At 42.3% G+C, this 115,374-nt stretch overlaps 19 protein-coding genes, 1 long non-coding RNA gene and 1 pseudogene across 29 annotated transcripts; 14 read left to right on the plus strand and 7 right to left on the minus strand.

Annotated features, from left to right (window-relative positions):
- The first annotated feature begins 3,724 nt into the window (after nucleotides 1–3,724).
- LOC115685517 (cystathionine gamma-synthase 1, chloroplastic) lies at nucleotides 3,725–8,983 on the plus strand. The gene is made up of 11 exons (XM_030610597.2): nucleotides 3,725–4,329; nucleotides 4,775–4,878; nucleotides 5,196–5,269; nucleotides 5,366–5,534; nucleotides 5,812–5,871; nucleotides 5,970–6,173; nucleotides 6,270–6,356; nucleotides 6,807–6,914; nucleotides 8,184–8,279; nucleotides 8,379–8,497; nucleotides 8,693–8,983. Exons 1-11 carry the CDS (start codon nucleotides 3,828–3,830, stop codon nucleotides 8,814–8,816), a joined length of 1,647 nt encoding a protein of 548 aa, XP_030466457.2. The 5' UTR covers nucleotides 3,725–3,827; the 3' UTR covers nucleotides 8,817–8,983.
- Nucleotides 8,984–10,018: 1,035 nt separating this feature from the next.
- Nucleotides 10,019–13,255, plus strand: LOC115683834 (SPX domain-containing protein 4). Its single transcript, XM_030608473.2, has 3 exons — nucleotides 10,019–10,460; nucleotides 12,070–12,235; nucleotides 12,422–13,255. The coding sequence occupies exons 1-3, from the start codon at nucleotides 10,104–10,106 to the stop codon at nucleotides 12,907–12,909; spliced, it is 1,011 nt and encodes a 336-aa protein (XP_030464333.1). The 5' UTR covers nucleotides 10,019–10,103; the 3' UTR covers nucleotides 12,910–13,255.
- Nucleotides 13,256–13,801: 546 nt separating this feature from the next.
- LOC115683828 (phosphate transporter PHO1 homolog 9) lies at nucleotides 13,802–19,248 on the minus strand. Its single transcript, XM_030608460.2, has 13 exons — nucleotides 18,011–19,248; nucleotides 17,250–17,592; nucleotides 17,113–17,161; nucleotides 16,959–17,030; nucleotides 16,737–16,866; nucleotides 16,426–16,546; nucleotides 16,063–16,321; nucleotides 15,833–15,937; nucleotides 15,703–15,747; nucleotides 15,109–15,258; nucleotides 14,669–14,947; nucleotides 14,374–14,513; nucleotides 13,802–14,116 (listed from the first exon to the last, which is right to left on the minus strand). Exons 1-13 carry the CDS (start codon nucleotides 18,594–18,596, stop codon nucleotides 14,038–14,040), a joined length of 2,358 nt encoding a protein of 785 aa, XP_030464320.1. The 5' UTR covers nucleotides 18,597–19,248; the 3' UTR covers nucleotides 13,802–14,037.
- A 1,879-nt stretch (nucleotides 19,249–21,127) lies between these two features.
- Nucleotides 21,128–22,826, plus strand: LOC115683844 (transmembrane emp24 domain-containing protein p24delta9-like). Of its 2 annotated transcripts, XM_056313773.1 has the most exons (5): nucleotides 21,128–21,447; nucleotides 21,617–21,668; nucleotides 21,759–21,826; nucleotides 21,981–22,057; nucleotides 22,451–22,826. In XM_056313773.1, the coding sequence occupies exons 1-5, from the start codon at nucleotides 21,238–21,240 to the stop codon at nucleotides 22,593–22,595; spliced, it is 552 nt and encodes a 183-aa protein (XP_056169748.1). In that variant the 5' UTR covers nucleotides 21,128–21,237; the 3' UTR covers nucleotides 22,596–22,826. The 2 variants fall into 2 exon arrangements, with proteins under 2 accessions (XP_056169748.1, XP_030464343.2); XM_030608483.2 differs by having other exon boundaries at nucleotides 21,617–21,826.
- Nucleotides 22,827–24,199: 1,373 nt separating this feature from the next.
- Nucleotides 24,200–29,799, minus strand: LOC115683854 (phosphate transporter PHO1 homolog 9-like; annotated as a pseudogene).
- A 3,741-nt stretch (nucleotides 29,800–33,540) lies between these two features.
- On the plus strand, nucleotides 33,541–35,485 carry LOC115686881 (pentatricopeptide repeat-containing protein At5g15300-like). The gene has a single exon (XM_030612302.2). It carries the CDS (start codon nucleotides 33,801–33,803, stop codon nucleotides 35,277–35,279), a length of 1,479 nt encoding a protein of 492 aa, XP_030468162.1. The 5' UTR covers nucleotides 33,541–33,800; the 3' UTR covers nucleotides 35,280–35,485.
- Nucleotides 35,486–36,643: 1,158 nt separating this feature from the next.
- On the minus strand, nucleotides 36,644–39,594 carry LOC115686860 (microtubule-destabilizing protein 60-like). 2 transcript variants are annotated; one of them, XM_030612276.2, is made up of 8 exons: nucleotides 38,595–39,594; nucleotides 38,426–38,471; nucleotides 38,223–38,315; nucleotides 38,009–38,128; nucleotides 37,626–37,724; nucleotides 37,465–37,524; nucleotides 37,283–37,377; nucleotides 36,644–36,898 (listed from the first exon to the last, which is right to left on the minus strand). In XM_030612276.2, the coding sequence occupies exons 1-8, from the start codon at nucleotides 39,572–39,574 to the stop codon at nucleotides 36,760–36,762; spliced, it is 1,632 nt and encodes a 543-aa protein (XP_030468136.2). In that variant the 5' UTR covers nucleotides 39,575–39,594; the 3' UTR covers nucleotides 36,644–36,759. The 2 variants fall into 2 exon arrangements, with proteins under 2 accessions (XP_030468136.2, XP_056169921.1); XM_056313946.1 differs by lacking the exon at nucleotides 36,644–36,898 and having other exon boundaries at nucleotides 37,279–37,377.
- A 1,373-nt stretch (nucleotides 39,595–40,967) lies between these two features.
- On the plus strand, nucleotides 40,968–44,631 carry LOC130138844 (uncharacterized). The gene is made up of 2 exons (XR_008817123.1): nucleotides 40,968–43,786; nucleotides 43,870–44,631. It is a non-coding gene; the product is annotated as an uncharacterized LOC130138844 (long non-coding RNA).
- Nucleotides 44,632–46,684: 2,053 nt separating this feature from the next.
- On the plus strand, nucleotides 46,685–48,733 carry LOC115686909 (uncharacterized). Its single transcript, XM_030612335.2, has one exon. It carries the CDS (start codon nucleotides 47,258–47,260, stop codon nucleotides 48,554–48,556), a length of 1,299 nt encoding a protein of 432 aa, XP_030468195.2. The 5' UTR covers nucleotides 46,685–47,257; the 3' UTR covers nucleotides 48,557–48,733.
- Nucleotides 48,734–50,118: 1,385 nt separating this feature from the next.
- Nucleotides 50,119–52,855, plus strand: LOC115686919 (uncharacterized). Its single transcript, XM_030612343.2, has 2 exons — nucleotides 50,119–50,561; nucleotides 52,096–52,855. The coding sequence occupies exons 1-2, from the start codon at nucleotides 50,169–50,171 to the stop codon at nucleotides 52,639–52,641; spliced, it is 939 nt and encodes a 312-aa protein (XP_030468203.1). The 5' UTR covers nucleotides 50,119–50,168; the 3' UTR covers nucleotides 52,642–52,855.
- Nucleotides 52,856–53,120: 265 nt separating this feature from the next.
- LOC115686892 (BAG family molecular chaperone regulator 8, chloroplastic) lies at nucleotides 53,121–54,937 on the plus strand. Its single transcript, XM_030612312.2, has 2 exons — nucleotides 53,121–54,018; nucleotides 54,105–54,937. The coding sequence occupies exons 1-2, from the start codon at nucleotides 53,431–53,433 to the stop codon at nucleotides 54,867–54,869; spliced, it is 1,353 nt and encodes a 450-aa protein (XP_030468172.2). The 5' UTR covers nucleotides 53,121–53,430; the 3' UTR covers nucleotides 54,870–54,937.
- A 1,245-nt stretch (nucleotides 54,938–56,182) lies between these two features.
- On the plus strand, nucleotides 56,183–59,529 carry LOC115686850 (pentatricopeptide repeat-containing protein At5g39350). Its single transcript, XM_056313963.1, has one exon. The coding sequence runs from the start codon at nucleotides 56,411–56,413 to the stop codon at nucleotides 58,409–58,411; it is 2,001 nt and encodes a 666-aa protein (XP_056169938.1). The 5' UTR covers nucleotides 56,183–56,410; the 3' UTR covers nucleotides 58,412–59,529.
- A 1,394-nt stretch (nucleotides 59,530–60,923) lies between these two features.
- Nucleotides 60,924–66,358, plus strand: LOC115686871 (probable galacturonosyltransferase 14). The gene is made up of 6 exons (XM_030612291.2): nucleotides 60,924–61,560; nucleotides 62,179–62,234; nucleotides 62,338–62,493; nucleotides 63,546–64,136; nucleotides 64,833–65,135; nucleotides 65,546–66,358. Exons 1-6 carry the CDS (start codon nucleotides 61,344–61,346, stop codon nucleotides 65,828–65,830), a joined length of 1,608 nt encoding a protein of 535 aa, XP_030468151.2. The 5' UTR covers nucleotides 60,924–61,343; the 3' UTR covers nucleotides 65,831–66,358.
- A 1,920-nt stretch (nucleotides 66,359–68,278) lies between these two features.
- Nucleotides 68,279–70,187, plus strand: LOC115687820 (membrane-anchored ubiquitin-fold protein 1-like). Its single transcript, XM_030613504.2, has 4 exons — nucleotides 68,279–68,537; nucleotides 69,420–69,581; nucleotides 69,754–69,844; nucleotides 69,931–70,187. Exons 1-3 carry the CDS (start codon nucleotides 68,405–68,407, stop codon nucleotides 69,807–69,809), a joined length of 351 nt encoding a protein of 116 aa, XP_030469364.1. The 5' UTR covers nucleotides 68,279–68,404; the 3' UTR covers nucleotides 69,810–69,844; nucleotides 69,931–70,187.
- Nucleotides 70,188–71,782: 1,595 nt separating this feature from the next.
- On the plus strand, nucleotides 71,783–78,567 carry LOC115684258 (chaperone protein ClpB3, chloroplastic). 2 transcript variants are annotated; one of them, XM_056313770.1, is made up of 10 exons: nucleotides 71,783–72,283; nucleotides 72,830–73,111; nucleotides 73,312–73,549; nucleotides 73,911–74,106; nucleotides 74,413–74,467; nucleotides 74,629–74,779; nucleotides 75,037–75,345; nucleotides 76,126–76,391; nucleotides 76,656–77,582; nucleotides 78,046–78,567. In XM_056313770.1, exons 1-10 carry the CDS (start codon nucleotides 72,035–72,037, stop codon nucleotides 78,373–78,375), a joined length of 3,003 nt encoding a protein of 1,000 aa, XP_056169745.1. In that variant the 5' UTR covers nucleotides 71,783–72,034; the 3' UTR covers nucleotides 78,376–78,567. The 2 variants fall into 2 exon arrangements, with proteins under 2 accessions (XP_056169745.1, XP_030464860.2); XM_030609000.2 differs by having other exon boundaries at nucleotides 71,785–72,283; nucleotides 72,830–73,048.
- Nucleotides 78,568–79,694: 1,127 nt separating this feature from the next.
- LOC115684398 (uncharacterized) lies at nucleotides 79,695–81,984 on the plus strand. Of its 4 annotated transcripts, none has more exons than XM_056314133.1 (6): nucleotides 79,695–79,876; nucleotides 79,993–80,142; nucleotides 80,245–80,318; nucleotides 80,427–80,506; nucleotides 80,834–80,985; nucleotides 81,596–81,984. In XM_056314133.1, exons 1-6 carry the CDS (start codon nucleotides 79,873–79,875, stop codon nucleotides 81,718–81,720), a joined length of 585 nt encoding a protein of 194 aa, XP_056170108.1. In that variant the 5' UTR covers nucleotides 79,695–79,872; the 3' UTR covers nucleotides 81,721–81,984. The 4 variants fall into 4 exon arrangements, with proteins under 4 accessions (XP_056170108.1, XP_056170110.1, XP_056170109.1 ...); XM_056314135.1 differs by having other exon boundaries at nucleotides 79,697–79,876; nucleotides 80,834–80,981; nucleotides 81,647–81,984; XM_056314134.1 differs by having other exon boundaries at nucleotides 79,697–79,876; nucleotides 80,834–80,981; nucleotides 81,596–81,634.
- A 455-nt stretch (nucleotides 81,985–82,439) lies between these two features.
- On the minus strand, nucleotides 82,440–85,714 carry LOC115684294 (uncharacterized). Of its 3 annotated transcripts, none has more exons than XM_056314131.1 (2): nucleotides 85,520–85,714; nucleotides 82,440–84,373 (listed from the first exon to the last, which is right to left on the minus strand). In XM_056314131.1, the coding sequence occupies exon 2, from the start codon at nucleotides 84,330–84,332 to the stop codon at nucleotides 82,755–82,757; it is 1,578 nt and encodes a 525-aa protein (XP_056170106.1). In that variant the 5' UTR covers nucleotides 84,333–84,373; nucleotides 85,520–85,714; the 3' UTR covers nucleotides 82,440–82,754. The 3 variants fall into 3 exon arrangements, with proteins under 3 accessions (XP_056170106.1, XP_056170105.1, XP_056170107.1); XM_056314130.1 differs by lacking the exon at nucleotides 85,520–85,714 and adding an exon at nucleotides 85,320–85,462; XM_056314132.1 differs by lacking the exon at nucleotides 85,520–85,714 and adding an exon at nucleotides 84,455–84,665.
- A 566-nt stretch (nucleotides 85,715–86,280) lies between these two features.
- Nucleotides 86,281–89,865, minus strand: LOC115684317 (uncharacterized). The gene is given in 7 exon segments (XM_030609057.2): nucleotides 86,281–86,782; nucleotides 87,003–87,145; nucleotides 87,270–87,488; nucleotides 87,573–87,831; nucleotides 88,628–88,777; nucleotides 89,468–89,814; nucleotides 89,817–89,865. Coding segments are annotated over 7 exon segments (1,464 nt in total). The 5' UTR covers nucleotides 89,851–89,865; the 3' UTR covers nucleotides 86,281–86,470.
- A 905-nt stretch (nucleotides 89,866–90,770) lies between these two features.
- On the minus strand, nucleotides 90,771–93,758 carry LOC115684363 (uncharacterized). Of its 2 annotated transcripts, XM_056313743.1 has the most exons (3): nucleotides 93,630–93,724; nucleotides 93,233–93,478; nucleotides 90,771–92,301 (listed from the first exon to the last, which is right to left on the minus strand). In XM_056313743.1, the coding sequence occupies exon 3, from the start codon at nucleotides 92,152–92,154 to the stop codon at nucleotides 91,348–91,350; it is 807 nt and encodes a 268-aa protein (XP_056169718.1). In that variant the 5' UTR covers nucleotides 92,155–92,301; nucleotides 93,233–93,478; nucleotides 93,630–93,724; the 3' UTR covers nucleotides 90,771–91,347. The 2 variants fall into 2 exon arrangements, with proteins under 2 accessions (XP_056169718.1, XP_030464959.2); XM_030609099.2 differs by lacking the exon at nucleotides 93,233–93,478 and having other exon boundaries at nucleotides 93,630–93,758.
- Nucleotides 93,759–95,007: 1,249 nt separating this feature from the next.
- Nucleotides 95,008–99,602, minus strand: LOC115684384 (ATP synthase subunit O, mitochondrial). Its single transcript, XM_030609123.2, has 6 exons — nucleotides 99,380–99,602; nucleotides 98,610–98,660; nucleotides 97,948–98,191; nucleotides 96,336–96,448; nucleotides 95,468–95,554; nucleotides 95,008–95,380 (listed from the first exon to the last, which is right to left on the minus strand). Exons 1-6 carry the CDS (start codon nucleotides 99,509–99,511, stop codon nucleotides 95,255–95,257), a joined length of 753 nt encoding a protein of 250 aa, XP_030464983.2. The 5' UTR covers nucleotides 99,512–99,602; the 3' UTR covers nucleotides 95,008–95,254.
- An 11,175-nt stretch (nucleotides 99,603–110,777) lies between these two features.
- Nucleotides 110,778–115,093, plus strand: LOC115684266 (cyclic nucleotide-gated ion channel 2). Its single transcript, XM_030609010.2, has 8 exons — nucleotides 110,778–110,939; nucleotides 111,060–111,705; nucleotides 112,253–112,468; nucleotides 113,124–113,440; nucleotides 113,677–113,788; nucleotides 113,877–114,113; nucleotides 114,281–114,367; nucleotides 114,458–115,093. Exons 1-8 carry the CDS (start codon nucleotides 110,902–110,904, stop codon nucleotides 114,944–114,946), a joined length of 2,142 nt encoding a protein of 713 aa, XP_030464870.2. The 5' UTR covers nucleotides 110,778–110,901; the 3' UTR covers nucleotides 114,947–115,093.
- The last annotated feature ends 281 nt before the right edge of the window (nucleotides 115,094–115,374 follow it).

Consider the following 115,374-nt stretch of genomic DNA (forward strand, 5'->3'; position numbering starts at 1 on the left):
GGGATTTGATCGAAAACCGAGGATCGTGGTGTGCCGAGATCGCATCGGTCCGGCGCGAGTCGGGACTGGACTCGGCATTTTTTCCTTGGTGAAAAATTAACGATCGAATTCGAAACTCTTCCATCGTGGAAAAAGAAGGCAATCCAAGACCTCCATTAGAAAATTGATCGATGTGGATCGAGTCAAAATCTAGTACTCCCTTCTTCCACCGAATCCTAACTCGCTCGTATCTTTTGCCACTGTGCTGCCATCGTCGGGCCGCCTCAACTACCACCATCACCATTAGTATGTCGCCATCACCATCTCTATGCTTAGCCATCAAACTGCCACCATCCTTTCTCTCTCTCTCTCTCCTAACGTGCACATTGGGGGCCTCCTTAATTGTAAAAGTTATCATTTGGTGTAAAGATTTGGATAGGCCTATCCGATTTTCAGTATAATTTTCATTAAAGGGGATGATGACATCGCGAATATCTTAAATTGATACTCGTTTTACGATTCAATATCCAAACTTTTTTTTGTTTTCGATCAAGCACCTTAACTTTTCAAACAAGCGTAACACTGTAAATTGGTTGTATGCACAATTGAACAAGAATGAATTTGTGTGATTCTGATTCAAGAAAGCACAAAATAAAAATAAAAAATTATGTAGATTCTGAAAGGGGAAAATAACACAAATAGTCCTCGAATTTTGATCTGATGTGCAATGTATTCCTAGACTTTTAATTTGTTCAATGTAGTCCCCAGACTTTAGTCCAATATGCAATGTGGTCCATAAACTTTTAATTTATTCAATGTAGTCCATAAAATTTTGTTACATGTTCAATTTAGTGTCTGTACTGTATGAAAATATCCAATGTTGTCCCTGATCTTGAATTAATAGAAGGACCACACTGAATATTTTTCATATAATTTAGGGACTACATTGAACATGTACCAAAAGTTCATGGACCACATTGAAATATATTAAAAGTTTATATATTACATTATATATTGAACTAAAGTTTATGAACCATTTGTGTCATTATCTTTTTTAAAAGACAGCAAAGTGTCTCACAATGTCGACACTCCTCATTTCCACTTGCATGTCCAGTTTTCTTTTGTTCCTAGGTACATGTCTTTTGTTGGGGCTATTTTTGTGATTTCACATGCTCTCTCTTTTTTTAATCTCATTATTCACGATAGGTGGGGCCCACTTGTGCATGGACTCATTCCTCTCTTGAGCGAAAGTATTTAGTGGTTAGGTAATATCATATTATAAATTGACGTGCAATTTTATATTGAAATCCAATCAATAATTGATACGTGTCAATGAAGTAGCAAGTAAATAAGAAAAGATCAACCTCCTTTTCTCTCTCTCTCAAATGAGATGATAAAAATATAATGTAGCTCAAGAGCTTAATACATGCTACGGAAAATTTAAAAAAAAAATCGCAAAAAACAAAATGCTATGAAAGCTTAAAAGTATAACCCGAAAATAATTTAGCTTACGGATTACATATTAGGTTTATGTAATATAAACTAATGAAATGCGATTATTGTTTGATCTACATTTCGCTCAATAATATGTTTCTCATGTCTATATAAAATTTCAACTTTACAAATGCTGCAATAATGATTATGATGATAATAAAAATCAACTAGTAATGGCTTAGACAATAATGCGAATTTGGCTTCTTAGTTTTGTTGGTTGGAGAGCTTTTGTTTATAGAGTTCTGCTTTAGGATAAGGAGATAAGATAATTGGGATTACGAGCTCAGAGATCTAAAATGTAGAAAGGAGCAATGTTTTGTTTAAAAATTTACAAAAAATTAACTCCGAACTGAAATGCTAAAGTTAAAAAATAACCACGATCTGATATGCACAACTCTAACAGTAAGTTAGACGTTCCATAAAGAATAAAAAGCATCTTAATATGCAAAACGAAATAATAAAATAAACAAGTATCTATTTTAATTGCCTAGATTTTAAGGTAGAATGACATCAGATCCAACAATAAATGTACATAATCTTTTTAATAAGGAGCAAATTCACCTAATGTTGCATCTAAATACATATGATTACTACATAACCTAATTCGCTTCAGCGTTGATACTTTACACAGAGAACTTAATAATGTACGGTCATAAGCTTATTTTTTTAATTCTTAGTTACATTATATTGAAAATAAAAAAAATTCAGTTCTGAAGTTTTTTTTAATTTTCATTTTTTGTAAATTAATGTACTATATTTCTCATAATCTTAATTAATTTTTTTGTTCAAATAATCTTAATTAATTGACCATGAACAATATATAAAGAGGATGTGCGGAGAGTGTCTGCGCTAAAAAAGAAGGAAAATGACACAAATAGTCCCTAAAATTTGTCCTAACGTGCAATGCGATCTATGAACTTTTAATTTGTTTAATGTGATCCAAGAACTTTAGCCCAATATGTAATATGGTCTCTCAACTTTTAATTTGTTAAATGTAGTTTATAAATTTTTTTATATATGTTCAATTTTTTTTTTTTGTAAGGTAAGTATTATATTGACTTTTCAACACACAAATTACAAGGAAGTAGCCGAACACAAAAACCTCGAACCTGAGAAGACAAAGGATGTCCCGACAGGCGCAAAGGTGTTGCGACTAAGGGAGAAGCACCAAGAGTGCACTAAGCGGCAAGGACAGCTATCCCGCAAAAAGAAAGGAAAAAATGCCTATACAAGGGTCACATAAAGATGGACGCCGCAATACCCCAATTGACTTAGTGTTCTGTTCCGGATTGTCTTCCACCGTTTTGAGGGAGAGCCCTTTGTCCCCAACAGCCTTTAGAAGGTGAGTACGCATAGCAGGCAAAAAAACTGGCCGATTCCTAAAAAGAACGTGGTTCCTTTCTGTCCAAATAAGATGGCAAAGGGTCACAAAGGAAAACCGAGTAATACGCTGATGAAAGGATTGTCCAGTAGTGACCCGAGCAACCCAACGAAAATTTTCTTGGCAGGAGCCATTGCGCCAATAAAGGTTACAATTAGACGCCCAAAAAGAGCAAGGGATCGAGAGATACCGCATACAAAAAAGATGATCAATAGAGTCGGCCACAACGACGAACGCACAGCCCCTACGGAAATTCTCGCGGTAGCTTAAGAGAAGTTCTTGAGTGGGAAGCCTCTTGAGGGAGATAATCCAAAGCAAAAAGGCGTGTCTAGGCGCTATATGATGATCCCAAACAAAGGAATGCTCAATTTAATCCCTGCCCCTACAAGGGTCATATATGTTCAATTTAATCCCTGCACTATATGAAAATGTTCAATGTTGTCCCTGATATTGAATTAATGGAAGGACTACATTGAATAATTTCAAATAGTTCAGGAACTACATTGAACATGTACTAAAAGTCCATAAATCACGTTGAACAAATTAAAAGTTTGAGAGACCGCATTGAACGTTAAGCTAAAATTCAGTAATCATATTAAACAAATTAAAAGTTCGGGGATCACATTGCACAATCGGCCAAAATTCAATGAACATCTGCCTCGTTATTCCCGCTAAAAAAAAGCGACGAATGGATCATTCCTTACCTACTGCTACGGTCTACGTCAGCAAAACCCCCACTCCCAATCGCTACCCTCCGAAAAATAACCCGAGTTAGTTACATCCCTAACCATGGTCAATCCTGCTCGTAGATACCAGCGAAACGACAGGTAAGAACTGCGTGTTCGTATCTATTTAACCACCCACGATATTTCTCGGCGCCACGCATTTTTTTTTCACTTCTCTTTTGCGAGGAAGACAGAGAGCCGGAGCCGCCACCTGACCTGCCTCGCGCCGCCGCATCGCCGCCGCCTCCATGGCCGTCTCGGGCTCTCTGCACCTCCAGATCGCCTCCGCCGCCTTCGAGTGCCGCTCCGATCCGGACTTCCGGAGCCCGCCCAGGCCGGAGAGCGCCGGCCACGGCCGGTTCAGCTGCCGGCCCGACTCGGCGAGGCGGGCGGCGCTGTCGTCCGGCGGCCTGTCGTCTCTGATCTTCCGCTTCCCCCCGAACTTCGTGCGCCAGCTAAGCACCAAGGCCCGGAGGAACTGCAGCAACATCGGTGTCGCCCAGGTGGTGGCCGCGTCGTGGTCGAACAACAACGGCCCCGCCCCCTCTGCCTCCGCCGCTCCGGGCGGAGGCGCTCCATCCCCCGCGGCGGCCATAGCCGGCGCTGCGGCCGCGCCGGTTGTTCCGGCGCTGGACTTCGTGGCCGGCGGGGAGGCGCTGGCGGTGGACGGGGACGTGCTGTCCGAGGATTTGGGCACGCACGGGGAGTCTTCGTTTTTGAGCTCCGATGGGAGTCTCGCGGTTCACGCAGGTATGGATCTCTTGCTTGTTAGTGGCGATTAAGCTCATTTGATTAGAAAATGAAGACGAATGTGCGACGAATTGTGGGTTCCATTTGTGGGAGTTGACCATCATCTTCTAATGGTTATTACTAGGGCTGTGGGGGCCCTTGTGTCATTATTAGGGTTCTATTGTTGATCTCCTGATTGTTAACCGCCTTCCTTTTGGCATATTTCTTGACAGCAGGTCATTTATAGCTTTTGATTAAGTCAAATCATGGGAATGTGAACAAGGAGTGACTGTCTCTTATGTTTTCGAGGAATACAACTTAACTCTGGTGCATTTGCAAAGTTGGAGAAAATTTGTTGATAAAAACCAGTTCTTTGATCCAATTACACCTTGGGGTTCTTTCTGTTAGAAAGATTTGTCTGAGCTCATGTTGTTGTTGCAAGTAATAAGGTATATTGATTATGCAGGTGAGAGATTAGGACGCGGCATTGTCACCGATGCAATTACCACACCTGTGGTCAACACTTCTGCTTATTTCTTTAAGAAAACTGCTGAGCTAATTGATTTCAAGGTACTAACATATCATGATGGATGATCTCTAGCTGTGTATCAACCTCACTTTTGCTCATGTTTTTTTTTTTTTTTTGGTTAATGCAATTTGATTTGCAGTTTGTCCTTTCCTTCGTTGGGGTACTTGTAATATCTAGTTTTGGATATTGCCACAAGTATCGATGGAGGGGCTAATGCCTAATATCATGTGATCATTTTTGCATTTATTTTGTTTCTCTTCCTCTATATGGGAAACTTGCTGGCCTTTTACTCTTCAGTAGTATTGATGCTACTTGCAATCTATCTAACCCATTAGTATTTCCCTGATTCTAATGATAGGAAAAACGCCGTGCAAGTTTTGAGTATGGGCGATATGGGAATCCAACCACAGTTGTGGCAGAAGAGAAAATCAGGTCTGTCTTATTTTCCTCTAACTTCCTGTTTTCGGTGTTATTGACACCCATCCTAAGGGGCTAATCGAGAGTTATCTGTCCTTTCCGATGATGCAGTGCTCTTGAGGGGGCTGAATCAACGCTGATTATGGCCTCTGGGATGTGTGCAAGCACAGTTTTGTTAATGGCATTGGTTCCAGCTGGAGGACACATTGTGACCACCACAGACTGCTACAGGAAGACCAGGATATTCATCGAAACTATTCTTCCCAGAATGGGAATCACGGTAATTGGTTCTACACATTTATGCATTGCACTGGCACAATGTGTACCTTCATGTTCATGGGCTTTCGCAATCATTTCTGAAAATTTTGTGCTGGGATTTTCCAAATATTATCTTCCATTTCCATAGTGTCAGATGAAACTTCTTCATTCGAAATCAACATTTTCAATCTTCTAACTTTGATGAAGTCTTTTAACTATTTTTTGCATTTTCTTATGACTTGTGTTCCATTTTCCAAATATTGTCGTCCTTTTCCTCATTGTTATTGTTGAAAATGCAGGCTACGGTTATTGACCCAGCAGATATAGATGGCCTGAAGTCTGCACTTGAGAAGAATAAAGTCAGTATGCTTATTTTCACTCGTTGAGCTTTTCTGACGGTAATATTGATGGAAAATTGAGTATCTGTATTGAGCTGTGATTTTGCCATTTTCTGCAGGTTTCTCTTTTCTTCACAGAGTCACCCACCAATCCTTTATTCAGATGTGTAGATATCAAGTTGGTCTCTGACCTTTGCCACAGTAAAGGAGCTTTGGTCTGCATTGATGGCACTTTTGCGACACCTTTGAACCAGAAAGTTCTGGCCCTTGGAGCAGATTTGGTTTTGCACTCGGCTACCAAATTCATTGGAGGGCACAATGATGTGTGTAATGCTAGAGTTGCTACATACTTAGTCACAGTAGTCGCAGAAATCTGTTGTTTTCTATTTGACACTGATTTTTTGCAAATTCATTTTCAGGTCCTTGCTGGTTGCATTAGTGGCTCGCTGAAATTGATTACGGAAATTCGTAATTTGCATCATGTTCTTGGCGGTGCTCTCAACCCTGTGAGTTATATCACAATGTTGTCTTGTAGGCTATACAGTTCCCAAAATCTGCAGGAAATGCTAGATGTTCATTTGAGAAGGTTTGCTAATGTCAGAGGCGAGAGAGGGGGTGGGGGTGAGCAAAGATATGATTGATAGTCTGGGCATTTGAGCTAGCTTATGTTTGGAATTTAGACGAGAACTGAGAACGTGTGGAGTAAAATGAATGGGGCAAGACTGTTAACCAGCAGAATGTTGGTTATTGAGAAGCCAAAGGAAAAATAGAGAATGATTAGTTTTGTCGCATACAAGTTTACAGTGTGTCTGTTATCGACGCCAGCATTGCGTTTCCCCCTGTCCTTTTTGTTTTTCCTCTCCTTATAGTCCTATTTATAATTGTTGTGCCCTATTGATAGTTGTTATTTGCAGGAGTACTGATCATGGTCGTTTTCCTTCCTGTTTTATGTACAGAATGCTGCTTACCTGATTATCCGTGGCATGAAGACTCTACATCTTCGTGTACAGCAACAAAACTCAACGGCGCAGAGGATGGCCGAGATTTTAGAGGCACATCCTAAGGTATTTTTTGGCATTCTGTTCTTCATGTCTCCCAATTTATGTCTGGTGAAAGAGTCTTCTATTATAATGTTTTCTGAAGTTTCCATGCTGAGTTAATGAAAAGTTTGAGTTGAGTGGTGCATCTTCTCTCATTCTTCCTCTTTTTCATCTTTTCTCCCTTTCTTGATTTTTCCATCACGTGTTGTTTCCTTTTTGCATTGGTTTAATTATTTTATTCTATCGTTATCCTGTTTGCCTAATCATTTCAAAGATCAATTTAAAAGAACAGGATTAGAAAGTAGCTGTTACTTATTTCGTGTTCTTTCTCATTTGCAAGTTACTTTCTTTCGCAATCAAATAAAGACAGTTGTAATTCTGATCTTAGATGGAAAATAGCTGGTACATTTTGATTTTGCATACCAAGTTATTTTTGAAGAATTTGATGATGCTCCTATCCCAGTATAGTTATTGAGTACAAGTAGAAAATCGGCCAATCTGCTCAAATGAGATCTTGTATATGTGTAATATAGTCAATAATCAAATAAAATGCCAATTGATTATACCAGATTTTGCATTTAGTTCTCAGAGCTTAGTTTGGCACTTGTGTCTTTTAAATACTTGTGAAAGTAACAAAGCATCTTTTACGGCCCTTGGCAATAGGCGTATAGGGAGGACACCAATTGTGATTTATCCATCTATCTGTTAATTTTCTCCATTCTATAGAGAGCACATAGAGAAGCTCTGGGCATGGTTGCGTTAATCCTTTTCTGCTAGTGCAGTTGGGATCATGAGGTGTCGCTGGGCATATCTCCTGGCTGCTTGAATTTGAGTATTTACATTCGGAGTGTAGAAATGATGCGCATTGAAGTGCAGTCTGTCTTTGGGATAGCCACTCTGTCCTTCACTCCATCTTTTGGACGTAATACGATTGAGTTGCAGTTCAAGTTGATATCTATCTTTGATTTGTTTTTTTTTTTTTGGTCGGACATCTATCTTCGATTTAACTAGCATTTTTTTCACGATTTCATTCAATGTGGATTTATGGAAGTGAAGATGATTGGATTTTGAACAGCCTTCTGTCATGTCTTCACTGTTCAAGCTTTTTTTTGGAGCATATTTTGTTTGCTATGTGTATCTGTTGTACATGCATGGAGATCGATATATTAGTGTTGGCATTTGCTTTCTAGAAGACAATATGCTAATGGTCACATTTGTCATCAGGATGGAATGCTGAATCTTAGTGTTCTAGATTATTCATATGCTAAAACACTAGCTTAATATTCTTGTCAGGTGAAGCGTGTCTACTATCCAGGCTTGCCCAGTCATCCTGAACATCACATAGCCAAGAAACAAATGACAGGCTTTGGTGGTGTTGTTAGCTTTGAGGTGATTTAGCGTCTTAATTTTCCGTACCTGGTCATCAAGCCGTCTCATATTGGCTTTCCTGCGCACAGCCTTATAATTTTTGTTCTTCAAATCTTGCAGATTGATGGAGACTTAATGACCACCATTAAGTTTGTGGATGCTCTAAAAATCCCTTATATTGCCCCGTCATTTGGTGGCTGTGAGAGCATTGTGGACCAACCGGCCATTATGTCTTACTGGTATCCTACTGCTTCCTCTCCTCTGTTGTCTTCTGTGTCCTCTTCTTGAATCTTATTGTACTACCGAGATACAAATACTGGTACGCAAGTCTTATAGAGGATTCCGTCGAGAAGTGTGGTGTGTAGACAATCATCCGCCATACTGGTACTTGATTCTGCTGCTCATCTTTTTCTGTTGCATCCGATTTGGAACAGGGACCTGAGCCAAGCGGAGAGGGTCAAGATCGGGATTAGCGATAACTTGGTGAGGTTCAGTTTCGGGGTCGAAGACTTCGAAGATTTGAAGGCTGACGTTCTTCAGGCACTGGAGGCCATATAGTGGGCATGCACCCACCTGCAACTGCGCTCTTATTTTTGTGTCTTTGTTTCTGTTTGGTGTTTCAATTGGCTTTCGATAACCAAATCTGTCTTTCGGCTAATATTCTCTTTTGATGAAACTTGGCATAACTATAGCCATTCTTTAGATGTGACCGTTTGTTTTCAGCGCATGGTTCCCGTCCATCCTTTATATTTTCATACAAAAGCTGCGATGCGCTCTTTTTTGTGGTGACAAGCAGGGATCTCTGTGTAAAGGAATTAGGTAGCATTAGGCACAAAAAAGGAGGAGAGACTAGATTCAAGAGTCCCAGATAAGTAGTGACGTGCATTCGTTGGGAATAAGTTTAGTAAACGCATTGACTATGGACTTGTAGAGGATAGCGCATCAACCAAAATCTTTGCATCAAGTCGATCAATAATTTTTAGAAAGGTGTTGAGGTTCCTCGCTAGTCACAGCCCCTCCCTGCGAAGCTCGATGCTCAGCCATCATTGTAGAGGCGGATCCAAGCTTTCTCCGAAAGACCTCTCTGAAATGACACCCCCGGTCCTGGTTTCACACGGGTTGGACTGGACCGAGCCTCATGTATTTAGCTTGGCTCAGGGCGGCGGTTTTACCCATTTGATAAGAGTCATGGAAGTAGCATGAGGCGATGGAATGTGGTTTTCCGACGAGCGGAACTCTGCCGTGAGCGACGAATTGGATCAAAGTGTCCCCTTATCGCGATGACACCAGATTCCCCAAACGGTGTAGGCGAGAACAGTGGTTCCGGTGTTGGGTGGAGGATATATATATAGGGTGTGTTTTTTTCACAACGATATGAAAAATATTTTCGTAAATATTTCTTATTGGCGTCACTCTGTGAATTTGCGAATCTGTTATTACAATTTTAGCATTGCTTCGCCAAAAAGAAATACACGAGAATGTGCTTGCTTCACGAAAAAAAAAATAACGTGAAAAATATTTTCATAAAAATAATTATTTATTACGCTTAAAATAATTAGTCAGCAATCATAACCCCACCCTATCTTCTAGCTTCGAATATATCGAGCTTTGCATCCCCATCCACATATTCTTATCAGCACATTCGGTAGATTCCATTCTCTCTCTCTCTCTCCCTCTGTCTCTCCGCAAGCGTTATTCTAACTCCGCCTCTTTCCATTCTGTTTCACTTTAAGACAGAGAAACTCTCAAAAGCCAGAGAGAGAGAGAGCCTCATCTTCTTCCGTCCTTCCCAATACCCCCCCAGAGAATCGTCCATACCCATCTCTGGCCGTCCGTTTTTTCCTTATGAAATTTGGGAAGGAGTTCACGACCCATCTGGAGGAGACCCTGCCGGCGTGGAGGGACAAGTTCCTCTGCTACAAGCCCCTCAAGAAGCTCCTCAAGCGCTTCCCCCCCTCCTCCTCCGCCGCCGCCGCCGATGACTCCCTCCCTCCCCACCTCGACCTCGCCCCCGACCCGAACCCGAACCGAGGGGGGCCCGATCCGGGCGATGATGTCGGGCGCGAGGGCGGCGGCAACGACGCCGTGGGCGGGGCCCTGGTGGACCTGCAGGAATGGTTCGTCAGCATCTTGAACGAAGAGCTCGACAAGTTCAATGATTTCTACGTCGACAAGGAGGAAGAGTTCGTCATCCGTTTTCAGGTATGCCAATCATTCTTCCCCCCGCCCCGCCCACTTTTTCCTTTTGATGTCATGCGCGCGGCTTGTGATTTTCTGTGGGAATTTCTGCTCGTGACTTGCGGTTTCGTAGTTCTCGTGTTGAATTGTGGATACGGTTCTGTTATTTTATATTGGGTCGAATGCGATTTTGGCCTGGAGAACTCCATGCTGCAATGAATGGACAATTCGGGGTTGGAATCTTCCGGTGATCACCGTGAATTAATGCACCGTCGGGTCGTCGATTCTCAAGCTTCTTAATTTGACTTGAAGCTAGTGGTGGAATTGCTCGTGAAATAGTTCGTGTGATGCTTGAAGTTGCATTGAAGAAGGGGATTGGGAAGTCAAGAAATTGTTATTGTTTTGAGCGAGTCGCAAAGTTCAGTGTCATCTTAAGAGCCTAGATTTTACTCCTAAAGAGTGATTGGGTTGGGCTCTGTAGTCACATTTAGTCACTATTCCAGTGTATGGTTCTTAGTAAGAACCGGAGAAGTGATTGATTTTGTCTCCATAGCAAACTCTAGCAACAAGGAGTTAGGGTGGGAATTTGTTGATTTCGTGAAAGGTTGTCGAAATGCCTTTACTGCATTTTCGCTCGACAACCGAATTTTGCTGTCTTCATTGTGGGTGTCCACACACTTATGTATGCTCCTGGATTGTTACTTCTTCCTCTTACATAATGATGAGTTCAATATGGTGAGGTTGCAGGGCATGTGAGCTGGAGAGAGCGTACTCCAAGAGTACTGAATATATTCTATGCAGCCTACAACCCAAAGAGAGTGTCAAATTCTTAACCAGATTTTACAACTTGCTTTTGCTTGTCTTGGCAGATCACTGGCTTAAGTGACAAAACATCTTAATCAAAAAGCTTCTTTTGAAGGGGTATCGTCCATCACTGTAGAAAGAGCTGATTTAGGAAGTTTTGTTTGGCTCTTAATTTGGAGAATCTACAGTTTTAAATCAAGTAATTCAAATCATCGTTGAAAGAGCAAGAGAGTGGTGGCCTTCCTTGCCCTCATTATCTCTGATTAATGTGGCCCTACTATTTAGAAACAGATTGTTCACTAGGGTCAAATTGTAGTCATCGGACCTATTGTAATCTACATGCTGTGTCATGCTTGCTTTTTCCTGACCTTGGCTTTGCATCACTGCTTTCTGCTAGCTAAGCATTTTCTTTTGATTTTATGCAATTTAACTTGTGCTAGTGTCGTACGGAGAAGTATCATGGCTGTCATCGCTGATTCCTGCTTGTTATCTCCTGGCTGGTGTTGCATATCTAATTTGGTTCTCAAGGTCATCTGTTTAAAGCTTTTTTAAGTGCAAATGAACATTTTGATGGGGGGGACCTATGAAGTATGATAATTTTTCTCTTCTTTCGTGTTAGCGCGATCATTTTTACTTTTTGACTTTTATATGGACATTGGTATCAAGTGTCGGGCCATGCTGAAATTGTTATGGTATTGTTGGAAAAATGAGTTGTCAGTGTTGAAACTTTGTAATTGATATGATTGTGCCACTTGATGCCTCTTCAAGGAAGCATTGATCACTTGTTCATTTTTGGGATTTTATTTTCCTTTTTGTTGCCTTACTGCAGGAATTGAAGGAAAGGATAGAGCAAGTTAAAGAAAAAAGTAGCAAAGCTGGCACCTCTACATCAAAAAGTGAGTTTAGTGAACAGATGATGGAAATCCGCAAGGACTTTGTCACAATCCATGGGGAGATGGTGCTTCTTAAAAATTACAGCTCCCTTAATTTTGCAGGTACCTTGGCTTCTTATTTTGGATTTTCATTTCTAAATCTCTTTTGAAATTTCACCTGCCAATGAAGGACACTTTCTTAAATGACAAAATGGTGCTTCCTCTAGCTTGTAAAATCTTTTGCAAATAAAAAAAAATCATTATCTTTCGTTCTATCAAGTAAAAAAATCATTCCCTTTGTTTTTGTAGGCCTTGTTAAGATCTTGAAGAAATATGACAAAAGAACAGGAGGCGTATTGCGTCTGCCATACACTCAGCTTGCTCTCGATCAACCCTTTTTTACAACGGAATCACTCACGAGGCTAGTACGGGAATGTGAAGAGAATCTTGAACTCCTCTTCCCTCTGGAAGCGGAAGTTATTGAATCAAGCCCAGCCACTGGCAACCCATCAAACCAACCAATGAATGACACTACTGATGTCCCGACAGAGCCATCCTTGACACTTGGGGAGGAAACCATGGACATTTACCGGAGCACCCTTGCTGCAATGAGAACGATTCAAGGCCTCAAGAGGGCGAGCTCTACCTACAATCCACTATCCATGTCATCCTTCTATATGAGACATGATGATGAAAGTAATGGCGCTGTGACCTCCGAAGACTCGGCCTCGAATTCCCCTTGCACGGTGCAGAATGGGGAGGACACTGATCGGGAGGACGCAGATGGGTCCCTCTAATCCAGTGAAGTTAATTTTATTTGATTTCGGAGAACTAATGGAGTTGAATAATCGCGCTAATGTGAGCAGCGTGAAGACACTAACTGCAATCAATGCGAGCGAATGACAAGGCACTGTACAGCCCATAGGCACAGCTTCTGCAGTTGATGTAATTGAGCTTCTTCAAGTACACTTTCTGGAGGGTTTGCTCTTGGTATAAGCCATGGGAAGTTTGCTTTGCATTAAATGTGGCTTGTGTTCTTGAAAATTTTAAGCATAGGAAGTGTCGAGCCTTTGATTAGTCGACCGGTAAGCTTGTAATTTTGTTTTGCTCATCAGGTAAATCAAGAAGTTTAGTTGCTGAGAAGTGAGAACTGCGGTATCCATCTCCCCGCTCGACTTCTCGCATCTCCTTTTTCATTTCTTGGTGGTGTTCTCTGTTCCCTTTTCTTGTTTTTTTTTTTTTCATGAAATCCCTGTATTTTCTTCCTGGGAATGCGAGATGGGGAAAGCGAAACCGGGTGTGTTTGATATGAAAGAACCCGGATTAGCTGCTGTCCAGTTAGCAGCCAATGCCTGCTGCTGCCCGGGCATGTCGATGTCGTTGGATAAACTCTCTGTCACCAGCTTTGGTTCTGCACGTCCTTCATGTGCCATAGAGAAGAAGTGCATTCTTGGTTTTCACCTCTTTTTCCATTTTTCTTCTCTCTCCTCTCGGTTTCAGTCTATTCTGGTAAGTTACGTCAATTGTGCAAGGCGGGAGACCTAAATGATTGATTTTTCCATTCTATAACGCTACTTTCAAATTTCTGTGAATTTGATCGAGCAATTGTAATACGGGTGCGTAATCTGTTTGAATCGAACTCCAAGTTTTGTTGCATTAGTAGGTGTTGGGCCGCATGTAAGTGTTGGGTCGAAGCAATCAAATACTCTATGATAAATTTTCTCACTTTTGTTGATGTACAAACTTCATGTCCTTGGGTTCTTTGCTCGGACCTATTATCCTTCTTCAGTCACTGACAAGCTTTGTACATGGAAAAAATTGGTGAAAGAACTGCAACAAAGTAATGGTTTTTCAATTCGCCAGGAGTAATGGACATACTCGCTTCGTTCTTCGATCCCGACGCCGTTTCAAGCGCCCTCGTCGTCTTAGTCTTGGTTGAAAGGAAGGGGTACCGACTTGAAGGCCCGGTACTTGCCGACATTATTCAAGTGCTCATTTTCCAACCTGGGGAATTTTAAGGAAGAGGGAATCACTGTTTCATTACTTATGTACGAATGCAAAATTCCTAAAATCTCGACGTGCAGGGGGCCGAAATGGAAGTCTGCAAAAATGGTGTGAACAATATTCACCCGAGGATGAATACTGATGTGTTATTCACTGCACATTGACCGGCAGTGTCAATAAGCAATGAGCAGGCGTGTCAATGTATTCTTCTGCTTCAAAGTACAAAGGCAAGAGTGGGGAAAAAGAATATGGCATACCTGAAAAAATTCCAAATTCCACGGCGGATTATTTCTAAGCTAGCGATGACCGCAATCAAGGCTCTTCTATGTAGGAAAGGCGCCTCTCTGAAGCCTAAGATGTTCTGCATCCATGCAAGTCTCAGTATGACATTTAGTACCTGCATTTGCACATAAGTTGAGCAGAGTTGGTCCATGAAGCACGTTGTCTGTAGCGGAAAAAACAAGAAAGGCAAAGAGCTTCTAGCATTCCGCCTTCAACTTTTCTGCATAAACATTACAAAAGTTGCGCGGCACAAAATGCGCATTTGCTTACCATGGCTACGAAGTAAACGCTTCTGTTTTGAATTGCGAGTTTATCTCTCAGCCAGGAGTTCTTGGCGTTTCGCCTCAGGAGGCCCCAGTCAATGACAAGATCCCAATACGTGTTGATGACCATTGCAACCCCCGAGGTGGTCCCAGCGATGATCTTCCACGTGAACCCCCTTCTCAATTCATGACCGGTTCTCGCAACAACCGCAACGATGGTTGAAAAGTACTTCAGGCCGTTGACCCCATGCATTGTGTCTCTATCGTCGTACAGGCGCCGAAGGCACTAAAAACATAGGAATGTCATGAGACGAATACTATATCAAAACGCAAAGTGGAAAATTTTCAAAGGAAACGAGACAAGATGCTAAAAGCAGTTCTTCAAAGAGGCTTCATCGACAAATTTTTATGAGAACCTGAAACAAACCAAGTTTCCATGCGGGTTACCTGAAGACAACGCAGCCAATATGGAATAACTGCGACGATGAAGTAAAACACTTCAAAGAGTTTGCTTTCTTCAAACTTGTGTGTTCTTCTTTTGAAGTTTCCCCAACCATAGTAACAGATATAAAACTCCAGATTTCTGAAGGCCTGAACCTGAAAGTTAGTTGCAACAGGTACAAGTCACATGCAAGGAAAACCTCGGTTCAAAGATCACCATAAGAATGACGGTGTAATGAGCTAATTCAGTTTTGTTTGTTCAGATGACCTTCACCCAGGATCTAACAGAACACGGTCACTCGATGTTGTTTTAGAAGAGAAACATGACCCGTAAATCATGAGAAAGGATTTTGCTGAAGTAGGCAATGAGCAATTTTCAGAATCCTGGTATAGACGTTGATTAATATGTCAAGAAGATCAGACTAGTGAACAACATGTCAAAAACAGAACATGCAATTATTCTTTGATATGGTGTTAGGTGGTTCACAAAATTTGGTTATAGGCTTTACACCAACGCGAGCTGAAACCACTTTGAAATACAGTTAACCGCTAGTAATGTAGAACTTTGTCACAAGAAATATGAGTACTGCAAGAGCAAACCTGGCTGGTAAGTTGATCTGCCAAGAAGAAATCAGGTAGTGATTCCTGCAACATCGATATAGAGAAATGAGTATCACCTCGTACTTCATGAAGGTTATATGTCGGGTTTGTCTTAAATCAGTGTGGTTACCTTGTAAAATGGAGCACATATACAACGAAAGGCACACTGAATCAGGAAGAAGCGGCTCGAACGGTATATGATGTTGAAAGGGCAGAATGTTATGCAAATCACAACCTGTCAAATGGAGTACTTAAGTCTCGTTAATTACCAAATTAAGACTTCTCCTACTAACAAATTTTCCACTTTCAAATGCATAAGTATCAACATTGAATGATTGGAGCAATTTCGTTCAATCTTACCCCGACCAACCCGAGGGGAACTAATTCTGTCAATGCCTTATAGCTTTCCGTTCTTGGGTCCATGTCCATATCAAGATTAGACAGAACGCCGGCCAACATTAAAACTGAGAGCCCAGAGCTAAGAAGGAGGACTTCCCGATAACCCAGTTCTGTCCCTTTTTTGAATCCAAATATAAAGGGATAATTGATCCGATAGCGCCTCCAGAAGTATATGTTTGCAGCGTACATCACCATATGCAAGATAATGAATCCGAACAAGCTGCAGAAAGAAGGTATTCCGAAATGATTCATCGATCCATTTAACACCTTTCTAAATTTCCCAGTTCAAATGGTAATGAACTTGAAAGAGACATTTTAACTTGCCTATAAAGGGGAAACATAGTATTCATGTACTGGTCGCGCCCGGGACTTTTTAGGAGATCCCTTGCATGTAGAGCCACTATAATGCCCACTATAAGAGCCACTGTGCATCCAGTAAAGCAACCTACAAGCACCAGATTAACAGAAAAATGTACCCAGAGGGACATAACTGATAAGAACTTAGGTAGAAAGAGGCAGTCACGGTCTCACAAATCGAAAGAGCTTATTAGCCTTGTCTCGCACGTTCTGAGAAAGAAAGTATAGGATGGATCATTAGTTGGAACTAACGAGGTTTTTTCTTGTAGAATGTTTACCTAGAAAGAATGTAATTCTATGCTTCTCTCTCTTAGCTTTGGGTCTTAGGGTTCTCATCCCTTTACGGCGGTTTCCATAAGCAAAATGCTTAATATATGCAGCTTCAACTCTTTCCATAAGCCTTGAAACCTGGGGTTCAAAAGATGATCCAAAGTGTATTTGTTACTGAGAAGGGTGTCAATATCCACAAAAAATTTAGTATCTCAGTCGCTAGTTATAACCTCATTAGAGCTGCCGAGATACGAATCATCCACCATCTTTAAGTAAGACCGTGAAGCATTGCGATGAGTGATCTGCATAATTTGATATTAGAATAGCATAGCTGAGCATCGAAAGACCTTGAAGAAGATAGCTCCAATGATAAAGTTAATGTACCTTGTCGTACTTCTTCATTATTTTGGAGAATGCCAGTTGATTCAAGAAGCTGTTAGGTTAACTGGCTTGTCATTATACTGAGAAAAGGAATACAGATGATACTGGATTATGCTTAAATTGGCGAAGCATGGCCTTACCAGTAGCTCTTTATAAGTTGAAGCTTTTGGTAGAATTCCCTAAAAGCTCTCATCATCAATTCCTCTGCTTTCCTCAGCTCTGCCTTGGTGGACGACACATCCGAGTTTAAACTCATCAGGATTTCTTTAGCAGCTAATACTGGACTTTGAGGTTGGACAGTGATATGTACATGATCTGTGATACTAATCGGAGCTGGTCTGCAGTTAGAGCTATTGGCATTTCTGCTGTTGGCCGTATGATCCGTATCTGCTGCTTTCGCGGTGCCATCATCTCTATCTTCTGGTTTATCGATTTCCTCACTAGTCATCTCAACTTCTTGGATGACACTCATTTGTGTCCATTCTAGACAAAAACAGAACGAATTATGAAATTGTTAGATTGAGAATTTCATCACAAGCCTGAAAGGGGAATTCACGTTAAGTCCTCCAATTTGCAAGGTTGAACCTCTTACACTAAGATCACATAATTGCAGAAGCTAAATGTGAAATATGGTCATCTAGATGCCATACTAATTTTTTTTCAGAATTTTTGCCACGGGCAAAGATTCAAACAGATTCAATTCTCTGATACTTGCACTGCAGCTTTCCAAAAATTTTCACCCGAAGAAAACGAATTTGGAGCACCAGTTTTCTGGAGGCAAACTTAAAGAAATACAGAAATCCAGACTGGCATTTGTGCTACTTGGTAGGTGAACTGACATAAAGAAGTTTCATACCAGGACAAGAAAAGCAGCAGAAACTTAATGTGCACACCACCTTACCTGATCTTGTACCGTTAACAGAAACGGAGGCTGGGGATGGCGAGATACCAACAGAAGCGATGCTAGTGTTGGTCCCCGATAATCCCATGACCGGTTTCTCGACCCTGATGCGAAGAGTGATCAATCCATTCATCTGCTTGCTCAGTTCATCTGCCTCGGCCACCACTTCCTCTACCTTCTTCTTATAAAAGCCCAGGACTTTGTTGAACTGGTCATCCAACCTCCTGAAGAACAAGAGCTCATATTCGCCTCCGTTGTCGGATGACCTCAGAAACATGGTCTGGTACCTCCTGGGATCCAATCCCACCTCTTGAACAGCACTGACTAGTATCACTTCTTCGTCTTCACTACTTTTCCTGGGAGACCGTGTGTACCGACTTGTTAGCCCGCTGAATGCTCGGTAGAGCGATCCCCTTCTCTTTAAAGGGCCCTGCGAGGTGGTCGTTGATGCTCCCGGGGATGGCTGGGAATTCAGCTGTCGATGGCGCAAGGCGTCCTTCAAGATCGACTTGAGAAAGTTGTAATCCATGTAGGCATCTTGCCATTCTTGCACCATTTGGGACACAAACTCTTTCCCAAACTTCATCTTATGCTTATAATACAAATGTTGCTTCCCAGTGTACTGCTTCTTCAGCCGAACATGAATGAAACTGCAAGAAGTTGTTGAACTGCAAAGTACTGATGAAGGGAAATTGCTCTTGGCCCCTTCTTATATATGGAGAGGCTAGGCAAGACTCAAGAATGGAGAACATGAGACAAGATCAACGTGTGAGAACAAGAACAAGTCTCTCAGAAGAATAATATGGGATTGGAAAAGATCGCCTGTCTTTGGATGTTTCTTCTCATGCCTCAACTATCATTTCAATTTAACGGTTCCACTAACACATATATGATGAATAGTCAGAGAGAGAGAGAGAGAGAGAGAGTTGGTGCGGAGTTAATTGCGAATGTTACCTGTGTGTCCCTACACGACAGTCACGGCAGAGAATAATTTGAGATAAAAAAGTAGTTCCTAACAATGAACACTCACAATTGTGTTTTAATATGATGTTCTCCACTTTCATCGTCCTTTGTATCTCATTTTCCTCTACTTTTACTTTCCCGGTTCGAGCGGCTCAGCCTCTAAGAACATCGCACAACCCAGATTCGAACTCTGAGATCTTAAGCTTGCTGTTAACTTCAGTAACAACAACCACCATTTGAGGACAAACTTGGGCCTTGGATAAAAAAAAAAACGACCCGCTTTCGATACTAGTTCTTATCTTACCATGATATTGGATATTATTAAATAGCATGGCCTGCGTGTCACTTTCTGGTCCCATGCATCGACCACACCCGCGCGCCCCCCCCCCCCCCCCCCCCCCACATCGCTGGAAGAATTGCGTCGACAAAAGCCATTAGTTGCTACCGGAAAGATGGAATCGTTGTCGCACTCATGAATACTTTTCTTCGTCTGGGGCCAATCTCTGTCTTCTGAACCTTTCAATTTCTGCTGCCTGTGTTGTGCCTAGCGACATCGGAGGTCATGACCCACCACGGCCACCGCCTTCCGGTGTTAGCCCCCAAACGCGAAGTTCTTTGTCCACCGTCGCACCACGCATTAGTGAAGTTAGAGGTGGCAAAATGGGTCATGGACTCAGTATTTTAACTCGTTTTAGTCAAACGTAAGAATGCGGAAGAGAGAAAATAAGGAATTTATGTATATTTCAATATATGGAAAAGACTACATGGAGAGTCTATTTATAGGTTTTATGAGATGACTATCTAAGACGAAACACGATATTAAATATAATCAATCATGGATATGCACTACCAAATGAGATATATGCATAATCCTAAAAGATATGCAAAATGAGGTAAATATCCTAATATCACTAACGGTTTTAATGGCTCGGGTGACATATGCATTGCCATAACTTTAAAATGTGGATTGGAATGGGCCTGATAAAACCAACCTGGGGTTCCAGTGGGTATGAAAAATCAAGCCTGATACTTTTGGATTTGAAACTAAGTTGAAGAGAGCAACTGAATGTAGAGATATGTGTTTCCATATTTCATAGTGATGATGTCTGTTACTTAATTTTTTATTTGCAATGGTATATGTTAATTTTTTTTGTTCTTCAGTATGCTATTTTCCATATTCAAGGGAAAAATTTGTTAAGAATTGGAGCTTGGATCTGATCAGGTATACTTTGGGTCTGGTACGGGTCGAGATGGGTATGAGTCAATAAAATTGTAGTACATGAATATATGTTAACATGGGTTAAATTGGTCAATTTGGATTGGACCCAATTTCAACCTATTCAAACCCAACTCAATCCATCCATTTGAAAAGCTTACACGGAGGAAATTGCTTGTCACTCGAGCAAGATCCACCACCTTCTGCCTCACCACCAACTCCACGCCTCGTCCGTAATCCGACCACCGAACCCATCCATGCAGGTGTTTTTTGTCCGTCAGCGCGACGCTCATCCATGTCTCCAAGTTGCTGCTATGCCACATGAAGTCCTAGTCCACAACTTGGCCCAAGTGCCCAAGCTCCCTCATCGACTCGACGAGCTAGTCTCTCGAGTCACCAATTTTTTAGAGACAACAATATTAGGAGAAAAAATTATAAGAATAATATTAGGTATGAGTTGGGATCAGGTCAAGTCAAGTATTGGTCGCTAAAATTATATTGCATAAAAATGCGTCAACATGGGTTATATAGGCCACGTTGGTTCGGATCATTTTTGACCCGACCTATCCATTTGCCTGGCCTAGAGTGCACCAATCTCACACAAATTTCAGAACGACTAGACCCAAAACAAATACTATTATAGTGCACCCAGAGTATCGTACAGACTTAAAACTTACAACATATCGTCATAGTTAAGTGTAAGAATCTCTTAACATGTCGGAGAATGGTTGTTCGACATTACAATGCGACGTCGTGATTAATCGCAAAAGCGATTAATATAAGCTATATGGTGCAATGGTACGCCTAAGGAACGAATGGATCAAATCGTGACAGTCATCCGTTGTATGTTGGTTCCCGAATTTCGCAAAACAACTAACAATAACAAGTAACAAACCCGCTAAGTTCTCTTACCACCTTCTGAAAAGGGGGAAGAAAACAGTAGATCTCGCATCTGAGTGAGTGTAGCTCACACACAACCAAAACGTTGTCACGTAAATCACCAATCACTGAACCAGAAGTAAGGAAAGAAGAGGAAGAGAACCACGAAATGCCGAGGTTTAACGCGGCGTCAAGAGTGGTGATGATGTTGATTTGTATGTGGAAGGTGGGGAACTGCATGCGGTTCGACCTCGAATCGGGCCGCTCCAAATGCATAACAGAGGACATCAAGATCAATGCCATGACTGTTGGCAAGTACTCCCTCGTCAATCCTAACGAAGGCTATCCAATCCCTGACGATTACAAGCTCACTGTCAAGGTACATGAGACAATACCCTTCAAGTAATTTTCGAGAAATTACTGTTTTTCGGAAATGATTTGGACAATACGGATGTGCACAACTCCCTGGCTTTTATTTGTTTGTCAATGAGGCATTGTTCAGAGGACTGATGAGATGATTGTTGAGCGGGGGTGTTTTGTGTTTGTAGGTGAACTCACCTCAGGGACACAACTATCATCACTCGGACCATGTCGACTCGGGTAACTTTGCATTCACAGCAGCTGAAGCAGGCGACTACTTGGCATGTTTCTATGTGCCCGATCTCAGGCCCCCGAGGACATTGGTGATAGATTTTGACTGGCGGACCGGCGTTGCCGCCAAGGACTGGTCTAGCGTTGCTAAGAAGGGTAACATCGAAGTAAAGATAAATACTCATTCTGCAAACTTCAGTTCAATGTTATTTACTGTTTTGTTGACTGACTAAGATTGTGTTCCCAATGATACGTTCATAATATACCGGCATTTGCTATATTGGTGGGTTAATCTGTCACTCTCTCCCCACTTTGGACTAGGCAATGGAAGTCGAGTTGAAGAAGCTGCTGGACAAGATCGCATCCATTCACGAGGAGATGTTTTATCTTCGCGAGAGGTATAATAATGCGAAGCCTTCACACAATAGAGCATGCTCAAATTGGTGACTGCTAGTTGTCTATACACTAGAGAATTAGACAGAACATATTCTGTTGGTTCCATCTTTACAGAATTGAAGCTCTTATTCGCGTTATATTTTCATGAAAACACAGCAAACTGCATTTAACTTCTTTCTTGTGCTAAATGGATGAAGTCACTGATTGCATCCGCTAAACTCTTGAGCACATTGAAAAAATCAATGTTCAATCTCAACATATACTGTTCATTTCATGGCATGGCATTCAGTACTTACTTAATACTTCGATATTCGACTATATCTCTATTGCCGCACCATGATGATCGGTACATGAAAGTAAAATCCCTCAATGTGCGTTCTGGTTGTGTTTTACAGGGAGGAAGAGATGCAAAAGCTTAACAGGTCGACCAACTCCAAGATGGGCACCTTCAGTTTCCTCTCACTCCTGATTTGCTTGTCTGTGGCTGGTCTGCAATTCTGGCATCTCAAGTCATTCTTTGAGAGGAAGAAGCTCCTTTAAGCCTCTAATTTTAGACTCGAAAACCTGTCATTTGAAGCGCTGTCATATGCTTTTATAGTTCTCATCATTTCATTCTGCATCTGCCTTATGCAGATGTGAACGGATTGATTCAACTTTCATTGATCATGCAGCCGGTCGGACTATGATGATTGATCTATAACAATGCTTGTAGCTTTTATATTTGTACGTCGATCATTCACTTCTATATGGAGTTAGAATAATTGCAGCCCACATGATATTATTAATGGTTTAATAATTATTTAAATGCTAGAAACGTATTGGCTATGAAAAATTGCAATTTTTATGAAGAAAGAATATGAGAAGTTGCCACTTATATGAAGAAAGAATATTCTATATGCTTTGATGGAGGCATCCATTGATAGCTTATAAAAGGAAGTCTGGTCCTCTCTCCACCTACACCGACAATGAAAGGTTATATTATATCCTCCATCAGATAAAATACATTAAGCAAAAATGGGTTAAGGGAGCGAAATAGGTTTCAACAATCGATTGGGGTTGTTGCCCTTCTCAAGGTTACTACTTTCTCAAGGTTATTGCTATGAATAAAGGTATGTGTTAATCTTCTTGTCATGAATAAATCATGAAGATCTAAGATTCTTCTTTTATGAATTTCCGCATTATCGATTACTTTATTGCTAATAGTTGGTATCATAGCATCGTTTAAGATCTCATGATTTTTCCGATTAATGAAATATATGGTTTCGTTAATGTTCTCCCAATAATGCTCTATATATATATATATATACAATATATATATACACATCAAATTGATTGATTCAAGTACTTGCTTAATGAAATTGCACGTAAATATCTATTTTGCTTTAGTGCTCTTAATGTATATATATTCCAGCACGTTAGTTGTTTTGCTATATGTATTCATATATTTTTATATGAATTGACATATATTCTTAAGGCATCATGATATATAATTTGATTCTCATAACTTTATGACAATTTTATCAAGAAAGTGATTAAATATTAATGTTTAGAGATAATCAAATTATGAAACAATTAATGTGTATTACAATTTAAAAATTCAATTATGAATGGTTTGTTAGTCACCAATGTGGCCAAACCTTGAATTTTGAAGTTGTATAATGTTTTATTCAATTAATTGATGCTATGGCTGAAGTTGATATGTTACATAAGTATATTGAAGTTAAGTTATTATAAGAACTTAGAGATTCACCCCAAAGGTAAAATCAATTTCTTATAATTCATGAACATAATAGTTGATAATTAATATCTCTTGTTAGATTTGTTTGTATATCCAAAGATAGCAAATAAATTTTAATGAGGTTTATTTATAATTACCAAATAAAAGTTATTAACATCATTATGGTTTAATGTATGGTTGTATATCGTAGGATCACCCAAAGGAGAACTATGTTACATATGTATTGTTTAATTTGAATATGATTATGTGATATTCTGAAAGCATTGATATATGAGTTTTTTCTTGTATATTTGCAGTATTAGTACATGTTTCTCTTCGTTCGCATGCATTGTTTGTTCCATTATTCAATTGAATGAATTTCTCTGTTGTGTTAACTGTGCAAAGGTGAGAGACCTAAATAATTGATTTTTCCATTCTATCACGCTACTTATGAACTTTTTTGAACTTGAACTAGCAATTCTGATACGTGTATATATAATCTGTTTCAATAGAACTTCAAGTTTTGTTGGGTTAGTAGATGTTGCAAGGAAACAGAATGAGTTTTCTATGAACACGAACTTTATCCAATGCTTCATGAGAATCGAGGTCCAAAAGCAACCCAGTGTTGGGTTGAAGCAATCAAATACTCCATTATGGTATTTTCTCACTTTTGTTGATGTGCATGATTCACGTCCTCGGGTGCTTTGCTCGACTTATTATCCTTCTAGTCGCTGAAATGCTTTGTACATGGCAAAATTTGGTGGAGGTGCTGCAACCAAGTCATATGCCAGGAGTACAAGACATTCCTTGTTCCATTCTTCAATCTCGAAGCTGTTTCGAGCACCCTTGTCGTTGTCGTCCTAGTCATGGTGGAATGGAAGGGGTACTGACTTGAAGGCCCGGTAGTTGCCGACATTATTCAAGTGCTCATTTTCCAACCTGGGCGATTTAGAGGAAAAAGGAATCACGGTTTCAGTGCTTATATAAGGAAAGCAGAATTCCTAAAATCTCGAGGTGCAGGGGACTGAAATGGAAGCCTGCAAAAATGGTATGAATAATGTTCACTTTAGGATGAACTCCAATGCGTTATTCACTGCTCATTAAGCAGCAGTGTTCAATCAGGTATGCTGATGGATTCTTCTGCTGCATGGTACAAAGGTTAGAGCAGGGAAAAAGAACTTGGCATACCTAAAAAAATTCCAAATCCCACAGCGGATGATTTCCAAGCTAGCGACGATCGCAATCAAGGCCATTCTATGTAGGAAAGGCGCTTCTCTGAAGCCTAAAATGTTCTGCATCCATGCATGTAACGACCCGGTCCGACGAGTGGGGGGAGTGTCACCGGGGCCGGTGGATTATGGCCTGAGCAAGGAGCGGCTTCTGGCAAGCTTCTAGGATGGCAAGGGGGGCATGTCTCTTGTCCCACATCGCCTAGGAGGGGAGTCCTGGGCTAGTTTATAATGCTTGGGGTTCTATATCTGTGTAATGCGTTTTAAAGCCGTGAGGGTCAGTGGACCCAAAACGGACAATATTACATAGTGTAGACCCGGGGTGTTACAATGCAAGTCTCAGAATGACTTTTAGTACCTGCAGTTGCACATAACTCAAGCAGGGTTGGTCCATGAGATATGCCCACTAGCGGCAAAACAAGAAAGTGTAGACATTATGAAAGTTGCGTCGCACATTGTGCGCATTTGCTTACCATGGCTACAAAGTAAATGCTTCTGTTTGGAATTGCGAGTTTATCTCTCAGCCAGGAGTTCTTGGCGTTTCGCCTCAGGAGGCCCCAATCGATGACGAGATCCCAGTACGTGTTGGCGACCGTTGCAACCCCTGAGCTGGCTGCTGCAATGATCTTCCACGTGACCCCTCTTCTCAAATCATGACCCGTTCTCATGACAACCGCAACGATGGTTGAAAAGTACTTCAGGCCGTTGAGCCCGTGCATTATGTCTCTCTTGTCATACAGGCGCCGGAGGCACTAAAAGCATCGGAACGTCACCAGAATGTTGAGAACCAACATGACAGAAGAAATAATTGTGATATTACATAGCTGAGAACCAACATGACAGAAGAAATAATTGTGATATTACATAGCAAAGAGGAAAATTCTCAAAGGAAACGAGACAAGACACTGCAAGCAGTTCTTTTTGAAGAGGCTTTGTCAATGGAGAATTTCATAAGATCTGAAACTAATTATGTCTTCATGTGAGTTTACCTGAAGAAAACGCATCCCATATGGAATAACTGCAACGATGAAGTAAAACGCTTCGTAGAGTTTGCTTTCATCACACTGGTTTGATCTTGTTCTGAAATCTCCCCAACCATAGTAACAGATATAAAACTCCAAATTTCTGAAGGTCTGAACCTGAAAAATATTTGCAACAGGTACAAGTTACATGCAAAGATATCTTGGTTCGAAGATTACCATAAGAAATTACCATACTTTTGTTTGTTCAGATGACCTTCACTCAGGATCTAACAGAACAGGGTCACTTGTTGTCTAGAAGAGAAACATGACCCATAAATGACGAGAAAGGATTTTGCTGAAGTAGGCAATGAGCAATTTTCAGAATACTGCTATAAATGTTAGGTCAAGAAGATCAGACCAGTGAAAAATATGTCAAAAACAAACCATGCACTTATTCTTTGATATGATGTTAGGTAATTCAGAAAATCTGGTCATAGGCTTTAGACCAACACAAGCCGAAACCACTTGGGAATATAGTAACAGCTAGTACTATAGAAGTTCGTCACAAGAATTATGAATACTGCAAGAACAAACCTGGCTGGTAAGTTGATCTGCCAAGAATAAATCAGGTAGTGTTACCTGCAACATCGACATAGTGAAATGAAATCACCCCATACTTCATGAAGTTTATGTATTTGTGTCTGGTTTGTCTTAAGTCAGTGTGCTTACCTTGTAAAATGGAGCACAAATACAATGAAAAGCACACTGAATCAAGACGAAGCGGCTCGATCAGTATATGATGTTGAAAGGGCAGAATGTTATGCAAATCAAAACCTGTCGAGTGGAGTCCTTCGTCTAATTAATTACCAAATTAAGCCTTCTCCTACTAACAAACTTTCCACCTTCAAATGCATAAGTATCGACATTGGATGACTGGAGCAATTTCATTCAATCTTACCACGACCAACCCGAGGGGAACTAACTCTGTCAATGCCTTGTAGCTTTTCGTATTTGGGTCCATATCCATATCAAGATTAGACAGAACCCCCGCCAACATTAAGACTGAGAGCCCGGAACTAAGAAGGAGGACTTCTCGATAACCCAGTTCTGTCCCTTTTTTGAATCCAAATATAAAGGGATAATTGATCCGATAGCGCCTCCAAAAGTATATGTTTGCGGCATACATCACCATATGCAAGATAATGAATCCGAACAAGCTGCAGAAAGAAGGTATTCCGAAATGATTCATCGATCCATTTAACTCAATATGCCATCCTATTGTCTCCCAATAAAGAAGATGTTTCAAAAGTTTCCATTGTTCAAATGGTAATGAACCTGAAAGAACCATTTTAACTCGCCTATAAAGGGGAAACATAGTATTCATGTACTGGTCGCGCCTGGGACTTTTTAGGAGATCTCTTGCATGTACAGCCACTATAATGCCCACTATAAGAGCCAATGAGCATCCAGTGAAGCAACCTACAAGCACCAGATAAACAGAAAAATGTACCTTGATATACATAACTGATAAGAACCCAGGTAGAAAGAGGCATTCACAGGCTCACAAATCGAAAGAGTTTATTAGCCTTGTCTCGCACTTACAGAGAGAGAAAGCATAGAATAGTTCATTATTTTAACTAATGACGTTTCTTCTTGTATATGTTTACCTAGAAAGAATGTAATTCTATGCTTCTCTCTCTTAGCTGTTGGTCTTAGGGTTCTCATCCCTTTACGGTGGTTTCCATTAGCAAAATGCTTAATAAATGCAGCTTCAACTCTGTCCATAAGCCTTGAAACCTGGGGTTCAAAAGATGATCCAAATTTTCTCTTATTGAGAAGGGTGTCAATATTGGGAAAAAGTACAGTATCTTAGTCGCTAGTTACAACCTCATCAGAGCTGCCGAGGTACGAATCATCCGCCATTTTTAAGTAAGACTTTGAAGCTTTGCAATGAGTGATCTGCATATTTGATATTAGTATAGCATAGTCGAGCATCAAAAGACCTAGAGGAAGATAGCTCAAATGATGAAGTAAGTGTACCTTGTCGTGCTTCTTCATAATTTTGGAGAATGCCAGTCGGTTCAAGAAGCTGTTAGGTTAACCGGCTTGTCATTATACTGAGAAACGAACACAGATGATCCTCAATTATGCTAAGATTGGTGAAGATTGGCCTTACCAATTGTTCTTTAGAAGTCTAAGCTTTTGGTAGAATTCCGTGAAAGCTCCAGTCATCAATTCCTCTGCTTTCCTCAGCTCTGCCTTGGTGAAAGACGTATCCAAGTTTGAACTCATCAGGATTCCATTAGCATTTGATACTGGACTTTGAGGTTGGACAGTGATCTTCACGTGATCCTTGTTACTAATTGGAGCTGGTCTAAAGTTAGAGCTATCGGCATTTCTTCTGTTGGTCTTATGATCCGCATCTGCAGCGTTCGCTGTACCATCATCTCTGTCTTCTGGTTAATTTTTTTCCTCACTAGTCATCTCAACTTCTTGGATAATACCCATTCGCGTCCATCCTAGACAGATAAAAGAACGAAATATGAAATTGTTAGACTCTGAATTTCTTCACAAGCTCAAAAGGAAGATTCATGCAAAGTCCCACAGTTTGCAACGTCAAACCATCTTACAGTAAAATCACATAATTGCAGAGAGTAAACTGCTGTCTAAATATGAGATATGGTCATCGAGATGCCATATTATTTTTTTTCCGGATTTTTGCCGCAGGCAAAGATTCAAAGAGATTCAATTCAATGATACTTGCACTGCAGCTTTCCAAAAAAATTCCCCGTATTCCTTCTTTTGGTTCACAGTAAATTTCCGATTATATTGACCGTGATCTGAAGAAGACGAATTTGCAGCACCAATTTGCTGGAGGCAAACTTCAAACATAAACAGAAATCCAGACTGGCATTTGTTCAGGGTGCCCTGATAAAGACAACTTGTTTTCTACTTGGTAGGTGAAGAGACAAAGAAGTTTCATAGCAGGACAAGGAAAGCAGAAAAAACTTAATGTGCACTATACATTACCTGATCTTGTACTGTTAACAGAAACTGAGGCTGGGGATGGCGAAATACCGATGGAAGCGATGCTAGTGTTGGTCCCCGGTATTGGTAATCCCATGACCGGTTTCTCGACCCTGATGCGAAGAGCAATCAATGCATTCATCTGCTTGCTCAGTTCGTCTGCCTCAACCACCACTTCCTCTACCTTCTTCTTACAAAAGCCAAGGACTTTGTTGAACTCATCATCCAGCCTCCTGAAGAACAAGAGCTCATACTCGCCTTCCTCGTCGGACGACCTCAGAAACATGGTCTGGTACCTCCCGTGATCCGATCCTTCCTCTTGAACAGCACTGACTAGTATCACTTCTTCGTCTTCACTACTTTTCCTGGGAGAATTCTGGGCGCACCGACTAGTTAGCCCGCTGAATACTCGGTAGAGTGACCCCCTTCTCTTTAAAGGGCCCTGCATGGTGGTCGTTGATGCTCTTGGGGATGGCTACGAATTCAGCTGTCGACGGCGCAAGACGTCCTTCAAGATCAACCTGAGAAAGTTATAATCCATGTACACGTCTTGCCATTCCGGCACCATTTGGGACACAAGCTCTTTCCCAAACTTCATCTTATGCTTAGAATTCAAATGTAGCTTCACACTGTACTGCTTCTTCAGAAACATGAATTAAACTGTATGAAGTTGTGAACTGCAAAGTATTGATGAAGGGAAATTGTTCTTGGCCCTTATTATATATGGAGAGGCCAGTGAAGACTCAAGAATGGAGAACATGAAACAAGAGTTATGTGTGAGAGCAAGAACAAGTCTCTCAGAAGAACAATATGGGATTGGAAAGGTGACCTTTCGTTGGATGTTTCTTCTCATGCCTTTACCGTAAACTTTATCTCATAGGTTCAACTAACACATATAATGAGGCTATCAATGATGTACAGTCAGACAGAGAGAGACATTCGAGTTTTTATAAGCGAAGTTGGTCCAGAGTTAATTGCGCACGTTACTCTGTGTGTTCCCACCCTATAATCACGGGGCCAATTACAGTATCAGATCAAAAGAAGTTCATAACAATATGAACACACTCACAAACGTGTCGTTGAATGCTGTTTGTTAGAGATATTTAGAATAATTATGATGATTTTCAATATCTCTTTTGATTGTGCGTATCTTGATTGATATATATTACGTTATAAAAATATCTCGTAAAGCCTATAAATAGGCAAATGTAGACTTCATCATTATATATCAAATTATATTGAAATTTCCCACAGTAGTCTCTTCTGCAATTCTCGTATCAAGTAGAGCCTGTCTTTTTTTTTTTTCAATAAAACCTAATATCCTCCTGCGGTCAACGTTGATTTCAACGTTATTTATCTCATCCTATGGCCAACGCGCTTTATTGCATAGCCTGCGGAGCCGCTTAGTCGAGTCAATTCCATGATGGTTGTGTTTTGATGCCAACCACAACGGCCGCATTACCTAATCGAGCGTTTCATGGAGGTGGCTTTTCTTTCGATGCCAGCCGCATTGGCTGCATCGCCCAGTAACTATTTTCCCAAGCCAGCTGTACAGGCCACTTGACTATTTTCTTAGGCTCGCTGTTAACTTCAGTAAGAACAACCATTCGAGGACATTCTTGGGTCTTGAAAAGAGATAAGTAGATGAATAAATGCTCAACTTGCTCTCTTGGAAGGGTAAAAGATTAAGACGTACGTAAGGTCACTTTCTGGTCCATGCATTAACAACCCAAAAAAATATTTAGTATGCATTAAGAAGTGATAATCAAACGAAGTATCGCACGAAGATCTTGCTGACAAAAGCTGCCGATTGCTTCAGAATAATGGATTCATCGTCGTTCTCATAGGCCAACCATTGGCGTTAAGCAGGGTATGAACGCTCAAAAGAAGCTGAAGAATATCAAACTCAAGACCGAGTAAACTAATATTATGTTAATCAATACAATAATCATCTTTTGAAACATTTAATTCCGCGGATTGCGCTGTAACTTTATGTTACAATATCAATAATGCGATCTGACGTTCAGTTTATTATTCCCACATTCAGTTAATTTCAGTAACGTTTAAGTTTCGTGATAACTGCCGACTTACTTCTTTGAAGAACTCGTATGAAGGGGTGTGAATGGATACAAAATCTTTTAAGCCAAACCCTCTCATTAATCAAAAAACACATCATCGATGTTGAGAGGATAATTGGCTAGAGATACCAATTCACCTATTGTTTAACGCTCGACGATTCAGGTTATCAATCAAACTTCATCAATAGCCGGAGGTTAGTAAGTTTAGTAAAGAATTTTCACGTGTCCGTATTCGATCCTAATTATGTATGAGTTTTGTTCATCCATGCAAAATTGGGATATGTAGTCCCTTTATAATTTCTAACACTTTTATCATAAGTGACCGCTCATATACATACATACGATTCCCTAGCTCCAACAACCTCCTCGGACCTTATACTAAAAGAATTATATTCACCCGTTAGGAGTTTCTTTGGCAACTCCACGAGGAGGAGACTCTTTCTCCCTGTTTAATTGGGGGGTATGAGGAATTTTCACAGCAAAACTTGGAAGAGCTTCCAATCTATGTTTATGGCTCTTCCAGTTATTGGTCTTTGGACTCCGCTCCGAACTTATGTATCATTTTAATGATCTTAGGAATACCTAGCCACATATGAGGTCATGGACCCTCCACGGCGATTGCGCAAAAAGCTATGAATCTTTCTAGGCAGAACTTATCGTGCCGCCCCCGATAAGAAATTCTCTGCCCGCTGTTGCGCCACGCCAAGACACTTCTATAGTGTATCTAGTGCATTGCACAAGCTTGTGACAAATCGTCGTAGTTAAGTATAAAAGCGTCATAAGATGTCATACAATGATTTTATGATGTCACAACTTGTCATTGCAGTTATGGGTAGAAGTGTTGGAGAAATTTGATCCCCGATGAAAATAGAGCGGTAGTTATAGATTTTTGATACTTTAATGCGTGATGATGATCATTGTACTTAAGGTATTATTTGTCCCACTATTCTTGCTGTTGGATTTAGAACAAATATACCTCTAGGATACACACCAAAGCCATAGTAAAATGAGTTCAGCAATTACTCAATTTCTCTCTTGAAATTTCATTTTAAATGTATTATCAAAGTTGTGTGTATAAAAAGAGAAAGAATGGAGTGTTACGAAAAAGAAGTCATTGTTTTGAACAGTTATGTTGAAAAATTTATGATTTGGCACTATTTATAGACAATCAATACATCTCTTGGGAATAAGTATCTTATTCCCACCATTACCACTTTTCATGACGAACCATTACCACTTTTTATGTCAACAATCATTTTTTTTCATAACCAAGAGTCATATATTTTCATTATAACAAACAATTTCAACAATTCCCCACTTAGTTTGTTATCTGCACTAATTTACATAAATTCATATTTACAAGAAAGTATATATATTAAGATTTGAATTTTCAATTAATGTAAATAATTCTATGAACGAAATTAGTGATTGATAAAACTTTGAACCATGATTCCATTTGTCAATTGAATTATCACACATATGAATTTATACACATTCGGTTAGAAATTTCCTATATCTTAGCACTTTTATGGCCTTGTGCTCCTCCTGCATTCATGAACCTTAACAAAAACAAAAGTTCATCCAACTTTTGTTAGAAGCGACACCACTTCTTATACTTATATGGGTAAAGTTTCTAAATTATTACTTGCCTTGCCAAAACCTTAAACTTCATTAAGAGTGTTTTCTTACACTCGTCCTCCTAGTTTTCCTTGAGTATGAACCTTGTACCCCAGTACTCAATCACTGTCAAGGTACAATAGCTTGTTGTTACCCATTGAACTCTGACAATTGGGTTTCCACTATGCTTGACTATTGTTAATTGGTCTAAAATCTATTCCTTTAGTTGTAGTGCTAATTAAACCTCTCGATAGTCCCTTAGTGAATAGATTAGCCAAGCTATTATTTGTCCGAACATATATTACTGAAATAATTCCGTTAGTAATTAATTGTTGAACATACTCATGTCGCAAGCCAATGTCTAGATTTCTTTATTGTATATTTAACTGTGTGCCTTAGACATTATTGTCTCTTTATCATAATGTAAAGATATGGCTGTCATTGGTTGTGGTCACAACTCTTTATCCCATAGCAAATTCTGCAGCCATTCAGCCTTGTTATTAGCCCTCGATAGTGCAATAAATCCATATTTATTCGTTGAATGGGTTATGCACGTTTGCTTCTTTGATGCCCATGAGACTTGCACCATTTGCAAGATTGAGAAAAGCTCGTCCAAATGTCGACTTGCTATCAGATTGTGCTAATTAACCAACTAGCATCTAAATATCCTTCTCCCTACTACTGGTTGTCTTGCATTAAATACACAATTGAGCTGCTCTGCTAATCAAGCGCTTCGTCTCAGGTGATTGCTTTTTTCCTTAATTGGCATAATAGAACACTATTTGACAAACAAGTCACTAACTATACATGAATGTTTGCTCTCCTATAACAGAGAAGTGAGCCATAAGTTTCAAACTTGTGTGAACTGGTTCAGGAGTTGTTAATAACTAATCTACAGTTCTGAAGCGTTTCTGATGAGAAGTTATAAACCTTTGTTCTCCGAAAGTTAGTAACTTAGGAGTGTCCTTTTCGTGCGATTTCAACGTTCCTCGATTGTCCTGCGATTCTTGTCAAGATCATGTCTTGCCTGTGCTGCGCTTCCGAGAAGGATCGAGAGGATCGATGAAGACACTTAGCATGAAGAAGGAACGGCCCTCGGTATATGCAAATGACCCATGATTCGGGTACAGCAGCAATGCGGAGCCCAAGCACCACTTGGTCTCGCGTCCGCTCTGGCTTCCCTCGCCGAGACCTGCCTCTCCATGCAGGGCCTCGCGCAGATCCACGCCCGCGCCCTTCGCTCCCACCTCCACGACCACCCCATGGTCCTCGCGAAGATCTTCCGCTTCGCGGCGGTGTCACCGTCCGGCGACTTGCGGTACGCGCACCGCCTGTTCGACCAAATTCCTCACCCGAACACGTTCTTCCACAACCTCCTCATTCGCGGGTACGCCAGTAGCTCGCGGCCTTGTGCCTCCGTCGACCTGTTCAATCAGATGAGGCGAAACGGGGTCGACCCAGATGGGCATTCCTTCACATTCCTGCTGAAAGCGCGGTCTAGAATGAAAGGGAGGAGCGATGATATCCATGGGCTTGTGGTGAGGCTTGGATTCTCTGGGTATCTGTTCGTCAAGAATGCTTTGATCCACATGTACGCGATGAGAGGTATGCCCGCAGGCGCTCGCAGAGTGTTCGACGAGACCTGGGCAGTCGATGTTGTTTCCTGGTCCGGCTTGGTGGTTGCTCACGTGAGAGCTGGGGAGCTGGAACTTGCGAGGGAGGTGTTCGACGTGATGCCTGAGAGAGACGTGGTTTCTTGGACTGCCTTGATTTCAGCATATTCGCAGGCAAGCCATTCGAGGGAGGCCCTGGAATTGTTCTTGGACATGAGGGAAGCAGGAGTGTGGCCGGATGAGGTCACTATGGTGAGTGTGATCGCCGCTTGTTCAAACTTGAAGGATGGCGAGACAGGGTTAGAGATCCACCGTTACATTGAGGAGAACGGGTTCGGGTGGATGGTTTCGCTTAGCAACGCGTTGATTCACATGTACGCGCAATGCGGATGCATGGAACGGGCATGGCAGGTGTTCAATGGCATGAGGCGGAGAAGTTTGATCACATGGAACTGCATGATCTTGGCCTGTGCAAACCATGGTGATGCAGAAGATGCTCTAGACTTGTTCCAACGTATGATTCAGTTCAATATGCAGCCTGACAAGGCGACGTTTCTGGCCCTTTTTGTTGCTTATGCACATAAAGGACTGGTCGATGAAGGGTACAGGCTATTTGGGCGTATGCAGAGGGATTACGGCATCGAAGCGGGTATCGAGCACTATGGATGCATGGTAGACATGTTAGGCCGGGCCGGAAGGTTAGAGGAAGCATATAACTTGATCATCGGCATGCCTATGCCGAGCAACGATGTCGTTTGGGGGTCTCTCCTGGCGGCATGCCGGACTTATCGTGACGTCGAGATGGGTGAGAGGGTGGTGCAGAAGCTATTGGAATTGAATCCTCGTAAAGGAGGTTATTATATTCTTCTTCGCGATATTTACATCGCTGCAGGCCGGACGGACGAAGCGAATGAGATGGAGCAAACTATGGCGGCCAATGGAGCTTTAAAGACTCCGGGATACAGTTGGTTGGGAGGATGAAGTCGCTCATGTTTAGTCGCGGGCAAGAAACGTCCTCACTAGCAATCAATCGAAGTCGGATTATCTTGCCCAAACTGTGTTGGAATATAGTGTTTTTTTTTTCTTTTGATAATTTAAAGGGTGGGAAAGGGCGACCATTGTAGCTAGCTCCTTTTGGCGTTATCATCACAGTTTCGCAACCGTTATAGAATTAGTTTGAGTCATAACTACTCAATCCATCCACAGATGTACAAACATGTCACTGCGACCCGCTGGCGTGCCATAAGTGTTGAAGATTAGTGTTAGACATAAGTTTGGTTTGCAACATCACTAAGGACATATTTTTGCGCCATTCACTACGATTAAAACTTGCATTTTACCTGATCCATGAGATTAGTAATATAAATACATACATGGGTGCAGTGTTTTCCATATTTGACGAATAAATGATCTAAGAGAAGTATTAGAAAAATTACACGTCATTTTACAAATAAATGAGCATTTAAAGATTCAAAAAATAAATTTTAGCAAATAAAGGAAAAAATATATTTTTGAACTAATTAGGCAATTTTTTATATTTCTTAAATGAATGCGACTAAGTGCATGATTAGTGGTGACTTTATGATTAAGCGTTTAATTATAGATCATTGTTACTATTTATATCTGAAATTACAAGTCAACAAGCACGCAAAACAAAATTAAAGGCTCATTATTTTAAATTTTCAATTTATCCATATATGATAAAATGATAAAATAATGATTATTAAATAAACAACCGAGCCCACCATCAAAATAAATAAATAAAAATTGTAGTATATTCCAAAAGGATCATCCAACATGACTGTGCATTTCTTATGGTTTGAGTATTGCCAAAAGATAATTAGTGATGATCCTCATCATACATTATGGTTTATATTTTTCCAACATTTTCTCGATCAAAAGGGTTACCTCCACATTTAACAAAAATCTAATTGGAAATACCCCCGCTTGAAATAGTTGCCGTCCGAAGACATACCAAACTCCAAACACAAATAAAGAACTTGAAGATTGAGAAAGTCCAAGTCAACATGCTCACGAGTTTGATGACAAGTGTTTTTTCCATCAATGTTTTGATGGCTGAACTATTGAAGTATTTCAAGTTTTCATGGAATAGGTGTCTAAGGTAAGAATCAATTTCACACCCAAACACAGGGACAAGTATTCATGGAATGGTGACAGAAGAGGGTAATTTTTCCTATTAACTGAGCCTGCTGATATGCACATCAGACACGCTCCTCTGTTCCATGCTATGTCGGTACCGTCTATTGGGCAAGGGAAAATGTGCTGTTCTCTGCAAGTTCCGTGTTGCCATATTTCACCGGCGAAAGCAGAGAGGTGAGAAAAGATTGAAAGTCCAATCAAAACTCGCAACTTTATTGTTGCTTGATTTACAAATTTTCGAGAAAGAATGAATATACTGAACAATATTATTGGTAACTGACAGAGCAAAGAGTTCTATAGTTCACTTCTGCATATCCTCGTGGGCACATTCATGGTATGTGTAGGGGCTCATGTCATTCCATGATAAACAGCACTTGATCTTCTTCTGCTGAGGAATGTGAAACTTGGGTTCTCTTGGAATAGTTGGGTTTTTCAATGACCTGCACAAGGGAGGAAATTCAATTGCAGGGTCAACCACTGTCCCAATCTACAGTGTCTTCAAAGAAAAGTAGCCGTTTGATCTGAGTAGAATTAACAGAAATTCTTTCCTTTCGAAACAAAAGATCTCATAACATAAGTCACCAAACTCATCTAATAATGTCTCACATAACCTTTTCAACAGTAAAGACGATCGATGCGAAATCATAAGAAGATAGCCACTTGAGCTGAATGGAGTCTGAAAAGGGAAAAAACAGAAGTGGAGTCCTAAGCTAAATTCAGTCAACTTATAACGCCACTGTTAGATTGATTAGTGTTTTAGTTTTTTATAAAAAGTTGGAACACCTATGAAGAACCTTCATCATTTCTTCAGTGTACAACTTTACCTCTTTGGGATGAAAGGCCTGTCGAAATATGGCATGGGTTGAGCCTTGGGCACGAGTTCTCTTCTCAGCCTTCTGATTTCTTCTTCTTCTGCCAACTATGAGAGAAAAAGAGAGCTGAGATTGATTTTGTTAATGAGAAAAGAAGTGAAACCAAGGCTTAATTCTTATCATACACTATGTACCTTTTGCTGCCTCTCCCTCTCCATCTTGTATTGCTCGATCAAGCTCATCTTTTCTGCTATCTGAAGAACACAGAGAGAGTACACAGAACATGATTGATGTTAGTTTTGCATTATCAAATATCTAAGGCATGAAAAGTGTGTCGACATTAAGGCAGGAGCACCTGGTGGTCAAACTCAGCTCGCTCTGCTGCCCGCATATCACTGTGTAGCTTCAGGTCGAGCGGCCTTGTATTCTCCTTTACGGGAGGTTTGATGAGATACTGAGAAAAAAAAAAAACAGCACACCGATGAAGAACAGTGGCCTAGAAATGTTCTTAGAGCTTGAAGCCTCAGAGCATAACAAGTTCTAAATGGATCTGGATTTACATATAAGGCAGTAAAATCATGCTTTCAAAGACCAGTTGCATAAAAAATCCCCAATGAACGATTCCCTTCTCTCAATGCTTGGTCTGAGAAGGCATGTTTGGCGCCCTATTCCCACAAGAGTACCATATGACAAAAATTAAACTGTTTTGCAGATTTTCTATGTAAAGATGAACCTCACCTCGGGTTCATCGGTCGTCCATGGCAGACCTTGCGCAACTGGTATCCTCAGTCTCTCTTCCTCAACCATAGTCTCTCGCATCTTCTTCATGAACTCCTCCTCTTTCATTCTTCCCCTTTGCTGCACAGTTATGACCAATAGCAAATCGCAGTCAGTCAGTTTGGCGGCCCTTCTATATGGTTTTGGCACATCAAGGTAATTTTCAGTTGCTTACCTCAGTTCTCAGCTGAAAAGGCTTTTGGCTGGTGACTCTCAGCTGTTTCTTCTTCCATCTACTTCCACCTAATGTCCCATATGATTCGAGGCTCTAAAATCACACACAAGAACACAAGATCAATACGTTGCCTAAACCAAATTATCAAGGAGAATTTCCAACCACGTTCGAACTAAAAACTAATAACAGAGGAAACTCCTTACGTTTCTACGGCTTCTCCGACCCCCATTAGAAGTTCTGCTCGAAACGCTAGAAGTCACAGACAAATCAACCCAATCAGAAGACAAAACTACAGAATAAATCCCAAAATAGGCCCAGAAAGATGTCCTCAACATAGAAAGCTCAGTATAACTGCGCTAGTGTTTAACAAACCTTCCTTGGCTGCTGTCCCACGAAGACGAAAGAGAAGCCTGCGAATCCAGGCCTAGATTCTCGGCTGTCAAGTGCAATTCCGACGGAGAGAAGGAAGACGAAGACACCTCTGTCTCCGGGGCCTTCGGGGGCGGCAATCCCGGCAGCGCCCAGCTCATCACCTTCTTCCTGCTCTGCTCCTCAGCCACCTCTATCTCGTCCTTCAAATCCGCCTCCTTCGGATTCGGTATCTTCAGGAGATTCTCGAATGCTTTAACCAGATGCATCACTCTCCCGCAGCCGCTCTCAGGCACACTCTTCCTCGCCTCTTCCATCAACTTGTCCCTCCTCCTCTTCACCGTGGAAACCCCGACTTGAACCGAAGCAGCACCAATCTCGCCCAGCTCACAAAATTCAAGATCCTCGAGCGGAGACGACCCATTTCCCTCAGTTTTCCCCTGAAACCCCTCCTCTTCATTCCCCAGGTCATGTATCATCAACCGATTCTCCATCTCTTCCCCCAATTCAATCAACTCACCGCCCTCGCGGCCCTTGCTCTTAAAGAACTCCTCCTGCGAAGCCCTCAAGCTCTCATAAGCCACGCAGAGACACTTCTTCCCGGCCTTCTCCTTGCACTTGCACGCCGCTGCCGCCCCCCTCGGCCCCACGGCCTCCCCTCTCCTGGCGTTCCTCCTCGCCCGGACGAACTTCCGATCCCGGATCCTGTTCCTGTTGGGGGAGCAGCAATTGCTCGCCGGATTCGGGTTCTTGGAGGCCGATTTCTGCGACTTGCCCGACTTGGCCGCCGCGGCAGGGGAACTGGCGGCCGCCGCCGCCGCCCTGGGGCCGGGGCTGGCGTGCGAGAGGTTGGGGTTCACGTTCTCGGACAGCTTCGTGGCCTCCTGCGACTGATGCTTCGACCTGGACGACGCCGCCCCCCTCGATTCCTTCGCCGGCGTCGTCGCCGACGAGCAACTCTTGTGGACCGAATCCATCGTCATCGACCACAACAGGAACGAAAGGATCGGCACGAAGAAATCGAATTCGGGATTTAGGGATTTACACAGAGAGAGAGATGAGAGAGAGAGAGATTTGGGTGAATTGATGATGCAGGAGGAGTTAATGAGAAGAGCGAGAGGGAAAGGAAAGGAAAGGAATGGAACGTTGAGGGTCTCTGTTCTGCGGGGCGCTCTTCGTAACGGCTAGTTTTTTTTTTTCGGAGTGGGAGCTGGGGCTCCCTTTTGGGACGTTGGATGATCGGTTCCAACTGCTGTGGGGTTCCCAGCCGTTGATCTGTGGGGGAGAGAGAGATCGGGATCTTAATTAGCCCCAATTAAAGAGAGAGAAAAAAAAAAGAAAAAGAGCCATCGTATATGATTAGCCAAAAGAATTCTGGGAGCCGATTTCAGATTTCGATTTGGGCCCAAAAAAGAAAAAAATTACGAGAAATATTTCTGCTTCACACATTTCTTTCATTCATGTCAATTGCCTAAGTGTCACGATGATACGATTTATTTTCTAATATAGCTCACAAGTGAAAAATTATTTGAATATTCGAATTGTGTTGTACTCGAAATAAATAATCATTCGTCTCTTTTTGTGGAAAATGTCATATTCATACTGACAAAAAAGAAATGATGCTAGTTTTCGCTTTCGACCATTCGACTATTATTTTCGAGGGAGAAAAGAGGGCACAAGGTGAGAATTGCTATCCCCGGTAAAGATGATCAAAGTAGAGGTTACGTGTTTGCGGTGGAAAAAAAATTAAAAGATCCCAAAATTCTAATTCTTTAGTTATGATTTCTATAATCAGGTCTTTTTGCTTTTAGGTTTTGTAGCGAAATTTTTTTTACTTTCACAAGTTATCCAATCAAGTCTATCCGCTATCAAATCCAACCAAATCAAGTGGACATGGCAATCGAGCGATGCCAGAGCGTGACATAGACAATAATAGCTTTCGAGGCCAAAATTTGAGTTCATGTTGAAAAACAAAGAGATCTTGGGTGAAAGAACAGGGTTTCTTCAATTTCATGCTCGAGCATTGCTGACAATCACGTCAGATGGATTTAATAGAATGAATAGATTAGAAAAATGAAAAGTAACAAAAACTTGATTTGGCAAAAAAAGGGAAATAAAATCGGCGCGAGAAACAAAATTCTTCACAAAAAAAAAAAGAAAAAGAGAAGCAATGTACCAAAATTTTTTCGATTTCAGTCCAATCCCAAACCAACTGACCGCGGCGGGTATAGTACGACCCGACCCGAATTGATGACGTCGTAGCGTATAACCCCCGCTCGCTCCACAATGCCAGCCCGTCCAGCACTCCCTCCGGTCGCTGTGCTCGGCCACGGCGGATTCCGATCGACGACCGGTCGTCAGGACCGACCACTTCAGGCAAAAGCGTTCGTCTTTATCTATCTTTGCCCCCTTCTTGATCGCATTACAGACTTACGGCTACAGTTGAAAACGGGCTACTATGCATGTCTATTTAGTCTTTACCCGACCGGAAATTGATGATGGCTATTGGTGATTAGCTGTAGGATCTAACTGGTGTGAGAAATGTGGGTCTGGTGATGCTTGCCCCTCGCTTTAGTTTGTCTACGCCTTGAAGAAATTTTTGAGTAGGAAGAAGTCCTGAGAGGAAGAGTGAACTTTGCTGAGAGCTGGATGAAGCGAAGCTACTCTGCAGTTGGGTTTTGACCATTCAAAAAAAATAAAAAAATTGGTGCCCGTTTGTTTTCTGCGGTAAAATTCGCCTAAACCCCGATGTTACTGAAGTGGGAGAGTTGCTAATTATCTCTGATTGTGAATGATCAACTGGTTTCCGTGCGAAACACATGGCATAAGTGTGCTGAGAATGAGTTCCGGAAGCAAAAGTCGTGAGTGTTAAGTGAATCAGTAAGCTGAATCAAGTAAAGTTTAGTTCTTTGGAAATTCTTTGAGACTTCTTGGTCAGTGTTATGGTCGAACGGAGTTAACCAAGTTAATATTCGTTTTCCCTTTGAAGAGCTAATTTTGATTATCAAGTCTTTACTCATGTGATATACGAAGACCTAATAAATATAACTCTTTCATATATGAGCCTTAATCACACATAAATCACTCATGTCTAAGATGAATCTAGTATTAACCATAACCCCTTTATTTGGTTTGGCGAAAACTACGTCTCTTGCTATCAAGATTTTATTGGGTCGACTTTTTGTGCAAATGTTGTAGGTTTAATTAATGCTATTAATGATTCACTCTGCGATAAAATTTCTATCACACACTTGAATACCTCATGGATAGGCCCATGAGAAATATTGGACTTTAATGCGGAGCTCCGCTAGAACCAGGGTGAACTATTGAAGTTATTGAGGGCGAAAGAACTTAAGTCTCAAGAGCATGGTTCTACATGCTTTGGCTATCGTATCTTAAAACTTTAGAGCCACCGTGTTTTCTAAGTACCATGATCACATCATTGTCGAAAAGCAAGTCTTCTAGCAAATCGTATGACAAATGTTAAAATTCATGTTACCATCTGTCCGTTGCTTTGATGTGTTTGCTTATCAGCACTTTCGCCATGTTCTGTGCCAATTACCTATTGCGCGGGAGATTCCCTTGAGAACCCGCTTCTCATCCATTCATAAATATTGTGTAATATTTAGTAAATAGATCGAACATAAAAAGAAAATTAGATCCTATAAGTTCTATCTCATTCCAAGGCACTAAATACTTGTAAATGTGGTCTTCTTTCCTATTGCTCAACACTACATCACTTCCTTAATAGGTGTTTGCATGATGATACAGCTAAATATTCTAATAGCTGATTGCAAAAGGGGAATGGTATCTCTTTGTAGGTTTTCTATAATCTTCATTTTATATACCGGATCCTTTTATAGTTTACAGTAGGAGTATTTGTTGCTCTTTATTGTTGATCATTTTTACTCTACATAATGCCGTAGGCATTTGCATGATAATGCAAATGGCTCGACTTGTTCATGATTGTATAAGGGCAATGTTGAGGCCAATTCATGTACTGTCATGGCACAAAAGATTGGCTAGCTAATAATCTTTTCTTGATGTTCATATACGGTTCATTACTGATAATGCTAAGGGAGGCACACTAATTTTCCAGGTAAGTTGACTTCAATCAAGGAAAAGGGTTTCTGCTCCTGAGTGGTCTATGCTTTATATTGATTTAGTGCTTTTTTTGTCTTTGAAAACCTTTACCTTGAATGATACTAGTTTACCATTCAGTGATTTTCTTGCTTTTACACGCATTTTTATTATAAGTTACAGTTTAGGCTCCTCAAATTGCTCGAGCCATCCTCGTTGCTTCACAGCTCTTCATAATACGATTGACATTTGTGAAGAATTTGATTTCCAATTAACATTTGTGACAGACAAAGAGCGAGATTGTTCTGACCTGCTGCTTCCTGCATATTCAAGTAGTCTTTGACGAGCATTTTATTTGCTGAAGTTGATTGTGAGCCTAACAAATTGTCTAATTTTTTAGGGCATATATTTGCACAAATGTGGCATGAGACTTGATACTTGTTCTAATTTGTTTTGCATTTTGCATTTTGTTTTGAAATCATGTTTGACTGTTTGCAATAGAACAACTGCTTCAAATTCCTATCTCAGCATTTGCTTTGAGATTGGTATGCCCCAGTTATGACTGTTATCATGCGGGTTTAAAGTCATTTAGTATGAAAAAGACTCTGGAAAAGGAGGGAGATGGCACAACAAGGGATAATGTGGTTTGGACATGTGAAATGGACGATGTGTTGATAGATGGATTGTTAGAGGAACAAAGAAAAGGCAACTGTCATGATATCGTGTTTAGCAGTGAGGCTTACCATAATACCACGAAAACCTTGAGGAACTCCTTTGGTCCATTTATTCAGATATCTAATATATAGAATAGAACTAAGACGATGAAGAAGAATTTTGCCGAATGTAGTACTACATTTCATGGTTGGAGTGACTTTACTTGGAATGCCATCACGAAGATGTTTGATGCTCCAGATGAAGGAGAAGTTACTTCTTGTTCTAGGTCATTTCAATCGTTATTTCTTCTTTGGCGTTTCTCTTTTGACTTCTCATGTGTATTAATGCGCCTAGCAAGAATACAACAACTGCATATATTACAGGAGAGACCTGAAGCAAGAAGGTGGAGGCCATTGCTTACAACAAACTTTATGAACTTTATTCACAAGATAGAGCAATTGGTGAGCATGCTGAAACTACTAGAGAGAGAGTTCATAGAGAAGAGGCTTCCCCACAACTTGACTTACATGACTCGCGGTCGCAGGATAATGGCATGGCCCTGGTAAAAGACTTAATTGGCGGATCGCAATGCACTTCGCCAGAGGCAATCAGAATGGCTTCACTCCCGAGTTTTTGACTGCTAATAATTCTCATGAGAGAGCATCTTCTGGTGGCTCGAAGCGAAAGGCCACGGTGCCGGATGTGTTCAAGAGTCAGTGCACAAGGCTGAGCACGGGAATGGAAAGAGTCACAGACGCCCTAGAACAGGTGAATGTGATAGCTGAAAAGTTTCTTACGATTTTTTAAAGTGGCCAGCCGCGACACTATTGAGAAGATGAGATATATAGTGAGCTTGAACCAATGGGACTGCACCCAAATTTTCTGCTGGATGCTTATAGTTTTCTCGCTGGCAATCCAAAGGCGACAAGGACAATTTTTGGCGCTCCATGGGCTAGGCGCATGGAATTGCTGACGAAGATCATGAACGATCATGGTATTGTAGATACATGACAAACAGAATTGAAGATATGTAGGTTTGCTGAGCAATGTTGGATCATAGTTATAGCCATTACTTGTCAATAACATCTGTACTTTCTTATTGGCCCAGGTGGGGGGGCACTTTTGAAATGAACTCCCTGGGTACATATGGGTAATTATGTTTGTGGCATTATGGTTCTGGTGGTGTTGCTAAGATGGTTGGTTAGACGGTTTTGTTTTTTGGATAAGGTTTGCAAGGTTAATCAAACTTTTGCCAAGAGTGAGGTGAATGTTTTTGTTTACTGAGATTTGATTTGTACTTGGAGCAGTGGTGATTGCTTGCCTCTTTTAAGGGATAATGACACAAATAGTCCCTAAATTTTGACTTAATGTGCAATTTGGTCCATGAACTTTTAATTTGTTCAATATAGTCCATGAACTTTTAATTTGTTAAATGTGGTCCCTGAACTTTTGGTACATGTTCAATTTAGTCCCTGAACTCTATGAAAATATATAATATAGTCCATGAACTTGAATTAATAGAAGGACTACATTGAACATTTTTATAAAGTTCAGGGACCAAATTGAACATATACAAAAAGTTCAGGGACCACATTGAACAAATTGAAAATTCAAGGACCACATTGAACATTGGGTTAAAGTTCAGGGACTATATTGAACAAATTAAAAGTTCAGGGACCAAATTGCATATTGAATCAAAGTTCGTGTGGACCTGCTTTGTGTCATTTTCCCTTCTTTAATCATCATGTATTCATCATTCTCCTTCTTATTCCTTGACGTGGGGTTGCAATAATCATGCCCAACAATGGAGAAAGACACTTTTCCTGTGCTAGCAAATATTTAATCTGACAAATTTTACAATTGGCGAATTGACTGCAAGTTTCCCACTAAAACTTCATTCAGAGCAGAGGGGATGGAAGCTAATGATCAAACCCAAATGTGTCCATTAGTTCTCTCTCTCTCTCTCTCTCTCTCTCTCTCTCTCTCTCTCTCTCTCTCTCTCTCTCTCAGAGCATGGAATAATATTTTTCTTATAAAAGGAGTTATGAAATTATTTGGTGAATGCCGAGATATAAATGAAAATGAAAAATTGAAATGTTTAATATCTTATAAAATTCACATTCCCCTTTTTAAATTTGAAGTCAAAAGTGATCTTGTAATTACTTCTTAAGCATTTCAGAACTTCGGTGTAATCGATGAGATCAGATTTGGTTATAGTTTCAAATCGAAAATTTAGATCATGACAAAATCCTAACAAATATGCTACCCATATCGAGAGTGACGATTTGGATTGTTTTATTATATTTGTGCCATCCTTTATATTTCAACGTGATTATAAGAAGTTTAAGACGACAAATGCGTGATAACATGTCAATTCATGTCGATTTTAAGCTAAGTAATGTTAGGGGTGTTCAAAAGAATTAGAAACCGCCTGGAAGTGGACCGGACCGGCCAGAACCAGCGATTCCCATGGGGACCGGTCCGGTTTCCAATTCCAATTTTTTGGAACCAGTGAGTACTGATTCGGTTTCTAATTCCAAGCGTAGGATCGTCCACTTAGATCGGACCGGTACATATATAAATTTTTTTTGTAAATGTTTATGTTTTCAGATCAAAACCCTAGTTTCCTCTTCGTCTCTCTCCATCTCTCACCTCACTCGTCTTGCGGTCTCCATATAGATTCCTCACAATCATCGACATTACTCCTACCTCAACATAGTTTCTAAGGCTATGTCCATCATCTCCACCTTCTTCTCTTCCATTAGAAAATATTTATGAAGGAGTAGGGGCCAAACATCGGCCACGACAAATGACATTTCTTGTAACTTTTGCTGTCAACATTCGGCCCATTTGAATTTGATTTTTGTAAAAGGTTGATGTTGGAAAGCGATAAGTATTGGATATTGAGAAGGTGCCTTGGATGACCTAGAGAACCCAACCTTTCGTATAGATTCCCTCTAAAGCCACCCTTTGCTAGAAAGATATAGAAATAAAAACATACACAAATGGATCACAGCAAAAGAATGTGAACTGCTTCGCTTTGAACAGATGAATGGCATGAATTTGTTGGGGACATTTCGACCGGTTTTTGGATGGGTAGATGGAATCAATATGCGATTTTCGGTGTAAGGATGGGAAAAGAAACGATCAATTTTTTCCCAAATGTAGTGGATTTTGCCAATTATTGTCTCGACCCTTGAATACCTTTACATAAAAAAAGAGGAGTCGTATAGGCCGAAGGAGACGTCCGTACCAAAAAGGAGCAGAGAAGTGCGATATCCATCCCCAGCGAGGAGTACGCCTAATTCCAAGTTGCTTTCCATGCAAGTGCGGTGTCTCTTCCCCTCCCCTCCCCTCCCCTGCCCTGCCCAACGAGGCCACACGGAACCAGCAGCGAAAGTGATCATACCGTATCCCTTCTCGTGCTAATCTCGTTCCCGTATCAATCCCAAACTGCAAAATCTCTCTCTCTCTCTCTCTCTCTCTAAGAGTTCACTTCCACATATACCACGCGGATCCCCCCCGTGGCCAAACCAGAGCGAAGATAAAAGAACACACGAACCCATCTCGGTGGTTCCGCGTAGGGTTCTTCTTTTTGTGCTTCCGATGCTCTCTGTCCCGTTGCCGTTCCCCTGTAGCCCTGTATCTGGCCTTTAATACCCATAAAGAAACAATGCAGATGCAGAGCCTCTCCTTCTTGATTGATTCCTAGAGCCAAGACGCGTCCTTTCCTTTTTGGGTTTCTTCCGATTGCTCTGCTTTTCCACCCCTTTTCGTCGATTCCTCCTTTTTGCTTGCTTCACCGATCGATCCTCTCTCTGCCTCTCGCTTTTCTGTGAAAAAGATTCAGACCCTTTTGACCTGTTGGGTCGTTTTTCTGTTTTTCCGCCTCCGTTTGGGTTGCTTCGTTTTTTGGCGTGATCTGCGTCGGGATGACGGAACTGGGTCAAGAAGAGAGGAGGTACCCGTGCAAGCTCTGCGGGAAAAGTTTCGCCAGCGGAAGGGTCTTGGGAGGCCACGTCAGGAGCCATCGCGCCGCGGCGGCCTCCAAACCATCCAAGAACCAGAGGTCGCCCCTCCGTGGCCACGGGACGGAGTTTGCTTGGAGTCTCGAGAATGTGTGTTGGGTCTGCGGGAAAGGATTTCGGTCGCGTCGCGCTCTGTTCGGCCACATGAGACTCCACCCAAGAAGCGAAAGAGGAAGGGATGCTTTTGGGGTTCTTCCTCAGGAATGTGGTGAGGCGTTTGAGCCGTTGGGCTCTGTGTATGCCAATTCGAGGTCCCAGTCCGAGAAACCGAGGATCTTTAATGGAATGGACGCTGATACGCCACAATCCTCGACTGCAACGGCGGCTAGCGAGATTTGGCGGCCAGACGAGGAAGAGGCGGCGGCTTCTCTTTTGATTCTCTCTCTGGGCGCCGTGGCGTATCGGATGAAGAGAAAAGACGTAGAACACGGCGAGGATGGTGGACCAATGCTCAAGAAGGTGAGAACAGAGGCGATCGTTCCTGATTTCTCAGAAGGTACGAAGTTGCCGTGCAGATATGATCGCACTGATCTTGGGTCCGCAGATGATGAAGTTCACATCGAGATGTTCCTCGGGGGAGTAGAATTCGAGAAGGTGGCTGAAAAGGGTGATGCTTTCGGTTCTGTGCATGGTGGTGGTGAATTTGAGAAGGGATTTGATGGTGCCCTGAGTTTCAAGCTCAATGGAATAGTAACCGAAACAAGAGAGGTGGTCAAGTTAGGTCATCCTGACATGAGAGAACACTCCTGCAAGATGATGACTTTCGCTGCCGGTTCTGAGAAATCTGATGATTCCACAAGAAAGAAGGAGTACAAGTGCAAGAACTGCAACAGGGCATTCCCATCGCACCAGGCCCTCGGAGGCCATTGTGCGCACCCCGGCAAGAGAGGAAGCTTCTGCTCTGCAGTACTGAAGGATGTGGAGATACGCGACACCAGTGGTGGTGAAGGGTTTGCATCAGGAAAGGCCTTGGGTGGTCACAAGAGTGCTCATCGTGTGGAAGTGGAGGTGGGAGGCTATGCAGCCAAAGCCAAACAGGACCTTCCTGAGAAGCTGGAGATTTCAGCTGGTTTGACCAGGCTGATTGATCTCAATGTGCCATTTGAGCTTCAAGAAGGAGAAGAAGATGGTGCCCATCATCTGCTCAAGAGATGTTTAGTAAGAGAGCATGAGCACGGGCCTCTGGTGGGTGCTGTGGTGTAGATAAAAGTCGATTCTGCATAATTTGTTTTAGGGAGCTCTACTGAGCAACAGTTGAAGAAGAAGATACGAGTACAGTACAGATGCCATCTTTGGGTTGTAAATGAGTTTCGATGATACTGCATAGTGAGCCAGCTTTTTGTTTCCTATTGCTCATGCCTTGTCCTTGGTTCTGATTCATTCCCTTGATCTGGCGAAAAATCTTATTTTTTTTTTTATCTTTTCCTTTTGCTGCTTCATTCATGCTCACATGTACAGATGTTCTTTTAAGGGAAGATGGGTCCTTTGCAGCTGTTGGCTCCTCGCTCTTTTTTGTACTTTTGTCCTTTTCCTTTCTGCTTGCCAACACGATATCAAAAGGTTTACTTTTGTCCTTCGCTTGAACCCATCAGGAGAGCAATTTTAAAGAAAGTGTCAAAACTTTTGGCTATGGGAAAGTAAAATAAGCAGAGGATGGGAGAGCACGGTAACAGATCCACCGGAGGTGAAAATCCACCTGAGAGCTGAGAGAGAGTAGCCTCTATCGAATGAGAAATTAGTAGTTTAGAAATTGCTGCCATTGATTTCACTCTTAGTATCTGCCTCAAACTTTATGAAATGATGTTGCATCAAATCGCCCCTTTATTAACTCGAAATGAAAAACTATCCTCTCATCAAATCACGTGGGAGTAAGCCCCAACTACTAATCATCTCCCTTACACTGGATTACCTATTAACCCCGTTGATAGAAAAGTGAAATGTTTGTCTTGTCTCTTGCTGATTTCAAATATATTGTGTAGAAAACTTTATCGGCAAGCCTTCTTGAGGTGTAAACGCACACCAAATGCAAAAACATTGCTTTGCCTAGTTCACTTAAAGTCCATGCGAGACTTACCACATCTACCTTATTGTAAAGTTCAAATTCGAACGTTCTTCAAGTTCACTAGTGTAGTTTATTTAACACATAGTTTAATTAAGGGTTAATATAACGAAAAATCATAAACCAGTACATATGTAATAGCTTTACCCTCCATTAATTTTCGCTAAATTTTACTGTCAAATTGCTGAATCGAACAACATGCGGCAATTGATGGGTGTACAAATTTGGGGTTTTACCCCCCGTTTGTCACATGTGTAACCGTTTATGATTTTTAGTAATATTAATCCAAATTAATGAAAATCAATGGATGATAAATTTATCGTAAGTATATCCGTTTTGAATTTTTAGTAGTCAAAAAATTAGTTTGTGATAAATCTATTATAGGTATACCATTTCGGTGTTTTTCATTTAACCAACCATCCTACTTTTTTCTTTGGACTCCCACTTTTTGCCCTTCAAGGCGAGAACCACCTAGTCACGTGAGAGCATGGACCGACCTTCGGGGGGAGAATTTGGCCCGGAGCCGACCTCGGGGGTAAAATTGAAACCGGATTTCCAACGGTCAATTTCGAAAATTGACATTAATAAGGGGGGGCAAATTGCAACAACCCCAATAATCCAGGGGGGCATGGTGTAATTATCCCTTTTGCACTTTCTTCCCAAAGATTCCTGTTTTTAATTCCAGTTTTCTTCTTGGAATGAGCTCTTCTCCTCGCAGAAAGATTAGCTGAAAACGGTGTAGCCAAGCAAGCTTGCATGGACTATCACGGCGCCAGCTTCGCTCGCTTTCACCAGAGCTCGCGTCCTCCGCCATACCCACAAGCCGCGGACCGAAACGATGCGCTCCTCTCATCGTCATCGTCAGACCCATGTCTTCGCATCTCCCAGCTCTTCGAACCCGGCCCCAGTTTCACCTTCTCCGCCCTTCCCCAACCTCGGGGGCGCGATCCCTTCCACGCCGGCGCCGGTCCCGGAGCCGTCGCCGCACTGCCCGGTGCGGCCCCGTTGACCCCCTTGAGCTCTCACGCGGCCCACCATGCTGACGTGGCACCCGGCTACGCGGCGTATCAGGCGGCGAGTGCGGCGAGTTTGGCCGCCGCGGCGGGGATTCAACAATTTGGGGTGGACCCAGCTACGTATGGAGGAGTTGTGAGTGTTGTTTTTTTCAAGAATTTTTTTTTTATGGTTTTCTGGTGTTTCTGGGGCTATCGATGTTGATTGATGCGGAAAAAGTAATTGAAATTAGTCCCTGCATTGTGATTGATAACGTGTTGCTGATTGAACATTGAAGTGAACTGATACAGAAAAGCGGAATTGATCTGCTAGTGAAGTAATCTTATTTCAGACGGAAATTCACTGATCCCTTATTCTATCAAGGGTGGGCTATGTGTGAATTAACTGAATTGGGTGCTCGTGTTTTTTCAGAATATGCTGATGATTCAGGAATATCAAAGTTCTTGTGTAGGGAAAATACTTGTTCTGTTGGGGTGGAGAAGCATTTTCGCCGCCTTGTTTGATTTATAACGTAACCGATCACAAAGGGTTGATTTTAGCTGATGGTTTCACTTTTCTGGTAATGTTACGCATGTTCTTGGCTCTAGACAAACTTAAACAGACAATAGGAGTGAGAAAATTTTCCAATGAGCACTGTGGTATTCAATTTACTCTACGTGTAGAGGACTACATAGAGCTGAATAGACCCGCGGCTTATTTAGGCGAATCCGTGGAGGGTTGTCATTGACAGGAATTTCAACCCATTTTAGTGGAAGGACATTTATAATGCTATAGCGGCTGGTGGAGTAAGTAAAATCTTTGGAAATATTGATGCTCTTGGTGCTAATTTATTGACTTGTGTGCTTTCTTGAATCAAGGTAACTGGTTGTTTTCTTGTAAATTTGCGCACGGCATTGGATTAGACTGGCTGTGGGAATGAATTCTTGCACTAGTGGTGTACAAATAGACATGACTATGGGAGACTGTGATCTCGAGTTCCAGTCCGCTTGCCCAAATGCTTTATGTATTAATGTGGCGCTGACCTAGTTCATTCTTATCTGCATTCCTAGTTGTTCGGCTGATTATTCATCATTTGACATAGTAGTTCCCCCATTTGGTTGGTCTAAGAAAGCACTCGAGTTTCTTTTGCATTTTTGAAGGAACCGGAGGCAGTGGTTTGTGCCTTTGTGCGGTGTCTCCTTCATTTTGTGCTCGTGTAAGTTTTTTTTTTCTCTTTTATGAGTTCATCAAATTGAAAAGGAGACTTAGAGCTTCATGTCTATCGAAGCTAGGATTTCAGCGCCGTCTGAACTATAAAAATGGTAGTAGTATTTAAGGTTGGGGCGTAAAAATAATTTTATGTATCTCCATTGGCCATGACCGAAGGACAAGTCTTTCCAGTTGTGCTGCCTTTGCCTTTTTCTTTCTCTATTTATGTGTTTTGTGGTGCAGCTTGGTGGCTTTTTTTAGAAGAAGGGTGTGCACAGGATTGGGGTATGAAGACCGGTCTATGTTTTGCTTTTTATCCTCTTGAAAACGGCCTTTTAATTATTTTTGTATGATTGGTATTTCGGATATTTTCTTACGCTGGATTGCTGAGTGTAAAGCACTCATGCCATTACATTCTTCTTTTGTTTTTCTGTGCATAAAAAATCTTTCGAATTCGTAACACTTGCAATTTTTCGTGAAGCAACTTGCAGTACCTACAGATAGGACAGGACAATTGGCTGCTATAAATCTCAACCCCGCCTTCTGGAGTAATCCCAAAGTTAAGCCTCCCAAAATTGGTGGATGGAAGAAGAAGCATCCAAAGAAAACAAAGCTCGTACAATCTGCTTACTGTGGAACTTGCAATGTCAACTGTAACAGCAAAGACATGCTTGATCAGCACAAATTGGGAAAGAAGCACATGAAGAATCTTGAGAAGCTAAGAGGGGTAACTAACGCAACTCCCATCACTTCAAACGGGTCATGCAATCCACTAATCGGGCCACCCGAGAACCCCAATCAGCACAGCGGGGTTACCAAGCAAAATGTTAGAAAGAAGGCAGCATCTCAGCCCGCGGAGGACCTGGAGACGAAGAGGAGGAGGGTTGTCCAAGGTGGGGCGGCAGCAGATGCAGTTAGGACATGCACCATATGTAACGTGGTGTGCAACAGCGACACGGTATTTATGCACCACCTAACCGGACGGAAGCACGCCGCCGTGCTGAAGAAACGGGCAGCTGGATCATGAGCGCGTCTCCCTCTTTTATTTTCCGTTTTTTGTGATTCCGAGTTACCGATCCCCCATGGTTTATGTACAGAAAGATGGTGGGTGGGTGAGGTTCGTTTTTGGCCTCTTCTGTTACGCTCAACAGTCAACTACATCTTGAGATCCTTGTCTCTGAGATTACAAGTCCGGAATCATTCTTTTCAATGGACTGACCGGGCATGACGATTGAACGATATGCTCTGGAGGGTCTAGACAATCCCGTGACAGAAGATCGTGCATGGAATGCATTCGCATTCGCATCCACCTTCATATCTATCTTAGCTCGTTCTCGTATCGCAAAAGGTTATCGGAATTTCCCATAAAAAGTCCCTTAAAACCGGGGAATACAGGTCTCGAAGGATGCGTATTCTCATTCATTATTATTTCCGAAATCGAGATCGTATAGTTTGACCATGACCCAGAAAGGCAAAACAGCTCGGGGGTGGGGGGCGGGGGCGGGTGTCGTCACTCGTCAATCATTGTCTGATAGCTGCCCTCCCCCAGCAAACGATTCCCACCGATCCGCTCTTATGCAGCGCGGTGCAATCGCCAACGGATACGAGCCTCGGCCGAGTCAACTCCGCATCAAACGAGAGTGGTAATGACCAAACAAGATTGCCCAAGAACCAAAAGCGGAGCCAAAAAGTAGAAAAAAGATGAAAGGGGGTCAGTGGTAGTGCAGCAAGGACTGACTGTGATAACCTCCCCCCTAGTTCGGTTTCGATCGCCCCCCAGATCCACCACCTTCTCTCCTCCTCCCGCGTAGCCCCCATGGCTCACCCCCACCACCACCCGCCGCCACCCCCGACCCCCGGTTGCTGCAGCAGCTACTGCTGCCACTCCGGCGCAGCCCACCACCCCCCGCCTCAGCCGCCGTTGGACCCGCTCGTCGAAGCCCTCATTTCGCGCCTCCTCCAACCTCCTCCTCCTCCTCCTCAAGAACCCCACAACCCATTTCCGCGGACCCGCCAGGAAACGAGCTTCGGTCAACCCCATCACCGCCACCCGCGGCAGCAGCAGCTCCGGCATCACCCGGATCCCATCTCCTCTCTCCTCGATCGCATCGAAGCTCTCGAGTCCTCGCTCCGTTCCTTCTCCGTCTCTCCTCCTCCTCCTCCCGCTTCCTGTCGCCGCCGCCGGTTCTGTCCTCTCAGGGACGCGGCCGCTCGCGTCATCCAGGGCCACTTCCGGGCCTTGCTCGTCCGCAGATCCAGGGCCCTCCGAGACCTCGAGCGCCTCGCTTCCATCAAGTCCGCCGCCGCCGCTCTCCGGTCCTCCGTCTACGCCTCTTCCCAGCTCGATCTCGATCGCGTCTCTCGGAAAGTCACCGCCCTGCTGCTTCAGCTCGATTCCATTCAGGTAGCTGAAAAGAATCGCTCTGTTTTGCTGTCTCTTTTTGTGTTGTATTGCTTTGCTTTGAAAAAGGGTCGGCTTGATGTTTGCAGGGTAATAGTCCTGTGATTAGAGATAGTAAAAGGAAGATTAGCAGGGATTTGGGTTGCTTGTTGGAGTACATTGATAGCGTTGCTGTGAAAAGATATGAGATTTCTTATAAAGCTAAGAAGTGTGTGAAATCTGTGGGAGGTAGAGGCAAAGTGAAGGACTTGAGGGATCAGAGAGACGTGGTTAATAACCTGAGGACGAGGGTCGAGCGGGTCCGCGAGTTGTCTAGGGCTTTAGAGAATGATGCTGGGGAAGATGGAGAGCTTGAAGGGTTCCACGGTGTCGGGGATGGGGAAGTGGACGGTAGGAGGGTGAGCAGGGTGCCGGGGAAAAGGTGTGGAGTGAAGAAAGCTGTGAACTTCGCGGAGGATGGGAATGTGTATAGGATCATCAGCAGCAATTCTGACGAGGCAAGCTCGAGTGGGGATGATCGAGGCGGTATTGGTGGTGGAGAGGTTTTGGAGGATTTCCGAGCCCACAATGAGGTTGAAGAGATGAAGGGCTCTTCTTATGTGGCCGAGGATGATGATGACGACGATGATGAAGAGGAAGAAGCTGAGAAGGGGAGCGAGGAGTCTCTGGAGAGCAGTGATGGAGAAAAACACCAGGGAAGGGTGAGGAGTAAAGGTAAAGTCAACAATGGCGGGGCATGTAAGGGCCAGAACAGCAAGTTCTCATTCTCTGCCCCAGTACCTGAGAAGATGGAATCAAGAGCTGATTTGGTGAAGAACAGAAAGAATGTGAAGATTTCAACGTCACAGCAATAAGCCAAGAAGTCTTGCAATCAACTTTTGGTTTCGGCAATTATGCAGCTGTTGACTTGGCCATTGGAGTACGATTTGCGGCACCTTTTTCCGGTGATTGTTTCTTTAGATTGATTGGGATACAGGCGAAACAGTGTAGATGAGCGCATTTGTGGTTGTGGTTAATCTTCTTGTTTTTAGGTTGGGCAGAACATTACATTTTTCTTCATGGACATCCTGTGGCTGTAACATGTATGCTGTTCTTGCCTTGTATGCTGTTGTTGCTTTGATCATTCTGCGACAGATAAAACTATTGTTTTCTTTTTCATCGACATCCTCTGGCTGTAACACGTCTGCCGTTTGTGATTAGAGTGACTAGCGAACTGGCATCCTCCTCGCAGCTGCGATTCTTCGCCGACTGAGATAAGGGGAGGCGGTCTAAAATCTCTCGAAGGAAAAGCATCAGATTCCGACCTGTGATACCGAACAAGTTACCTAACGTTCTGCTGAGCTTCATTCGTCCGATGAACACATGTATTAGGACAACTCAGCTATGTTCTTGAGGCTGAGCTTGAAGAAGTGCATATAAATCATGCAGAGGTGGTCAAAATTTCAGACAAGCTTACTCAACTTGAATGTAAAAGCAGGCTGATTTTCCTTTCCAGTGTCCAGTATCCACCTCCATGGGGATTATAGACAGATTAACAACCTAAAGCTGCTAAGTCAGACCATTGTTGTCAAGATTACATCAACCTTTGACCAATTAGAGTAACTAGAGTTGCTTCATATTATATGTTAAGTTAAATCTTCCTTGCTTGTGAACAAAATAAAAGCGGGCTTTTTACTTCATATTATATATTAATGCAAAATGTAGGGACTCAGCCATAGTTAAAGAACTGACAATTATCGTTCTCATACGATACATGAAGATTTTATATGTTATCAACAGCATTACTGTAATATTGAGAAAAAATAATGATAGAAAATATTTAGAGGAAGTATCAATAGGAAAGTTTAAAAAATTGTTAGAATATTCAATGATTACTAATTTATAACACTGAAACTCATTAAAATCTTAAAATATGCTTAGTGTAACACGTTTACCTTAAACTATCCTAAATTTATAACTATGTGACATATTTACCGTCTATCAAATTTTTGTCAATGAGATAAAAAAGACTTATCTTTGTTGAAAAAATTATCTAACGGAATTATGATAAAGGGTAAATGTGTTTAGTTTTAGTTGGATAAGGATAAATGTGTTACGTAAATATAAATTTAAAGTTTTTTTTATGTAATAAATTTTTTTTAGAGTAAATGTATTAAGGTCCTGCTTTAAATCAAATCGATCGATTTCACGTGAGTAGCATCCGGTTCGATGGATTCATGTCGATTTCCGTTCCCAACGGACCGAGCATAAGCTTCTCATCACCGTGCGGTCGTGGAGGCCCGGTTCCATTCGTACTTTCCGGCGCGCGACGTCTCAGACGAGGAATCGCCGAACCGGGCATGAGCACCCGCCGCCGTCCGCCTCCAACACCGAGTCGGCGCCGCCGGACTCATGAATGGCCGGAAGCCACCTTCTCCGGCCATCGCTAGCCCAGTGCCGGTCACTTCTTCAGCGCTTCAAAGCGACTCGGTCCCTGACGAGCACCAAGCTGCTCCATGCCCGGATCGTCGTCTCGGGGCTACTCCCCACCTCGGCCTCCACCGCGCAGGTCCTCTCTGATCTCGCCCTCACCTACGCGTTGTGCGGGCACGACCCCCACGCCGCCGCACTGTTCGACGAATTGCCTGAGAGAAGCCCGCCTCTGTGCAATGCCCTCATCAGGATGTACAACCTCTGCGGCCGACATCGCGAGGCACTCCGCGTGTTCGCTGGGATGCTTGCCTCGGGTCGGTGCCCGCCGGATAATTTCACGTACACGTTCGTCTGCAAGGCCTGCGGCGACCTGTCGCGGCTTGACATCGGGTTTGCTGTCCATGGGAAGGTGTTTGCTGCCGGGTTCAATTCGGACACCTTCGTGCAGAACGCTTTGCTTGCGTTGTACATGAATTGCGGGGAAATGGCGGCTGCAAGAAAGGTTTTTGACGAGATGCGGGAGCGGACGGTGGTCTCATGGAATACTGTGATTAGTGGGTACTCCAAAAATTCATATTCGGGGGAGGCGGTGATGCTTTTCAAGTCGATGGTGAATGCTGGTGTGGAGCCTGATAGTGCCACAGCAGTTTCAGTGTTACCAGCTTGTGGCAATATGAAGGAGTTAGACATGGGTAAGTGTGTTCATAATATTGTTGAAGAGAAAGGTTTAGGGAACAAGAATATAGCTGTGAGTAACGCATTGCTAGATATGTATGCAAAGTGTGGTAGAATGGATGAAGCTCAGGCAGTTATCCGTGAAATGGATAAGAGGGATGTTGTAACATGGAGTGCCATGATTAACGGATATGTTTTGAATGGTGATGTCAGAAAAGCTTTGGATAATTGTCGGCTAATGCAGTTTGATGGGGTGAAACCAAATCCAGTGACTCTATCTTCTCTCCTTTCAGCATGCGGTAGCTCCTTTCTGCTCAAGCTTGGAAAGTGCTTGCATGGCTGGTCGGTGAGACAAAAGCTCGAATCTGATGTACTGATAGAGACAGCACTAATTGACATGTATGCAAAATGCAAGCGTGTGGATGTCAGCTTTCATGTTCTCGCAAGAGCTTTACAGAAGAGGACCGCACCATGGAACGCAATCCTGTCGGGATGTGTCCACAATGGCCTTGCTAAAGAAGCCATACAAGCTTTTAAACAAATGCTGATAAAAGAAGTAGAACTGAACCTCGCAACTGTGAACAGTCTCCTTCCAGCATATGCCATTCTAGCAGATTTGCAGCAAGCAATGAATATACATGGCTATGTAGCAAGATCTGGCTTGGCAATAAATGTAGAAATCATCACAGGCCTTATTGATATTTACGCAAAGTGTGGACGTCTAGAATCTGCTCATGAACTTTTTAATGATATCCCTAGGAATGAAAAGGACATCGTAGCGTGGAGTGTAATAATAGCTGGTTACGGAATGCATGGGCATGGTGAAGCTGCTGTTTCGCTTTTTAAGGAAATGGTTCACTCGGGAGTTAATCCCAATGAAGTCACTTTTACCTCTGTTTTGCATGCTTGTGGCCATGCAGGTCTGGTGGAGGAAGGTTTGGATTTGTTCAATTTCATGCTCCATAAGAACCCAGTGAGGCCTCATTTTGATCACTACACATGCATGGTTGATCTTTTAGGCCGGGCAGGTCGGCTGCAAGAGGCTTATGGTTTAATTAAAACAATGCCATTTAAGCCCAACCATGCTGTTTGGGGTGCATTGCTCGGTGCTTGCGTAATCCATGAGAACGTGGAATTGGGTGTGATCGCTGCAAAATGGCTCTTTGAGCTTGAGCCTGAGAACACAGGCAACTATGTACTGCTGGCAAAAATTTATTCAGCATTGGGAAGGTGGAAAGATGCAGAGGACATTAGACATATGATGAAGAAAATAGGATTGAGAAAAGCACCAGCTCACAGTTTAGTATAAGCTATGCAGGTGTAGATACTGGAATTCTTGTTATTGCGTATAAGAGCCTGTACGCTACCTGTGCCATAGAATCCCCCTGAGTTGCAATTTGCGAACTGTTGCTGGAGCTGATTTACCAAGCGAATTGCAAGAGGTTTGTTCATTGGAAACTGGATCGTTTACCATCTTCTGTGTGTAGGAATTATAAGAGTGGAAATTTGCAAAGAAAAATTCTGATCAAAAGCAATTAACTGGTTGAAATGACTTGAGGACTTTGTGCTCTCTGTTCTCTGAGCAGGGGCCACCTATCAATGGATGAATTGGTTTCCAGAATATCCAAACAGTTTGGGCATTTGCTTCTACTCGCACCTGCAATGATGCTTTCTCAGGTCGGTGATGATATTCGTGTTTGCGCTATTTGTTGTCATGGAAAGAATTGCATCAGTTGGATTGTGCTTTCATCACGGCCACAGAGGGTAGAGATCATGAGCATGGCAACTTGGGAACAACAGATTGTCCCCCTTTGGTGAAGTGAATTCAACTTGGGAACAACATACAGCAAATTGGTGATCGTTTTCGTAGTTATGGTACAGCCACTTTATTGAACGTCTGAAGTTATTACACATCTGTCCTATTTTCTCCATCGATTATGCATGCTGGTTGCCTGGATCTACTTAATTTCGGCTTACTGACTGCTTGGACTTGATTCAGTAGTTATTGGAATACAACTACATGAGTATGAAAAGCTACTTGAGCGGCTTGCAGGTTTATCTGACCTGGAAATCGGGCCGACTCCATTTTACATCGGCTTATTTTCTTCGAAGATCGAGTTCGATACAGAAATTCTGACCGGGATACCATGTCTCTGGTTTTTTAGTTGGGCAAGATTTGAGTTCCTTTAGCCAATGGCTTAAAATGCCCGCAAAGGATTCTCCCATATGGTCACAAAGAAAAAGCTAATCGCAGGGGGCAAGTCTTAGTGCTTATCCAAGACAAGAATATGCTGCATTCATTTGTGGATCCGTCCTGTTTAATCAGGAGATACTAGGACTAGTGAGCTAAATTGGTGTGTAAAGTGATGTTGGCAGGTTCATCCACTAATTTAAATAACAATTTACAGCTGGTCTTGTTATTCTGTACATTGGTTTAGCATTATCGATTTTAGTTATCGCCGGACACTTGTGAATTGACCCCTCTTTGGCTTTTATATAAAGGGAAAAAAGAAAGTGCCGTCTTTCTGTCTCCATCCCAAGACTCCAAGACATGTGACACACCTCTTTTCTCTCCCTCATTGGAGCATGTGCTTTGTTCTCGGAGGACCCACGGATGGGAGTTCCTTTCCCCTTCCTTTAGATCTTGAGTGCAGGCATGAAACTATGCTGGCCAACTATCTTTTATGTGGGGGTGACCTTTCTGCTGAATTGAAAGACAGCCTTGACATTGCGAAGTCGAACAGGTGAATGATTCGGAAAATGACCCCCTAATCTTCGAGACGCGCCCTACCGCGAATCGCCGATTTATGCAGCCTGGGTGAAATGTTTGATTCGTTCAAGAGAGAGAGAGTAGAGAACATATCCGTTCGGGCATCTTCGCTATGTTGCGACTTTTATCCGCCCGATTAGTCCTTTATTTTGTTCTACAACTTGGAATAAAAAGCCGCATCATTCACACGTCCTGTGCCAGTTCAGATGTGAATGGGCATACGTTCAATTTCAAAAAAGGGGAGAAAGGTAAGGTCATCATGTTTGGTTTCAATGATTCTTTTTCCTCTGCTCGTGCAGGAACATTGGATTCAATTCATGTCAGCGGAGGTAAAATGCAGCAGGACAGTTTTAACTTTTCTTCCTGTTTGGTCCTCCTCCTTCGCATGCCCAGGAACGAATTTGGATGTCCTGTCTCTCCCATCCTGAGCCTCCCCCCTACTGACAACCTACCGAAGCCGAAAGTTAATGATATATGATCCGTAGCGGTAAATGCTAGGCACGGCAACATTGCTCTGTCAACTTGAACGGCCCACTTTAAATGTTCCGGATCACAAAAAAAACAAAGAATTATAATAAAGAAAGCGAGACTATATTTTTAAAATGTCGGTATAAATCGAGATATCAATTATGAAAAGTATGAATTTGTAATTAGTTTAGCCGGTCGTCGGACCTCGGTGGTCGTCACCTTATCTGAAAATCGTGGACGTCGGCAATCCTGTAACCGTCGGATGTGGACGGCAGGGATCGGTCGGGTGGTCGTGGTGCGCAAAACACGGTTTCTCGGAACTTAGGACGAACTGGTTTATGACGTCACGCGATTCGTTTTTATTATTTTAATTATTATTTTTCGTCAAACTCATTTTTTTCAACGAAAACAATAAATAGTCGCGAGAAAAAAAAAAGAAGAAGAAAAAAAAAAGGAGGAGGAGGAGGAGGAGCAGAAGAAGGAGAGGAATGAGATGGGGTTGACTGTTCATTCGAGCTCCCCAATCAAAGCCTGAAAAAGGAAAGAGCAACAGCTCCACATAACAACAAACTCCAAACCCTACCGACCCCCACTCCTTCCCCCCTCTCTCTTCTCCCTCCCTCCCTCCCTCCCTCCCATTCTCTCTCTCTCTCTTCCATGGCGGAAGGCGGAGCCCAGCTCAATCCGGCGCCGCGGCGCCGCCGATCTCCTCCGGCGCTCGCCTGATTCCCGATCCGGTTCCCTCCCCCCCCCACCACAAGATCCGGCGGCATTCCGCCGGGACCCCCGACCAATGCGGTCTCGGGCATCGCCCCTACGCAGCAACGATCCCCGCATTGCCGTTCCCAACAGATCGCGCCGGGCGTCCGGATCCGATGGTGGCTGCCGCCGGGCGATCGCGAACCGCTGCCGCCGCCGCCGCCGCCTCCGCTGCCGGTGCCGCTGTTGTTGTTGTTGTTGTTGTCGCTGTCGGCGTTGTGGTGGAATTGAGCGCGCTTAGAGAATGATGCAGCTTAGCTTCTCGCCTAGCATGAGGAGTTTGACCATATCGAGTAGCAATGGATTCGCTGACTTGATGAAGATCAAGATCGCTGCCCGCCACTTCTCGTACCGGACGCTCTTCCACGCCATTCTCATCCTCGCGTTCTTGTTGCCCTTCGTCTTCATTCTCACCGCTGTCGTCACTCTCGAAAGTGTCCCCAACTGCTCCTCCTCCTTGGGTACTCCTCCGCATCATATGGCCATTTTACTGTTGACGTGTTTTTGGTTCAATCTGTTTGATCAATTACGTTCGTACTGGGTTACGAAGTTTTTCGTTGCTTTGAGTTAAATGAGTGGAATTGATCGTGATTGAATAGCTGGCTTGTAACTTTAATGGATGATCAAATGGGCACGATTGTTTGGACTTGCACTGTGGAGACTTCGTACGGGACCATCGATGGAAATCGGTTATTTGCTTAGATTTTCTTATGTGGGGTTGTCAGAATAACGTTGATGCGGCAATAAATGTTTTGCTGAAGCACCTATCTAAGGAAAATTTGTGAATGCGAACTACATAAAAGACATAGTTTCAATACACGACCTGGATTGATGCTTTTATCCTTTTTTTTTCTTTTTTTATCTTTCGGGCACATTGACACTGATTATTTTGATTTTTTATAACATCTGTTTTGTGTGATAATTTTTCTGGAAGAGAAGTCCATGGTCGATTCTGATTGATTGGGCATTTTCTTGGTCCCCTGCATTTTCATGTTGGACTAGAAGTCTTAACTATTTCTTACTGAGTGTAAGGCATGAAAATCAGTGTATTCATGTGCTCATGTCGTTCTATGCTTCAGGCTGTTTAGGCAGAAGATGGGGCCCTAGCTTTCTTGGTAGGGCTGATGCTTCAGAGGTAAGTAAATGTACTTCATGTCCGGTTTGATTCTTTTGTTGACATTAAATTAAGAATTAGACTAGAGAGGACTTATAATTTTTTCTCTTTGGTTGGGTGGCAGAGATTGGTGAGAGACTTGTATATGATCCTCAATGATGTCAATACCGCAGCAATCCCAAATGATTTAGAGCTCCCAGATTCATTTAGTCAACTTGTTCTTGAAATGAAGAATAACCAGTATGATGCAAGAACCTTTGCCTTAATGTTAAGAGCAATGGTATGTTATGCTGTACAATTGCATGTTGTTTATTCATCTGATTTTTCCGTGTGCTATTTTGTTTTTTGCAGAGTGTTTGCTTCATTTATGCCGCAGGTTGGACATGCTAAGCATTCCACCTGCAAATTATTCTATGAGTAAAATTCATGAAGTTGAGCTGCAGTTTTTGCTCTTTTAACAAGCATTTGAGGTAGTTCAGTTGGGACAATAAATTTCACTAAATGGAACTCATTTTGCTACCCATGGTTTATCTACAAATTCAACTTGGTATCTATTATCTAACCTTTGACAATTTACTACTGTAGTTCCTTGAAAGTTTCATGTGGTTTGTGTTGATTTTTTAAAGCTTCATATTGCTTTCCATTGTTTTATTATTTTAATTTTCTGAATTTCCATTGGGAAAAGTTTCAAATGCACATTCTACAATTTATAGATAGTCCTCAAATTCCCAAATTTGCAAATATGGTATGTGAAACGATGCCATCCATGGGAAGTCACGGAATCTTTTAGGTACCTCTTATGCTATTTAATCAATGTCATATAGCTTTTAACTATTTTTTTTGCGACTTCATTTTGGTAAAATCTGAACCGAATCAATGTACAAACACTGAGCAATCTAAACATGTGACGTACCATTTTGACATCGGGAAATTTTAAGAACAAAATCAACAATTATATTATGCTATTAAATGAATTAGCCTTTTCACTCTTCTTAACTTTTCTTCCTTTGACGACACTTGATCGTTGCATTAGACCTGCCGCTTGTTCCATAAGTTATATTTTGCAGTCACCATTTCATTTTCAACCTATTTTTATGTCTTATGGTGAATATTCTTGGATTCTCTTGTTGACTGTTGATATGTTTGGCTTACCTTCCGCTGTCATAATTCTGACATAATTGTTTTGGATGATGCATAAAGAAATCACGCCACACCTAGTTTGAAATTTACAAAAGACTTTGATGTTTAAATGCAGTTTCTTTTTAAATGCCTGTCAAAGAGTGAAAGTAGATCGGAAAATCTTAGCCTAAATTCCCTTTCTTTTCATTACAGATGGAGAAATTTGAAAAAGAGATCAGGGAGTCCAAATTTGCCGAACTGATGAACAAGCATTTTGCTGCCACATCTATTCCAAAAGGCATCCACTGTCTGTCTCTGCGTTTAACGGATGAATATTCCTCTAATGTTCATGCACGAGTACAATTGCCATCTCCAGAGCTCCTTCCTCTGCTCTCAGACAACTCCTATCACCATTTTATTTTATCTACTGACAACGTTTTAGCTGCTTCCGTTGTTGTCGCTTCTGCAGTGCAGTCATCTTTAAAACCTGAGAAGATAGTCTTTCATGTCATCACTGACAAGAAAACTTACTCAGCGATGCACTCATGGTTTGCACTTAATCCTGTCTCCCCAGCTATTATCGAAGTAAAAGGTATTCACCAGTTTGACTGGTTAATGAAAGAAAACATTCCTGTGCTAGAAGCAGTTGAGAACAACAAGGGAGTAAGGACTTATTACCATGGAAATCATATTGCTGGAGCAAAGCTTGATGATACAACTCCAAGGATGTTTGCTTCGAAATTGCAATGGAAAAGTCCAAAATACATTTCCTTACTCAACCATCTGAGAATATATATACCAGAGGTAATCAGAGTGATTAAGTTTTCAATAAGGGGTTCTGGTGAAGGGTTGTACTTAAGTTTGCAAAACAAGGCACAATTGCTTAGTTTGCTTAGTTTTGACATACTATATAATTCACTGATCCTAGGGGGAAAAAGCAGGCGGATCCCTGCTTTTCTCATCATTCTTATCCCTCTTGCACTGGTTATCAGATGATGAAGCCATTCTTTACCTACTGCAGATCCTTTAGCAATAATCCATTGTTGTAGGTCTAGGAACGAGAATATATCAGGGTAAGGAGAATCGATAGTTTTGCTCGAGGAGAACCTCATTAAAGAATTCCTTCCACCTCTTCTATATCTTATATGTGTGTTTATCTTCTGGTGTACATTGTCCTTTGATATATCCTTTCTTGGACTTCTCATACTTCGCAATCAATTATATTGAGATTAGGATATTGATACATGTACCCAATTTTATGCAGTTATTTCATCTCCCAGGAGGGAGATCGAGGTAATATTTCATAGGGGTGTAAGTTAGGCCGATTTGCATTAGCATTCATGTTCCAAAGTATGGGATGGATATCACGTCTCTTTACTCTGTTCTCTTCATAATAGCTTGACTTGGGGATTAGGATTTGTCCTTCTAAATTTTGTTTGTCAAGAGTCTTTCTTCTGTTTATTTGCCTCATATAAGTATGCTGATTGAGTGATTTGACAGCTATTTCCAAACCTCGAGAAGGTGGTTTTCCTGGACGATGATGTTGTGATTCAGCGTGATTTATCTCCACTTTGGGAACTTGATCTTGGTGGAAAGGTTAATGGAGCTGTCGAAACTTGTAGGGGTGAAGATGACTGGGTTATGTCCAAGCACTTTAAAAATTACTTCAATTTCTCTAATCCACTAATAGCGAAACATTTGGACCCTGATGAATGTGCCTGGGCCTACGGCATGAATATATTTGATCTTCGTGCATGGAGAAAGACTGGTATAAGGGAAACTTATGAGTACTGGCTAAAAGAGGTACATTTTGCTGACTTTAAACCATCTGATGTTTTTTAGTTCCCCTGATAATCTAGATTCGGTTGCGCAGTGGTCAATGTTGTGATTATATATATTCACTGGCAGTCTGCTTAGAGAAGATAGGAATATGTCCTTCAAGTAGTGGTAAAGTTAATGATCCAATCTGGATATATCCGCATTGTTTTATATTAACCATTAAATTCCATCTGAATCTTATTTGAGGGAAGATATTTTGATGCTTGTGAAGAATTTGTTTCTCTGTTAACTAATTTATCTTACCCTTTAATTGCTAAATTCCTCCCATCTCCTAACAGTCCAGTGTGGTCGATGCGTCCTAAGTGTCTTAGCTTTTATGTGTACTGGAGGCTTATGAGACGACTTATCCCACTCTTTTGGGTATCTTACCGCAGAATCTGAAGTCAAATATGACAATGTGGAAATTGGGTACTCTTCCTCCTGCTTTGATTGCATTCAGAGGTCATCTTCGCCCAATCGACCCGTCATGGCACATGCTTGGCTTGGGGTATCAGATTAAGACCGACGTCGAGAGTGTCAAGAAGGCTGCAGTTATACATTATAATGGTCAGTCGAAACCCTGGCTGCAGATTGGCTTTGACCACCTGAGGCCATTTTGGAGCAAATACGTGAACCACTCCAACGATTTTGTAAGAAGCTGTCGGATATTGGAGTCATAGTTGCTCAGCTTGGAGAGCTTGTAGCAAGAAAATACACGGAAGGACGGATGATATGGTGAAGGGCCATATTGCCAAGGGCATTTGTTCGCATAATGCATTCATATTGCAAGCGGAATTTCTCGGAGTGTACTACCTCGCTCGTCAGATTTGATTCATCCGTTGCACTTTCGGCAGAGAAGAAGCCAGATAAACTGGGTCACAAACCCAATTTTCTCTGTACGACACCAGCAACAGAAAGGGTATGAGATCAATTGCAGGGCCACTCCCTTTTGGCTTCCAAATGCAGGGGTTCTCACTTCTAAACAGCACTTCATTTACTCGGCAATTTTTGTTACCATTTTTTTCCTCCCGATTTTCCCAATATTATTTGTAGATGTAATTGAATCGGACACTGCTACGATACCATTCGGTAGGAAGAAATTGTTTCTAGATAATTTTTTGTTTGTCACATTGTACTATAGAAGATATGGTTTATTTGTGCAGAAAATTCTTTTGCATGATAATTGATTTAAACTTTCGCACGATAAAGCCAATTTCTCTTAGTTGGAAATTCAATTTACCGAATATGCGCGCCTATATATGCATATAAATATATACATTTGTGTGTAGAAGGTGAAACTGGTGATGACAAAAGAAAACCCACTTGGAATCATAGGTGGTTTAAGCCTTTTTAAGCATAAATCAACAATTCTGGTCGCCACTTCATTTTAAGATTCCTTTTAAGCTAAGGTGGTTAAGAGATTTTTTTTTTAATTTTAAAGCCTCAGCAAACTCCTAAATGACAACACTAGAATGTCACTCATTGCATTTCAATAGTTTAATGGCGAATTCCCCCCATCTACCAGATTTCTCTTGTGGTGCTTCGATGAATACGATTCTCGTCAATTACTCAATTGCATGATTAGCATATGGGACTCGTGTCATCTAGTGCATGATCACATCTTACAATTTGATTCTTCCAAAGCCTTAAACAAAGGAACCGAATTAGAAAAAGCAATATCAGTTCGAGTTTTCTTTTTCCACATCCATCAACTTCTCCAAAGCAAAAAGAAGCCAACAGGAGAGGCCGCAGTGACCACATCCCAATCTTACCCACCTCGAACTTTGGCACTTTCGAATTCCACCACAAACTGAGCCATTAAGCTCCGTTAACAGAAGGAAAAAAAGAGTACTTGATGTGTGCATGATCTTCCACCAGTTTCTACACACGCCACCACCACCTTTGCTGATCTCATCTTTCTTGGTGTCTGTGCAGCGTCGTGTCTTTATCCCTCTTTCTTTGTGAACTCATTAATGAGGCTTAATTAGCATGGCGAGGAAAGATTAAAGAAAGAACAAGAAAGCCCTCCAAACTTCCCCCACCAAATTTAATATTTGATCATTTTGCTCTCGCGTGGGATCATATCCAGTTCTGACCCTTTTCACAGAAGGCCCTTATAATATTGCAATTCGAATTCTTTAACCTGACCCATAGAGATGGTCGAGACATCGAGATCACCAAAAAGAAAATTCACCCTTTTTACCCCATCCGGGTTAATGAGTCATTGAATGTTTCCCTTCATATGTCGAAATTTTCTAGTCCCATGAAAAGTCGGGAATTCATGTCGTGGCCACAAACCGAGGCCCCCACTTGTTGTTCCCGCAGAAAACCTACCAACCTACACACAAAAGCACCTCCGGTACCTCGCACTTTTCAACGCTTTGCGACGATATGATCAGCATATAGATGGTATGCGGGTATGCGGGTAATGCATAATTGAAACGGGTTGTCCATATATGTATATATATGACATGAGAGCTGGAATCTGTCGATTTCCATGGTATTAGGAGGGCTGAAGGAGAAGGCGAGGCAAAGGGAATGGATTGGTTGACCCGCAGACTCACGAGGCCTTGAAAGCTCCGGAACGGCCTCGTCCTAGGAGATTGCCTTTTGATCTTTTCCTCTCTTCTTTTTAATTGACTTTTATAAGCATCTCTCCAACCGCATCCATCGACAAAGCTCGTCCCGGTTTCTTCCGAATTCCGGCTTTGTTTTCCGCGTCAATTAGCTGTGCGGGGAACAAGAAGAGCCGCCACACCCCCCACCCAGATCAGCTGCTCTTAGAGGCAAAGTGAGTGTATTTTTTTTTTGTTTGGTCCTGAAACTTGTCAGCTTCTTTCGGCGTTCTTGAGTGTTTTTATAGGGGACCCAGAAGAATTTACGCGCTGATCTGTGGTTATTTTGGAGGATTCGATCTCGTTCGACTTCTGCTCACTTTGTGGGTGCTCCTTTCTTCTTTGGGTGTCACTGTAAATTGCCCTTGGTTTCATTTTTCTGTCTTGTGTGGTTGCGGGAAGACCAAGCTTTGTAAATCAATTTGCCAATTTTGTGCGGGATGAATCATGTCTGTGTGATTTGTTTTTTCTGCTGTCAGCTTCCGTTGGCAAGTGCATGTTCTTGAAATTGGGGGAGTGAGGACCAAAACCTTTCCCTTGATTTACAATTGCTGAACTTTTTTGGGATTTGCTCTGGATTGAGCACAAAGTGAAGATCTTGGCCATTTGGGTACTGAAAACCTGTGGGGTAGCTGAAAGATGAGTGGCGTGCAAGATCAGTTGGAGATCAAGTTTCGATTGACCGATGGGTCGGATATCGGCCCGAAAAGCTTTCCTGCTGCTACAAGTGTTGCCACTTTGAAGGAAAGTATTCTTGCTCAATGGCCAAAAGGTTACGATCTTATAGATTCGGGCACTCAATTATTGTTCAGCAGTGCCTTATTTATTTACCGATATCTGCATCATTCACCTTATTCTCCCTCTTCAATGTTCAATTTCTTCTTTTCCGTCTAATTTTTTATATTCGACGTAGGATGAAACTGAACAGTTCGAATAAGATAGACCAGGTTATGCATGGTTAGTGTTGGATGCTGAGGGGAAAAACGATACTGCCTGTTGTGCCGTATCTTTTTAGTGAAAAAGCTTCAATCTTTAAGAGAATCTGGAATTCAAATTTCGGAACCAATATAGTTCCACATGATGTGAATATCCTTGAAGCAGTTGGTTGTCTTTTGCTCGAAAGTTGATGGTGATCTTCTTTAAGAGTAGGCTCTTTGAAGAAACATCTCAAATCAAGCTTGAGCCTGGTAAAGGACACAAACTGGAGAACGCATCTCCTGATGGCGGACTGTTTTGAAGGTTTTAGCATGTCAAATGATGTTGCTCGGGGACAATGAACTGTTCATTGGAATTCCTCTTCAGTTAAAGAATCTTTTTCTAATTACTCTTGGGGAAAAGAATCAGGAAACTATCTAAAAGCAACACCGGGTTAATAAGCCTTGTGATTCTTACGCTGGGGATTGGGAAATGATGGCTCTTGCAAACGAAGGGGGAATATGTTCTGCATAATCAATGCTCTTTTTGAGAACATTCATGTCTCTGACTCTTGTGCAACTAAAATGTCTGATTTTTCTGCGTCTTACGTAGTGCATCACAACTCCACCCTTGTACGTTTGCTTGTCTAGCCAGTTCCTGTTTTTCATGAATGTCTTGATCTTGCTACCTAAGAGGTCCATTTACAAGTGAATTGATTGCTTTCCTTCTTATTAATTAGAGAAGGGCAATGGTCCAAGGACTATCAAAGATGTGAAGTTGATTAGTGCGGGAAAGATTTTAGAGAATAGCAGAACAGTCGGTGAGTGCCGGAGTCCCCTCGTCGACACTCCTGGTGGAGTTACCACTATGCACGTTGTTGTTCAAGCACCTATGGAAAAAGGTACAAACATTGTTTCCCTAAATTGTCCAAATCTCTCCCATTTAAAACTTCAACAATGAACTATACCGGTATCACAGTGCAAATTTCTTTTTCTGACCTGTTCTTTCCTCTTCTTGATTGGTGCCCTTATGTCATACGCATGGAATTTCGATTTGCTGTTAACATTCCACAGAAAAGAAGGAATTAAACCAACCACAGCAGAATAGGTGTGGTTGTGTCATATTATAGCTTGTGGATTCCGAGTGAAGACAGCATTATTACAGGTGCGTTGACGTAATTATTCTCGGTGCCAACAACTTTTGTTCTCGACCGAAATTGCCCTAAATATTCTGTCCGTGATATTATGCAGGAAAAGAGCGTCAAAGCTGGTACAGAGAATGGTTTTGAGAAATTGATGTTCAATGAGAGGGAGTCGGCACAATACACATTGTTATACAAGTCAATTTTCGTCACAGGTCTTTGGTTTCTTTATGCTGCCCTTGGGCCCTTCCATTGTATCATTTCGACATACCTTTTCTTTGTTTGTTTTTTCACCGATTGTTCGCTTTGTAGTTCATAAAAACTCGGTATTCAGCAATAATCTCATCTCTTCAGGTCGAATTTCTATATCGACTTCTGTTCTTGGTTCCCAGTTCCCCTTGCAACATACGATGACGACCACAGACTGTCGGGATCTTTCTATCTAGGAGGCATACTCCCAGCGCCAACATAGGATTTTCTCTAAGGTCGCTGCACATGCACTTAGCTCGCTTACAAATTTCATCAGTGATAATCAGTTAGTATCAAGAGATTTGTTGTTCATAACCAAAGAATGACTCTTAAATAACCCGTCCACGCCGTTTTAACAGTTTTCAGTTTTCTTTCCCCTCACGTGATCCCTGTATCATTGCACCCAGAATCTGAAGTGAAAATTGTCGAAAATCGGAAGTTCAGCGACTCGCACATCGGATAGTAGGCATTTGATGAATGTGTCATGAGCCTCCATCATTGCTACCGCTGCTGCTGCTGCTGCTGCTGCTGCTACTGCTACTGTTGTTGTTGGGGGATCCTCAATACCATTGCAGAGTCTCTGTGCAGATCTGTACTGGGTAGGCTTTGTTCCTTTCTTTTGATCTGATGGTCAATGGCAAAGATTCACGTTAAAAAATGATCTTTCTTAAGTGATTTGGATCGCGAAATCTCACTTTAGACCGTCATCGGTAAAGAAAGAAGACGATTTTTGTGTGGTTATTAACAACTTAAACTTTTAGAAATAATGATCGTATGCTCAAATTTTTGATATGAAGCTTCGAATTTAAATTCTTACAGTCAATTTCTTGTTCAACCACTTTAAGATGCGGAAGATTATGATGATATGGTTGTCCATAGCAAAGGGGACAGCGATTTGACCAGAAAGAAGACAGGTCGATACATAGGAATTGTTCAGGACGAGGTTGTATTGTTCTGTGGGGACTGTGCTGAGAGTCAAAACAACTGATTGAAAGGCCTTCTGGGTTTTTCTGGAAACGTTGCATTTGTTAATGGAGCCAGTCCTTTGAGCAACTCAGTAAGGGAGAGAAGTTATCTCCCCTCTCTTTTTCCATTTTTATTTTTGGTTTTTTAAGTGAGTGGGAATTGATTTTTGTATATGGAAGCAGCACAGATTAAGCAGATTATCCTGTGAAAGGAATGGTTTAACTGAGGTAAAATTCATTGAAACCGATACTTTCGTGTATTTAGGACTTTCTAAAACCGATAAATTTCATTTTTCGTTTTATTATGAAACAGGCTTAAAGTTTTTTTTGTTTTGGGTCAAAAAACAGGCTTAAAGTTAGAAAATAAAAAAAAAAGTAATGTCGAAAATCTACCATCCCCTATAATTTAACACCCGATAAAACGTGAAACAACTCTCTACTATCCCCATATTTTAACACCCGATAAAACATGAAGTAAGTGATGGTAACGTGAATTTACTGTTCAAGCGCTTATCGATTTCAAGATTAGCCAATCAGGGAAAAATCGACAACAAAATTAAGAAGGAAATCGCACATTCCTCTTAAAATTAATAATAAAGCAAATCTCTCATGTACCATTTATTTCTTTTTTGTCGAGTTTCAGTTTAAATTTTGCCAATTAAGCCGAAAAAATCAGAGAAAAACTCCAAATCACTCTTGCACTCCTCACTGCCATATCCATCCAAACAAACAGGGGATGGATGGATGGAAGGAAGGAAGGCTCTGCAATCTTCCAGCGGAAAAGGAATGAAAAAAGCTCCAGACCTTTCACGAAGCATCTCTTCCCCCCCTCCACAGTTCCCGAGAAGAGCTCGCCCATGAATTTCATAACATAAAGTCTCTCCCCACTGCCACTTTTCTCCTTCCTCAAGCAATCCTCTCTCTCTGTGTCTCTCTCTGTCCTCTGTGCTTCGGTTCTACTCCCCTGTCTCCTCTCCTCTCCTCTCCTCTCCTGCCGCAATGGCGTCGACCACCTCCTTCTCCGGGATCAGCCTCCGCCCTCCTCGGCCGCCGCCGCCCAGCAGCTCCTCCAATCGGGGCGCCGCGCTCGCGAGCCCGCGCTCCTCTCTCGGCTTCCCCTGCAGCTCGAGACCGGTCGGGAGGATTCGGCTGAAGAGGGAGACCGGCGGCGCCGGGAGGGTCGGCGGTCGGCGGGGCTCGCCGCCGTCCAGGTCGCTCGTCGTGCGGTGCGAAGCTTCCGGCGGACGGGTGATTGCCGATTCCTCCCTTGGATTTCTGGCGCTTCGTGTGTGCGCCTGTGTGTTCGTTTGTTGCTCTGTTCGGGGATTTGTTTACGCTTGTTCGGGTTGAAGCTAGTAGTATATTTTATGTTCGAGTGCGTTGGGATTTTACCTTGCCGCATTCCATTTTTCGCTCTGTCGTGTAGTGGCCATGAGCCCGCTATTCCTGAATGTCCCGGTGCGATTCTGTTGATTCAGTATTGACTTGAAACTCAGATATGCATTTTCAGTTAGCTGCTTTTTTTACTTGGGTTCCTCTTCATTTCTTTACATGTTTCTGTCATCACCTCTCTTGTGCCAATAGTTAGTTTCTCTGGGTTTACTTCGTCGGAGATTTTAGAATAGAAATTAGAAATTTCTCTCTCTTACCTTCTGACCTGTCTTTGGTCTGTTATGCTACTTAATGGATGATTGTGTATATGTAGCTTCTTGGGTGGTGTTTGAAATATGTGTGATCAGTTTTGTGCACTTGAACCCGATAAATTATTCATTTTGTAGTTGTATCAAATGACAGATCACACAGCAAGAATTTACAGAGATGGCCTGGCAAGGGATTGTTTCCTCACCAGATATTGCGAAAGAGAATAAACATCAGATAGTGGAGACTGAGCACTTGATGAAGGCTCTGTTGGAGCAAAAGAATGGGCTTGCCCGGCGGATCTTCTCCAAGGCTGCAGTTGACAATACCCGTCTTCTGGAGGCTACTGATAAGTTTATCCAACGGCAACCAAAGGTATCTTTATTGAATGGCAATGTCTTTATGAGCACCTCTTTTTCCGCTCAACGGGTGATTATAGTAAGATGCTGCTATTCAGTTTTATTAACCAGTTAAACATTTTCAGCATAGGTGTTGCCTCTTGAGAGCGAGTTCTTAATTGAATAGTAGAGGATTTAACATAACTTGATATTCTCAGCTATTAATGGAAACAGATAACGACTATTTGGCTTGTTTGATATGTATTTAATTAATAGCCATTTCTGTTTAAACTGCTGCAGGTTCTTGGCGAGTCAGCTGGTTCAATGTTAGGACGTGATTTAGAAGCCTTGATCAATCGGGCTAGGGAATTTAAGAAAGAGTTTGGGGATTCGTTTGTCTCTGTTGAGCACTTGGTTCTTGGTTTTGCAAAGGATCCCCGATTTGGAAAACAACTATTCAGGGATTTTCAAATAACTGAACAGAAGTTGAAATCTGCGGTAGAAGCAATAAGAGGACGACAATCTGTAATTGATCAAGGTGACTCTGAAACCCAATTTATGTGTTGATTTCCCTTCTTCATTGTGTGTGGAGGTAGTGGAGAAAGTCAGCATGTTTTTTTTTTTTTTATCTCGATATTCATCATCATTATTATTCTGGGGCCCTTTACGTCACATATATCATGTCTTGTAAAGAGGAAGTTGAAACTGCCTACTCTGTTCTTGTGGCATGTGTGTACTTTTTATTTGGGACAAGCAGAAGAGTGTGTGCTTTCAGTTTAATTGTAAACAAACTTGGGAACTTCTAAAACCTCGTCTCATGCAGCCATCTTTGGAATTTCTGTATATATTTCATCTTGTGTCTTCGGTGTGTATCTCATGCTGTGAGTTATTTATTGCAGATCCAGAGGGAAAGTATGAAGCTCTCGAAAAATATGGGAAGGATTTGACAGCTATGGCAAGAGCTGGAAAGCTTGATCCTGTCATAGGAAGAGATGATGAAATACGTAGGTGCATTCAAATTCTTTCTAGGAGAACAAAGAATAATCCTGTGCTAATTGGTGAGCCTGGCGTTGGGAAGACTGCAATATCAGAGGGGTAAGTACTTATAGAGATGCGGGATGTTTGTGAAGTAGCACTGAGCTGGGACTTTTGATCTACAGTAGGATTTAGCTAGGTAATTGGTTTCATTATTTGACAGAACTAACTCGTTGATTCTCTACTGCGTTGCCAAGTTTCTGCTCTTATAATTGTCTAAGTTAGTACCTGTCAACGAAGAAACTGCAATATAAGTTTTACAAAGCATGAGTATTTGCAGTCACCATTGAATTGCAATGGTGCTGTACCTTGGGGAGGCATGATTTGTTGAACGATTGTTGGAATTTGACGTGAAACTTTTGACAGACTTGCCCAGAGAATTGTGCAAGGTGATGTACCACAGGCTTTGATGGATCGTAAGGTGCGTATTCTACTTGATATTTTTTTGACAAAATTCCTGATGGATGTATGATCTCCTTGTGTTTATGCACATTGGTCGTAGAATTCTTGGGATATCGAATGGGCTGTGTGTATTCCTACTTGTTGCTACAATGATCATTGACCTTAACTTGAATTTTACAGCTTATATCCCTTGACATGGGTGCCCTGATAGCTGGAGCAAAATATCGAGGGGAATTTGAAGATAGGCTGAAAGCTGTACTGAAGGAAGTAACTGAATCTGAAGGGCAGATCATCCTCTTTATAGATGAGATTCATACAGTAGTTGGCGCAGGTAGTGTACTTGCCAGGCAGATGTCTGAAATTCCTGTTTTAAAATATATGCCACTGCACTGATACTGCTTGTGGTTCTAATTTGAAGCAGCAGTCCCGATTTCCTAGAGAATTCTTTGAAATTTCTAGTTCAATTTCTATCAGCGGCTAATGGCCAGCTCATTTTAGGATTTTGGGAGATGTTCTCTTCTTTTCTTAGAAAGCTCTTTTGTTTGACGTAATTTAGGTTATGAAGATTGTTATATAACTTTGTTGCAGGTGCTACAAATGGTGCAATGGATGCTGGCAACTTATTGAAGCCAATGCTTGGACGAGGGGAATTGCGCTGTATTGGTGCAACAACACTTGATGAGTACCGCAAATATATCGAGAAGGATCCAGCTTTGGAGCGCCGTTTCCAACAAGTCTATGTGGATCAACCTTCAGTCGAGGACACAATATCAATACTTCGGGGATTGCGTGAAAGATATGAGCTGCATCATGGAGTCCGAATCTCTGACAGTGCACTGGTAGAAGCAGCAATTCTTTCTGACCGATATATAAGTGGACGATTTTTACCTGACAAAGGTACATTTCGAACCATCTAATGAAGTATGAATATATTTCTTTTCACTATTAATCTGCTTCATGCTGATTACATGTCTGGTTCATCAGAAGGCTGCCAGGACTATAGTTCCCTTCACAGTAGAAAGTGCATTTTCTCAACTGATAGGATCTTACAAATTCTGATTGGAGCATTATTCTAAATTGGAGCTCTGAGAATAAGTAACATGTAGATTTATAGGTGATGGTACTATTCCATGAAGAACCATCAGATATGTCCTGCTGGGAAGTGGGCAACATATAGTTCTTCTAGCTGGCTGCACTGACCCCTGCTTCCTTTATCTTATCTTTCTGGCTGCATCCATATTTCATATAGATTGCTCATTTTAACACTCAAAGCTCATTCTCCAAATGAAAAACACAACATACTGATGTCTTCCGCATAATCGGCAACATATAGTTCTAACTGGCTGTATTGGCCCCTTCTTCTCTCTCTCTCTCTCTCTCTCTCTCTCTCTCTCTCTCTCTCTCTCTCTCTCTCTCTCTCTCTCTCTCTTTTGGGTTTTTTACAAATTTGGAATAGGTGATTCTTACAGAAAACGAGTGTCATTGAGGAACGAAAGCATTGTAGAGGACGGTCTGGCTGAGCTCTAAAAGAGAGAATCTATTAAAAGTTCTATTTTAGTAAAATATTTGTTTGGTTGAAGTAGTGTTATGTGAGGTTATTATTGGCTGGCTTTGAATCGTAGTCATTTGAAGGAATTCTGAAGGAAGATTGAAAACATAATGTCCTCGCAATTTCAGCTATTGATCTAGTGGATGAAGCGGCTGCTAAGCTTAAGATGGAAATTACTTCAAAACCAACTGCTCTTGATGAGATCAATCGATCAGTCTTGAAACTGGAGATGGAGAAGCTGTCACTAGCAAATGATACAGACAGGGCTTCAAAAGATAGGTTCAGCCGCCTTGAGGCAGAGTTATCTCTATTGAAGGAAAGACAAGCTCAGCTTACTGAGCAATGGGAGCATGAAAAGTCTGTCATGACGCGAATACAGTCCATCAAAGAGGAGGTATGGCATTTTTTCCCTCTTAATTTGTCGATTTGATGAAAATAATTTTCTTCGGAGGGTTCCGTGAGTCACTAAGGGGATTGATATTGATAAATCTTCTTCTAATGTTTTTACATTTCAAAGTTTGCATCCTCAATGCTGAGTTTGGATTTCCATCAGATGGGAAATTGTCATTGAAACTAATCTTATTCGTTAAGATGTGATATTGTTAGATATTGCAACTTACGTGCTAGGAAATTGAATTGTCTTCTTATTTTTATGCAGATTGACAGAGTAAATCTCGAAATCCAGCAAGCTGAGCGGGAGTATGACCTTAATCGTGCTGCTGAATTGAAGTATGGGAGCCTAATTTCATTGCAGCACCAACTTGAAGGTGCAGAAAAAGAGCTAGATGAGTACATGCGATCTGGAAAATCTATGCTTAGAGAAGAAGTAACAGGAAGTGATATTGCTGAAATTGTTAGTAAATGGACTGGCATCCCGGTCTCCAAGCTGCAGCAGTCAGAGAAGGAGAAGTTATTACATCTTGAAGAAGAATTGCATAAGCGTGTTGTGGGTCAAGATCCTGCAGTGAGATCAGTCGCAGAAGCGATCCAGCGGTCTCGAGCAGGATTGTCAGATCCTCACCGACCTATCGCTAGTTTTATGTTCATGGGTCCTACAGGTGTTGGGAAAACAGAGTTGGCAAAGGCCCTTGCTGCTTATTTGTTCAACACTGAGGAAGCGCTGGTACGAATTGATATGAGTGAGTATATGGAGAAGCATGCAGTTTCAAGATTAATAGGTGCTCCACCAGGTTATGTAGGGTATGAGGAAGGAGGTCAATTGACAGAAACGGTTCGCAGGAGGCCTTATGCTGTCATTCTTTTCGATGAGATAGAGAAAGCTCACTCTGATGTGTTTAACGTATTTCTTCAGATATTAGATGATGGGAGGGTGACTGATTCACAGGGTCGGACTGTGAGCTTCACTAACACGGTCATAATTATGACTTCCAATGTGGGTTCACAGTACATTCTAAATACTGATGATGATACTTTACCCAAGGAAACTGCTTATGAGACCATCAAACAGAGGGTAATGGATGCTGCAAGGTCTATCTTTCGCCCGGAGTTTATGAACCGGGTCGATGAATATATTGTTTTCCAGCCTCTGGAACGTGAGCAGATTAATAGCATTGTGAGATTACAGGTATGTAGTTCGTGGTTTATATCTGTAGCATTCTCCATTTTATTTTCTTCAAGAAAAAAACAAGTTCCTATGGTTCACTACAAGGTTATGCTGTTTGTCCCTATTGTCTCGCTTTAGAAATCTGACAACATGCTTAGGTTGTTTGCTAGGACCATGCTTTTGTCCTCAGCTGTCTTGGCTCTCATTTTCAATTTCCTAATATCTAGTCTGTAGAGAAAAGGTCTTCTGACTTGCGTGATAAGATGTGATGGAGTTACTGATAAATTCTGGGGCTTCTCATCCTTAAAGAACTTTAAAAATAGTATCAAGATGTATTGTTTACAGCAAATTTAATAATGAACATCTGAAGAACTCAGAGAGTACATATATGCAATGTCCTATACCATTCTCGATGCAGCGTGTTGGCTTCAGATGGTATTGTAATCATAACTTATTCTCATGCTTATTCATGTTTTGTTGACAGTTGGAGCGTGTACAGAAGAGAATCGCAGATCGAAAAATAAAACTAGTAGTGACGGATGGAGCTATCCAGCTGCTTGGGAATCTTGGCTATGATCCAAACTACGGCGCGAGGCCGGTCAAGCGGGTGATTCAGCAGCACGTCGAAAACGAACTTGCCAAGGGCATCTTGAGGGGGGACTTCAAGGACGAAGACACCGTCGTAATAGACACAGAAGTTACAGCATTTGCCAATGGTCAACTTCCTCAGCAAAAGTTGGTGTTTAGGAAACAGGACGGAGACTTGGATATGGCCGCTACAGGAGACCGAGAAGCCTTCTCGCCTCCTGTCTGACTGTTTTGAAGTAATCTATCTCCCCCCTGTTTAAGGTTCCGGATCAGTTCTTATACAGCAACATATATAGGTTTCACACCTTTCCTTTTTCTTTTCTGCGGGAAGGACCAGGCGCAATGCCAGTGAACCTTTTGTAACCAATACATGCTCCACATGTCGGGGTGTATAATGCGAGATAATAATTCAAGAGTACACATAGAGAAGGCACATGATATTCACTCTTTAAAGATTCGGGTTTCAGACCGGTTTGATTGGGGAGCCACGTCCTGGTTTCTTTCGCAGTCGCGTGTCCGACGAAATACTGTGTATTCCATATCTATCGTTGCCTCGCCTTTATGCTTGGGAACTAGTTTTTCCACCAGGAACTTGGGGCATGCACCAAGTGCTTAGTGAGGGCCGATGCATTGTAAAGAACAATATGAAGAGGATGCATGAGAATAATGAGGGATGTTGAAACCTATTCGGAACCTATCTGGTGAATGATTGATAAACAGGTAGAGAGAATTTGGGATGGCATCTTCACATTTCACTGTGGCTATGGACTTTATAAGAACTACCCCCCGTTTGCATCGTAGCCTAGCATCAAAACTACACTATATAGATTTAACAAAACTACAAAAGTGATGAAATCTAATGCCACGTAATTGCTAAAAAAAGTGAAACCTCACTTGTTGGACATTGCATTAATATAAGTATTTTTTTATTGGTCGAAGCATTAATATAGGTATTGAAAAGGTTGATTGTGAATTGACAAATTTCTGCTCGCTTCATTCACTTCAACTTCATCGTAGAACCACCCATGTATCTTCCATACATAGTCAATCAATTTCAAGAATGCCTAAAAGCTACTTATTAGTCATTTTGAGAAAATTGGTCATTTGGTTAAATTTAAGGGATAACGACGTAAATGGTTTCTGAACTTTGGCATAATGTGCAATGTGGTTCATGAATTTTTAATTTGTTCATTGTGATCTTTAAACTTTACCTCAATATACAATGTAATCCATGAACTTTTGATACATATTCAATTTAGTTCTTGAGCTATATGAAATTATTCAATGTTGTCCTTCCATTAATTTAAGTTCAGAAGAACAATATTGAATATTTTCATTAAGTCTATGAACTAAAATGAATATGTACCAAAAGTTCATATATCATATTTAACAGATTAAAAATTTAGGGATGATATTACACATTAAGCTAAAGTCCAGATATCATATTAAATTAATTAAAAATTCACGGATCACGTTGCGAAATGGTCAAATTCTAGAAATCATTTGTGTGATTTTTCCTAAATTTAAAGTGTCTAAGAGGGTGCTTAGCAGAAGTGGAGTTCCCTTCTCTCTCTTGGCGCGTGAGCGTTTAAGCAGATGGCTCCACTGATGATGGCTGACGTTCCGTCGTCATAGTCGGCGTTACAGTATCAGAGGACCGCAGTGAGAAGAAAAGAAAAAGAAAAAGGAGCTGTCTTTCTGATCATCCATCGAAGGAGTTCAAATGGGTCGGTGACAGTGTGAATCGTTGCTCGTCTCTTTGTTGAGAATCCGAAATTTTTTCTCGTCCTCTTCTTGTTACTGGGTCGATCAAGAACTTGTCCTGATCTTGTTGTCGTCGCAGCTGGCGAAAATGGAGGAGGAGGAGGAGGAGAATGGAAACAAGGGGAGGTGAAAGAGGGGGTGGCCTCAATAGCCCTCCTTCCGTGCGGCTCCATCTCGGGCCACTTCATCCACCTCCCCCATTCCATCTGCTATGGCCTCCACGGCACTGGTTGGTACCCACCTCTCTCTGTGTCTGGTGTTCTTGTTTCTCTTTTGTGTTATCGCATTACGTGTTGAGAGTTGCTGTGGCCAAGCTTTTTTTCATGGGCAGAGTTGGCGTGCGAAAGGGAATGCAGCAGGGGAGAGGACTACCGCCTGATCAAACTCTCCATCACGGACTTCAAAGTAGGGGAAAATTTGTTCTGCTTTTCGTGCTCACGTTGTCCCAGAGACATTGTGGTTTCGACCCTTTTTCCGGATAGACTTGCCTCAGCACTAATTTTATGTTGACAGACCAAACAAGAAGGGACTGTTGTGGTGGAGTGCAAAGGCCATGATGCTGCTCGGTTTCATAGCATAGATCATGCTCACGGGTGAGCGTCCCTCAAGAAATTTGTCTGGACTTCTTGGGTGCTTCAGAGAGGCACTTTTGTTCCATTTCAATAGTAACCTCCGCGTACTGGCTTTCCTATCGGTTCTTGCTCTGGGATGGTGCTTCTCTGATTTATAGTTTAAGAGAAGCGTTCACTACCTCCGCTGAATTTATAACACGAGACGGTTTCTTGGGACGGAACTTGTTGGTTTGACTGGAGCCTTTTCTAGTGCAGTTTTTTGCTTCTCATATGGTTCGGATGTTGTTGCTATTGATGTTATTTGTGAATTCAAGCTTGTCGATAACCTCCCCACGGCTTGTTGAGCAGTTGGGAAGAGGACGTGGCAGGGCTACTGGAGCAAAAACATCAAAAGAGCAAGATTGTGGTCTCTTTTGAGTGTGAGACCCTGAAAGCTGAGGAAGCAGCCGAGGACCATATCAAGAAGTTTATGCCAAAATTAAAAGGACTCGATGCTGTTGGTAACCGTTCTTGCTTACGTACTTTTGCAGCTATTTAAGTGGTTCATTGTTATCCTTGTCGACACCAGTACAGTGAAGGAAATATTAGTTCTGTATCGTTTAGTTTCCCAGCTGCATGACTCGTCTCATTCTGGAGAAGACATACCACAAGAACTTACTCTGGTATTAAATTACTAATACTGTGGATTATCGCTTGGAGCTGAATGCTGGTTATCTTTATCCCTATAAAATAAGAGAGACGCGCTCTAACTTCAATCTACTTTTGTTTGGGCGCAAGAGTGGACTGTCCATTATAAGTTGTAATGGCGTCTTAGATTTTTGAACTTCTTCTTAAGCAGTGGCATCTTCAAATGAGACATCCCCCCTCTTTACGTGTATCCTAGATCAATGATCTTCGATTTTGCGTCTTCCGTCATATCGCTAAGGGTTAACCATGCTCTGATTGATCATGATCGCCAACTACTATAATATTAGCTTAATATCATGAACAACAGAAATGTTTCTTGTGACTTTTAAACTTCTTGTTTTCTTCCATCAAGCTTTTTGCTGCAGTCTGGTTATCAATGGTAATAGCTCCTTATATCAAACTTGGAATGTTCCTGAATTGCAGGTTATTGTTCTCGGCTTAAGGTAAATCACTTATCCTTTATTTGTACTGCAGTTAACATCGGGCGAATGAGGATTGCAGGGTTGGACTTTGATGCAGAAAAAGCAGACTTGGAGCAGAATCTGTGATATTCATGGCGCACATATTTTTGGCTGAAACTTCAAGCTTCCTTTGTCATAGATAAGAGCATGCTTTATCTGATGATATGTTTTGTGATTATCTAGATAATTCGTCCAATCCTTACATGTTTACAGTCAGTATGCCCTTGATTATTCTGGTGAGAGAGTGTGATACTTGCACATGTGAGTAATCAAAGCTTGGTCATTAGCCACTCGGGTTCAATTTAGTCGTTATATAGCTCGAAGCTATTTGATATAAGAATACTTTTATTATACTGGTTTCCATCCTGGAGGTGGTTTGCAAGACATAAGTCATTGGAATACAAGTATTTAAACAGGTGCTGATTTCCAATCTATATGACCTTTTAAACGATTGAGTTCAAGCTCAGTGGCACCAGTACTTGATTTAACGGCAAAGCTAATGTAGGCAGATCATCAGATCAACTTCAAGCAGACCTAACTTTCACCCGGTTGTAACTTGGAGGACTATACACGTTAATTGTAATTGGATTTCTATTTTTAAGTGTAAGTGTGCATAGGGTGAATTACATTGTTGTAAGTAACCCAAAAGGAAAATTATATTGAGTAACAGCATCATCTCCTTATGAGGATGAATTAAACAAGAAAAGGAAAGGTAGAAAACCAACTTCAGATCAAAAGCTCACTCTGAGGCTCAGAGCATGGAAACATAAATCTGCACATTGGAGGAAGAAGAAGATGCAGAGCACTAAAGATGAAGAAATGGTGTGCAACTAAAGCCAGTACTTCAAAGATCCAGAGCAAAGCCAAATGAATGCAACTAAATGAATTTACACCTCAAGGTTACCATTTATGGTACCGGCTGTTAAACTAACTGCATTTCCATTACACGGAAATATCACAGTAAAGAACACAAAAAAGACTTAAACCCAACCCAAGCACTCTGTTGTATGATTTGCAGCATCATTGTTGATCTAAGTAAATCTCATGTCTTTCATTCTCTGTTATTGGACTTACTTCGTTGCCAAACTCTGCAATGATCTCTGCACATACCTTTCAATTGCCTACTTCACCAAGTCTTTTGGTTCTTGAAGGGAGATCACTGTTTCAAAAGCGCCAACCAAAGCCTTCACCTTACTCTTCCGGGTCTTAACCAGTTGACTAGCTGTTTCTTCAATCATATTGTTGAACAGTCTCCGGCCTTCTTTCTCCTTTCGGACATCTTGATGTTTCAAGGTGATTTTTATGGAACTCGGTGTGCTGCTATGCTTGCCACCCTCAGTTTCCTCTCTTCTCTTGAAGGTTCTCCTTCTGGCATCAGCCTTCGGATTTTGGTTCTCTCCAAAAGCTCTTCCTCGTCTAATCTTTAGCTTCCTTGGACTACTGCTTCCAGCTTGAGTGCCAACCACCACTTTGCCATTCCTCAAGCTAAGATTCACAGCTTTACATGTTTCATTTTTCGCGGAATTTGTCCTATCTTGTGTTGGCCTCTGAGAAGTCCCTGCTCGTACTGAACTCTCAGATTCACCATGACCAAAATCAGAGCAGCCTTCTCCTTTATCGTCTGTATAATCAGAAGACTCATGGAATTCTTCTTCATGTGATTTTGGAGTTGGACATTTTGGGAGGGATAGATGCTGGGGCAGTAACAAGGATTGATCTGGAGACATGTTAACAGCGCTTCCATTTTGGTCATCCACAGCAAAAGTGGTAGTTGTAGAAGTAAATTCTGAAGGTATGTGCTCAGTCTCCTTGTTAATGACATGAAGGGTCTTCTCCTGGACCGCCACTTCTTTGGTGATTTGTACGACTTCAGCATTCTTGCTGCTATTTTGATTTTTTTTCTGATTCTTCAGAGGGAACATAACTTTACTGGCTATGGCCTTTCTTGGTCTCATGCTTGGAGATCGAGAAGAAAATTCTAGGGAATTAGAAGTAGTCGAGGATACTGACAGATTCATTGCTGCTACTTTGGAGGTCCTAGTGTCCCTGCTTGTCGTGATGCTATTCTTTTTTCTGTGGCTTGATTCTCCCGATGAGTCAGCCAATGACACTGGCTTGGCTCCTAAGGGTTCCATTTTCGTCTTCATTGACCTTGAGTATGTTTCTGATGAGAACATCGCTGAGGCTCCCGGAGAAAATTGTTTTTTTCCAGTTGATGCCATGCCCGGTTTCACTTTTTTACACAGATCGGAGAATTGGGTTTTTGAGCTGCGTGAAGATTTCAACTCAACCTCTGATTTCTTCTTCCCTTTTGCCATGAACTTAACCCCAGCATGGTCAGGGGCCGGTCCTTCTTGTTTGCCCACATTAGCTGTATCAGAAGTTTGGCTTTCCAAATCTGATGGAACCTCGAGGTTAATTGTCGGTTTTCGCGCTGAACCTGGCTCAACTGCATCCTCTGCCAAAAGCAGTTCGTCGGGCAGCTTCCTGGTCGTCTTCCCCCGCATCGGATTTCTTGGCTTTGTTTTGAATATCTGTGTCCCTCCATATTTGCAGTACTCATGGCATGATCGCCCTGGAGCCCTGAGATGGTGTGGGGTTCTTCCACTTTTCGAAGACCTCGGTTTTCCTGCAGAATTTCCTTCATCTGTCTTGATTGTTCCCGAGGTCGCGGGGGACTTTATGTCCTCCTCAGCCATTTAATGAGGAGAAAATATACAATATGAAATGTATATGAACCCTGCAAAACAAGATTTCTTTAATAATAGAGAAAAGTTAAAAACTCTCTGCAAATAGTGGAGGCTTAAGTTATTGAACAAACTCCCAAGACATCGTTGAAGCGAAACATTGGAGCTAAGACTATAATCACGAGCTCCAGAAGCAGACATCAGTTGAGAGAAGATGATAATACAAGAATCGATTGAAGAATAACTGCAGGATATGCAATTTTAGTAAACGTTATACGAGGAAAGGCAACAGAGTCATTCCATAATTTGACATTGCAGTTGGAGATACGGTTTGTTTTACAGTACAACAGAAGAAAGACGTGTCAAAAACTTAAAATTCCCGATCTTAAAATTGCCTTGTTTTAAGTCTGTTTTGAGATGCAATCTCGTGTGTTCGTCGCGCTGTTTACATTTAGAGATGATTTAATTGCCTCATTCTATTCGTCAAACTGCAAAAGGAGTTTCACTTTATGCAAGAGTATAAGAAATGTGAAAGGAAGAAATACATACCAATCTATAATAGCGTATTGGTTTTAGATCCTCTATCAAGGTCGAACAGAATAAAAAACTGTCCTAAGGCACACTATACCGAATGTCAATCGGAACACGGCAAGGCAAATCAGTTGACTACGACTCTCGTGAAACAGGGTATTCTTATTGGGACGATATGCTACAGCTTCTGTGAAACCCAATTACCGTGCCGCTTTCTACGCATGGTGTATCTATCTACTGATCAGAACAACCTCCATTTCATATGAATTATCAATGGACATTGATTTACACCCAAGAGAAGGGTAACTTAAGGGATGCTCTGAAAGAATCAGTGAGTACCTTCACATAACAAATCAAAGCTCACGCCCTCAAAACCCATCAATAGCTGAATAACCTACAAAACATCAGCTGATACAGCCAAGCTTCATCAAGAATAGAGGAACATAGCAATGAGAAGTTACTGCATACGTAGTGCTCCCAATTACTACGAGGACAATCGGCGTTGTGAAATCCCAACCGGACCAGCCGTCAACTGGGCACTGACCCCGGCTGATCCTGGTTTTGGCGGGTTAAACCAGCTCACCACCGCTACCACTTAAGAATCCAGTTCAACCTCTACCACTTATTATAGGCCCATCTTCGATTCAAGAAAGTGATAGCAAACGTACCTTTAAACTTGCGTGTGCAAAGACTTCTTAACGACGAAGCAAAGTTGATATGAAGCACAAAGGATATTGTCTGAGTTCCACCTTTTGTGTATAGATTTCATGTATGAGAGAGAGAGGAATACGAGTTCTTGGCCATCGATAGATCGTGCGGGCAAGTCTTTTGTGGCTTTAATAAGTGGAGGCGGGCTTTTTGGCGTGCGTAATGGGCAAGTGCATTTGTTGAAGGATTCCGTGCCAGATTGCCTTGTTTATCTATTTTCTCTTCTTGGACAGCATTTAATTCTCTGGATTTGTTAACCCAAACATGAAGTTGGACTCAAAAATCGTAATCCAAAGGTAATCTTTATCGGGAAATATATCAAAAACAGTCATTACTTAGCCTTAGGGAAAATGTTCGCGAAGAGAATGTGTCGTCAGTATGCAAAAGACTGGCATGCGCAGAATAGCATCTTATCCGGAATAAGATAATCTCACACTTTTTAGAAGAACTGCTCATATTTTTTTGTTTATCCGTTTTCCGAGTCAAAATTCAGACAGAAGGCCGACTTTCGAGTATATGCACAGAGCCGAATAAATTTTAAGCAATAACTTTCCAATGCGTCGACAGTATGCAAAATACCGGCATGCGCAGAATTGTATTTTATCCGGAATAAGATAATCTCACGCCTGTTAGAAGAACTGCTCATATTTTTGTGTTTATCCGTTTTCCGAGTCCAAATTCAGACAGAAGGCTGACTTTCGAGTATATGCACAGAGCCGAATAAAAGCAGCAACTTTCGAACTATAGCATTGATCTTGTATCATATAAGAATGCTAAACAAGAAGTTCCTGCTAAGTACATTTCCTCTTTCATTTTCTGAGTAGATGGCATGAAAATTATCCTATCAACTCCAAATTATCCAGGGTTTTAACAAATCTTCATTTGCTGACGATAGCAGTTCACATATAAGGTTATGTTTGTAATGGCCGTTTCCTCCCTGAGACGGTCTTCTTCACAACTCCGACAGAGACCAAAAACTGGTCGAGGGATGACAGGGTCTTCATGTCATCCGGAGGGAAGTAACTAGCGGCCTTGCCCAAGAGTAATGTGAACAGAAGAGACAGTGATGGTCGAGTCACGTATCGCTCGCCCAACAGATCATCTAGAAATGCAAATGCTGCAAAGAAATCGGATCTGCTGGCATTTATTGGCGCAGCAAAATGAGCAGGAATTATTCTCTTGAATCTCCAGTCCCGTGCAATACTGTCAATCCAATCTCTAACCTGAAATTTAAGAAAAATAAATTAATTAATTAACATAATCACACCACAAGGTTCTGTGAAACGGTTTCTACACTTTTCAATAGGCTTTATCCAAACATATCCATAGGTCCTATACTAGACCGGCTACGGCATAATCAGTACACTTTACTTTGGCATACAGTAAGGAGAAAGCACAAATTCTAACAAAGAGGAAAGTTACATAGTCAATGGTTATTTTTACCTTTTCAGGGACCTTGCTGAAGACTAGTGTCTTCACAATGGGAGAAACAATCAGCTTCTGTGACATCTGAGAAAAGCTGGCATTCGGTTCCAAAAGATTGGATGGGCCAAGAAACAAAATTTGGAGGACCATTCTTTCCCACCCTGCAGATTTTTTTGGCATTGCCTCATTTTCTTTGTGGTTCTAGTAAAACAACCTCAATCTGCACCTACAAAATCTCTTGATATTTCATGAAGGCGAATAAATTGAGACAGAGAATGATCTAACCTTTCTGACGGTTCATGTTATTGTCGACAACAGGCTCCTCCGGCACTTCCTTCCCCTTACTCAGGATCTTCACTGCCAATCCGTTCTTTGCAGATGCTAACAAGGAGTCTTTGCTAATACAATCCGGTGGCTTTCTAGGGACGAATATTACAGCATCAGTTACAAGTAAAGTTCTCGTGCGCTTGTGGTAAAAAGCTACCTCAACATACGGCCCAATTCCTGTAATCAGTACAAAAAAGAAAATTAGTTCCTGCCGGAACCCTTCAAAGTGATGGTAGGAATATCATTTGTGATGAATATTACCAACTTCTGGTGAGCTCAAGACCTTCTGCTCAATCTCGTCGGCCCACGGGGTTGATAAATCCTCGTCTTTCAATGTTTTAGCACGAAATATTCCAAAAAACTCTAGGGGCAAATTGAGTGGCCAACTCCACTGCCTTGGTGCTACCCATACTCTGGCCTTTGGGAATTTCCTTGAAAACGGGCCAACAAAAATTTTATGCTCGTATGCGAATGTAGGCAGGACAATACACTCAACCGGCGCCCCTAATTCCTTCACAAGCTGGCAACAGAAAAGGAAATATGCTGTCAGAAGTTGCATTTATATCATAAATAACCACGAATGCCATAGAGGCAAGAAATCAAGGTTAGAACAGCTTGTGAATGGGGGTGCAGCAACTAGATCCCCTGCAAAAAGTTAAACTTCAGTGAACTTAAAGATGATAGATGGAGGCGGTTTTCTTTACACAATCCAGAGTTCATTTTTCTTGGGCCAATCTGCATTTTTCCATAATTCCAAAAGCATAAGAATAATTCAAAATTCCTCAGAGAATTAATACAGAAAGGAGATGTCACCATGCAGTATTGAAGGAAGAGATCTTTGAAGAGTTCTGTTCTTAATGTCCTCAGTGTTCTTAGATGCTACATTAAATGTTCTTTGGACATGTAAAAGGGTTTTCGCATGTTTTAAGAACTTGACATGTGTAAAATTTCTGAACTTTCCTTTCTTTCAATTGCTTTACATAAACTTACAATATGTATTTGGCTTGATTGCTGCCCGAAGTCACTAGTTAACAGTCATCATGCTATGTAAGATTGATCAATGGAGACACGTTTCTTATCAATAACACTCATTTTCAGTCAGAAACAACAATATCAGGATTGAAGGGAGAGGAAGAGTGGCATTCGTTATCATGCCCTTAGGAAAAAATACATCTCATCCAGGTTTTTTTCCCCTCTTACGAAACAGACCACTTTTAAAAGTCTGAGGTCTCCATAGAGAGAGACAGAAATGGGAGGAGTCTGAACATATGGTTTCACAAACAAAGTAAATGAATAAGTAGGGATCGAAATTTAACCTCAATACACTCCTTTGTCGGAGCAATGGGTGCATGGACCCATAATCCTCCAGATTTGAGCTTAATAACTGTCATCCGGATATTCGTAGAGACACTGCTAAAGCCCAATGCTTGCTCTTGTTCAAATAGCCATATGCATCCTTTCACCGCCTGGGCACAAGTGATTATTAGTAAATGAGAATCAGCAAGAAAACAGCAACAATCCCATCAAACTAGCCAATGTTGCATTCCACAGCGATTAAAAAATCTTCATCAACTGTGCGGTGCTGTTTCTACTTCTTTAACATCCAGAGAGAAGGATAGCAATTTCCAGCAACTACGGCAATCATGGAGGATTTTGCGATGGGGCAAACAGCACCTATCAGTATGAATCTCATGGAGGTTGTGCTGTTTCATTAGTTATAAAGTGAATGAATTTCCACAGGCTGTTGTTCCCTTGCTTTTCATTATTGGCCTTGTGAACATACATAATTCAACACTACGATCCGTAATGGAAGACAAACTAATGCCAAATAATTTGCTTCACTGTGCATTCCTCTGTTTGTTTCTTCGAATTCCCCGACCAGAACTATTTTGCCCACTTGGACTCTTTATTTCAACTAACTCCAAGGACAGTTTTTTTTAACCGCTTTTTATTTTTCAACTAATTCCAAGGACAGTGTGGAAGGGAAAAAATGATTGAACAACTGAAGAACTAATATCCCAATGACTGTGCAATCTGCTCAGGGGCTTTATATCATCTAATTTCCACAATTCACTAGTAGGAAAACATTGGGGGCTAGTATGAGTAGCAAGCTAATAAATATCCCAAATTAAATGGAGGATCACAGAAAAGCCAACCTCGGTCCTAATGGTGCGCCTGTTGAGGAAAGGGCCAAGAGGGAAAGGAAACCCTGTGATGTTCAGATAAAACCTCCCACCGCCGCCGCCGCCAGTCGAGGCAGCCTCAGCTGCAGCACTGGCCGAAGCAACCACCAAACCGGGGACATTCTTGCCGTCTTTTCTCGGCTTTAGCTGCAAGGAGACACCCTTCAACGACCCACCGAGAAAGCTCGAGCTTTGTTCCTTGAGACAGCTTGAATTCTGAAAAGGAGTGAATTTTGGACAAGAAACAGCCATGGTCGCCACCATATTTTCATGCAATAGTAGCGTTCGTTGGGCTTTAGTTTTGTTTGCGCCAAAAAATGAGCGGGCAGAGGAAGAGATTTTATTGTGGGGTGCATCCTATTGCAGGTCCCGATTGGTGTACGAAATTTCCAGGCTCTGCTTTTGACACGTGGAGGATCTGAATTGCTTTGTCCGATCCTAACCTGGATCTTCCAAGGGTTTATTGTGGACGTTAAAATAAAATAAAAAGAGAGAACACAAGGAATTTAGAAGCAAACAGAACTATCCAGAATTAATGCAACCGAGGAACATTTCCACAAAATGGACAACACCATCTTCTTGTTCTACTGGCCAAGTTGCATTGTTGCATAGGTTCCATCTAACAGACCCAAGGCAATGGAAAGTAACCCAGATCAAGTTCGAAAGATTGAGTCGTAACCGTGTCTTGCATTGACACTTACTGTCGAATCCGATATTCTGGCAACGGCTTTAGATTTGCTGACCCAGAGAAGGTCTTACTGGTCTTTTCACTTGTTCGGACTCAAGACGTGCCACGACCATGAACTTTAGTTGGAGGAGTCAACATCGTTCACCACATCAATAGGCAAATTCAAAATCGACTTGGATGACTTCAGTTAGTTTTTACGTGCCCCTCTCACACTCACGCTGAAAGTTCACTTATAGTAAAAGCTGCCGGATCGGTGCAGCACGGATGTCACTTTAAATGGCTTTTCATCTTCCTTACTTGAGAATATTATTCGCTCAAAAGGCACATTCTGAATGCTGCCGGAGACTTTCAAGCTCAGTACAGTTTCTACACAAACTTGAAAATGCATATCCGGGACCCTCCTGCATAAAGCTTCCAATCACTACCCAATTCAACATTTGTTCGGCATAATTCACATTCACTGTCTGGATGCCGTTTTGTTTTTCTGGAAATGATCATCTTTACATCAGCAGCAATCAATCTCAAAGTCAAAACAATGAACAGTTGGAAATCTCTCATCATCACTGGAAACAGAAAGAAAGACCTGACTTGACTTCATGACAATCCACTGGTTAAAAAGAAATTGCAGAGATGAAATGTTCCTTTACAATGCCACAAACCATATTCGCCAGTATAATCGAACAAATATTTCACTTTTAACATTGATCTCCATACAAACTCGCAGATTTTCAAATCAACTAAACCCCACTAAACAGAGTTCCTACCATATTCTATAAGAGCCCCGCCACATTAAGAAGACATAGCAACCTCTGGTAGCAAACTGCTGGGGAGTTCCAATACAGGTACAGTTGCCCATCATTCTCTGGATAAGATAGTCCTAACACAGATTTATTACAAGTAGCTCTGAGGATGAAGAACCAGCACAAAAACGTGGTCGTCAAATCACACTGCTGATGAGTTGCAGAAAAGACATGACAAAATTTAATCACCTGACCCAGGAGCCGAGTTGATGATAAGGGAGATAATGAGATCATGGACTTACGGAAAATGAGCAGCCGAGAATGCCATGGAAGGTGAGATTTCGACAAATTTATAGATGTATGAGCGTATTTTTCACAGATGGAAGCTAATATTCACACTGAAATAGGCAAAAGCAACTGCCCTCTTAAGTGATGATCTCTCTCACAAGCCAGTCCAAGCTAGGATATGCAAAATACAAGATGAGAAAGGAAGGGAGAGCGAAAAGAACCGTGATGAGCATGTACAAAGCCAAGATGGCTGCACTGGCCGGTATTGCATATAGCACAATGAGGAGGAATATGACAACTAGAGGGAACTTTGCCGTCAGATGAACAAAGAAAACCAGAGATTTCCGCAAGGAAGAATGAATTGTTTCCATATTAAGAGAGACATTCACGCGATTTTGATCATGACTTGATCCAGCTGACTCAGTACGGTGGACATGTTGCACCCTCCTCAAGTTGCCCCTGCTCACTCGACTTCCCAAAGATGGATTACTGTTTGATGACCACTGTGGCTGATGATCTTCACACAAGGAGGAGCACAATTTCCCTCGGTCACCATTCATGCTCTCGACCATCCAGAGCAAGAAATAGTTCTTTCGGGGGAACTTAAGGTTGCCCTTATAAACTAGACGGAAGGACAAGAGATTGCACCATGGACAGGAGATGAAGAGCGGAAGCTGAATTGGTAGAGTAGGAAACTTCACAACGGCCCATTGCAATCCTAAAATACAATTTTTGCAAAGGGTATGACCGCACCACAAGACATAAGGGACATTTTCAACTATATTAAAGGATTCCCAGCATATAGGGCACTCCAGACCTTCCTCTCTGCTAGTAATGGAAGAGACCTCATCGTCTGAGCATTCTGATGCAGCTTGAGTCGATTTTCGATGCTCGCTTTTCGAACCAACATTTCCAGCAATAAAGTTGGGTCCAAAGTTCCACATTCTACAGAAGTTGTGAGGCCAAAAGGCTTCACAAGCGACACTATCAGAAGAAGTTAAAGAAACTGATGCACTAGGTAGGCATCACGGAAAATTAGCCCTGCCTGGGTTGATCGTGCTCGCCAGAGCAACTAGCTATGACCACCTCGCCTGAAAATAATAGATGAAGAAAGATGAAATACATGCTTGGCGAGCATTGGTGAAACAATAACCTATATATACTGCCTACATAATCGACATGTTCTCTCATATGATAAATAAAAATGTATGAAGTACATGAAAATAGGATGTACCATTTTGCCCAAGTAAGCCACTAAGAAGTAAGAAACCATTTAGAAAGAAACTGCTCAAGCCAAACAAAAGAAACCATTTAGAAAGAAACTGCTCAAGCCAAACAAAGACCAAATAAGCACAAGGATGTGTAACAGGCGACGTAAGACTGTAAAAGTGGGAAAATAACCGGCAAGCACATATAGACAAATAACAAACAAGCTGTCGTGCGATTCATAACTATCTCATTTTCTCCAGGACATTCATGCAAGGAATTATGTGCGTATAAAAAAGACAAGTAATCTAAAGATAAAGGCAGACACAAACACAATAAAACAAAACAACATCACGTGATCAAGAGTGCATAGCATGGAGGTTCTATACATGATGAACAATTAAAATCTCTTGATTTAGCGAATCACTTGAACTTCTCAAACGATTCGACTTATCAATTACCGCGCCCAAGATAACCATATGCAACACAGAGCACAAAAAGTGAGGAACCTATCGTCGAGCACTCATATTTTTCCCCAAATCTATAGCACACTAAGCCCAATCAGCAAACACAATCAACCAACGCCCGACAGAAACCTAGCCCCCAGTACAAGCATAGAGAAAACTCTGCAACCCGAGTTCAAGGAGATACCGATCAAGCCCGATAAAACTCCAGGTTTCCCAATTCCTGTAAAGGAGAACCAAACCAAAAGACCTAGCCTCTAACCCGAAAAACCAAAAGCAAACAAACAAAAGAGAAAAGGAACGAGCTCACTCGACAAGCAAATTCATAATGGGTGCTAAGAAATAGGACTACCCAACACAGCAAGCGATCTACCCAGAAGACCCCAGATCTCCAGAAGACAGCTTCGACGGCACACTCTTGAAAATGCACGAACCGACGGCGCGAGGCACCAAAATACGTCTCTATATCTCCAATCTCCTCGGCACCGAGGAGCGTAACTCTACCGACTACAAATCTCAGTCCCCGTCAGCTAAGAAATTTTCGTATCTCAACGAACACAAGAAAATAACAAACAAAAAGGCAGCGAAAGACGACAACCTAACATTCAACCGACAGAGACCGTCGTCAAGAAACCAACATATATATTGAAAAAAAAACCAGGAATTGAAGAAGAACCAATTGAAAACCCCCGGGGGAGGTGAAGAAATTTGCAGGGAGAACGGAGATGGGAGCGCGGCGGCGGCGTTACCTCGTCAGCCAGCTCGAGCAAGACGGCGGTGTGGGAGAGAGAGAGAGAGAGAGAGAGAGGAGATCGAGATCGGTGGACGCACGCACGCACGTGACGAGATGCGGAGCGAGAGAAGACGGTGCGAGAGGCAGGAGCAAGCGCAGCGTGCCCAACGTGCGGCCACGATGCGTCGGCTAGGGGGCGCATCGAATCCGACGTCGTGGAGCCGTCCCCGTTCCTCGGGGCCTTCCCTTAGCGACACGTCACCGCCTGCCGACAATCTTCTATATATATAGCAATTGAACTGAACTGCGTGTCTGATACGAGAAAAGCTGAATCGACAGATCACCAAAAATGTCAGGGGCCAAATGAGATCGGACAAGCAAAGAAGAAGCACGTCAATTAACGTCGCTCCCGACATCTTGTACGAGCGCATCCGCGCCTCTCGATGCGAAATGCTATAGACAGGAGCGATTGCCCATGGCCAAATTATTCTTTTGAGGCGTTTCTTAAATAAAAAATATATATATATTTTTTTTTTTAATTTTACGGTGCAAAGCCAGCCGGTAAAAAAAGTGAATTGCCTCTCGTATTGCTATCGGAATAAGCACGCAAGTCGCACGCGGCATATATTTGACGGGCTAATGAGTTCGAGCATTATTTGAGACTATATTAATAATTTTAAATTTTGTTTAAGATGAAATTCACTTTGGAATCACTACATATCCTTATTTGAAAATTGTACTTAAAGGTCAAAACAAGAGAAAGGAACAACCCCTAGAAATTCCTGAGAATTTTTATTCTCAACCAAATCACGACTCTTGCTCTGTACAGATTTCTTTTTTTGGGGGGTTGGTTAAAAGGAGGCTGGCTAAAAATAGAAAATTAAGCACCAGGGAGCTGATGCTTGTGGAAAAGAAAATTTCGATTATTTCACGTAATTCCAAGTTTTTCCTTTTTTCCTCGAGTGTAGTAGACTCGCAAGCACAATGCATTCCATCAGCGAGATCCCGAAGTGAGGGGCTCGGAGCAGGAATACACCAGTACAAGCAGAGATCTGGGAAGTGTCTGCTGTGTTGTGAAATGCACCCATCAAAATGCAGATTGAAAGAGAGACTACAGCCCTGACTCCAAGCATTTGTGCAGTCCATCCAATATGTAGCAATCACGGCAGCGTTTGTGTAGATTCACCGCTATTCTGGAAGGCTTCTCGAAGGCCGGAGGTTCTCGACACAGAATGGGAAAAAGCAACCGTAAGCACAGATAACATTAGAAAAGAACACATCTCTAAGAAATTCAAGGCAAGATCTTGATCCCAATCTCCACAAGAAACCAAGGAGCATGAAGCAGAGACAAAATTCCGATGAGAGGCTTAATCAATACAGAAATATGTGCACTGTTTGGCAAATGATTTCGAACATTATACCATCTGAGCAAAGCACTGATGGTCTGTGTAGAAAGGTCTGATGGAACTGGAAATTAGATCCAAACAAATGGGAATGAGTAGCTCTTATTGGAAAAATTGGATTTGACAACAAAGCTGTGGCCACCAGCAACTGATAGCAAAGCAAGAAACATCAAAGCTCCTTTTTTGTCATTCAAGCGCTGACAGAACTTGATTGACAAGCATAAACAAACATGAGATCTCAAAAGAGGTCGTTGACGGGCTCCCGCAAAAACCTCTCCATCTGCTTCGCCCTGGTCACTATAGACATATCAAAGACCTTCATGTCGAATTCCACCACGAGCCCACCAAGAATACTGGGATCAATCTGCCAGATTCAAGCAACTCCAATTAATTCCCATTTTAAAGGACACAACACACTGAAAAAGGGATAAAATACAAATTCACTGCGCACCTTCTGCTCAAGCTGTACTTTCTTCCCTTTTCCAATTACATCTTGCAGTGTCTCCTTCAGCTCTTTCTCCTCTTCAGCGGGCAACGGCTGGAAGGAAATGAAAATGCCTTAAGAAACATAGAAATCAGTTTCAACTACACAGCAGTCCACAGCTTTGAAGCACCAAAATACTCCAACTTCCACATAACTTAGACTATGCAAAGCAGTTTGCTAGGCGAAGTCACGAGTAGATGAAGTACAGGGCACATATCCAAATATAATCTAAAGACAAACGCAACTCTTACATCTGAGAATCCTTAAAACTGTCAATGCTACCAACTACATGGAATCTTTTTCCTTACAAATTGCAAGTGGAGGCAATTGAACTAAAGGAAAGTGAAGGAACTCACAGGAATTATAAATCAAAAACTTATGAAATCAAAGGCTGTTTCATCTTCAAAAGTGATACAAGCTGTTGTTGAGGCAAAATGAATTGCAGCACAAAAGTTCTATGTAAGCTACCATTACAGCTGACTGCCATGCAACCACAATCGCTTCCTCACTTTACTCTATTCTACATTTTAACCAATCAAGGCATGTCTCCATACTACACTTATATGATTGATTAATTTTCAAATTATAAAATTAAAATTAGAATTTGGCCGATATTTTGAATGAGCTCGTCTAGATAAACATTTCCACAGTTCTGCCTAATCTGTGACAGCAGTGTTGCATTACTTGAAGCAGGGATTATATCATACAACATTTCACAGTAAGCTTAAAAGAAAACAAAAGAAGGAAGACTTGTGCTGCTTCAAATTATGGAACCCAAATAAATAGTACCACATATTCACACGCATCTGAGAGTACATCTAACTAAATTACATACGATGACAGTCGTCACAATGGCCTTCACTTCTCCTCTGTGTGCCATGGTCAGCTCTCTGAACTTCTTAATAATGTCAACTAGGTATCTCAGCCTCCCATTCTCAGCCAGCAAAACTAGAAAAGACAATTGAGCATAGTTACAGTCGGCATGGCAAAGAGATGCAGTGAAGGGAAAGAAAGTGACCCCATTACCAAGGGGCTCAAACTATGAAGGCAATCAATCAAATAGTTAAGGCAGAAGCCCATATGGAACCTTGCAACGACGGTAGCTTTGCCAAAATGGAGGAAAAGCAACAGGGACAATATTGAAAGGGGGTCATCATAACAAGAGCACTAACAATGCATAGCACTATAATCCATTGCAGAGATGACTAGCAAGAAAATGCCTAAGCCATAAAAACAACAACATCAAGTTGACCACAACACGCAGCAGTAATGAAATTAAGCCAGAAGCCCATATGGAATCCATCAAGTAGTTAAGGCAGAAGCCCATATTGAATCTCGCAAAGGTAACTTCGCAGAAATGGAGGAAAAGCAACAGAGAAAATATTGAAAGGGGGTCATCATAAGAAGAGCATGAACAATGCACGGACGCTATAATCCATTGCAGAGATGACTAGCAAGCAAATGCCTAAACCATCAAAACAACGACATCAAGTTGACCACAACACGCAGCAGCAATGAAATTAAGCCAGCCAAAGACAATAACTACAATCAAAAGCCTACCAAAGGGGTACCAAGACACAGCTAGAAGGCACTGTACAGTCCAGCCATGTGGAGTATATGGTAAGTGATTGATGTTAATAAATGAATAATATCCTATCAAGTATACAAATGCCAGGGACAACCGGAGACGGCAAATGAGCTCAGAAAGGCAGCATCTTCAACCTACATAAGTCACACCAGGCTTTTTTAAGGAAAAATGAGGTCATGGATACAAACCAATACACCGCTAAAGATCTTGCAAAAAATGAATGCTCTACTAAACATGGATCAGCCATATCAAGGACCACGCACTGGTATATAACATACCACTAGTAAGAGGTGTCACTGAATATGAAATGACAACAGTAGAACTATAAGGTTTTCAAGAGGTGGTTCATGCAGCAACTTGTCACCAACTACAACAAGAGAAAGTAAAAGGCGGATAACAACAATGAGCCACCCTAGCAAACAAGTGGAATAATACTCCAAGGAACTTTCAAAACATGATTGCAAGCTAAGAGCTATAACCAAGCACCAATTGGTTACATATATATAAAGCATAAAAGCACTAGCAACAGAACAAACAAAGAAATTGCAGTACATATTTGAGACACATAAGCTCCACCAATTACTTCCTACTGAAAATTTGGGGGGGATGCTACTAGTCTGACAGAAAGGAAAAATGACGCAAAACCAAAGTGTCAGTTTCTCCAAATATACAGATGAATGCAGAATGAGCTCAAGAAATATTTCTTGTTACGATGCAGAATTCGCTATTAAATGGACCAAGAGAAGTGTATAAAGCGAGATACAATGTAAGCCGACTACTGTTCTCAATCATAGAGGCAATAAAAAAAAACAACAGTTATTAGTAATCACATCTAACAAGGTAGAGCAGAATCTCATACCCAAAAAGTTCTTTGTGACTTCCGAAAATTTAGCTTCATCGCAGATAGCATTAACAGCCTTCACTCTAATGTCTGCAGGAACAGTTAAGTCCTTCATAAACTGTGAAAAAGTAGAACTCCTTTCTGAGGCCTCCACCAGGTCAACAAATTCAGACTCGACCTTATCCAAGGCATTAGCCTTCACTGCAGATAGGTATAGAGCAGAAGCATAGTTTCCTGAACCACCATACAAGACAAGAGGCACCTGCATTGCCACACAGGCAGAAGAAGACCAAGTTAAATCACTCTATTCTCAATTTCCCAATCTTTTACAGACCTCAATAGCTTCCTTACCTTACATAATCAGGGAAGAGTTGTCTACATAGTGAAAACTCAATTGTTTGCACCGTAACATATCTCGAGTTTACATTGACTAAAACAGAGTTCAATGAGAATGGTAGCTTTGACTAGGATATTAAAGCCATCGAGCATTTACATAGCGAATGCAGATTGAGGGAGCATTCAATGAGAACATTCCAATCCCAGGTAAGAAAATTTCCTACAGAAGAGGAGGATGTCTCCTTCCAAGCATATGAAAGAGAAAACAGCGTTTCCTACAACAGACTGTCCCTTAAAATAAAAAAAAGGATTTTTCTTAAGAGCATCGTGAACAATTTAGTTACCTTGACTTTGTCGCCCTTCTTTACCAAATCAGTAGAATAATCCCTCGAAACCTGCAAGAAGCCAATGTCAAACAGCATATGAAAAATGAAATGGACATATATGCTTTTCAAAGTTCGGACATCATAATCTGCATCATCTCATGCAAACAAGCAACTAACGGCTGGAGATAAAGCCGTGCTAATGGGTGTAACTAAGAAACTACGACATCTTACAGAAAGTCTCCAAGAAGATCCTGTCTTACTTAATCAATTTCACAAAACCAAAAAAGTAAGAATCAGTGTGATAGTCCACAATTGCTACCACAAGAAAGGAGCTGCCAGTGAAACAAGAAGAAACCAATTGATCATAGACATTCACACACTTCAGTCAACAAACTCCATGTAATGCAGCTTCCCTAGTTGCCATTCCCTCCTACTTTCCCCTGTTTTTCGCAGAAACACGTCAACAACCAGACAACCGACAAGCAAAGCAAAATAGAACTAAACTCATTACTCATTGTCACAAACTATAACGACAGCATCCTTGAACAGCCAGCTCATCGTAGTCGATAAAATTGCGTCAAATTGCGATCAAAGAGCTACCGCCCCGACCGATCTCTCTAAAAAAACATGACAAACGAGATCATCAAATCCCAATGTGCGCCATACCTATCCCTACAACACACCTGCCCAAATTCAGACAGCAAAATTCGAAAGCCGTACTACGATACAGATTGCGATCCCAAATCCAACACTTCTTCCCTTTTCCATTTCTCTCGATCAGTAGGTACCTCGGATTTGGCGAAAGTAGGGCACAGCAGAGCGCGGCCGAGAGCGCGTCTCTGACCCGAGAGCGAATCGGCTGCGGCCATCGCCCTGCTGAGGAGAGGGAGGCTCGATCTGATGCGCCCGGCCATGGCCATTTCCTCTCGACGCCGGAACCAAACCCTAATTCGCCCTTGCGCGCGAGCGTCCGACGAAGCTGAGACGACGGTGAATGTGAGAAGAGAGACGAGACAGTGTGAGAGAACTGACTCGGTAGAAGTAGCTTGCGGAGGTAAACGGCGCCGTATCGTCCGACTTTCCAAGCGGCGCCGTTGTGAATGACCACTTTCTTTCGCCCCGATTGCTTCCAAATTCCAAATCCAGTCCATCTAAAACCTTGTAATCCATTTTGGCACCCCGAAGAAAACGATTTTGATCACTTGACCCCATAAAAAAGGGACACTTGATAATTGGTACTTTGCATAATGCACCGGAGATTATTCCGTATTCCTAAAGGAGTCGAATCTGGTTAAATTGGAAAAAATTTGTTCAAAATTGGATCAACACCAAGTCATCAGCCAACCACGTCCGATGCTAGTGCTCAAGGCACAAGTTGCTTGTTAATATACCATGATTAGAAAGTGAAGTAGCAAGACTTGATTTTGAGTGGAAAGTAAAGAATGTGAACGCAATTATCTAAATTTTAATTGCACAACTATCTTAATGATTGCTTTTATCCTTTGTCGTACCCTTGGTTTGAGGTTAACACTTAGCTATTACCTAGCCAGCTTTTCGATTTTATTTTCTCTTTTGGTATGTTTGTGTTGACACCCAAAATTACCCCTAGTGGGAGCGGGCTGATTGCAAGTCACAAAGGAAGAAAAACACGGCCCACATAGCATGAATCCGAAGAAAGGCCGTGAGTCAGGCCCAGAAGCATCAGAAAGATTTGGAACAGTTATCGACAGAACACGTCATAGAAGTGTCGACAGGTTGACAAGTCCAAAATCACGAGCTTTACACATGACGTCGACAAGTCTAAGATCACGAGCCTTGCACGTGACGTCGACAAGTTCAAGATCACGACCTTTCCATGTGATGTCGATGAATTAAGCACGTGGTGTTACATGGTAAAGAAACTCATTTCCACGTGTCGAAAGGTAAAGACATGACCATGGGCGTGAAAATCAAGGAAGCTAAATAGTGAAACGTGGGAAACAGCAGGAAATAAGGAGACACGTGGAAGAAAATCGGTTATTACGTGATGCCCAAGGGGCGTAAGCAACATCGACAAGTCAGGAAGCGGTTAAAGTGCGAAATGTAAGGAAGTGGAAAATAACTTTCAAGAAGAAGTAGCCGATCGACAGTTATTAGGCTGCTCTATAAATACTCAAGGATTTCCGACGTAGAAAGGACCTCGGCACAAGAACAACAGACCTCTTATCTATCTTTACTTTCAGCACGATAGGAGTAGTAGTAGTTACAGCTTTTAGATTTCACGTCGTAGATTCAATTCCGACGCGAGTCTTTATCAGGTCCAGCATTGTTGATTAAATTTCAATGTTGTGCCACCAGTTCAACGTCGTTGATTAGATTCCGGCGTTGTGCTTGGAATATAGCTGTTGATTGGATTCCAGCCATATTCTCTCAGGTCACGTCATTGATTAGATTTTGGCGCACCTAGAATTGTAATGTTGTGAACTGGTTGTATCGTTGATTGGATTCCGACATAGCTTGGTCTTGACATTTGCAAGGTGTCATCCTATTGTTAGTATTGTTGAGTTGGGTGTATTATCGAGTTAAGTTGTAAGACACAAGTTGGGTTTAATAGACCCATTTGACATTTTCTATCCGAGCTTGACTCAAGACCCTGGTCTCCTCTAATAAAATTCGAAACGCAGCGTTCAGTGAAAGATTTTTGAGAGGATAAAACCGGCGAAACAGTTTGATGATCGAATATCAACTTAAGAACGAGGAAGACATCTGTACAAGACATGAGCGATGTGAGATACACTCAAGTCTCTATCGCGTGCAAATCAAATGACAGCACCGAAAATGCACATGGAGTTGAAGAGCAATAAATATGATGAACATGAATCACACGCAATACGAATTGACAAATTAGGTTTGAAAATTTAAATTCGGTTATGACATACAACATAGCATGTCTAATCAAAATTTAACCTCTCTATGCATTAAACGGGGGTTATATTTGTATAAGTTTGTACACATAGGATACTTTAATTGGAAATGGAATGGCGCGTGTTGTTGTTCTCATTAGTCTCGTTGTTGGGGAACTTAATTAGCTAGCTTTTCTCCAACATTGGGAGTTAGGAGAGAGTCATTTAGTTGTCGATGAACTTGATCATGGCCGCGGAAGCCGGCGGCACGGCCTAGGCCAGCCCCGGCAAATGGGCTCGAGGATCGCTTTTGGGCGCGCTTGGGGTGAGGTTATTTAGCCCAGGCTAGGGTAGGGTGTGAGTAAAGGTTGGTCTGGCTAGAAGAATACTGTGATGGTTGGGTCTGGCCATCTGGGCAACAAGCAAAGGCTTGAGTTTCAAGAGTGGAAAACACAGAGAATGAAAAAGTAGGGGTGAAAATTTGAGAGAAGTTTCAATATTTGTGAGAAGAGAGATGGTGAAAAATACAAACTTTATGCAATTTCTAACCCAAGATTTCATCTCCCCCTCCTCCCCAGACACAGTTGCCCAATGAATGAGCTGCTGCTGCTACCCACGTGATATCAGCGGTCCATGCAGTCTCGATCCATATACACGTATAAAGATCTGCGGACCATGCCCCTTCCTCGTCTTTCATGTTCGTGCATCCATCCATATAACCATTGGGCCAAGGCAAGTAAAGGAGGTTTTGCAGACTCTCTCTCTCTCTCTCTCTCTCATAAAGATCTACAGTCTCTGCCCATTTTTCGTCTTTCATGCTCATGCATCCATATGTGCATTGGCCCATGGCAAGTAAAGGAGGTTTTGCAGACTCTCTCTCTCTCTCTCTCTCTCTCTCTCTCAGATGTTAAGTTGCGTATGGGGAACAGACGAAACCTCGTGGGAGTCGTTAAAAGACAGAGTAACTTGTACGTAGTAGTAGTAGTGTACCCGCGTGATGGAGAGGACGAAGCAACACTCGGCTGGGGAACTGGCCGTGGCCGTGACATCATTTTTGAATCTTTCGAACGCTTCCAAAACGTTCTTCTTTGATCCTCATGCACGTTAGCAATCGAGCGCACCAGGCAAAAACCCTCCGTTACATTGCGTGTGCCTCGAAGGTTCCTTGATTGCATTTGCATGTATCGATCCCGTGACGGCATATATCGACAGATTCCGTACCAAAACCCACCCATGCACATCACTCGCCCTCTTGCTGCACCTTTCAACGGATGCATGGGGCAGGTTTGATTTATCAACGGTGTTATGAATATTTGAGTACGGTTTTGTGTGTAAAAATGCGTTTCTTTAGTTTATGTGGTGAGAGATTAATGCGGATATGAATTGATTTTTTTATGAATGAAATATTGGATAGCTCCTGATTCTGGCTTTAGTTATTTATCATTAATCCTTACATCCAATTGAGCAATAAGCAAGACGTCGTGTTTGGGAAAGTAACACCATGTTACGAGACACGAATACTTAAAAGAGTGGACCCCACAATAATTTATAATTTTTTTTTCCGAAACCGGTTGTTAATATCACAATGGATTAAGGATAGTCATATAAGCTTTTTTTCAAAGAAAAAAAGCTTATATTGTAAAAATCTCTCTCTCTCTCCACGCATCTAGTCGCCTCCATACAGCGCCCATGCAGCATCGCCACCTCGGCACAGCATTGCTGCCATCGACAATGCCAACCTCACCATGTCACGGTTGTCGGCGGCAATCCCCTATGTTCCCATTCGTGGACTACCCTCTACATGAGAGAGAGAGAGAGAGAGAGATGTGGACCGACAAGTGAGTGGCGGTGAGCAACGGAGGTTGATCATTCGATGGGTTGCGTTATGGCCAAGCAAGCCTAAAATACTTGCTCAAGTCCTCTCATCGTAAAATTTATAAATGTGAATTTCAAGTTAGGTCATGCAGGCCCTCTCGTTAAACGTTCTTACCTCAACCTGCCCATAAAAGGTCTTCGACTTAGGCTTGCAGGGGCTCACCGACTGCAGTGTTTTATAAATGTCTAGTGATCGATCGCCGAGTGGCAATGAACGGCGAAGGGACAAGCCCTAGGTTACATCGATGAGGTGTGGCGTCAATGATAATCAAAGCAGGGTCGAGCGAAGAGAGAGAAAGAAGATATATAGCAAAGAAACGCGATGAAACCGCTTCAAGGATTGAGATGTTTTTCGTGCGCTTCTTTTTCCAATCCGGTCTGCTTTAGAGTGATATCAATTTTTTTCTTCTTCCATAATCCAATTACATGCATGTGTATGGCCACCAATCCTGAGGCTCCCGGTTTAGTTCGTACGTCGGGAAATTCTGAATCAAAGAGAAACGCTAAAGAGAAAGCGAGAAAAAGCAAAAGCCACTTTACTGAAATCGGAATGCGATCTGTCTGCGGTTCGTAGCTTTAAAGGAAAGTATGATTGGATGTTCTGCCGTCCTGTCGTGGCCAAAGGCTCATCAATGATTGATCGATCGATTGGCATTTGTTGAATACCATGCGCATCTAAAAAGCTTGCAAATCATCATCTCCTTTTCCCCTAAAGACTGCCCATGATTTCCTTATTGATCTGTCTTTCTTTCTCGTGTTCGGAGACCGGACTGAACAGTGGTCGAACTGCACCCGGCTCGGGATTTACTTAACTAAAACAAACTCCCCCGTCGTTTGAAAAAAAAAAAAAGGGCCAACAAATTTCTTTAGCTCTATAGTGACGTGTGCATTAGTTGAAGGCGTGCATATGCGATTCGCGACGAATTTCTCGTGGTTAATATGTGTTTGAAATAGAATCGTTGTAAATGAATAGCATGCGTGATGTTCATGTTATGCAGAGTATTGGGATCGTATGGTGAGAGAGAGACTTGAGTGTTTGAGCCGTATCTTATGAAGAGGGCCACGAGAGATACGGTTTTCGCCCGGTGTGGGTCGATCCAACCGCCCTTTCGTGATCTAAGAAGCCGAGGCCAAGGGGACAGAAAAGCAAATTGGGATCGGGACCATAAGTTCAAGCTCCCACGTCCCTTGATGTGAAATCTCTTCGTGGAAACATTGTCGGATCGATGATCATTACGGATCAAGTTGGACAGCGATAGGAAACTCGCGTCGCGATCCCGGGTCGAACGGTCCATGATGATCGGCTCGCTTGATTGCATCGTCCCGCGCGAAAACGAGCCAAACCCCCTTGTCACATCGCCGCCTTTCCCCTCTCCGGCTCGGCCTCGGCTCGGCACGCGCGCACGTCCGGGGGCGTCGAGTGCTCTGTTCCACAAACCGAGCCAAGATTCGCCGAGAAGGAGCGCCGGCAAAGCCGAGGAAGTTTCTTGAATTAACTATCTAAATCGAATGCGATCCGTTAATCACGTCGGGCGAAGCTCTCGAGCGGGCGGAAAATAGCCCGACTGCGCACGACGACGTAGTGGGACTCGACTAACGTGAGTAATGAATCCGGGTTGCATTTTGAGCGCGAATCGAAAGCATGCACGTCGCACCTCGGATCGATCCTAGAAATAGTTAGGACTCGAGAGAGCAAAATATCGCGCATCACGTCATCTGAGAACGACGGCCAAAAACACCAACGTCGTCGCAACTTCCTCGGACGCATATAATTCAAGCACACTAGCTCCATACCCTCTTGTCTTCCCTTTTTCACGTTACAACCACTTGATCTCCCGCTCTCACGCACGCACCTAAGGAAGGCCACATCGTAATCATCGTCCTGGCAGTACTGAGGGAGACGGATCTGCAAAACAGGAAGCTTTGCTGGGCCCTCTTTACTAACAAAAGATACAAAAGCTTCGATGCTTACCGTTCACGAGTGAGATTCTCCACGACATCTTCGAGAATTGTGAGCATTAAGCTCGTCAAATCACCAAAGTTTTTCAAATCTTGGGTCCCGCTGGCCTTGGACTATCGAGGCTAGAAAGAGAGAGAGAGAGAGAGGGAGAGGGGGGGGGGGGCAAAAACGATAGAGTGGGATATGAAATCCATGAAATAATTGAGCAAAGACAAGGTATGCTCGTGTGGGGGAGCTTCTTCCATGTCGGAGACGGGGTCGTTCTCAGATTTTTCCGTACCCCACCCATCTTCGGTCGTACCGAAACGGAGAAGTGTTGATTACTCAAAGGGATCGTTACGACAAAATCGCACGAATCTACGAAATGGATGAACGTTGTTAGTCGTACAAAAGCGACCCCATCTTCTATAATGCCGATATTTATTTCGAAGGGGATAAGGATATTAATGATGCTTGGATTTTGATTCAATATGTAACGTAGTTGATGAATTTATAATTTGTTTAATGTGGTCTCTGAACTTTTGGTACATGTTCAATTTAATCTCTCAATTACGTAAAAATGTTCAATGTTGTCTTTCTTATTAATTCAAGATTGAGGACAATATATAGTTTAGGGACTAAATTGAATTCGGGAACAACACTAAACATTTTCATATAGTTCGAGACTATATTGAACACACACAAAAAGTCCAAGAACCACATTGAACAATTAAAAGTTCAAAGATCACATAACCATTTATGTCATTTTCCCTATTTTGAATGAGTAATACATTCACCACTGAGATGGTATGTTTAGTGGTAAAGGAGCGTGTCTTCCGCGAGACCACAAGTCCAATACATATCGTGAGTGAAACTCTAAACGCCTAGTGCTGTGTTATTGCTTGGCTGTGTCATGTCTCGTGTAGAGAGACTTTTTAACTATCGTATATCGGTGTGTCGATGTGAAATAGTTATGACTTAAACTGCACATCCCGTAACGGCAAGGAACTCTATAATAACATCTAGATAGCTAGGATCAACTAGTACAGATCGTCCCTCCCCACCTCTTTACCTGTTAAAATAATTTCAAATAATATATTACATTAAGATTTTCAAAGGGTTAAATCTTTTTTTCCTTTCCTTTCGTTGTTATATGAATATTAAAGGATTTCTTTTCGAGGCAAAGATCTTTAAAAAGGCAATATACGCTTTTGGTTTTGCATCACCGATTCATTTGAAGCTCAAATGGACTTGCAAAAATACACATATTATTGGGATATCAACCGGATCGAGTCTCTTTCCCTAAAAATTCCTCGTCATCCAGCTCGGCTCTATCCCGAGCCTTTTCGAACCCTAAAGAGCCTTTCCGATACGCGAAACGAGATATCACAAAGAACCCCGCTTTTACGGGCCCGGGACTTATCCGTTTCCGGCAGGTTTTCCGTCCTAAAGAAAAAAAAGAAAAAGAAAGTATTTTCCTTAGATTATGAAGCGATCCACGTCTCGGGATACAAGAAGATGGCGTGCATCACGCAATGCCCTGGCCAAACTAATAACGGAAGGGAACAAATGGAGCCCAAATTGCAACAAAATCGACCCCCATCGTCATCTCCTCCGTACGACGGCTCTCTGGGGTCCCCACCGGCTTGTCCTTATGAACATCACGATAGTCGCAAAGCAATCCACGTCTCGGGCCGGCTTGTGTGCTTCTGGTCCGGCGTAAATGGCATCGATGTGCTAATGTTTGAGTGGGATTAGCGTCCAAATTGTCCTAATCACCTTCCTTAAGCATGCCAATATCTCTCCATGCCTGTCTGATCAGACGTACCCTAATAACGACGTTTAACTTCCAGACCTAGATTTGGGAGATTCCCTACTTTGATTCGCTTCCCGGTTCACATGTGTCCTCCCATCGTCGCTTTTTGATATCGTACGGCGAGGCTACTGAAAATGGTCGATAAACCATATAGTCTACTAACCCCAACATGAAAATTTCTCTCCATGGTTGTCTGATCGGACATACCTATCAGCGACGTTCAACTTTCGGGTCTAGATTTAAGAGATCCTCTGGTTCGCTACCAGGTTCACCCGCGTCCTCCCGTCGTCGCTTTTTAATATTGTACGACGAGGTTACTTAGATGGTTGATACACCGGACAATCAACCATCCCCATCGAATCAGCTCAGGGATCAAGAAAACGCCTCGTTTAGATGAATCGTGGATCCGGTACCGGTTCGGTTTTTACAAATTTAAGTACAAATGATTTCATCTTTCGCGCTCCCAGTTCGAGCTCTAGCTCGCCTCTTACCACTTAAAAGGAAAGCAATATTTCGAAAGAAAAAGGAAAGAAGAAGAAGGGAAATGAAGTGCGACAAGGAGAAGAGGGGTGAGAAACCACTTTCTTGGATTCATTGGGACCAAAGTACTCTCTCCTCAATTTCCTCAATTTCCTCGATCACTCGTTGGGAGGAAGAAAGGAAAAAAGGGAAAATAGGAAAGGAGGAGTCGCGGTTTCTCTTTGGTTCTTTCTCTCATCACTTTCTTTATTTTTGGCCTTTTCACATTGTTGTTTTACTTGGTTCTGTTTTTCTATGAATGGCGGCCATGGGGGACCATGGAGAGAAACTCGTGATGGAAGGAAGAGGCACTCGGGATGGGGATCTTGAAAACGCACATGGAGCCATGCAAAGCTGCAAAGTCTTTTCGCGGCCAGCGAATGATTGCAGAGGTTCTCTACAATTATCGAGGGGAGCACAACTCTTTCAAGGGATTTGATGACTGATGAATCGCAAATGATTAAATAGATTCTGATTGCTTGTCGAAAAAAAGCAATTTTTTTATAGGGTTAATATCACACACAAAAATCCCGAACCGGTACACTTAAAATAAATTTATCATGAACTAATTTTTTTACCACAAAAAATCCCGAACTGATACACATGTGATAAATTTAGCCTCCGTTAGTTTATGTTAAATTTTACCGTTAAATTATTGAGCTGGAAGACACGTGGCAGTTGACTGGTATACCCGTTTAGGGTTTGACCCTTCTGTTTGTTACAGGTTTACCAGTTTGTGATTTTTCAAGGTAGTATTAATTCGATTTAATGGAGGGTAAATTTGTCATAAGTATATCGGTTTAGGGTTTTTAGTGGTTAAAAAATTAATTTGTGGTAAAGTCGTCACAAGTGTACCAATAGAGTTTTTGGTGGTCAAAAAATTAATTTAGGAATAAATTTGTTACAGGTATACCCGTTTTTGGGTTTTGCTTGCTATTAACCCTTTTTTTTATAAGTTACGACAATTTAAGTAGAAACTACAACAAAATTCACTTGAGAACGGCGCAGTACAGTGGTAGGTTGATGTGGAGGTACAGTGATGTTATATCGGGGAACTGGCCTTGATAGGTACGGTTTCCGATTTTATATCGAGAAGGCGTTGTTTAGCTTTTCTTACTTATCTAGAAGAAAAAATGATGCGTTGGAGATGAATTGAGAAGGTTGGGGAATCCATCGACGCCCTAACTGTCATGCACGTATTTTTCACATTGTATGTTTTTGTATAATAATAGTTATATAATTTCAATTAGGATCGAAACCCTGGCCCGCCATAGAACCGGTTAGTTTGGATTTAGGCTAGTTTTTAACGAGAATCGGTGTGGTTTCTCGGTTTCATAAATTGAGAACCGACTTTGATAGGATATAGGTGCCACGCTTTTGGTCGGGAACTTATCCACTTGAAAACCGATCATCTCTAATATTAGCTACCGTGAATCATCGGAAAGGAAGGAGGCACGTGCGATTGTCGATCCTCTTTCGAGGGGAGGGGGGAAAAAGCTTCGAAATTTGGATAGAGGTCTGTTGATTAGTACTACGCCTTTGTCAAAGTACACCTGTGGAAGCTTTTGCCTATTAGTGAAGCTTGAACTTTGGGGGCATTCATTGCCAATACATAGAGGTACAAGGTGAATAACAAAGTGGTTTTTGGGTGTGCGCGTTTGTTCTTATCAAATAGTTTGCATTGCCTTTATGCCTAACTAGTGAGGTGCTTGTAGGGTCAAATGCGCAGGATTGTGTTATAGGATCCTCTTGGGTATCAAGCCGAGCCGCAAAACAAAGGTGAAAAACCGGGGAATCTTTTTTTATTGAGATTTTGGACCGGTCAAATGAAAAACGAGGTTTACGCGCCGGCTGGTTGAATCCGACTCAGATCCTTTTCACCTCACGACTCGTGCAGTTCCGATGACTCGTGGGTTCGATTCTTTTAGATTGAATATGTTGCTTTAGCCGATGATAATAGCATTCGACACTCATACGCCAAGCTATACATTCGTATGATAGTAGGACCTTGGCCATAGCAATGAGTAAAAAAAATTACAAAAGAAGTCTTAAACTGATTGGAATTAATTATATCAATTTAGTTCTAAATCTTTTTTTTTTTACCAATTGAGTCATAAATCTTTTATATTTGTCTAAATTCAGTCCATCTGGCCAATTTTGGACGCCGAATGTCTTATATGGCGTGGCTGGCGTTGACGTAAATAATTTGTAATAATATTCTAATATTTTTTCGAATCTTTTTATTTTTTTCCTTCTTCCTCTAGCCGATCTCTGGACCTCGGTGACCAATCAGAGGTGAGCTCGCCGGCCACTGGTAGAAGGAAAGAAAAAAGAAAGAGAAAGAAAAGAAAAAAATAATTCGAAAAAAATATTAAAATATTATAAAAAATTGTCTACGTCAACACCGGTCGCATTACATAGGATGCCTAGTGTCCATGTTAGTATCGGCCAGCCAAAATTGGTCAAATGGACTGAATTGGCACAAATGCAAAATGTTAGGACTCGATTGGCAAAAAAAAAAGTTTAAGACTGAATTGACACAATTGCATAAGGATTTATGACTTTTTTGGTAATTTTCCCAATGAGTAAAGTAATTTAGAGTTTAATTTTGACAAACTTATTCTCGAGCCCGGATTAGATGCCCCTCCCATCGCATCTATCGTTTGATCAATGAAAACAGGGGGACTAACAATTAGAGATATCGAAAGAAGATCTGCCGACATTTCGACGATCTGGTTTTCGAATGCGCACAATTCTGCGCGCGCAGGAATTCGCATCTCCTTTGAAGTTCAGCTGCTCTGTTAGGTTCCCGATCCAACTGTATTTCCAACTCCAATCCGATTCGAACTAAGCACTCGAACTAGTCGAACTCCAAGGAAAAAAAAAAAAAACGGAGCGAGACGGAGTGAATCGGGTCGACATTGCACCGGCGAGATGATCCTAGTGGGAGCTAACTTCCATCTCTCCATGTGGTCCTAAATAATTCGTGTGCGGCCGAGGCGTGGCTTACTTAGCTCCGGCCGGGGCCGGGGCCAGGGCCGGTGGTGGGAACCACCGCTCTCGGCCCCGTCGCGGCCCCTCCTCCTTCATGTGCTACGTGACACTCGCCTCTATTATTGTCCCTCCAAAATCAAAAAACACCTCTCTCTCCCTCTCTCTCTCTCTCTCTCTCTACCTCTCCACCTCTCTTCTTCACCCCCACCGCCTGCTCGACCATTTCGACCATTTCCTACTCTCTCTCTCTCTCTTTCTCTATTCCATGGTTCCTCTCCCTCCGCCATGCCTCCTCGACCCATCTTCCTCTTCTCTCTCCCGAGGTCTCTCTCTCTCTCTCTCTCTCTCGTCCATAATTGGAATGTTTCGTTTGGCTGAAAGATGGTGATGGGGTTTGCAGTGCGTTGAAACTTGACGTTCCCCTGTGCTTGTGTTCGCCGCAGGTGGATTGGACGCCAGCTGGGGCTGCAGAGGCCGACCAGCGACGGCGGCGGCGGCGGCTCCCCCGGCGACGGCAGGAGCGACGAGAACCCGGTGTCCCACTCCATCGAGTGCTACGCGTGCACGCAGGTAGGCGTCCCCGTGTTCCACTCCACCAGCTGCGACCGGGTCCACCAGCAGCCCGAGTGGGAGGCCTCCGCCGGCTCCTCCCTCGTCCCCATCCAGGCCAGGCCCGGGCCGAAGAAGGGGCCCGGCAGCCGGGGGGCTCAGCACGGGCCGTTCGGGCGGGTGCTGGACCCGCGGAGCAAGCGGGTGCAGCGGTGGAACCGGGGGTTCCTGATGGCCCGGGGGATGGCGCTGGCCGTGGACCCGCTCTTCTTCTACGCGCTGTCGATCGGGCGGGGCGGGTCGCCCTGCCTCTACATGGACGGCGGGCTGGCGGCGATCGTGACGGTGCTGCGGACGTGCGTGGACGCGGTGCACCTGTTCCACCTGTGGCTCCAGTTCCGGCTGGCCTACGTGTCGAGGGAGTCGCTGGTGGTCGGGTGCGGGAAGCTCGTGTGGGACGCGCGCGCCGTCGCCTCCCACTACGTCGGGTCCCTCAGGGGCTTCTGGTTCGACGTCTTCGTCATCCTCCCGGTTCCCCAGGTCCGTCCATCCTCCCCCCCTCTCTCCTTCCCATCTAAATTCCTGAGCTCGAGAACCCATCTCACTCCCCCACTTCTTTCTTCCTTGAGCTGTCACTTCTTGACAGTGGAGAGCTTGCGGTTGTCCTTGATGTAGAATTCCGGTTACCGCACCGTAACAATCAGAGAGAGTTCAACACGTACCACGTATTTTCCGAGGTAATAATTGGGAAAGAAAAAAGCGCAAATGAGTTGGCGTGTCGCGTTTGGAACGGAGGAAGAAGATAAAAATGCATAACTTGACATCACGATGTGAAAGTCTCTGCGTCTGTGTGGTCCGGTCTGAACGAAAGACTGACGAGAGTGACGACCGTCTGAGGTGGGGCGACGACGGGTCCAGCACCGCCAACATGTTAACCGTCTCGCTCTTTTAACGCACGTTCATCACGCCCGCAGCCAACTTTTCCCCTTCCTGTTTTTTCACCCCGAGATCCATCCCCGCTTGGACGACGACGTCGTTTTGGCCCCGCTACTGACGTCTGTCTTCGCTTCTTTCGCCCCTTGTGCAGGCTGTGTTCTGGCTAGTGGTGCCGAAACTGATCCGAGAAGAGAAGATCAAGCTGATCATGACCATACTCCTCCTCATCTTTCTGTTCCAGTTCCTTCCCAAGGTCTACCACAGCATCTGCTTGATGAGGAGAATGCAGAAGGTCACGGGTTACATCTTCGGCACCATCTGGTGGGGCTTCGGCCTCAACCTCATCGCCTACTTCATCGCTTCTCATGTAAGTTCCATTCACCATCTTGGCTCGGAATGCTGGCGAAGCGGGTGTAAGCTATACTAGTTTCGAGCTCATGCTTTGCACCCCTCATCGCGCAAAGTATCTCTATCAAAAAGAAAAAATTCTAGATAAACTGCATTCTTTTGCATCGAATAACCAGGTTGTATTCTTGTCTTGCTATTCTGCAACAGTTACCTACCTTATCTTCTAGCATGTCCATTTCCTAAGAAAAACTTTCTAGCATTCAATTGCGTCAGCGAACGAATCTTGATTTGCCCCTGTACTAAAGCAGATTCAAGAAATCCTCTAATTTTCGCGATAAGAAAGGACCTACGGAGCAGCTCTAGTCTAGAGTTGATTGTCACACACCGGGAAGACCGGGTGGTCTTAACATCATAGAATACTAAAAGGCCATCCTCCTAATTGCTAGACCAACCCGCTGTATACGCAGCAGCTAATTCATGAAGACAGGGCAAACAGATGAATCAAGAAATGAAGTTTAGTTTGCTAATGATTGTTTATTCCTGTATGTTCAATGGTCTATTCTAATTGTTTCTGAACAGAAAACAAAGAACTTACTCTGATTGGTTATTAACAAATCTCCTTACCAAATGTGGATCCATTTTAGGAAGATATATAACAAACAGCCTGCTCGCAGGTAGCTGGTGGGTGCTGGTACGTCCTAGCAATACAACGTGTGGCTTCGTGTCTCCGACAGCAGTGTGAGAAAAACATTCACTGTGATTTCTCTCTGTCCTGCGCCGACGAGGTCTGCTACGAACTTTTGTTACCTGCTGGCATGATAGGGAACCCATGTGGCGGAAACAGGACAGCTATGGCCAGAAAGCCACCGTGCTTAGATGGGAACGGGCCATTTCACTACGGGATCTACCAGTGGGCTCTTCCGGTCATTTCTAGTGACTCCGTAGTTGTGAAGATCCTTTATCCCATATTTTGGGGTTTGATGACCCTCAGGTGAATTCTCAGTTGAAGTAACTTTATATGGTTTGCACTTGCAGAAGATATGCATTACTAGTTTGAACTCGCTTTCTGCTTGTCTGATCTGATACTGCAATAAAATCACGCATCTTTGCTTACAAATGCTTCTATTATCTAGATTCGCAATTTATCTTTCGACCTTTGGTAATTGAGACTTAAAGTTTGCGGAAGTATTTCGAGGATGAATGTCTAAACGGTTGTTGTAATTGCAGCACTTTTGGTAATGATCTGGAGCCTACGAGCCACTGGATGGAGGTGGTATTCAGTATATGCATCGTCCTTAGTGGCCTACTTCTGTTCACCCTTTTAATTGGAAATATCCAGGTATGATCAATTAGAGACATTACTTCTTAGCCCATCCTCACATTACGAAGTCAGAATCCAAAATGAGAGCTTAATCATTGCTTGAAAGGTGTTTCTGCACGCTGTCATGGCAAAGAAGAGAAAAATGCAGCTGAGGTGCCGCGACATGGAATGGTGGATGAGGCGGAGGCAGTTACCCTCCCATCTGAGGCAAAGGGTGCGCCATTACGAGCACCACAGATGGGCAACCATGGGAGGGGAAGACGAGATGGAACTGATAAAAGAGTTGCCCGAGGGGCTACGGAGGGACATTAAGCGCCATCTTTGCTTGGACCTCATCAAGAAGGTAACCCGATCTGCAGTGGCTTTGCTTTTTACAGATAAAAGAACTGAATATGCCTTTTGCTCTTCGAACTGTTGTTATTTACACTGCTTCTTCCTACATTGTGTGGGAATACTCTATATCCGGACCGTTCTAATGAACTCATCTCCAGCTTGTGATTATGCATTCAGGTGCCGCTTTTTCACAACTTAGATGATCTTATTCTAGACAATATCTGCGACCGGGTGAAGCCCCTCGTCTTCTCTAAAGATGAGAAGGTACCACTTCCCTACAGTTGCAGAGTTTCCTTTCATTATTTGCCACCAAATGAATTCAGGATGACTAAAGATTCTCTTCTGATCTGCCAGATCATTAGGGAAGGCGACCCCGTGCAGAGGATTGTCTTTCTCGTGCGCGGACACATCAAACGCATCCAAGGCCTGAGCAAAGGAATGGTGGCGACGAGCTTGCTCGAGCCTGGTGGCTTCTTGGGCGACGAACTCTTGTCCTGGTGCCTGCGGCGCCCATTTATAGACCGACTTCCAGCCTCATCTGCAACATTCCTGTGTATGGACTCTATAGAAGCATTTAGCCTGGATGCCAACCATCTCCTGTACATTACCGACCACTTCCGCTACAAGTTTTTAAACGAGAGGCTCAGATGGAGAGCAAGGTACTACTCATCCAACTGGCGCACCTGGGCCGCGGTGAATATTCAATTCGCTTGGCGCCGTCGCAGGATGAGGACCCAGGGTCCGGTGAGTCCGGTGTCCGAAGTTGGCGGAAGTGAGCGGCGCAACCTCTTGCAGTATGCTGCAATATTCATGTCGCTGAGGCCACACGATCACCTTGAATAACGAGATCACTTGGTTTCTTTCTTTCCTTTAATCATCGGACAAATCGGGACGTGCTAAATTCTTGTTCATCGGAGGCACTCTGACAGTCCCTAGTGGAGCTGATCGCATCGAACAATTTTTTCAATGATTGAATAAGATATATCTTCTCTTGATTAATTTGAGCATTGGTTGATGATTAGATGAATTTCCTTCCCTAGAAAATCAATTCCTTCAAGAAATTCATTCTAGAGAATTGAAAACAAGAACACAGATACTGCTGATCAATGTGGAATGACTGTTTGATTTTTTTAGCCGGTATTTTACAACCTTCAAACTTTCTTGTCAGCACTTTCTCTCCTATTGAATTTAGACCTATGCCACCCTTCCTACTTGAGAAAGGGGAGGTGGGGAGTTAGATTCTCCACTTTCTCGAAGAGGTCAGGAGTGAG

This window comes from Syzygium oleosum, unplaced genomic scaffold (assembly GCF_021117445.2).
Source record: "Syzygium oleosum isolate NSW1041296 unplaced genomic scaffold, Sole_v2.1 Sole_v2.08, whole genome shotgun sequence".
NCBI classification, from domain to species: domain Eukaryota; kingdom Viridiplantae; phylum Streptophyta; class Magnoliopsida; order Myrtales; family Myrtaceae; genus Syzygium; species Syzygium oleosum.

Excerpts from the sequence above, each read along its gene's own strand:
- LOC115685517 (XM_030610597.2), top strand. The coding sequence starts at position 3,828 with ATGGCCGTCTCGGGCTCTCTGCACCTCCAGATCGCCTCCGCCGCCTTC. Across the intron at positions 8,280-8,378 it reads GTGGTGTTGTTAGCTTTGAG|ATTGATGGAGACTTAATGAC; the intron begins GTGATTTAGCGT and ends CAAATCTTGCAG. Across the intron at positions 8,498-8,692 it reads CCGGCCATTATGTCTTACTG|GGACCTGAGCCAAGCGGAGA; the intron begins GTATCCTACTGC and ends GATTTGGAACAG.
- LOC115683834 (XM_030608473.2), top strand. The coding sequence starts at position 10,104 with ATGAAATTTGGGAAGGAGTTCACGACCCATCTGGAGGAGACCCTGCCG. Across the intron at positions 10,461-12,069 it reads AGTTCGTCATCCGTTTTCAG|GAATTGAAGGAAAGGATAGA; the intron begins GTATGCCAATCA and ends GCCTTACTGCAG. Across the intron at positions 12,236-12,421 it reads CAGCTCCCTTAATTTTGCAG|GCCTTGTTAAGATCTTGAAG; the intron begins GTACCTTGGCTT and ends TTGTTTTTGTAG.
- LOC115683828 (XM_030608460.2), bottom strand. The coding sequence starts at position 18,596 with ATGAAGTTTGGGAAAGAGTTTGTGTCCCAAATGGTGCAAGAATGGCAA. Across the intron at positions 14,948-15,108 it reads ATTGGCTGCGTTGTCTTCAG|TGCCTTCGGCGCCTGTACGA; the intron begins GTAACCCGCATG and ends CTATGTTTTTAG. Across the intron at positions 14,514-14,668 it reads GCGTTTACTTCGTAGCCATG|GTACTAAATGTCATACTGAG; the intron begins GTAAGCAAATGC and ends GTGCAAATGCAG.
- LOC115683844 (XM_030608483.2), top strand. The coding sequence starts at position 21,238 with ATGCCGAGGTTTAACGCGGCGTCAAGAGTGGTGATGATGTTGATTTGT. Across the intron at positions 21,448-21,616 it reads ATTACAAGCTCACTGTCAAG|GTGAACTCACCTCAGGGACA; the intron begins GTACATGAGACA and ends TTGTGTTTGTAG. Across the intron at positions 21,827-21,980 it reads CTAAGAAGGGTAACATCGAA|GCAATGGAAGTCGAGTTGAA; the intron begins GTAAAGATAAAT and ends ACTTTGGACTAG.
- LOC115686881 (XM_030612302.2), top strand. The coding sequence starts at position 33,801 with ATGATTCGGGTACAGCAGCAATGCGGAGCCCAAGCACCACTTGGTCTC.
- LOC115686860 (XM_030612276.2), bottom strand. The coding sequence starts at position 39,574 with ATGACGATGGATTCGGTCCACAAGAGTTGCTCGTCGGCGACGACGCCG. Across the intron at positions 38,472-38,594 it reads TGGGACAGCAGCCAAGGAAG|CGTTTCGAGCAGAACTTCTA; the intron begins GTTTGTTAAACA and ends TGTGACTTCTAG. Across the intron at positions 38,129-38,222 it reads CTTTTCAGCTGAGAACTGAG|CAAAGGGGAAGAATGAAAGA; the intron begins GTAAGCAACTGA and ends ATAACTGTGCAG.
- LOC115686909 (XM_030612335.2), top strand. The coding sequence starts at position 47,258 with ATGACGGAACTGGGTCAAGAAGAGAGGAGGTACCCGTGCAAGCTCTGC.
- LOC115686919 (XM_030612343.2), top strand. The coding sequence starts at position 50,169 with ATGGACTATCACGGCGCCAGCTTCGCTCGCTTTCACCAGAGCTCGCGT. Across the intron at positions 50,562-52,095 it reads CAGCTACGTATGGAGGAGTT|CAACTTGCAGTACCTACAGA; the intron begins GTGAGTGTTGTT and ends TTTTTCGTGAAG.
- LOC115686892 (XM_030612312.2), top strand. The coding sequence starts at position 53,431 with ATGGCTCACCCCCACCACCACCCGCCGCCACCCCCGACCCCCGGTTGC. Across the intron at positions 54,019-54,104 it reads TTCAGCTCGATTCCATTCAG|GGTAATAGTCCTGTGATTAG; the intron begins GTAGCTGAAAAG and ends TGATGTTTGCAG.
- LOC115686850 (XM_056313963.1), top strand. The coding sequence starts at position 56,411 with ATGGCCGGAAGCCACCTTCTCCGGCCATCGCTAGCCCAGTGCCGGTCA.
- LOC115686871 (XM_030612291.2), top strand. The coding sequence starts at position 61,344 with ATGATGCAGCTTAGCTTCTCGCCTAGCATGAGGAGTTTGACCATATCG. Across the intron at positions 62,494-63,545 it reads CCTTAATGTTAAGAGCAATG|ATGGAGAAATTTGAAAAAGA; the intron begins GTATGTTATGCT and ends TTTTCATTACAG. Across the intron at positions 64,137-64,832 it reads TGAGAATATATATACCAGAG|CTATTTCCAAACCTCGAGAA; the intron begins GTAATCAGAGTG and ends GTGATTTGACAG.
- LOC115687820 (XM_030613504.2), top strand. The coding sequence starts at position 68,405 with ATGAGTGGCGTGCAAGATCAGTTGGAGATCAAGTTTCGATTGACCGAT. Across the intron at positions 68,538-69,419 it reads TCTTGCTCAATGGCCAAAAG|AGAAGGGCAATGGTCCAAGG; the intron begins GTTACGATCTTA and ends CTTATTAATTAG. Across the intron at positions 69,582-69,753 it reads TCAAGCACCTATGGAAAAAG|AAAAGAAGGAATTAAACCAA; the intron begins GTACAAACATTG and ends AACATTCCACAG.
- LOC115684258 (XM_056313770.1), top strand. The coding sequence starts at position 72,035 with ATGGCGTCGACCACCTCCTTCTCCGGGATCAGCCTCCGCCCTCCTCGG. Across the intron at positions 74,468-74,628 it reads AGGCTTTGATGGATCGTAAG|CTTATATCCCTTGACATGGG; the intron begins GTGCGTATTCTA and ends TGAATTTTACAG. Across the intron at positions 77,583-78,045 it reads ATAGCATTGTGAGATTACAG|TTGGAGCGTGTACAGAAGAG; the intron begins GTATGTAGTTCG and ends TTTTGTTGACAG.
- LOC115684398 (XM_056314133.1), top strand. Across the intron at positions 80,319-80,426 it reads TCTCCATCACGGACTTCAAA|ACCAAACAAGAAGGGACTGT; the intron begins GTAGGGGAAAAT and ends TTATGTTGACAG. Across the intron at positions 80,507-80,833 it reads AGCATAGATCATGCTCACGG|TTGGGAAGAGGACGTGGCAG; the intron begins GTGAGCGTCCCT and ends CTTGTTGAGCAG.
- LOC115684294 (XM_056314131.1), bottom strand. The coding sequence starts at position 84,332 with ATGGCTGAGGAGGACATAAAGTCCCCCGCGACCTCGGGAACAATCAAG.
- LOC115684363 (XM_030609099.2), bottom strand. The coding sequence starts at position 92,154 with ATGTGGAACTTTGGACCCAACTTTATTGCTGGAAATGTTGGTTCGAAA.
- LOC115684384 (XM_030609123.2), bottom strand. The coding sequence starts at position 99,511 with ATGGCCATGGCCGGGCGCATCAGATCGAGCCTCCCTCTCCTCAGCAGG. Across the intron at positions 96,449-97,947 it reads AGTCACAAAGAACTTTTTGG|TTTTGCTGGCTGAGAATGGG; the intron begins GTATGAGATTCT and ends TGTCTTTTCTAG. Across the intron at positions 95,381-95,467 it reads AAGTACAGCTTGAGCAGAAG|ATTGATCCCAGTATTCTTGG; the intron begins GTGCGCAGTGAA and ends TGAATCTGGCAG.
- LOC115684266 (XM_030609010.2), top strand. The coding sequence starts at position 110,902 with ATGCCTCCTCGACCCATCTTCCTCTTCTCTCTCCCGAG. Across the intron at positions 111,706-112,252 it reads TCATCCTCCCGGTTCCCCAG|GCTGTGTTCTGGCTAGTGGT; the intron begins GTCCGTCCATCC and ends CCCCTTGTGCAG. Across the intron at positions 112,469-113,123 it reads CCTACTTCATCGCTTCTCAT|GTAGCTGGTGGGTGCTGGTA; the intron begins GTAAGTTCCATT and ends GCCTGCTCGCAG.